The 103,207-nt window shown below is 46.5% G+C and overlaps 4 protein-coding genes and 1 pseudogene across 17 annotated transcripts; 1 reads left to right on the top strand and 4 right to left on the bottom strand.

The window, feature by feature from the left end:
• Window positions 1-3,398: 3,398 nt before the first annotated feature.
• On the bottom strand, window positions 3,399-19,471 carry Kcnd1 (potassium voltage-gated channel subfamily D member 1). Its single transcript, XM_075957686.1, has 7 exons — window positions 19,263-19,471; window positions 16,644-19,052; window positions 10,296-10,458; window positions 10,119-10,202; window positions 9,933-10,031; window positions 9,319-9,569; window positions 3,399-5,369 (listed from the first exon to the last, which is right to left on the bottom strand). The coding sequence occupies exons 2-7, from the start codon at window positions 17,762-17,764 to the stop codon at window positions 5,132-5,134; spliced, it is 1,956 nt and encodes a 651-aa protein (XP_075813801.1). The 5' UTR covers window positions 17,765-19,052; window positions 19,263-19,471; the 3' UTR covers window positions 3,399-5,131.
• Window positions 7,111-8,189, top strand: LOC142841628 (ubiquitin-conjugating enzyme E2 S-A-like). The gene is made up of 3 exons (XM_075958537.1): window positions 7,111-7,164; window positions 7,357-7,771; window positions 8,077-8,189. Exons 1-3 carry the CDS (start codon window positions 7,111-7,113, stop codon window positions 8,187-8,189), a joined length of 582 nt encoding a protein of 193 aa, XP_075814652.1.
• Window positions 19,472-21,105: 1,634 nt separating the features above from the next.
• On the bottom strand, window positions 21,106-54,946 carry Gripap1 (GRIP1 associated protein 1). 9 transcript variants are annotated; one of them, XM_075958653.1, is made up of 26 exons: window positions 54,875-54,946; window positions 51,905-51,971; window positions 51,705-51,766; window positions 49,726-49,752; window positions 48,873-48,980; window positions 45,020-45,170; window positions 43,887-44,071; window positions 43,643-43,690; window positions 43,000-43,031; window positions 42,860-42,907; window positions 42,628-42,727; window positions 40,597-40,674; window positions 40,294-40,386; window positions 39,529-39,663; window positions 34,565-34,660; window positions 34,105-34,317; window positions 33,866-33,979; window positions 32,507-32,584; window positions 32,309-32,404; window positions 32,130-32,186; window positions 31,944-32,043; window positions 30,141-30,271; window positions 23,642-23,764; window positions 23,412-23,505; window positions 22,398-22,552; window positions 21,106-21,663 (listed from the first exon to the last, which is right to left on the bottom strand). In XM_075958653.1, the coding sequence occupies exons 1-26, from the start codon at window positions 54,914-54,916 to the stop codon at window positions 21,571-21,573; spliced, it is 2,526 nt and encodes an 841-aa protein (XP_075814768.1). In that variant the 5' UTR covers window positions 54,917-54,946; the 3' UTR covers window positions 21,106-21,570. The 9 variants fall into 9 exon arrangements, with proteins under 9 accessions (XP_075814768.1, XP_075814771.1, XP_075814769.1 ...); XM_075958656.1 differs by lacking the exon at window positions 40,294-40,386; XM_075958654.1 differs by lacking the exon at window positions 43,643-43,690.
• On the bottom strand, window positions 35,452-35,771 carry LOC142841412 (large ribosomal subunit protein eL30 pseudogene; annotated as a pseudogene).
• Window positions 54,947-75,470: 20,524 nt separating the features above from the next.
• Window positions 75,471-89,428, bottom strand: Tfe3 (transcription factor binding to IGHM enhancer 3). 6 transcript variants are annotated; one of them, XM_075957025.1, is made up of 10 exons: window positions 89,306-89,428; window positions 85,918-86,031; window positions 84,043-84,346; window positions 83,309-83,554; window positions 82,979-83,083; window positions 81,431-81,548; window positions 80,147-80,203; window positions 79,903-79,978; window positions 78,162-78,309; window positions 75,471-77,233 (listed from the first exon to the last, which is right to left on the bottom strand). In XM_075957025.1, exons 1-10 carry the CDS (start codon window positions 89,350-89,352, stop codon window positions 76,793-76,795), a joined length of 1,656 nt encoding a protein of 551 aa, XP_075813140.1. In that variant the 5' UTR covers window positions 89,353-89,428; the 3' UTR covers window positions 75,471-76,792. The 6 variants fall into 6 exon arrangements, with proteins under 6 accessions (XP_075813140.1, XP_075813141.1, XP_075813143.1 ...); XM_075957026.1 differs by lacking the exon at window positions 89,306-89,428 and adding an exon at window positions 88,912-89,038; XM_075957028.1 differs by lacking the exon at window positions 89,306-89,428 and adding an exon at window positions 88,912-89,027 and having other exon boundaries at window positions 84,043-84,281.
• Between the last annotated feature and the right edge of the window lie 13,779 nt (window positions 89,429-103,207).

Raw genomic sequence — 103,207 nt, 5'->3', positions numbered from 1 at the left:
CAACCCGGTCTCTTTTACGGAAGTACGTGGGCAAAATCGTCGCCGCGGTCCCAATGGCACACATCAACCAATTGAAGAAGCTGCGTAAAGCCTTGACAACACGCACGAGCCAATCAGGGATGAGCGCTCGCTCTCTCGTGTCCCCCGTCTCAAATTTCAAAGTCTGTAGCCGTGTTCCCAGCTTTTCTCGTCGGTTCCGTTCTGTTCTTTATTTCCTCCAAGGTCCTAACCCACAGGCAGCGGTACTATAAACAAACGAAATGGTGGGCCTCGCGAGCAGTACACCCCGTTTCCTCAAGGAGCCCATCTGGACCTCAGAACACACTCATTGGAAACTATCAACATTTCCCAGAGCGTATCATCCCCTCTGTCATCACGTCCGGTACTACCCACCTGTAAACCGGAAAAGGCGGCACCCTGCTTCACCCTAACAACAAACATAATCTTGCGGTGATTGGCTTAACGATTCTGCCCATTATTTCAGATCGGCCAACTGCTAGATAGACATGCACCCTACGGATAGTGTTTGGAGGAAAGACACGCCTTCCCTGTCACCTCCGCCTTCTTAGCCTCACGTTGACCTCCTCAAGCCCATGGCTATTGCGCAGGCGCGGAACAGCCTTTATCGCCACTTGCACCGCCCCCCATCCTAGTTTACTCAGGAAAAGAGAAAGTTTACAAATCAACATTGTCAGCAGCTAGTGTCTCCCAGTGGTGTTGGCAAAATCCTTGATATTGAGCAGCTAGAACGCTACTAGCGTGGCCCTTAATGTTTGAGTATTTGGAGCAAGTTAGTTAACACCTGATCCATCCTCTATTTCTAGTTCTCTGTAAAACAGCAATAATTTCTGTGTTAGAAATTAATGCCAATAAATGGCCTGGTTCTATGCATGGCGCACAGTAAGTGCTACATAAATTAGAATCTATGGTAATGTGGGAAAAGGATCCTGGACTTTGATTCCGTAGAAGGAAAACCTCGGTTCTAGGCACACATGGATCATTATGAAACTTTTGCAAATCATTGTCCCTTTTAAGATTTCCTATCCAAAGCGCAATATCAGCAATGGGTTATCATCGTTCTGGAAGTTCAGGCAGGACAATCAAGAGCTCAAAGCCAGGGGCTAAAAAGACAGCTAAGTGGTTAAGAGTATTTTCTCAGCCAGGTGGTGGTGGCGCACGCCTTTAATCCCAGCACTCAGGAGGCAGAGACAGAAAGATCTCTGTGAGTTCTAGGCCAGTATGGTCTATAAGAGCTCATTCCAGGACAGTCACCAAAGCTCAAAGCTACACAGAGAAACCCAGTCTGAAAAAAACCAGGGGGGGGGGAGAGAGAGAGAGAAAGGAGAGAGAGAGAGAGAGAGAGAGAGAGAGAGAGAGAGAGAGAGAGAGAGAGAGAGAGAACACGCATTTGCTCTTCCAGAGTAGTTTCAATTTCCACCACCCACATGGTGGTTCACAACCATCTGAAACTCCAGTCCCAGGGATCTGAAAACCTCTTTTTGCCTCAGCCTGCTGTAAGCATGCTAGTGATGCAAACACATACATGTAGACAAAACACCAATACATATAAAATAATTTTAAAGACAGAGAGTTCAAGGCTAGCCAGGACTACATGGTGACCCTGTCTCCAACAAAAAATATTTTGGAGGAAACAGAAAGACCACCTAACCACCTCGCTTCAGATGCTAACCCTAACAGAAGCTTTTCTCCGAAAGGCATCAGTAATACATGGGTACATACAGGTCCTAGTGATGTTTTCTGTTCCTGAGACTTCACAGGAGGAGAAGACTCATATCTTCTGGGACTTCCGTATTCAGGGATTTCTGCCCAGTGCTGATGAACATTATACCGACTTGTCTTATGATTGTCTTTGGACACATATCCCATTGCCTACAGGATATCTGCTCAGCACTACCCGCCTAAAACTAGACTAGCCTTCATCCAATACTTAACTATATACCTGACATTGTAGTAAAAGCTTTCATGTGTCCTTTAATAGCAAAACGACCCCTCCACCAGTTATTACCCAAACCAGAAACCTGAGTCAAATTTGACAGCTTCCTCTTCTCCAATTCCCATTTGCCTGTCAATTCCAAGTCCTGCTAATTCTATCCCTGGAATTTCATGACTTTTTTTAGTTTGGCTTGGTTTGGTTTTGAGACAGAGTTTCTCTGTGTAGCTTTGGAAGACTGTCCTGGAATTTGCTCTGTAGACCAGGCTAGCCTCGAACTCACAGAAATCTGCCTGCCTCTGCTTCCCGAGCAACAACTTTTGAATTCTACTGCTATCAAAATAGGCAAGCCAACATCCCCTACCAAATGGACTATCACAAAAGTCCTTGGCGGAGTCTCCTTCACTCAAGACTTTTTCTCCATAACTTTTACCTCATGGCCAAAATTATCCTTCTGAAATGGAAACTTAATGACTTCCCTGTTTCTGAGTCTTCAGTGGTCCCCCCTTATGCAAGGCCTTTTGCAACCTGTACTATCTACTTCCCTCCCTTCAGCCTTGCACCCTCCTTTCCAGTTAGACTGAACTACTTTCAGTTCCCCAAAGGCATTGAGCTCACTCTCTAGCCTCCAGATCACTGGACACACTGTGCCCTCCACCCACATTTTCAGCCTTTCCTCTCTTGCCTAACTCCAACTCCTTGTATACATACAAATCCTATGCTAGCCAGTTTAGGTTACCTTGCCATCTATGTTTCTATAATTCATCACTCTTAGTTCCACCACCTCATATTGGAATTGCTTCTCTGCCTTCCATGCTCAACTCTGTATATTAAACATAGTAATGCCTCTTTGCCCATCATTGTATCATAGTGCTACTACATGATGGGCAGTTAATAAATATTTGATGATTAAAAAACTACTGGCCGAGCCGGGCGATGGTGGCGCACGCCTTTAATCCCAGCACTCCGGAGGCAGAGGCAGGCGGATCTCTGTGAGTTCGAGACCAACCTGGTCTACAGAGCTAGTTCCAGGACAGGCTCCAAAGCCACAGAGAAACCCTGTCTCAAAAAACCAAAAAAAAAAAAAAACCTACTGGCCGGGCAGTGGTGGCGCAGGCCTTTAATCCCAGCACTTGGGATGTAGAGGCAGGTGGATCTCTGTGAGTTCAAGACCAACCTGGTCTACAGAGCAAATTCCAAAACAAACTCCAAAGCTACACAGGGAAACCCTGTCTCAGAAAACAAAAACAAAAACTAAAACAAACAAAAAATCTATTTCAAATTAGCGACCTGACACAAAAGTTGATCCTCTCACCCAAGGCTTGAAACATGGCAGTCTGAATCCACTATTTGTCTTCGCAGTGCTCTACAGAGCTCAGTCACATACTAGCCTGGCGTGGCCAGCATCCAGGAGTGAATGTAGGGGACATGCATGACAAAAGAGGATATAACAAACTCAGAAATAATTTTATTAGGGTTAAATGTGTAGGGTTTTGCTATCAGAAAACATGAGCTTGTTACCCCTCTAAGTAACAACAATGTTGCTCTGGATCTTGGTTTCTCCATCTGTGAATGAAGGACTTGGAATAGATTAATATCCGTGGTACACCACTGGGCATGGTGGCACATGCCTTTAATCCCAGTATTCGAGAGACAGAGGCATGAAGATCTCTTGAGTTCAAGGTCAGCCTAGTCTATAGAGCTAATTCCAGAACAGCCAGGCCTATACAGAGAAACCCTGTCTTGGAAAAAATCCCAAGATACATCAGTCTTAGTACCCTTTGGCCTGCTTTACTGCCTCCAGAGACCAACTCTTCCTATCACCTTCTTTCATTTCTCCATGATCCTCATCTTCATTCAAGAATACATCACTAGCCATCCGCCTCCCATACCCCATACTTCTACCCACATCAGCCCCTTCACTGTTGAAAGAAATTGAGACCAGAGTGTCCTTAACCCCTCAGCCAAGCCCTCAAAGTCAATCCAGAGTCAGTAGATGCTCAATCCACATCTCTCCTCTTAAGTTTTATTGACTGATGAAGACTTCATCTTTGTCAGCTGCAGGCTTGGGGGGGTGGGGCAGAGCTGGGAGACAGGGAACCTGAGATGACGTGAGATTTCAGTCTGAGAGCACAGATCCAGCAGGTGACCCAAGAGAGAGAGGAGAAGACTATGTGGAAATTACAGGGCAGGAGGAGGCAATCAAGAAGTCTCTTCTGTCCCTCCCAGGGTTCAGAAACAACCCAGGCTTCTGCCTACAACACTTCTGGACTCCCGCCCAAGACGACAGAGTCAGCCCATGATCTCAAAACCCAGCCCTGCTCGAGCTGGGTGCCAGGCTCTTATCTCGGCAGGTCCAGACTCCAGACCAACCCAAGAAAAAAAACACCAGAGAAGAAAGTAGTTAGATGTGGCCCATCTGATTGGGGCAGATGTATATGCTGCAGCAAATCGCTCGGAGGCTTTGCATATGGTTACGGCATCAGCTGCTATTGCTAGAGTTTGCTGGAGGCCCAGCAGAGAGCAGGTGGCAGGAACTCATTTCCAGCAGCCAGGGAAGCAGGTGGTGGTGTTTGTGCTATCTCTGTGTTAGGAGAAGCAGCCTGAGCCCTCAGCCAAATCTTGGGGGTAGTGGGTCACTCCAGAGGCCACAGCCCATTAAGCCAGCCCACAGCTGTATTCCAAGCTTCCAAATCTGGGAAGTGCTGGGTCTGGTAAAGGGCAAAGACCTTGCCCACTATAGGCTAAATTAGAGTTGAGGGTTCTCTTTTCTGAACCCTCGAACTTGCACAGCACAACCAAAGAGAAGAGGAACTCTCAACTCTTCTTGTCAGGCCAGACCTCAAATGTTAGACTACAGAGCACTTTAACCTGCCTCTGAGGGCCCAAGGGAGGAGCATGCAAGAGGCCAGGTTGGGAGAAAGAGGCCAGTCCCGGCATGCTGAGGCAAGGAGGCCAGGACCTATGAAGTCCCATTGCTTCAGCTCCTGTTAGGAAAATTGTTTCCCATGCCCTAGCTACTTCCCCACCAGATGGGCCATTCCATGAAACTCCATTGCATAGTTCTTGGCAGGGAGCATAAGGGGTCCCCAGGTCTGCCCCTCTTTGCCTCTCCCAAATATGGCTTTGGAAAGGAGTTCCCAAAAATTAAGAGGCCCTCTGAGTGGGCAGACCCATCCCTCACAGGGAAGAGATCTTCACAGTCTCAGGAAGGAGGCAGGGGGTACCCAAGCTGGAGTTCCTGAGGGTAGGGTTGCTTCGGCCACCACTGACACCACCACCACCAGGGGAAGAAGGTTGACTCTCATCTGGTGTGTTGGCAGGAGGGGTGGGGATACTGATGATGGCAGCCACGAAGTCCCGGCTATCACAGTTCAGGTCAAGGTTGTCATGAGGCTTGGCATTGAGGCTTGAGCGGCTGTGAACAGGGGTAGGGAAGATGGAATACTCTTAAAAAGTCATCTTGATAATTGCCACACCAATTGTCACATTGATGAAGCACCTACTTGGTCCCTTGCACTGTGCTACAAATTCTTCCTGCATCCTCAATTACGGTAAAAGAGGTCCATTCTGCAGTCAACTAACTGGTCTTAGGTTCAAATTATGATCACATTTTACCACACTGAAAAAAGTGCCTGGACATAGGGTATACACACACACACACACACACACACACACACACACACTTTTTGTGATGTTGGGGAGTAAATCCAGATCCTTGCCTGAGTACTGCATGCATCGAATCACTGAAACTGGAGTTATAGGTGGTTATGAGCCACCACTATGTGGGTGCTTCTATGAACTGAACCCAGATTCTCTACAAAAGCAATAAGTACTCTTTTTGTTGTTGTTGTTGTTCGTTTGTTTTGTTTTTCGAGACAGGGTTTCTCTGTAGCTTTGGAGCCTGTCCTGGAACTAGCTCTGTAGACCAGCCTGGCCTTGAACTCACAGAGATCCACCTGCCTCAGTCGCCACAGTGCTGGGATTAAAGGTGTGTGCCAACACCGCCCGACTCAATAAGTACTCTTAAGCAGGGCCGCCTCCCTAGTCCCTCTATTGTTTTTAACAATGCCAAAACTATTACAAGGATCTATAATAGGAATAAGTAATAGTGACACACACCACTAATTCTGGCACTCAAGAGGCTAAGGCAGGCAGACCCTGAGCTTGAGGCTAGCTTAGGCTGCATACATAGTGAGACCCTACTTCAAAACCAAACAGAACAAACAAAAAGCTAAAATGTCTACACTAGGATCTATAAAACTGAGTCCTCATTCCTTTCTGACTGTCTGCCTTCTTGCCTGTCCCCGACTTCCCACTCTGCCCAGAGTAGTTTCCTTGCCAGACCTCTGATGTACAGAGGCTTCATGGCATTTGCACAGCGGGACACGGCCTGGAAAGCGCTTCCTCTAGTTACATGTATGGCTTACTCCCTTACCTTCTTTAGACCTGGACTCGGACACCATTTCAGAAAAGTTTTCTTTTCTTTAAAAGAAGATTTTCTTTTAGATTATTTTGTTTTACTTTATGTGCATAAGTGATTTGTCTGCATGTGTGTTTATGTACCACAGCATGCCTGGGGCCTATGGAGGTCAGAAGAGGGCATCAGATCCTCTAAAACTGGAGGCAGAGGTAGCTGTGAACCACCATATATGAGCTCTAGAAACCAAACCCAGGTCCTCTTCAAGAACAGCCAGTACTCTTAACCACTAAGCCATCTTCCCAGCCCCCAAATAGCTTTTTGTAGCCGGGCAGTGGTGGATGGTACACGCCTTTAATCCCAGCACTTGGGTGGCAGAGGCAGGCGGATCTCTGTGAGTTCAAGGCCAGCCTGATCTACAAGAGCTAGTTCCAGGACATGCTCCAAAGCTACAGATAAACCTTGTCTCAAAAAAAAAAAAAAGAAAAGAAAAGCTTTTCGTGACCACACTACTAAAACTGCGCATGGCTCAGTGGTAGAATATTTAACTAACATTTGTGAGACTCCAGGTCCATTCCCAGTACTAAGAAAGACCATTCTTATTTTATTTTTTGAGACACTTCTCACTAGGTAGCCCTGGCTAGCTTGGAACTGACTATGTAAACAAGGCTGGCCTTGAATTCAGAGAGATTAGGTCACCTCTGTCTCCAGTGTGTTGGGATTAAAGGTGTGTGCCACCATGCCCAACCTGAAAACAATGGGGCTGCTTGCTGTGGAACAACCTTTGTACACTGTGAATATCTGTTGCTCTCATGGCTCTAATAAATGACTGAATGGCCGGTAGCTAGGCAAAACGGGGTTAGGTGGGAGAGCCAGACTGAGAGGAAGCTCGGCAGAAGAAGGGCAGAGTCTGGAGAATTGCGAGGAGACTCAGAGAGGAGAAAGATGAACATACCGTGCTGAAAAAGGTGCCACCATGTGACAGAGTGTAGATAAGAAATATGGGCTACTCCTAGTGTACAAGGAGGTGACAACACTGACGGCCGACCCACCTGATGGCATTAAAGTCTTCCCCAATGAGGAGGATCTCACGGACCTGCAGGTTACCATCGAGGGCCCTGAGGGCACCCCCTATGCTGGAGGTCTGTTCTGTAGGAAGCTCCTACTGGGCAAGGATTTCCCTGCCTCTCCACCCAAGGGCTACTTCCTGACCAAGATCTTCCACCCAAATGTGGGGGCCAATGGTGAGATCTGTGTCAATGTGCTCAAGAGGGACTGGACGGCTGAGTTGGGCATTCGACATGTGTTGCTGACCATCAAGTGCCTGCTGATCCACCCTAACCCAGAGTCTGCACTCAATGAGGAGGCTAGCCGCCTACTCTTGGAGAACTATGAAGAGAGCCGGGCGGTGGTGGCGCACGCCTTTAATCCCAGCACTTGGGAGGCAGAGGCAGGCGGATCTTTGTGAGTTCGAGACCAGCCTGGTCTACAAGAGCTAGTTCCAGGACAGGAACCAAAAGCTATGGAGAAACCTTGTCTCGAAAAACCAAAAAAAAAAAAAAAAAGAACTATGAAGAGTATGCTGCTTGGGCTCAACTGCACACAGAGATCCAGGGGGGTGCAGGTGGCTCCAGCAGTGGGAGGGCTGAGGCTACCCAGGGCTTGGAAAGTGGGGCTACAGCCTCCACTGACCCTATGACCCCAGGAGTCCTGGGAGGAGCTGAGGGTCCCATGGCCAAGAAACACACAGGCGAGCGAGATAAGAAGTTGGCAGCCAAGAAAAAGTTGGATAAGAAGCGTGCACTAAGGCGACTGTAGTGGGCTCTTCTCCTTTCTTCCTTCTGTTCTATCCCTTCCCACTCTGTCTCTAAGTTATTTAAATTATGGCTGGGGTGGGGGAGGGAATGGGGGAGCACCAGAACCTGGATTTGGTTTTCTAAATAAAAATTGGAAAAAAAAGAAATATGGGCTAATCTAAGTTGTAAGAGCTAATAGTAACAAGCCTAAGCTCTTGGCTGAGCATTTATAATCAATGATGAGTCTCTGTGTGGTTATTTGGAAGCTGGCTGTCGGGACAGAGCTGACCTGCAATCTCGACAAAAGACTGCCTACAGCTAGAAAGATGGCTCGGTGACTGAGTACTGCTCTTCCAAAGTACCCAACTTTGGTTCCTAGCAACCCCATCAGGCAGTTCATAACCTTCTATAATTCTAACTCTTGAGGACCTAAAGCCTAGGGCTTCTATGGGCACCTACAATCACATGCACATACCCATACACAGACACAGAATTGAAAATAAATCTAAAAGGAACCCCTGTATCATCCTCTGCTCAGTAGTCTCCGGCCACTGTTCCTGATTTATTTTTCAGCTTGCTACTTTCAAATGTTTGGTTCAGTATGTCATCTGTAAACTTGTTTAAGTGTTTTTTCCTATTAAAATGTAAGTTTCAGGACACACGGATTCACTCCCCAAGCCCATGTGTGTGTGTGTGTGTGTGTGTGTGTGTGTGTGTGTGTGTATTGGGTGGAACCTAAGGCTTCCTTCATATTAGGCAAATGTTTATCATTGAGCAACATCCCCAGCTCAAGAGATCCTCCTGCCTTAGCTTCCTGAATGACTAGTCGGCCACAGAATATGCCACTGCTATTATTCAGTAAGTATTGAAAAGAATGAAGAACAAAGCGCAGTGATGTTCGAGTATTTTCTACCACCTGATGGCTGGAGCTGAATTAGCATAAACTGAAGGTCAACTTGGCCTATACACAAAGCAAGACCCTGTCTTAAAATTTTGAAAGATGAGGGGTTTCCAAGACAAACTCAAGATCCGTGCCCAGAGGAATCTGGTTTTGGGCTTGACTTGCTAGGCCTACAGTCATGAAATCTCAAACCCATGGCTCAAATTCTGCACTTTCTAATGGTGGACAAACAGGTGAGCCCGGCACTTACCTCTGAGGGGCAGGGCTCCTCCGAAGCCCTGCTAGAGTGTCTAGCTCCTGCATGCTGCCACGGCTGACCGAAGCAGTGGAGTTGGCAAGGCGGATGGCTCGACGCTTGACCCTTCTAGGGCAGCAAGATGATAACAGGCTGCCAGGCCCCATTGGCTGGGAAGACACTGAGGTACTACGGCTGGTGCGACCACCCAGGGAGACAGCTCCAAGAGCCTCACTGAAGGTTAGCTCATCTGTGAACTCATGACACTGTGGGCAGAAGGTAAGCAGGATCACAAGGTAGCCCATGACATGGAAACCGATACAACTCCCAGACCTTTGCTTAGAGAAAGTCGTTCACTCTCCCTTTTCTTTCCTTGCCCATCCTAGAAGCCTCTTTTTTTGAGACAAGGTGTAGCCTATGTAGCCTTGGCTGGCCTAGAATTCACTATGTAGATCAGGCTGGCCTCGAACTCATTGAGATCACCTGCATCTGCCACAAGACTCGGTCTCTTAAAGGGAGCACCATGTGATGTTCACAACTACGTGGTAAGGCTTTCATCTCAGTGAGGGAACCAACTCGGTGTCCAGAAAGACCTCCCTCCTGCCAGGTGACATCTTGTTTGGCCTCACCGTAGTCTTCTCTAGACAGTGCAGCAAATGGTGATGCTGCTGTTCAAAAGCAGAACGGCTCCGAACGCACAGTGCCTGTCCCTCCCCGCTGCCACTATCCTGGAAGAGACGGAGCAGAAACAGGCAGTGAGCACCTTCCCCTCACAACCCTGCTCACCCCTAACCCCAATAAATGCACCTCCCCACCTCAAGGCCCCCATTTTGCTTATACTGCAGGAAGGCATTGGTGGTGCCGCTCTTTGCCAACCGGATTCTTGCCAGGCGCACCTTCTACAGAGAGGAGACAAAAGATTAGACACGTGAGGCCAGGGACAGACGGGTTTAGGGTGTAAGGAACGGTGCTCGGAATGGTGATAAAGTTACCTGCTGTGCTCGGCGCTTGTCAGCACGCTGGTTTTGATGGTAGATGCGGCTAAAGTTGGACACAATGACTGGTACAGGCAAGGCAATGACCAAGACACCACTAAGTGAGCAGATGGACCCAAAAATTTTGCCAGCAATGGTGCTAGGCACCATGTCTCCATACCTGGAAAAGACAGAGGCAGGCCAAGGTTGAAGAGGTGTTCAATAATCCCCGATTCCACCCACCCACACCTGATGTGTTCTGCAAACTTGGCCAAACACACGTACTCTCTGAGCTTCAGTTTCTTTCTTTCTTTTAAAGTTTTTTTTTTGTTTTTGTTTTTGGAGAGTGTTCCTCTGTGTAGGCTGGCTGTCCCGGGAACTTGCTCTGTAGTCCAGACTGGCCTTGAACTCAGAGATCTGCCTGCCTCTGCCTTGGGATTAAAGGGGTATGCCATCACCGCCCAGCTCTTTTTACATTTTATTTTTTGTGCATGAGTGTTTGCCTACATGGAAGGATGTGCACCACATGCATCCAGAAGACAGTGTCAGATCCTGGAACTGGAGCTAAGGATGGTCGTGAGCAGCAAGTTGTGCGCCATTTCCCTAGCCCCAGCTTCAGTTCCTTACACTGAAAATCTGGAGAATGGGGCCTAGGAAAATAGCTTAGTGGTTAGGCCTTGTAAAGGACCCAAGTCCAGCACCCATGTCAATCAGCTCACAACTACCAGTGACTCCAGCACCAGAGGATCCAACGCCCTCTTCTGGACTCCAGGGAAACCTGCACTCACATGCACATACCCACACACAGACACATACTATACACATAATTTAAAACTAGTAAAAAATAAATCTTCAAGTTGCGAAGAATAGACAGGCAGTGGTAGCACACACCTTTAATCCCAGCACTTGGGAGGCAGAGGCAGGTGATCTCTGAGTTTGAGACCCACCTGGTCTACAGAGTGAGTTCCAGGACAGCCAGGGCTACACAGAGAAACCCTGACTCAAAAACCAAACAATTCGGGGGCTGGAGAGATGGCTCAGTGGTTAAGAGCACTGCTTGCTCTTCCAGAGGTCCTGAGTTCAATTCCCAGCAACCACATGGTGGCTCACAACCATCTGTAATGAGATCTGGTGCCCTCTTCTAGCCTGCAGACAGAATACCAAGAATACTGTATACATAATAAATAAATAAATCTTAAAAAAAAATCAAACAATTCAAAATGTGAAGAACGACTTCTCTGGTCCCCAGCAGTAGCGGTCAAATGAGAAATGGGGCTGCCTTCAGTTTCTGCCGTCTGCTGCTCTCATCGAAGCCATGAATTGGGCATCATTGTCATCTGGAAACCTACTAACACCAGCAAAAGGGAAAACAAAGAGCAAATACAGGATCCTGGCGGCTAGAGAAATGGCTCAGTAGTCAGAGAGTCCCGCCTCTCCAGTTCAGATGAGAGGCTCTGTATCCCAGAAGCAGTCTGTTGGTTTTACTTGCTTCTCTACATTCTTTAGGAAGGACCCCTTCAAATATCCCCCAGAAGAAGCCTGGAAAGTGTCCTCCTATGAAAGATAGGGAGCCTCCAAGCGGTAGTGGTGCACACCTTTAATTCCAGCTCTCAGGAGGCAGAAGCAGGCAGATGTCTAAGTTTGCGGCTAGCCTGATCTACAGAGAAAGTTCCAAGAGTTCCAGGACAGCCAGGGCTATACGGAGAAACCCTATCTCTTGAGGAAGAAAGAAAAAAGTGTGTTATTTTAGGGGCTGGAGAGATGGCTCAGAGGTTAAGAGCACTGGCTGCTCTTCCAGAGGACTCAGGTTCAATGCCCAGCACCCACACGGCAGCTCATAACTTAACTCCAATTCCAGGGGACCAGACACCTTCACACCAATGCACATAAAATAAAGTTAAATAAATTATTTTTCTTTTAAAAAAGAAAGACAGGGGCCAGGCGGTGGTGGCGCACGCTCGTAATCCCAGCACTCAGGAAGCAGAGGCAGGAGGATCTCTGTGAGTTCAAGGCCAGCTTGGTCTACAAAGGGAGTTCCAGGACAGGCTCCAAAGCCACATAGAAACCCTGTCTCGAAAAAAAGAAAGACAGGGAGCCTCAAAACTACCCTGCCTTCCTTCAAACCATCACTCTCCCATGGAACAAGAGCAGAACCAGCTCAGAGAAGGCGCCATAGTTGATTTGCCCAGGAACATACAGCACACTTTTTTTTTCTAACCACGAGACCAACTGAAACTCCTTTGAGAAATTCAGCCTCTGCAATCTTCAGACAGGATCTCCAGACAGAATTAATCTGTACTTCTTAGAAACTTTTGTACTTCTATTGGGTACTGAACAAATTCAACCATTCTTTCTACAGACATTGAATGACAACAGTCTACTTAATCCTAGAGATGGGAATTTAGAGAAGAATCACAGCATCTGCCTTCCAATGTCTGAAAAGCACTGGAAGGAGGCAGGGGAGATGGCTCAGTTGGTAAATACCTGTTGTACATGCAAGCATGAGAACCTGAATTCAGATCTCCAGAACCCATGGTAAAAGCTGTATCAAGATGTGTGCCTAGAATCCCAGCCCTGGAGGACAGAGATAGGCGTGGCACTGGTCAGCTAATCTAGTTGAATGGATCAGCTTCCGGTTCTGTCTCAAAAAAATAAAGGTGGCAGCCAGGCAGATCTCTGTGAGTTCAAAGCCACCCTGATCTACAGAGAGAGTTCCAGACAGCCACGGCTGCACAGAAAAACCCTGTCTCGAAAAATAAATAAAACATTGTTTAAAAGGTAGCAGAGTGTGGTGGCGCACACCTTTAATCCCAGCACTCAGGAGGCAAAGGCAGGTGGATCTCTGAGGTGGAGGCCAGCCTGGTCTACAGAGTTCCAGGACAGCCAAGGATACACAGAGAAACCCTGTCTTGAAAAACAAAAACAGAAAACAAATTTCCTGGACTCTAGGTAAAGGTGGAAGGAGAGACTACAAAGTTGTCCTCTGACCTCCATATGCATATTCTTACATGTACATGCTCAAAGCACACACGCGCGTGCACATACGCACGTGCACACACACACAGGGTTAAAGAGAGAGAGGAAGCTGTGAATTGTGACACAAGCCTAGAATCCCAGCATTTGGGAGACAGAGGCAGGAATAGGTTCATTGTAAATCTGAGGCCAGCCTGGGTGTACAAATTGAGAGTCTGCCACAAAACAAAACACTGAGAGCTGGGGCAGAGCCTATGGCTACTGTGGTGAGATCTTGGGTTCAAGCCCCAATAATGTCCCTCCACAAACAAAAAAATCATGAATTTGGCAATTCCATCTGTATCTATCTCAACTGTTTCCTCTCAGGGATTGGCAGTAAAAAATAATACTCATCCCAGCACTTGGGAGGCAGAAGCAGGTGGATCTCTGTGAGTTCGAGGCCAGTCTGATCTACAGAGTGGGTTCCAGAACAGCCAAGACTGCTACACAGAGAAACCCTGTCTCACAGAACCAAAATAATACTGATTTATTATAATAATACAGAACTGATATAGTCAGCTGGGTGCCATAGACCCGGAGTCCCACACTCAGGAAGCAAAGGCAAATGGATGGTGAGTTCAAGACCAGATTGGCCTACTTGGTAAGAATCTATCTCAATACAAAAGTAATGCTGAAAATATCTTCTGGAAAACATCAAGGAATCACGAACTCCCAGAGGCTGTGTCTGTACAGTCATATAGCAGTTTTAGAAGGTTGAAAAATCATGGCATGCATGTTCAAAATGGAAAAATTTGGTGATAAGAAGCCATGCACCTAAATATCCTGCGCCAGAAGCATTCAGAGAACTCACGTGGTATCACTGAATCCTCTTTTTTTTTTTTTTTTTTTTTTTTTGGTTTTCGAGACAGAGTTTCTCTGTGGTTTTGGAGCCTGTCCTGGAACTAGCTCTTGTAGACCAGGCTGGTCTCGAACTCACAGAGATCCACCTGCCTCTGCCTCCCGAGTGCTGGGATTAAAGGCATGCGCCACCACCACCGCCCGGCACACTGAATCCTCTTAAGACTCTCATTTCCCACTTTACAAAGAGGGAAACCTAAAGCCTAACACGGTGGCTCATGCCTACAATCCCAGTAGTTAGGAGGCTTTGAGTCTGAGGCCAGCTCCTACTATCCAGTGAATCCAGACAGGCCTGGGCTACACAGCATCTAAAAGACAAGAGAAGGAAACTGGGACCCTGAGAGAGTGTGACAAGAAATGAGAGCAACATGGACTATTTTTGAAGCCTAACCTGGAAAAATCAAGATACACTCAGAGCCGAGAGGGATTATAAACTTTAAAGATAGGGCCATGCTATGTAACCTCATTGGGTTGGAACTTGCTATGTAATCTAGGCTGGCCTCAAACTCACAGAGATCCGCCTGCCTCTGCATCCTAAATGCTGAGATTAAAAGCCTGCGCCACAACACTTGACTTCTCTAAATATTTTTAGATAGGATCTCATTGTGTAGCCTTGGCTGTTCTGGAACTGATGTGTAGACCAGGCTGCCCTTGAATTTACAGAGATCTGCCTGTCTCTACTAAGGTGGTGTGATTAAAGGTGTGCCCCACCAACCAAGCTAAATTTTACTTTATTAATATTGATATATTTTACTTTACATTTGTGAGTGTTTTGCCTGCATGTAAATTTGTGTACTGTTGGAGAATATTTGTTTAGCCAGGCAAAGATATGTTAAATTTGTTCATCCTGCATCTGATAACTATGTAAAGATGTGTTGCATTTGCGTTAATTAAATAAAATTAACCTGGGCTCAGAGAGGCGGGGTTAGTAAGAGGTTGACAGGAAGTAGCAAGGAGGAACTTAGTGTGTGTGTGTGTTTTAGTTGGGGTAGTGTGGAAGGGATTGGCTTCTAGGACACCAGCAAAGAGACAAAGTTAGCCAGCTGTTACTCTAATTCTCTGAGCTGGCAGGTTTTCACCCTAGCCTTTGAATCTTGAATTTTATTAGAACGATAGAGATTTAGTTAGAACTACCTTTAGAAGCCTGGCAGTGGTAGCGCACACCTTTAATCCCAGCACTCAGGAGGCAGAAGCAGATGGATCTCTGTGAATTCGAGCCCAGCCTGGTCTACAAAGTGAGTTCCAGGACAGCCAGAACTGTTACACAGAGAAACCCTGTCTCAAAACAACAACAACAAAAATATATAAATAAAAAAAATAAAGAGAGAGAGAAAAAGAAAAAAAAACTACCTTTAGAAGCAGCCACAGAGCCACAGAAATCCCCCCCACTGGCTTTAGGACTGGGTACATCTTGGCTGGGCTGTTAGTTTAAAGGACCCTCTGGAATTGGAATTGCAGATGCTTGTTAGTTGCCATGTGGATGCTGGGAACCAAACTTCGGTCCTTTGCAAGAGCAGCAAGTGCTCTTAACCAGTGAGCCATCTCTACAACCCCCTAAAATTTATTTTAAGAGGTTTATTTTGCTAGGCATAGTGACACATACCTTTAATCCCAGCACTTTGGAGGCAGAGGTGGGCAGATTTCTATGAGTTCAAGGCCAGCTTGATATGCATAGCGAGTCCCAGGCCAGCCAAGGTTGCATAGCGAAATTCTGCTTCAAAAAACTAAAAAACCAGGGCTGGAGAGATGGCTCAGAGGTTAAGAGCACTGGCTGCTCTTCCGGAGGTCCTGAGTTCAATTCCCAGTAACCACATGGTGGCTCACAACCATCTGTACTGAGATCTGGCGCCCTCCTCTGGTGTGTGGGCATACATCGAGGCAGAATGTTGTATATATAATAAATAAATAAATCTTTAAAAAAAAAACTAAAAAAACCAGATGATTTATTATTATTTTATTATTTTTAATTTATGTATATGTGTGCAGATATGTGCACAACTGCACAGATGCCTGGGTGGCCAGAGGCATCAGATACCCTCGATCTCAAATAACAGGCTGTTGTGAGCCCTCCAACCTGAGTGCTAGGAACCAAACTTGGGTCCTCTGGAAAAGAAGTATGTACTCTTAACTGCTGAGCCATTTCTCCAGTCCCAGTTTTTTTTAATTTTTATAGATTAGCAAATTGGAGCTCAAAAGGAGATAAAGGATCCAAGCATGCTGGTATGTATATACCTGTAATTCCAGCCATGGGTAAGTGGAGGCAGGAAGGTAATGTGTTTGAACCCAGCCTGGGCTATAAATAGCACAACAACCTTGTCTCAAAAGTGGGGTGGCAGGCAGAGGCACAGCACATATTTTATAGGTGTGAAGCCTCCATGTGAGGCTCTGGGTTTGATATTCGTTACCATACAGGTATGTTCTAACCTTTTAATGTTACAGAAAGGGTATGTGTCTGGCAGTTGGATACCCAGCTCCCAGCTCAAGGTCTACACTTACCCAAGTGTGGTCATGGTAACAATGGTATACCAGAAGGCAGCAGGGATGCTTGTGAAGTTGGTCTTGCTAGTGCCCTTCTCAGCATAGAACATGACAGTTGCAAAGATGATGATGGCCATGGTGAGGGAAAAGAGGAGAAAGCCCAACTCGGAGGCACAGCTCTTGAGGGTGTAGCCCAGAATCCGCAAGCCCTGGGAGTGTCTAGAGAATTTGAAGATTCTGAAAACCCTGAACACACGTAGGGTGACGAAGGCACCAGAGACATCATCATTCTTGGGCACAAAAAGCCCAATGTAGTAGGGCAGGATGGCTACCACATCGATGAGGCTCATCACACTGCGCAGGAAGCGGCAACGGCTGGGGGCTGCAAACAACCGCAGAAGGTATTCCCCGGTGAATATGAGTACGCAGGCTGTGTCCATACAGAAAAAGGCCGTCGGGAAGCGGTCACCACAGGGTTGCTCTCTCGTGGGTCGCCGGGCAGGGCCACGGCATGGGATGGTCTCCACTACATTGGCGATGACCGACACGGCTATGAAGAAGCCAGTGACATAGTAGAAAACGAGTGCTGCAGTGCTCGTGTGTGGGTTTTCGAAAGCTCTCCAGAGTCGCTGTCTCAGGGAGCTGCCTGCTGGAAGGGCTGGACCTTCCCCGGCCTGCTCAGCCTCCTCGTCTTCTGCCAGGCGCTCTGCATTCTCCTTCTTTCGGTCCCTGTACTCTTCAAGACAGCAGTCGCCCACAAGCTCTGGTACCAAGCCATAGAAGGCCAGCTCCTCGTCGAAGGCCTGGATGCACTCCTGCCTGGGGCAGTGCAGCCGGCCTGTGCGGTAGAAGTTCAGCACGTGCCGGAACATGTCTGGGTCACGATCAAAGAAGTACTCGCCTGATTCAGCATCATAGAAGAATTCCTTCTCCGAGCTGCCCAGCAATGTGTCTGGATAGCGATCCAGCGTGTTTTTCCAGGTCTCAAAGCGCCGACCGCTCACATTCACCACCAGTACCTCATCACCTCGGGATGCCTTCACCTCCGGTGCAGGGGGCAGGGGCTGCTGGGCTAAGGGCAGCCAGCCCACTGCTGCAGCTCTTGCAAATGGTAGCCATGTGGCCACACCGGCCGCCATCCTGCAGCTCCCCCAGGCCCAAGGAGACTTGGGGGTGTGATGTTTAGGAGAATGTGGCTAGATCCAGGATGGTGGAGGCTTGGAGAGACCCTGGGCTACCCAGACAAGGAAACTGATGTGTGTGTGTGTGTGTGTGTGTGTGTGTGTGTGTGTGTGTGTGTGTGGAGAGAGAGAGAGAGAGAGAGAGAGAGAGAGAGAGAGAGAGAGAGAGAGAGAGAGAGAGAAACCAATAGGAACCAGAGGAGGAGGAAGTAGAGAGACAGACAGGCGCTTGGGGAGTATTGGGGGTTTCTAGGGGACTAAGAAGGGGTTAAAGTGCTAGAGGAACCAAGAAGGATCCTCAAGTCTAGAAAGACTGAGATGAATCTAAAGTCAACACATTCCTGAGAGATGTCTGAGGGTGTTCAGAGGGACCAAGACATAGGTGGGAGGTTGTTCACACTCTCAAGAGTTCCCAATAAAGGAGGGCCTGGAACCCCTCGGTTGAGCTGAAGAGGAGGCAGATAGAGGCATTCAGAGAGTTGGAGAACAGGACCAGAGATGTTTGAAAGAGGCTGAAGGACTGTCCACGCCCAGAAGACTGATGGGAAAAGATGCCTGGGTTGGAGCCCCCTTGCAGATCAATAAAGGGGACTGGAGCATCTCAAGGGTGGCTAGACAGCGGGAGGTTGTAAAGATACTAAAAAGTGTCTGGGGAGTGACTAGCGCTGCCAAGAATAGCCTGGAGGATGTGTCTACAATCTCCAGGAGTTCCAGGGAAAGTAGCAGAGGTGAGGGCCCTCTAAAGAGGATTGAGAAAGGGGGATAGCTAAAGTGGTATATGGGACTAGCTTATTTTTTAAGAGGCCAGGGGATATGCAGCAGAGAGGTTCCCTGGACGGGGCTTAGGAAGCCTGGTCCCTATCAAGAGCTCTGAATGAGGAAAGGGGGGATGTGGGGAATCCCAAAGGGCCAATACTCAACTGGACTGAAGTTGGGTATAGCCCCCTGAGCACACAAGAAACTCGCAAAAAACTATGCAAAGAGGAAGGGAATTCCCTCAAAATAGGTTGGATAGGGGGCGGGGTATTGGAAGTTGGGTGTGTCTTCCAGGAGAGGGGGCAGCTGAACCTTGCAGGAAGCTGGTAGGGGAGACTAGGAGAAGGCTAGGTCCCACCGTTGGAGGCAGGTCTGAGGAAACTACACCCCGAGGGGCTGGCGGTGTGTACCCAGCAACAGCAGTAGCAGCAGCAACAACAGCAGCAGTAGCAGCAGCAGAGGAGGAGGAAGCGAAGAGCCACAGCCAGGCCTAGGAGGGAAAGGTGGAACAGGCGGGGGCGGGGTGGGAGACAGGGGGAGGAGGCTGTTGGGTCCTTGGAAGAAGGCTCTGGAAGGACAAGGTCCAGTGGGACCCCTGGAGACTGTTCCAGGATGGACTAGGACATGGGGACCGCACCAGGAAAAGACAAGGACAGAGCTAGTGATGGTCCCCTCCCTCTCCCCACAGGGCTGTCCTCACCTGTGTCCCTGCTACAGCTGCAGCAACAGCGTTGGGGCTGGGGGTACCAAACACCGGAGCTCCTGCCCCTCTGCAGAGCTGCCGGAGTTCCTCCTCCTCCAGCGTTCTCTCCCCGCCCCTCTGGAGCTTGTCGGGAGATGAAGCGAGAGGCAGGGAGGGGCCACGTGGCTCCCAGAGCCCCTTCCCCTAGGATAGCTTGAGAGAGACCCTGGGGAGACTCCGCCTCCTTACAAAGCTGGTTGGGCCTCAGTCGCGTCATCTGGAAAATGGGGGTGGCAGGGAACTTTGCCAGTTCTCCCCACCTCCTACTTCCTGGACTCCCCCTTCTTTCTGCCCAGCTCCTACCCCCACTGCCCCCAGGGGCTCTCACCCCCACCCGTCTGAATCAGCAGCACTTAGCAGAACCAATCGATGGGGAGGCGTCTGTTAATGGCCCCAGAGCGGAGTGCCACGGGGAATGATGCAGTGCTGTGTCCCCTCCCTGCCCCCCCGTGGAAGGGCGGGGAAAGGTGGGGGAGGGGGGACTGGTGGGGATGACCAGGCCTCCAGATCCACTCTGGGGGGAGGGCATAGGTCAGAGCCCAACTTCTAAACCAGACTTTGTGGGGCTCCAGTATACACCTTCCAGTCTGAGGATGCAAGATGCCGAGCAAAGGTAGTGCAGATGGGGACAATCCAGGTACCACTCCCTACCCGTAGGCCCCTTGCCAAAGGAGCAGAATTCGCATCTGTTTGTATCCCATGCCCTCAAATCACACCTCTTTCCATGGTGGGATCTGCTTCTGCCCTTCGGAACGCAGAGCACCAAGTGCCTCTGGGATAAGTCTGTGAGTTCTAACCCCAGCTTCGCCAGACTTGCTGTGCCCTTAACCAGGTGACTTGTTTTCTCAGTTGTCAGAATTATCCCAACTTGACAGTGTCCTTTTGAGCATCAGCTGAAGCAATGTGAATGGGGTGGGCACAGGTAAGGCCTGGCAGGATGCCTGGTCTTAAGTAACTAACGGTGTCTGATGAGAGTGCCTAGCCTTTCAATCCACCCGCCCACCCACGATACTCACTTGCTAACTTTTCATACTCCTAATCTGTCCATTCTTTTGCCCACCCATCCTCCTGCCCACATAACCAATGACCTTACCCATTCCTCTAGGTACCCCTCTGGCCATTCAGTCACCTACCTACCCCTCAGCTTCTAACCGTTTGCCAACCTTTTCCTAAAGACCTTTTTCCATGGGTCTATGCATTCTCCAGCTTCCCCCATCATGTATGCCTCCAACTTACCCTTCCCTTTCATTCGCTTATGCATCCATAATTCCACTCTAGCCTTGCCAGTTTACTCCCAACTTATCTATAAATCCATCAATCTACTCACAGTTAATTCACCCATTTATCCATTTGTCTACCCTGCTAGACATCCATCTGTCCATTTGTACCTCCATTTACCCATACTCTATCCACTTACAGATTCATCTGCTCATTTATTCATCCAGCCATGCATCCGTCTACCTATGCATTAATTTCCAGCCATACGACCACTTATTTATCTCTCAGTCCATCTAACCACTTATCCACCCTCCCATCTGCTCATTCATCTATACCCTCAATTTAATACCCCCCCCATATCTGCAGATATTTCTGCTACTCCCTTTGAGAGGTCTGTCAGCAACCAGGTGAACTGAGACTGGAAGAAGAAAAACTGGAGCTGGAGGCCACCTTCCCCATTCCAGAGCAATGACCACCCCACTCCCAACACGTCCCTCGATTGAAAAAAACAAGACCACACAGTCAGTGCAATGACCACCCCACTCCCAACACGTCCCTCGATTGAAAAGAAAGAGACCACACAGTCAGTTGGTGGGCCCATCTGGCCAGATGGTATTTGGGCTGCAAAGCCTTTACACACACACACACTCACACACATACACACATTGCTGGAACATTGAGCATGGACTGCACCCCCACCCAACATCCCCAGTCCCAAATGCAGAGTAGCCAGGCTTCCAAACATAAATTAAAAAATAAAATGAAAAGAGTTGGTCTCTGGGAGGGAGAGCTCATGCAGAGTTGAAGGCAGATGCCCCTGGGAGCCAAGAAGAAAAAAATCCATGCCCTTCCCTCAGGATCTTTCCCCCACAAGGGCCTCTGGACATATGATGGGGGTCATCAATACCAGCCATAGATAGGCTCCTAGCCCTCTTAATGTCCATCTCCTAAAATATTACATTTGGTGCCAGCCTCTATTTTCCCACCACAACCCAGGGAGTGAATGGCATTCTGGAAGGGAATGGAAGTAGGTGCAGCCCGTAGATCTTTAGTTGGCTTCTCCAGGTTCTAGGTCCGGGTCAGGGGACCCCACACATTCCTTGCTGAGCCGTACAATTTCCTGGGATAGAACTTCCATGTCCTAAGAAACAAATGATCCATCAGGAGCTAGAGAAGGGGACAAAGGGCGCAGCAGCTCTGGTAGCAACTATGAGATGTTATCTGTAGTTAAATGGACTGTTGGGTTAACCAGAGCCCAGTGGTATCAGGCCTTGGATGGGAAGATCCACTACCTTCTCATCTAACAAATGTCCACTTGCTTCTCCAAGGTAGGACCTGGGTATGACTCCCTTAGTGATGAAGGAATATTTGGGTGGGTGGGGGAATCATTGTGTGGGTGAACTCATCAGGAATCTTTGGCAGACAAATAGGTTCACAAATGAACTTTGTAGAGGACAAAAAGGTAGGTAGGCGTGTGACATGTAGGTGGGGGAAAGGGTGATAGCTGAATAGATGAAAGAATGATGCATCACCGGCACTCGCCTTTAATCCCAGCACTTGGGAGGCAGAGGCAGGCGGATCTCTGTGAGTTCGAGGCCAGCCTGGTCTACAGAGCGAGTTCCAGGATAGGCTCCAAAGCTACACAGAAAAACTCTGTTTTGAAAAAAACAAAACAAAAAAAAAAAAACTGAATGGATGAGTGGGTGGAAGGACAGATGGAAGAGTGGTAGGCTCAACTGGTAAGTTGATCGGAGGGTAGAAGAGAGGAACACGAAAGGATGGCCGATGAGTAGAAGGTGGTATTGGGAGGACAAGGGCAACTAGGAAGGGCACAGCCAAGGACTGTGGGTAGGGAGGCAGGTGGTCCACACTCGCCTTGTGCAAGTGCATATTCTTGGTGAGCTGTTCCTCCAACATGTTCTGCAGCTTCTTGTTCATTTCCCGAAGGTTCTCATCGCCTGGCTTCACTAGGTCTCTCAGGACACTGCCCAGCCCACTTCGGTCTGTGTGGCCTGCTGCCACAGACACATCTGCAAGGGTCCAGGCTGAGCACCGCCCCCTCGGCAGAGCCAGGGGCAGGGAACAGGAGAGTAGGCAGAGCCAAAGGAGACAGGAGAAAAGCAAAGAGCAGGCAGGAGGGGAGGGAGAAAAGCAATGTTATGTTGGGGGCAGAGGCTTAGATAGATGAAACCCAGCTGTCATTAGTCATGTGACTCAAAAATAGGGATAATTCTTAACTCATGGTGCTGGGAACATATATATGACTGCATGTGACACACAGAGCGCACAGTAAACCCTCAGAGCATGTCAGTGGGTATTGCTAAACTAGGAAAAATCAGAAAGTAGGGGAAGATTTGAAAGTAAGGAATAAAAGAAAGGAGAGGGAAGGTAGCAGATAGGAGAGGAGGGGATAGCCATGGAGGTCAGAGAAGAGAACAGGAAGGAAGATATAACAAATGAAGATGTTCGGCTAGGTACAGTCATGCACCTGGAAGGCTGAGGCAGAACTGTTGAGAGTCTGAGGCTAGCCTATGCTACAAAGCAAGTACCAGGCCAGCCAAGGCAACAGAGCAAAATCCAGTTTCAAAGAATAAGCAAACAAATAAAAATGGAAACAGAATAATAGTGCTACTAAGTAGTGAAACATAAAAAATACATAAACAAATAGAAAGCAGGGGAGAAAGAAGGGTATAGAAGAAAAGTCCTGGGAAAACACTAGAGAATGCAGGGTTAGAAATGGTAAGGACAAAGGGAGGCCACGTAATAATGCAAAGCCTCCCAGCTTTCCCTCCATGGGTCAAGAAGAGAGAAGTAGCTGCATAGAACAGTGGAAAAGGAGGGGCAGGTGAAGGTTGCACTGGAGGTGAGGGCTGGGGAAGGAGCACTGACCAATCCGGCTGTCCATGACATAGGTCTCAATGATGGCGCTTTTCCGGCAGAGGTCCTCTGCCATAGAGGCACTGCTCACCTCCAGATGTTTCACCTGCAAGATGGTCCACCCCATCTCAAGCCCCTGAACTTGACATTGCCTCCCATGAGGATCCAGCCAGACACCCTTCCCACCTCCAGCCCCATCCCAGGACACTTCACGCGGGGACTAGCAGGTAGACAGACAGCACCTTCTCCTCCAGCATCCATTTCTCCTGCTGTATCTCGGCCAGTCTCTGAAACAGCTCAGCTACCTCCTCATCTGAGAGCTCTGCCGGCCGAGGGGGCTGGGCCTGAGGACTGCTAGATAAAGACTACAAGAAAGAAGAGAGAGAAAATCTAGTCATTCTCAGCATCACCCATCCACCTGAGTTAGGGGGGTGGAGGCACATCAGCAACTATAAGTTCTGAGGCAGCAGCTGAAGGCCAGACTTGGCACTCCTAGAAACTCCACATTTCCTTTGGCCTAAAGGGAGGCAGACAGTGTTACCACCACCACAAGAGTGCTACTGAGAGGACGAAAGGAAGCAAATGACATCTAATTCCCAGATGACAGGAAATGGAAGCAACAGTAGAACAAGCTAAATGGTACCATTAAGAAGCAAGCAGAAAAATCTAAAGGTGGGATGTTTCCTACAGGTCAAATGGTTTGGTTTCTTCCACCAGCTGATGTCAGGAAAATAGCATCAGAACAGACATATAAAGACATAAGGAAAAAAATAAACAAGCAGCAACAACAAAAACCAAGGTCTACTCTGAAGCTGAATGCTAGCTTTTACAAAAAAAAAAGGACACTTTAAAAGTCCTCTAGAAGGCCAGGCAGTGGTGGTGCACACCTTTAATCCCAGCACTTGGGAGACAGAGGCAGGTGGACCTCTGAGTTTGAGGCAAGCCTGGTCTACACAGTGAGTTCCAGGATACACAGAGAAACTGTGTCAAAAAAGCAAAAAAAAAAAATGTAAAACGTCCAACAAGGAGTTGGAGAGATGGTTCAGTAGTGGTTAAGGGCACTCGCTGCTCATGCAGAAGATCAGGAATCAGTTCCCAGAACCCATATAGCAGAGCACTACCGTATCCATACATATCTGGCTCTAGGAATATGATGCCTTCTTCTGACCTCTGTGGGCACCAGGCACACATATGGTGCACACATATATGCATAAAAACCACACAAAAATAAACAAATACCTTGGCTATCCTTGAATTTGCTCTGTAAACCAGGCTTGCCTTGAACTCTGAGATTCACTAGCCTCTGCCTCCCTAATGTAAAAATTTTTTAGTTAAAAATATTTTTCAAAAGCCAGGTGATGGTGGCACATGCCTTTAATGCCAACACTCAGGAGGCAAAGGCAGGCAGATCTCTGTGAGTTCAAAGCCAGCTTGCTCTACACAGTGAGTTCGAGGACAGGCAGAACTGTTACACAGAGACACTCTGCCTCGCAAAACTAAAACAAAAACAAAAAATTTTTAAAAAGTCCTACCAGGAGCTGGGTAGTTGTGTTGCATGCCTTTAATCCCAGCACTCGGGAGGCAGAGGCAGGTGAATCTCTGAGTTTGAGGGCAGCCTGGTCTACAGAGTGAGTTCTAGGACAGGCTTCAAAGCTACAGAGAAGCCGGGCGGTGGTGGCGCACGCCTTTAATCCCAGCACTTGGGAGGCAGAGGCAGGCGGATATCTGTGAGTTCGAGACCAGCGTGGTCTACAAGAGCTAGTTCCAGGACAGGCTCCAAAACCACAGAGAAACCTTGTCTCGAAAAACCAAAAAAAAAAAAACAAAAACAAAAACAAAACAAAACAAAAAAAAGCTACAGAGAAACTCTGTCTCAAAAAAACAAAAAACAAAACAAAAATTCAAAACTGTCCTACTAGGGCTGGAGAGATTATTTAGCTATTATAGCTAAGTTTATAACCAAAACGATAAAAATTTCCACCAAAAATGTCTAGCAGTGTATACATATTAATTGTGTAATGATTTAAAAAAATTCCAAATAAGCCGGGCAGTGGTGGCGCACGCCTTTAATCCCAGCACTCGGGAGGCAGAGGCAGGTGGATCTCTGTGAGTTCGCGACCAGTCTGGTCTACAGAGCTAGTTCCAGGACAGGCTCCAAAGCCACAGAGAAACCCTGTCTCGAAAAACCAAAAAAAAAAAATCCAAATAAAAAGTGTTTGGCAGGAAACATGATGTGACAAATGGCAATAATGATGATAAAGGAAATCAGCCACAGTGACTCATGCTTATAATCCCAGCACTTGGGAGGCTGATGGAAATGGAACATGAATTCAAGTCCAGTCTGGGATACATAGTAAGAATTCAATATCAAAAAAAGAAAAAAGAAAGAGAAAAAAATTAAATAGGGGATAGAAAGATGACCCAAGAGTTAACAGCATTGGCTTCTCTTCCAGAGGACCCAGGTTCAGTTTTTGCACCCATGTGACAACTCACAACTAGCTATTGTACTAGCTTGTTGTTCCAGTGGATCTGACACCCTCTTCTGGCCTCTAAGAGTACTGCATGAAGGTGGGGTACATGCTGATAGAACATAAATATAAAACGAAAATAAAAAATTATTTAAGGCTAATCGCGAGGGCACATGTCTTTTTGTTTTGTTTTGTTTTGTTTTGTTTTTCGAGACAGGGTTTCTCTGTGGCTTTGGAGCCTGTCCTGGAACTAGCTCTTGTAGACCAGGCTGGTCTCGAACTCACAGAGATCCGCCTGCTTCTGTCCTGAGTGCTGGGATTAAAGGTGTGTGTCACCACCGCCCGGCAGGGCACATGTCTTTTAATTCCAGTACTTGGGAGCAAATCAGGCAGATCTGAGGCCAGATAATGCCCAGTGAGTTCCAGGACAACCTGGGCTATGTAGAGAGAGACCCTGTCTCAAAAACCTATTTAAAAAAGCAATAAATAGGGACTGGAGAGATGGCTTAGAGGTTAAGAGCACTGGCTACTCTTCCAGAGGACCTGGGTTCGATTCTAAGTACCCGTATAACAGCTCACAACTGTCTGTAACTCTATTCTAGGTGATCCAGCTCCCTCACATGGACATACCTGCAGGCAAAACACCAATACACACAAAATAAAAATAAATAAATTTTTTTAAAAAGCAATAACTAGCCAGACATGGTGGCACACACATTCAATCTTATCACTCAGAAGGCAGGCCACACAGATCTCTTCTATGAGGTTGAGGTCTACATGATCAACATAGCAAAACACTATCTAAAAAAAAATAATAACAAATAAGTTAGAAAACAGGATTTCCTACATGAGTGGTGCACTTCCCACAATGCTTGTACTTTAAAGCACTAGGAAGGTGGGATTAATCTATGGTGATGAAATAGAGGGGCAGAGAGAATGATTGGCCTCCCATAGATCAGCATTAATTTAAGTTGATGAGTTTGGGAAGAAGTTGACAAAATGTTTGTTAGCGGCAGGGACTGCACCTTAGTAGAACAGTAAATGTTGACATGTGTTCTGCATGCATGTGTATGTGTGAGGCCCGTGTTCTGCATGCATGTGTATGTGTGAGGCCCATGTTGTGCATGCATATATATGTGTGAGGCCTGTGTTCTGCATGCATGTGTATAAGTGAGGCCCATGTTTTGCATGCATGTGTATATGTGAGGCCCGTGTTCTGCATGTATGTGTATGTGTGAGGCCCGTGTTCTGCATGGATGTGTGTGAGGCCCGTGTTCTTCATGCATATATATGTGTGAGGCCTGTGTTCTGCATGTATGTATATGTGTGAGGCCCATGTTCTGCATGTTTGTGTATGTGTGAGACCCATGTTCTGCATGTATGTGTGAGACCCATGTTCTGCATGTATGTGTGAGGCCCATGTTCTGCATGTATGTATATATGTGAGGCCTGTGTTCTGCATGCATGTGTATGTGTGAGGCCCATGTTCTGCATGCATATATATGTGTGAGGCCCGTGTTCTGCATGTATGTATATATGTGAGGCCTGTGTTCTGCATGCAGTGTATGTGTGAGGCCCATGTTCTGCATGCATATATATGTGTGAGGCCTGTGTTCTGCATGCATGTGTATATGTAAGGCCCATGTTCTGCATGTATATATATGTGTGAGGCCCGTGTTCTGCATGTATGTGTATGTGTGAGGCCCGTGTTCTGGATGCATGTGTATGTGTGAGGCCCGTGTTCTGCATGTATGTGTATGTGTGAGGCCCGTGTTCTGCATGCATGTGTGTGTGAGGCCCATGTTCTGCATGTATGTGTATGTGTGAGGCCCGTGTTCTGCATGTATGTGTATGTGTGAGGCCCGTGTTCTGCATGTATGTGTATGTGTGAGGCCCGTGTTCTGCATGTATGTGTATGTGTGAGGCCCGTGTTCTGCATGTATGTGTATGTGTGAGGCCCGTGTTCTGCATGCATGTGTATGTGTGAGGCCCGTGTTCTGCATGTATGTGTATGTGTGAGGCCCGTGTTCTGCATGTATGTGTATGTGTGAGGCCCGTGTTCTGCATGTATGAGTATCTGTGAGGCCCGTGTTCTGCATGTATGTGTATGTGTGAGGCCCGTGTTCTGCATGCATGTGTATGTGTGAGGCCCGTGTTCTGCATGTATGTATATATGTGAGGCCTGTGTTCTGCATGCAGTGTATGTGTGAGGCCCATGTTCTGCATGCATATATATGTGTGAGGCCTGTGTTCTGCATGCATGTGTATATGTAAGGCCCATGTTCTGCATGTATATATATGTGTGAGGCCCGTGTTCTGCATGTATGTGTATGTGTGAGGCCCGTGTTCTGCATGCATGTGTATGTGTGAGGCCCGTGTTCTGCATGTATGTGTATGTGTGAGGCCCGTGTTCTGCATGCATGTGTGTGTGAGGCCCATGTTCTGCATGTATGTGTATGTGTGAGGCCCGTGTTCTGCATGTATGTGTATGTGTGAGGCCCGTGTTCTGCATGTATGTGTATGTGTGAGGCCCGTGTTCTGCATGTATGTGTATGTGTGAGGCCCGTGTTCTGCATGTATGTGTATGTGTGAGGCCCGTGTTCTGCATGTATGTGTATATGTGAGGCCCGTGTTCTGCATGTATGTGTATGTGTGAGGCCCGTGTTCTGCATGCATGTGTATGTGTGAGGCCCGTGTTCTGCATGTATGTGTATGTGTGAGGCCCATGTTCTGCATGTATGTGTATGTGTGAGGCCCGTGTTCTGCATGTATGAGTATCTGTGAGGCCCGTGTTCTGCATGTATGTGTATGTGTGAGGCCCGTGTTCTGCATGCATGTGTATGTGTGAGGCCCGTGTTCTGCATGTATGTGTATGTGTGAGGCCCGTGTTCTGCATGTATGTGTATGTGTGAGGCCCGTGTTCTGCATGTATGTGTATGTGTGAGGCCCGTGTTCTGCATGTATGTGTATGTGTGAGGCCCGTGTTCTGCATGTATGTGTATGTGTGAGGCCCGTGTTCTGCATGTATGTGTATATGTGAGGCCCGTGTTCTGCATGTATGTGTATGTGTGAGGCCCGTGTTCTGCATGCATGTGTATGTGTGAGGCCCGTGTTCTGCATGTATGTGTATGTGTGAGGCCCATGTTCTGCATGTATGTGTATGTGTGAGGCCCGTGTTCTGCATGTATGAGTATCTGTGAGGCCCGTGTTCTGCATGTATGTGTATGTGTGAGGCCCGTGTTCTGCATGCATGTGTATGTGTGAGGCCCGTGTTCTGCATGTATGTGTATGTGTGAGGCCCGTGTTCTGCATGTATGTGTATGTGTGAGGCCCGTGTTCTGCATGTATGTGTATGTGTGAGGCCCGTGTTCTGCATGTATGTGTATGTGTGAGGCCCGTGTTCTGCATGTATGTGTATGTGTGAGGCCCGTGTTCTGCATGTATGTGTATGTGTGAGGCCTGTGTTCTGCATGTATGTGTATGTGTGAGGCCCGTGTTCTGCATGTATGTGTATGTGTGAGGCCCGTGTTCTGCATGCATGTGTATGTGTGAGGCCCGTGTTCTGCATGTATGTGTATGTGTGAGGCCCATGTTCTGCATGTATGTGTATGTGTGAGGCCCGTGTTCTGCATGCATGTGTATGTGTGAGGCCCGTGTTCTGCATGTATGTGTATGTGTGAGGCCCGTGTTCTGCATGTATGTGTATGTGTGAGGCCCGTGTTCTGCATGTATGTGTATGTGTGAGGCCCGTGTTCTGCATGTATGTGTATGTGTGAGGCCCTTGTTCTGCATGTATGTGTATGTGTGAGGCCCGTGTTCTGCATGTATGTGTATGTGTGAGGCCCGTGTTCTGCATGTATGTGTATATGTGAGGCCCGTGTTCTGCATGTATGTGTATGTGTGAGGCCCGTGTTCTGCATGTATGTGTATGTGTGAGGCCTGTGTTCTGCATGTATGTGTATATGTGAGGCCCGTGTTCTGCATGTATGTGTATATGTGAGGCCCGTGTTCTGCATGTATGTGTATATGTGAGGCCCGTGTTCTGCATGTATGTGTGAAGTCCCATGTTCATTCCTTAGCCTTAGAGAGACAGAGACAAACACATAAATACAGAGAAAAAGATAGTAGATAGATAGATAGATAGATAGATAGATAGATAGATAGATAGGCACATAGACAGAGAAGAACTGCTTGTCTGAAGGTCAGTGTAGACAATTTCATGTGAGGGAAAAATGGGAACCTCCAGTCTTAGTAGGTGAAACTTGCCCCTTACCCTGGCTGGGACGGCTGTGGTCTCCTTCTCCTTCAAAATCTCCCTGTAGCTGAAAGAGGAGATGCTACTACTGTCCCCTGTCTGGGTCCGGCTTGGTGAGTTCACCTCAGAAAGAACCAGCTCCTCAAGGCCTGGGGAGTGGAGGAAAAACAAACCTGAGTCCCTTGGAATCTTGGGACAGCAACCAGCAGAAAGAGGCACAAACAGAGATTTTTTTTCCAGTGATGGAATGAGGAAAAGACACAAACTTGAGTAGGCACGCAAACTCAAGATCTGGATCAGGAAGCATCAAGGAACCACTTCTGTTGGTATGCATATCCAGTAGAAGAAAGGGAAGTGGGTGAGGCTGGGTGTGGGCAAGGAGCAGATACCAGATTTCAGTGGCTTCAGACACTGATGTAGAAAAAGGAAGCTAGAGAGTTGAGAGTGCACAGCGGCACACACACATGCAGGGGAAAGCCCAGACAGGAAGCCAGTACATGACGAGACTGACACATTCAGAACAAAGATGGAGACAGACTTGTAGTCTTTCACCTAGACCCTAGTCCCATCTAATGGATAAGAAAGCTGTACAGTATGAAATTCAAATCTATTCCCCACTTCTTAAATTAATCTATGACAAAACACCACTATTATAAGGAGAGGTTCCTTCAGGAGGTTGATTGTCTCAGTGAGAAATTGGTTTGGTGAGAGCTATATGCTTTGCCATATCACTTGAACACTTGCTGAGCATGGTGGTCCATGCCTGCAGGTAGATTACTTGAGGTGAGGAGTTCAGGGCCAGCCTAGCAACTCAGAAGAACCCCATCTCAAAAAGAAAACAGAAAGCATTGGTACTGAGTTTGTGACACTGCCCTTATAGCTGCTTCCAGGTATCAGGGAAAGGATTAGCAGCATACTCTGAAGGAAACTCCAAAGAATCTCCAAAAAGGATGCAGTGCCCGAGTAGGATTCCCCTAGCACCTCAGTTGATGGCAATTTTCTCTAAGCCTGTCTGTGATCTAAGAAATGCATCAAAACCATTACTGAATCTGAGTTATTTCGATGTATTTACAGCTACTCGCAAGCAAGAAAAGGTAGAGAAACAACTCCAGGTTTGTGTAGACATGTCTTCTGCCAGAAGTATCGTGTGTTGAGTTAGCAGTATATTGAAAACAGAACAAGCCAGACGTGGCAGCTTATGCCTGTAACCAAGCTCTAAGGAGGCCAAGGCAGAGCACCATGAGTTTGAAATCAGCCTGGGCTGCAAAGTGATGCTGTCTTAAAAATCCCAATGCTAATAACAGTGATGATAGTAATGAAGATGACAGTGTTAGCTGAGCGGTGGTGGCGCACGCCTTTAATCCCAGCACTCAGGAGGCAGAGGCAAGTGGATCTCTGTGAGTTCGAGGCCAGCAAGGACTGTTACATAGAGAAGCCCCGTCTTGAAAAGAGGAGGAGAAGGAGAAGACAGTGAGGTGCTGTTGCCTATGGGATTCTGTGTCCCATGATTCGCTGTGAGTTCCTAGAGGGGAATGACTTGGGGGTTGGGGCTTGTATCATGGATCCTAAACTCATGTGAGGATTTCTAGAGTACAAGAATAGGAACGGTAGAGAAAGCAGAGAAGTAACAGCAGATATGGAGCAAACAGGAAGACTAGGCAGAGAGGAACAGAGAAGGTAGTAAGAAGACACAGACACAGAAAAAAAGCAGACAGTGCAGAAAGAGAAAAGAATTCAGGCAGGACAGAGGGCTGGAGCAAAGGCTAAAGGAGGTACAGAAGGCAGCCCAAGGGCTGACTTTCACCCAGCTTGCCCTCTCACCTGAGCGGCTCTTGCTGTTGGTGAGGATGTCCTGCAGCCGCTCCTGCAGCTTGTCAGCCCGTTTCCGCTCCAGGTGCAGCTGCCTCTTAAGGTCTTTGAGCTAAAGGTGTGTGTGAGAGGGGGTAAGAGCTGGGGCCCAGGGAGTCCAGAAAGGAGGGGAGGAGGTCACAGGCCTCACTAGCTTACCGCAGCACTGCCCTTCTTTTCCAGGATCCGCTGCCCATCCACTGTGTCCTTTACCTCCTGTGCTTAGAGAAGGCACAGCGGGCAGGTGAAGGCACAGCCGTCTGCAGTGCACACCCTCCCTGCCTCATTATGCAAGTTTCGGCCATGGCTATGTCTGGGACCACAGAGATACCACAGACCTGCTTCAGGCTGCTGATGGTCTTCATGTGACCATCCCGCTCCTCCTGGGCCTGCTGGAGCTGATCCCGCACATCCTGAAGCTCTTTCTCCTTGCTCTGCAAAGCAAACAATGGCTCAGACCATTGCCTAAGAAGCCCATGTTCTCCTGCAGCGGTACCTGGTACCCATAGACAGGAACATCACCGTGCAAGAATCACCTTCAGCTCAGCAGCATGCTCCTCCCGGCACTGCTTGAGAGCTTCCTCTTGTTCCTGTTGCTGCTGCTGCAAGGATTCCTATAAAAAGAGTTCCAGGTCTGCTCATGGCCCCCAAAATTAGTGTGTTCAGTTAGTCAAGGGCAAGTGACTGTAAGCAGAGCTCTTGGGGTGTGACAAAAACACCTTTTTTTTTCTTTTTCTTTTTTTTTCTTTTTTTTTTTTTGAGACAGGTTTCTGTAGCTTTGGAGCCTGTCCTGGAACTAGCTCTTGTAGACGAGGCTGGCTTTGAGCTCACAGAGATCCGCCATTGTGTTATGTGTGAGTGCTTTATCTGCATGTACACCTCCAGCTTGTCAACCCGTTTCCGCTCCAGGTGCAGCTGCCTCTTAAGGTCTTTGAGCTAAAGGTGTGTGTGTGTTAGGGGGTAAGAGCTGGGGCCCAGGGAGTCCAGAAAGGAGGGGAGGAGGTCACAGGCCTCACTAGCTAGAGGGATCTGATGCCCTCTTCTGTCATAAAGGTGCTGGGAACTGAACTCAAGTCCTCTGGAAGAGCAGCCAGAGCTCTTAACTGCTGAGCCATCTCTCCAGCCCCACTTTTGACTTTGAGACAAGGTCTCAGTATATAGCCTGTGCTGGCCTTGACCTCTCAACTCTGCCTCAGCCTATTGAGTGCTGGGATTGACAGGTAACTCACTACAGAGCCAGGGAGAAACATCTTGTAGGAAACAGCATATGCCCTGAGGCAGAAGTAGGAAATGGAAGCCTACACCATTCACATAGTAGATCAAGTGATTTACAATTCTATTTCTTTATTTAACAAAAACAACACTGCATGCCAGGAATATTCAAGTGGTTGTACATATATTAAGTCAGTTTCTATAATCTTCCTAAAATACCTATACAGTAAGGCATTATTTTCAGCATTAATATTTTTACTATTGGGAATTGAAGTTGAGGTCTCATTCATGCTACCAATGAATTACACTTTCTATCCTTCTTATTCCCTTTCTGTCAAAGGTGAAAATGGGCCATAGAAAGATGAAATACATTGCATAAAGTCATCCAACAGGAAGTGGCTCAGCCGGCATGCAAATTTAGGGAAACACTGGCTCCAGTGTGTGCTCTTCTCTGCTACAGGATACTGCCTCTTATTGCTGTCATGAGTTTTCCAGGAAAAGGGGCAATAAATGTTCTTGTTAAAGTAAATATTAGTGTATTGCCAAACATGGGAAGATAGTATATTATAACTTTTTGGCAGAGGAACAATCCAGGAGAAAGACATGCCTGTTAAATCTGCACAAAGACTGAGCATGGGTGCCCCTAACCAGCTCTGCACCTTTACTAGGTACCACCAACTTACCTCAGCATCTTTCAAGCGCCGTTCAAACCAGCCCTTGGCTCCATCCATGGAGTGTACCTGAGCCTGAAGTTCTTCCACTGTGTGCTGAAGAGTCTCCAGTTCCCTTGTTCGAGCCTGGAAGGGGAAGACAGTCAGGAGTTGGGCAGCAGAGCACTGGGCACCCTACGTATCACCTACCTGACCACCAACACCATGGTCTTCAGCTTTTAGAGGAGAAAGGGCATCGTTACCCCACCCACCTTCTCCTCCCGGATCTGCCCCCGGAGCTCGTCCTCCTGCCGTTTCTTGTCCTCATGCAGCTCTCGAAGCTCACGCTCATAACGGGCTCGCACCCCCAGCATCTCCTTCTCGTGCCGTAATCGGACAGCTCCCAGCTCTTCTTTGTGCTGGGACTTCTCCTGCATTGTCTCCATTGCCAGCTCATCCAGCATGACCTTCCGTTTCTCAGCACTCTGGGGACCAGGAAGGTAGGCCAAGAGAGTGGGAATTAACTTTACACCACAAAACACCACCAATCTGTTCCATGCCCAAGGAACTAGCCAGACTTCAGCTCTTCCCTGGCCCTTGAAACTGGCTGAGTCATTTGCCCATCCTTTAGGAAAAGGTCATTTTCTCTCTTTCCAGTTTCAAGATTTGGCCTTATCACTTCCTACCCTCACGGACTGGGCCATCTCTTTCCTTCTTCTCAGGGTGCCCCACCTTCCGAGCTTCCTGGAGGTCCTGGGTCAACTGCTCCTTCTCCTGTCCCATTTCTTGAAGTTGTTCCAGCAGTCGGCTATTGGCCCTTAATGACTCCTAATTCAGGAAAGAAGGGGAAAGTTTGAGGAGAGTCCCTGGTAGGTGCCAATAACCTAGAACACTTCTAGTAGACCTTTCCCTAATAAAGTGGGTGTTATAATCACAATCATAATGGGAGAATGACAGACGCTGCTGCTCGGTCCCCAGTATTTATTCTTCCCTACGCCCTTAGCAACAGAATTTAAATTGGGAATATGACAGTCTATAAAGTATTTCTCTCTTCTCCTTTTCTGACAGGTAGGGCCATGTGATTCGTTTCTTAGTACTCTTTTCTCTTTTTTTGAGACAGGGTCTCACTGTGTATCCCTGGCTTGCCTCTGCCTCTTGAGTGCTGGGATTAAAGGTGTGCTCAGTCACACCAGCTACATTCCTTTTTTTTCTTTTTGAGACAAGGTCTTATGTCAAAAGCCTTTCTTCTTGAGATAGGACCTCATCTCAGACTTGCTATGTAGCCAACAAGGACCCTGAACCCTTAACCCTGCCTCTAACTACCAAATACTAAGATTACAGGCATTGGACACTATGCCTGCATTTGTTTTCTGCATGAACAAGCTCGGGCAAGTTTTGTTTTGTTTTTTTTTTTTTTTTTTTTGCTTTTTCGAGACAGGGTTTCTATGTGGCTTTGGAGCCTGTCCTGGAACTAGCTCTGTAGACCAGGTTGGTCTCGAACTCACAGAGATCCGCCTGCCTCTGCCTCCCGAGTGCTGGGATTAAAGGCGTGCGCCACCATCGCCCAGCTCGGGCAAGTTTTATTAAAGAAAAACTTTCCTGGTTTACTTTTCATTAGCTTATTCTGGCATGCTTCTAATACCAGAATCACAAGGGTCAATAAAGCCAGTGAGCATACTATATAATATTTTCCATATGCTGTGCCCGGTTCAATTTTACTGCCACTGTGGGGATGGACAACATGGAATAATGGTATCCTATTTCAGATTGCCTCAAAACTGGGCAATTGTTGGTAAGGATAACCAATTTCATTTTTCCCTGTTTGATCATTTTTAGAGTCTACTTGTATCTCAACATGCATTTTCCACTTTTCATAATAAACTGGAACCTAGATCTAATCATCTACAGAGACTTTTGTCATCTTCTCTGCAGCCACCATTATTCCGCCTTGAGTGCAGGACAGCTCCCAACCAAGAGCAGCCTCTAAAATGGTCAAGAACAAGAAAGCTTGTTCTTTCCTTTTTTCTTTTTTTCTTTCTTTACTCTCTCTCTCCTTCCCCCCTTTCCTTCCTTTCTCTTCCCTTCCCTTTCTGGTTTGAGTTAGGGTCGCTCTATGTAACCCTGACTGTTCTGGGACTTGCTATGTAGACCAGACTGGCCTTAAAAATTCAGAGATCTGCCTGCCTCTGCTTTCCAGGTGCTGGGATTAAAGGTGCATGCCACCACATCTGGCTTGTGTTTTCTTTCTTGAGACTGGGTCTTACTCTGTTACCCTGGCCTCGATTCCTTGATTTAAACAATCTTACCTCAGTTCCCCACACATCTAGGAATAGAGATGAGTATCACTGTGTCCAGCTCAAGTGATTAATTTGTATCTAGAACTGGTGAGTGTAACCTAGATCTTTAATTTACTATTATGATTTTTTTCATTTGTTTGTTTTTGAGACAGTGTCCCACCATGTATCCCTGACTAGCCTCAAGCTCATGGGGATCCACCTGTCCCTGCCTCCCAAGAGTTTGGAATAAAGGTGTCTGCCACCTGTTATTTTTTGTTTGTTTGTTTGTTTTTTGAGACACAGTCTTGCTGTGTCTCCCAGGCTGGCCTCAAATTCACAATCCTCCCGTGTTAGCTTGTTTAAATTTTTATTTATTTTAGAGTTATTTGGTTTTATGTGTTTAAATGTTTTGCCTGCATGTATATATGTGCACCACATGCATGCCTGGTGCTCAAGGAGGCCAAAAGATGGCATCAGGCCCCCTGGAACTGGACTTAGACAGTTGTGAGCTGCCATGTGAGCACTGAGAATTGAACGCTGGTCCTCTGGAAGAGCAGCCAGTGTTAACCGCTGAGTCATCTCTCCAGCCCTGTGTGAGCTTTCCGAGTGCTAAGAATACAGCCATGACCCACCATACTCAGCAGAGTATGTTCTTAAAAGAAAGGGAGGTGCTCTTTACTGTTATGCGCGCTCCCTTTTCTCTTTCCTTCCATATGCAATGTAAACATGAAGGTGAAATGGTTTCAACAACTACCCTGGAAGCAAAGGCTAGAAGTCTGCGTCAAAAGCTGTAAAACTGAAAAAGAGAAAGAACCTAAGTCTCTGGTAATTGGCGATCTAGAATTCAACACAGGTGTGGTGGCTCATGCCTGTAATAGCAGTTCTTGGAAGGCTGAGACACGATGAATGTCATGAGTTTGAGGCTAGCCTTGGCTACATAATGAGTACCAGGCCATTCAGCAATACATAACAAATAACTGTCTCAAACAAATTAAACAAAAACGGAAAAAAAAAACAAAAAAAAAACCCCACCATCATTAGCATCATTCATACCTGAACAACACACTTAGAATTTTATTTTTTCTTTTGGCAACAAGGTCTCACTCCGCAGCCTTGGCTGGCCTTAAGCTCCTATGAGCAATCCTCCTGCCTCAGACTACCGAGTACTACCATACCAAGCTCCCTAATTAAGTGTTTTACATAAGAGAAAACTAAACTTGTATGTGGGTGTGTATGAATCCTTTGTGTGCATATGTCCATACAAACATGCAGAGACCCGAGGAGGCTATTGGGTATCTTCCTCTCACTTTTGACCATCTTTCTTTCTTTCTTTCTTTCTTTCTTTCTTTCTTTCTTTCTTTCTTTCTCTTTTTTTTGTTTTTCGAGACAGGGTTTCTCTGTAGCTTTGGAACCTGTCCTGGAACTCCCTTTGTAGACCAGGCTGGTCTCGAACTCACAGAGATCCACCTGCCTCTGCCTCCCGAGTGCTGGGATTAAAGGCGTGAGCCACCATCACCCAGCTGCTTTTGACCATATTTCTTTGGGCCAGTGTTTCTCACTAAATCTGTGGCTCATAGCTTTTGGCTAGGCTGGCTAGCCACCAAGCGCCAGAAATCCTGTCATCACCTCCTCCCCCTCCCAGCACCGGAGTTATAGGCACACTTTTTACAGGATGCTGGGGTCTGAACTCAGATCCTCATACTTACAAAGCAAGCACTCTTACCCACTGAACCACCTCCCTAGCATCCCCCTTTGATACAAGGTCTGCTCATGAGGCCCAGGCTGGACTTGATCTTGCTATGTAGTTAGGATGACCTTAAACTTCAGATCCTCCTGTATGTACCCCCTAAGTGCTGATATAACAGGTCTGTATCATAAAGCCTGGCTTATGCAGTGCTGTGGATTGAACCTTGGGCTTTGTGCATGCACAGCAATATAAGTGCTTTGTTAAACAAGCTATATCATCAGCCCTACACTTTTTTAAAATTTATTTATTATGTATACAGTGGTCTGTCTGCATGTATATCTGTACACCAGAAGAAAGTACCAGATCTCATTTTCAATGACTGTGAGCCACCATGTGGATGCTGGGAATTGAACTCAGGACCTCTGAAAAAGCAGCCAGTGTGGTGCTCTTAACCTCTGAGCTATCTCTCCAGCCCCCCTACACTTTTTTTTTACTTGAGACAGAATCTCACTATGTAGCCCTGGCTATCCTGGAACTCACTATATAGATCAGGTTGGCCTCAAAATCACTGAGAATGGTCTGCCTCTGCCTTCCAAGTGCTGGAATTAAAGGCATGTGCCACTATGTCTGGCCCAAAATTTCTTTACTTAATCTAGTATTATTCTAGCCTATAGCTTATGGCAGTCGTCCTGCCTCAGCCTCCTGAGTGCTAGGATTATAGGTAATAGACAGTATACCTGACTTAAAATCTAAAATTTTTTGAGTATGCACACAACGCCACATATGGGAATTCTACACCTGGCCACCAATGAGTCACTCTCAAAGTGCCTAAGTGCTAGGTGTGGTGGTGCACACCTTTAATCTCGGCAGTTGTGTGGCAGAGGCAGGTGGTGTTCTGTGAATTCAAGGCCAGCCTGGTCTACGGAACAAGTACTAGGACAACCAGGGTTACACAGAGAGCTCTACTTTATCTCAAAAAAAGCAGGGGCACTAAAAATATTTTATAAAATTACCTTCAGGCTATATGTATAAGGTATGTTTAGATTTAGGTTTTATCACCCAAATATCTCAGTAATTATATACAATATTCCCAAATGAGACAAAATCTGAAGCAAACACAAACATTACATATGAGAAACTTTACATTATAATACCAGAATGGAGACTCTAGCTGGAATTTTGTTGTTGTTGTTTTTGTTTTTTGGGACAGGGTTTCTCCGTAGCTTTTGGTTCCTGTCCTGGAACTAGCTCTTGTAGACCAGGCTGACCTCGAACTCACAAAGATCTGCCTGCCTCTGCCTCCTGAGTGCTGGAATTAAAGGTGTGCGCCACCACCACCCGGCTCTAGCTGGAAATTTTTTTTAATATATTTATTAATTATGTATACAATATTCTGTCTGTGTGTGTGCCTGCAGGCCAGAAGAGGGCACCAGACCTCATTACAGATGGTTGTGAGCCACCATGTGGTTGCTGGGAATTGAACTCAGGATCTTTGGAAGAGCAGGCAATGCTTTTAACCTCTGAGCCATCTCTCCAGTCCCCTCTAGCTGGAAATTTTAAGCTCAGGTTTGCAGAAGTCAAATTTCCTGTATCAGGACATATAGATACTAGGATGTTAAGCAGCCAGCCAGGAATTCAGGTCTCCCTGATTCCAAAGTCTTCTCCACATTCTTCGAGGACAATTCACTGCACCAGTACTAGGAAACTACAACCCAGGTCAGAAGAAGCATCACCTGGAGCTGGGAGTTGAGGTCGTCTTTCTGTCCCATTAGATCTTCATATTTAGTCTGCCGGTGCTGTAGCTCAGCTGTCAATTCAGTGGTCTGCTCCCGAAGTGTGTTCAGCTCTTGTGTCTTTGCTGTCTGGATCTGGAGAAAGTGGTAATGGAGGAAAATGAAATGCAGGGAGTCCTACTACTCAGGGACCCCTGGGTCTCCCAGTTCTAGGGAGATAGAAAGAAGTATGAAGTGAGGTAGAAAGACAGAAAATTTAAAACAGAAAAGCAGAGAGGTTAGTGGAATATTTGTGAGATAAAACACTATGCAGTGATAAAAAACCCATGCTGCATACTGATAAAGCTCACAGACATAAAGGTACCAGAAAGTAGGCAAGGACAGAATAGCATCAATTTCATTTATATTAAAAGAACAAGCAACATGATTCTATGGTTGCTAAAGGTCAGAATATTGGTAACTTCCAAGGATCTTCTACCACACTGAAAAATGCTCACACAGAGTTATAAAGGGACATAAAAAGACAGACACATTGGATTCACTGATCACACACAAGATTATTCATATTTCATGCACTTTATCATAGAGAAACTAGAATGCCGGAAAAGCAGTAATAGATGGAGAAGAAAGCTGGAAGGCAACAGAAAGGAGGAACAGAAACAGAATTGAGTAAAGGGTCCAGACCACCCTGGCCAGATGTGGACCAAAAGCATAGAGAGATAAAGGAAACGGAAAGATGAGCAAGGGCTCCCAGGTGTCCTGTACCTGCTCCAGAGCAGCCAAGCTAGTCCTCAAGGCATTGTTCTCAGCCAAAAGCCCTTCCACTTGTTCCTGCGCATCTGCACTCTGGATGGACACCTGGCCCCACCCCCACGACAGGTGAGAGCAGGTCCAGAACAGAGGGACAGGACCTACCCACAGCCAAGAAAGAAAGGAGACAGACACCACAGGCACACAGAGCAGGACTAGGAAAAGCAAGACCCCGTGGGCCATGCTTGCTTGGAAAATACCAATTCAGCCAGCTCCCACCCTCGAGCCCAGCTCCCAAGCCCACCAAGTACAACATACTTGATCTTGTAGGGCACGCAATGCTGCTGCATGTTCCAGGCGCTCCCCCTGCCGCTGATCTCTTAGCTCCGCCAAGCTCTGTGGGAAGTCAGGTACCCCATTTCAAACCTCATCCTGGGTACACAGAGATCTACAGACTCCCTCTATGAACACCTAAAAGCATGTTCTCAGCACCTGTGAGGCTTGAACTCGTTACCAGAGATCTCGGATTCACCCAGACTCCAAGCTATTAGGCATAGGGCTCTCAAACACATTCACTCCCTCTCTCCCAGCCTGAGCATTTCTGACATACCTAAGTTCCTGAACCTAGCCTCTGAGGGGTTCATAGTCACCCAGATAGCTTGGAGCCCCAGGATTTTCAGCCCCCAGGGACTGTAACTTTACCCTAATTACCAGGAGTTATTGACATACTTAACCCCCATGTCCTAAGCTTAAGAGCCATAGTTCACACACTCCTAATCCCACACCCTAAAGATTGCAAACTCATGACCTCCTAGTTTCCAGCTCTTGAAGAAGCCTCAGACTGACCCATCTCCATTGCTACTCTGGCTTCCCATTGAAGCACAATTAATAAAAACTCAGAGACAGAAATTGGAGTTCTACCCGAAGACCAGAAAAACAAAGCAGTCACGGGCTCTTAGCTCAACCTCAGTCTGAAAATGATGATCCTGCCTCCACAAAACCTCAGAATGAGACTGAGAGCTGTCTCCTCCCGTTTTGGGATTAAGTTCTGGGATTAAGGGCGGCACCACTACTACCTGGTTTCTATGGCAAACTAGTGTGGCTACTGGGATTAAAGGTGTGTGTCATTGCTGCCTGCTCTGTAAAGTGGCCAGTGTGGCTGTTTTACTTTTTTGATCCTCAGACGAGCTTTATTTATTAAAATACAGATGAAATGCCACTACGTTCCATCTCTGTGAGTCTTTATACCTAGACCAACAACAGCTCCTGAGGATTTTATCCAGACTCTTTCCCAGCCTTCACACTCCAATCTTCTAGGAGTCCTGCTTCTACAAGATACCTTATTCTCCATTCTGAGAAACTTCAGACTTGCCTCCTCTCAGAGGAAATTCAAAGGCTTTCAAGTCAGACAGCCCTAGTCCCCAGGAACTTCACACCCATGTAAACTTTGGAGGTCTCAGCTTTTTACTGCCACCAAGGATCTCCGCACCTCAGAACCACCCACCTAACAAACCCACCTCTTAACATTACAGAACCACAACAGCTTTCCAGACCCTGAAGGTCTCAATTATATTCTGCCTCCAGCTCCAACTGCTCCATATTTGAAAGTCCAGTATCACTCGAACTTCATGTCTTCGAGCCCTAGGTGTCTCCAATATACTGATGTCACAGCTTTTAAAATTTATTACTATTGCTGTTGTTGTTTAAACAGGGTCTCACTATGTATCTCTGGCTGTTCTTGAACTCACAGAGATTCACCTGCCTCTGCCTCCCAAGTGCTGTGTGCGCTACTACAGCCAGCTGATATCACAGCTTTGAAAAGTCTCAGCATCACCCAGTATCTACTGGGAGAGTTCCACAGCTCACATTCACCCTAATTCCTGGTCCTAGACTCCAGTGAGAGTTCTGATTTATACAAACTTGTGGTACATAATCAAAATCCAGCCGGGCGATGGTGGTGCATGCCTTTAATCCCAGCACTTGGGAGGCAGAGGCAGGTGGATCTCTGTGAGTTCGAGACCAGCCTGGTCTACAAGAGCTAGTTCCAGGACAGGCTCCAAAACCACAGAGAAACCCTGTCTCGAAAAACAAACAAACAAAAAAAAAACCCAACAACAACCAAAATCCTTAGATTCCACCTCAGGATCTCTGATTCATGTAAACTCCTAACCCAACTCCTAGGGCTCTGGGTTTCTGAGTTCCCATTTTTCTAGCTCTTAGAGGGCTTACACATACCTATAAGGTTGTTGTGTTTCCAAATATTAGATATCCCAATCAGTCTCTAAAGACCTCATACCTCCCCAGACTGTCTACTCCAAGAATCTTGAGACCCAGTCCCCATCACATCACCTGATTGGCAGCCTCAAGTTCCTGCTGCAGCTTTTGGGTGCGAACCAACTGGGCTTTGAGATCAGCTTCCTTCCGCTGTTGTAATTCTTCAATTTTGTTTCTAGTGGTGACAAGGATAGAGTACATTAGGCAGGGCTAGAGGCCCAGTCTCTCAACTGTACCCCTGTGGTCTTTGGCTAATTTGGCTGGGCATGGTACCTATTTTTCTACTATTGACAACCCCAGTAGTTACCTGCTATCATTAAATAGTGTCTCCTTCTCTGTCTGCAGACGACAAAAACTGCATGCAGAAAGGCAAGCATAGATATGTTATTTCCATAAGCCAATTCCTCTCTCTCTAGGTCCCCAAAACCCCTGGAAAGAAAAGTATACCTTTCCTGTTTCTTTTTCAGTTTTTCAGAGAGCTGAGGGAGAAAGAGGAAGGAGTATAGACAAATAACAATGAGAACACTGACAAAATAAAGTAAACAATAGAAACATTTATAGACACCACACTGAGTCCTTCTACAAGTTGGGTTTTACTTATGATAGTCCTGTGGAATTCTCAGGACATCCTTGAGAACTGAGAGCTATTGATTTTACAAGTGGGTAAACTAAGTCTCAGAAGGGCTAAGCAATTTGATGGCCCAGTTGTCAGCAGCAGCAACACCATCTCCAGCTAGCTCCCTTGGACTCCAAAGACCATTATTTATGCTCCCAAAGCAGCAGCCAATGGCCACATAACAGAATGGCTAGGCTGGGAGGCCTGGAAAGCAGGATCATGATTGGTTGTCTCACCACTGGGCCCCCAGGTTCTAAGGGCATTCTTATATGGATGAATTGGCAAAGCTGCGAGGAAACAGAAGGGATGGGACCTGCCATGCACAAGGTAGAATAGGACTACATTAGCTTATTCCACAATGAAAGCAGCTCTGAAATTTGTGAGCCTCTATTTCACACATGATCAAACTGAAGCTCTGAGGATGCACAATGCTCCTCTGCTGTTAGGAGAAAGCCAGGCGGCGGCAAACCCCACCTTAGCAAGTTCCTCCTGTAGTCTGGAGGTTTCAGCTTGCTTTGAGCTCTGCGGGTGGTAGGGGGGGGGAAGATAAGGGATGGAGTTGTTATCAGCAAGGATGGAGGAAGGCCTCTACTTTTTCCTGTCCCACCTCCCTTTAGCCCATGAGATGGTGATGTCACAGACATCTCTATGGGCCCACAGGCAGGAATACGGCATCTGCTGTCTCCCAGCATCCCAGTCCCAAGAGACCCAGTTTTACCTCTAAGCCTTGCAGCTGCTCCCAGAGCAATTTCTTTTCTTCTTTCTCCATTTCCCATTTCAGCTCCACTTCTGCTAATGGCATGGGAGCCAGGGCAGCAGGGAGTGCATCTCCTGGGGGATCCCCTTGGCCCTCACTGGCAGCTAAGGACCTCACAGTCTCTTTCCCATAACGTTCCTGCAATGCTGTTGAGTAGGACAAGAATATCTGATGGGGGCTGGAGAGATGGCTCAGCGGTTAAGAGTACTGGTTGCTCTTCCAGAGGTCCTGAGTTCAATTCCCAGAAAACACATGGTACTCACAACCACCTATAATAGGATCTGATGCCCTCTTCTGGCATGAAGGTATACATGCAGAACACTCATACATTAAAAAAGAAGAAAAGAAAGAAAAAATAAAAAAGTACGTATGATGAATGAAATCATCTCTGAAGCCTTTTGTTATGTCTCAAATACAGGGAGACCTATCTATCCTTCAGCCTCTCAGGTTGCATAGGAACCTGCCCCAGATGAAGCCTCATTCTGGCAGGTCACAAATAATTTTAAAGCCCCACCAACCTCTAAAATCCTATCTACCATGTCCCATACCATACTTATATATATATAACCTAATTCCTACCCATATTGTACCTGGTCTCATTCTTGATCGTGAATGCAGCACCCACCACCATATAAGCCCCAGCTGCACCCACCACCATATAAGCCCCAGCTACTCACCAAAGGCCCATGTTTCAGAGCCTCCTCACATTCTATCAAGCTGTCTTTCTGCCTTCATCTCAGACCCTATTTACAATTTGGGCTCAGAATCTTACCAATGCTCTATTTCTGCTTAGTCGATATTTCCTTTTCAACATCCATCTGCTATTCTCTAACATTTGCTAAGAACCAGACACTGAACTAATGCAAAGTGAAACCTCTTAATTGCTCCATCTTCCTGGCACAAATATTCTAGTGTACTGTGGATGAGCAGTTTTAGACTCAGAGAAGTAAAATAACCACCAAAATGCAAAATCACACACTTGTTCAGGCAAGGCCAAGTCTCACTCTGGAATTTCTTCTCTTTCTCATAAAAGGATTATGTCCATGCTTGCTCTACTCAAGATGTCCCTATATCCCAGGAAGGCCTCCATGCACCTGCCATGTTCTTCTGCAAGGCTGTGTTCTCTGCCTGCAGCCTCAGCAGCTCCCCGTCCACATGTGGGCCAGCTTGAACAGTTCCTGTTCCTGTAGCCCCTTCCTTCAGTTGCCGGTTCTCCAGCTCCAGCTGCTCTAGCTGGCTGCAGAGCTGAGCAGGGGAAGAGATGACAGAGAAATAGCAAATCAGAACAGTAGCCACCAAAACACAAAGAGCACTCGGTCACTCAGTGTAGAATTCATTAAATTCCCCTAAGAGCCCTATAATGCAGTTCCTCTTATACTTTGAGGATACAGACACTGAGACACAGAGATATTAAACAATTTCCAATTTACACATCTGTTAAGTAGCAAAGTCGAAAAGGGTGAGAATACTGAGAACAACATTCCATTTGTTGACTCCCAACCTCTGAGATGTTAAGCCCTCAGGCTGCTATGGAAGTTGTTAAGCGCCATGGACAGCTCCACTGACACACACACACACACACACACACACACACACACACACACACACCCTCTCCTAATCTGTGTGAAAATATCCTAGCTCCCTGGTTGAGAGGACAGCTTCCTCTCAACCCAGGCATCACAAACAGCTTGTAAGACATTTATAGAATAAACACAGCTTACAGTTTTTATACTTCCAGTCTTTAGCTTTGGAGAGGTATGCCATGAAAATAAAACTCAGCAGGCCCCACTGTTCATTCACCTCCTGGTTAAAACAACAGTTTCACAAGACAATCCCCTGTCTTCACTTTCAGACCAGACTACTGTGGCTGACAATTTATTTTTATTGCCTAGGATATAACATCACTTCTTTTAAAAATTTCTTCACCTGACTGGCTTTTATGTATCCGATAGTGCTCTACTTGGATGTAGGATTAGCCAACACAAAAATTCCAGTCTTTTACCACAATATTCTCAGTTTACTTATTTTTCTCCATTTACTTATTTTTGACCTAGTGTCAATCACAAATTTGTTGGTGGTGAGGGTTTTTTTTTAAAAAATTTTATCTTGTGGGTTGTTTTTGTGAAGGTTGTTTTTGGTTTTGGGTTTCTTTTTATGCTTGTTTTTTTTGTTGTTGTTGGTTATTGTTGCTCTTTAAGATGGAATCTCACCATGTAGCCCAGGTTAGTCTTAAACTCAAAATTTTAGCTTGGTCTTCTAAATACTGGGATTACAGGCATTTACCACCACAACGACTGGCTAAATTTTCTTTTATAACATGGAATCACAAAACAGTCTGAAACTAGATGGCTTGGACATGAAGTTCTATCATGTTCCAGCTGGCTAATCTTGGGACAAATTAATTCACCTCCCTGGGGCTCAATTTTCCTCATCCATTAAAAGGGGATACTAAAAATATCTCATAATTGTATTGTAAGCATTGAACGAATAATGTAGGGCAATTCAAATGGGAATAGGCATAGAAGAAACAGCATTGGTAAATGATCACTATTACTGTTCCCCCCACTCCACTGCACCTACACTGATACAAAATATCAGTGTTCTTGCCAGTTCACACAAGCTAGGATCATCTGGGAAGAGAAAACTTCAATTGAGAAAATGCCTCCTTCAGCTTGGTATGTAGTTGGGTCTATTAGACATTTTCTTGATTACTGATTAATATGGGAGGACCCAGCCCACTGTGAGTGGTGCTACCCCTGGGATGGAGGACAAGGGTGGTATAAGCAAGCAGGCTGAGTGTTCCATGGAGAGCAAGCTAATAAGCACCGTTCCCTCCACGGCCTCTGCTTCAGTTCTTGCCTCCCTTGACTTCCCTTGGTGATGAAATGTGAACTGTGAGCCAAATAATCTCTTTCCTCCTCAAGTTGTTTTTGATCAGTGTTTTATCACAGTAACTGAAAACAAACTATTTTTGTTTGCAAATTACCCAAGCGTTGGGACCATTCTGGGCAGCTTCCAACTTTATTTCCAGAACACAGACTACATAGCAGGTTCCTTTAACTATCATCTGTCCAAGGAACAACTCCTTTCGCAGGCTCTAGCATCAGGTCTTTCTGTAAGTACCGTCAGGGCCTGAGAGGAGTAGGAAGGGGATTATGCAGGAGCCCAGAATGGTGCAGAAAAACACTACCAGTAGTTACGAGAGCACCAGAAAGCTCCAGGGACCAGGGAGAGGGGCCGATACCAGAGGGTATTAATTAAAGTGTAATAAGGTCTAGAGTTTGGAATAACTTCTGTGGAATAGTGAAGTGGACCAATAGAAAAAACTAGAAGTAAGGAGATCAGAAGGCTGTGGAAGTAGAGTGGATGAAAGAAGGTGGAGGTGAGGCAGGCCAAAAACACAGAATGAATGCAAACATGTTTCATACTAAGCAAACACTCTTTCACTGAGCCATATTCCAAGATCCTGGCTAAAAAAGATCTCCTTCTCCCTTGCCTTCTTTTGTTCTCCCACATCCAATGGATAATAACTGTTTTAAGTATGGAGAGGGATGGGAATGCGGCACAGTGATAGAACACATGCTTAGCATGCACGATCCCTGGGTTGGATCTTCATCACCACAAACAAGACATAGTTTAGAGGGGATATGCACTACTGAGATAATGTCATTAAGGAACACTTCTATAGCTCATACTATCTATGTAGGAGCCTTTACATGACTTACATAGATTTACCCACTGAATCATCATGAAAACCCTGTGAGGCAGGTGTTTCTATAATTACCACTTCCATTTTAAACATTTGGGAATTAAGAAACAGGAGGCTAAGTGACTTGCTTAAAGTTATAGTTAGTAAAAGGTACAGCCAAGATCTTATTCTAGGCCTTCTGGTTCCAGAGACCTTACTTGGAATTACTGACTGTTAAATTGCCTCTCCTGGCATTGTAACTGCTTAAAGACTGATTTCTGCTGTATTTTGTCTTGAGTCTTTTACTTTTTAAATAATTTTTGTTTATTCTTTGTCATGTAGCCCAGTCTGGCCTGGAACTCACTATGTAGCTGAAGATGACCTTAAGCTTCTGATTCTCCTGCTCTACTGCCCAAGTGTTAAGATAACAAGCATGTGCCACAACACACAGTTTATGCAGTGCTAGGGACCAAACCCAGGATCTCATTCATGTGAGTCAGGCACTCTACCAAGTATGTCATATCCCAAGAATTTCTGTGGGTTTTTTTGCTGTTATTTTTTTTACAATTTCTTGCCATATTCATGTATTATAATTGCATTCTTCTTCTTTTGCTCTTTATAGCATCAGATGGAGCCTTGGAAACAGAATCCCTTTTCTCTACAGCATATTTTTCCTTAAAAATGCACTGAGACTCACAAAATGATCAACCATGGATACAGAAGACTAGTAGGAGAATAAAACGTGGGATCTCCAATTGCTCAGGAGGGTTAGAAAGAGCCAGGACATTAAAACCAGTAAGGAGATAGAATTAGTCAATCCAGGATGAATTACCTGGAAGAAGTGGAACCCCAGACCCATGTCAGATGAAGGGAAGAAAAAGAAAAGGAAAGCAGTTGAAACACTTTTCCATCCATATTAAGCATTAAGAACTTTACTTAAAGCTCCAGAACACACTGAGGTTCCATAGCACCAGCCCAAAATTATACAAATGGAGACTTGAATTAAATAAAAGGAGTGACTTAGGAACCAAATGAACTCAGGGGCTCAAAGGATCTAATTCCATGAGAGTGTTTCGCCCCACCTGTCAAATGATTGCCCCCAGCAACAGACTAAGGCCTATTTCAGCACCATGGACAGTGTTCAGCGGCAGACCCTGTCCACCCTCTACAGCTGAGCTTTCAGCCTAAGTGGCTCTTGCCCATGCATACACAGGTGCACCATTCCCATTTCCCCCCTCAGCTATCCCGGGCACCAGCACCTTGCTGAACTCGGCCATAAGTGTACTGTTCTGCAAACGGAAGTCCTCCTCCTGGCTGTGCAGCTTTGCCTGCAGCATCTCATTTTCACTCAGCAGTACCTCCACTTCCTGCAGTGGCAGACATGGGCCAGGACTCCAACAAGGGTAGAAAGGATGGGGAAGTAGGTAAAGAAGGGGAGAGAAGGAAAAAATGGCATTGGGTAGGAAGTATATAGGGCAGAAAGAATGAGGCAATATATGGGAAGAGAGACATACAGTGAGGTCAAGAGAGACATGGAAAAGGAGGGAAAGAAACAGGAAGGGAGATATAAACAAGGGGTTAAGAGGGAAGAGAAATAATGATAGGGAGATGGGAAAAGGAGAGAAGAGAGGGAATGAGAGGAGGATCAGGGAATAGAAAAGGCAGGAAGACAGGAACAAACCAGTATCAATGGTAAAAGAATATAGCAAAGAGAAGAGAGAGACAGAAGGAAGGGGTTTGGGGAAAACGATGAGTAAGGAAGATAGAGGAATGGGAAAAAGAGAAACAAGAAGTCAGAAATAGAAAGGAAAACCAGAAAAGAAAAATGAAAGAGATAGAAACAGGAGGAAGAGAGACAAAGGGAAAGTCAAAGAGAAGAAACAGAGGGGGAGACAGGAAGGCAGGACGGTGATTCAGGAGGATAAAGAAAAATATACATAGGGACAAAGAGTGTGAGACAAACACAGGAAAACAAAGACATAGAAATGCAGAGCAGTGAGGAAGTTGCAGATACAATGGGTTTACATAGATAAAGGCCAGGACAATGCCACCAAACAAATATCCCACTAAGACAATCTTGCACACATATTCACCCACCAAAGGCCCCCTTACCTGAGCTTTCTTGCTCTTGCTTAGTGCCTAAAAGGAAGGGTGGAAGAGAGCTAAAGTGAAGAGCAATGGACCCCTCCGTGGGATATAGAAACTAATGTGGCAGGGGTTACGTGAGGGCAATGATGTGTTGTGGGATGGAAATATGTTTAAACACAGAACTTTCATAACAGTTAGAAGCCCACAGAAAGAACTGAAGAAAAGAATGAAGAATGATTGGGAATTCTGGTGCCTTGGTGTCATAGCACCTCAAAAAATTCTTCCTTTCTTCAATGTTTTTGAGGGAGAGAGGGAAATAGTGTCTTAGATTTTAACCCTTTATAATGCTGGATCTCCAAGCTAGTAAATTGTGGCTTCATCCCTACATCTGTTCAAACACATCAATGTGCTTCTCTCTCATGTAACATAGCAACTTCTGTCCCTCTGCTTGGCAGCTAAGGATATTGTCAGGCTGTGGAAATCAACACCCTACCAAGAACTCCAGTTTCCTGACTGCTGGATTGTCTGAATTCTGTATAATTCACCCAACAAGTTTCATTTTAATAAAAATATTTTAATAAAACAAAATTGTATTTATTTATTATTGATTATTATTACTGTGTGTGTAGGTAAACACGCGCGCGCGCGCGCACACACACACACACACACACACACCTGAGTGGTACAGCTTACACATGGAAGTTAGAAGATAACTTCATGACAGTTCCCCTTCCACATTTTTTTAAATTTGTGTGTATGGGTGCATGCAGTGCTCTTGAAAACCAGAAGAGGGCATCATATCTCCTGGAAGTAGACTTAGAGCCAGGTTTGGGAGATGCCATGCATCTGAGTGCTGGGGATGGAACTCAGGTTCTGATGCAAGAGCAGTCAGTGCTCTTAACCACTGAGCTCCAGTCCCTCATCCAACAAGTATTCAGCCTGTACTGTATACAACATTGCACTATACATGAGGACAGAGCAATGAAGAAGGATAAAAATAAGGATCTAGACTATCTCAAGGCTATATTCTACCCTATTTTCAAAGAATCTGAATGGTGGGTTTGGTCTCATGTCACCAACAGGACCAGGACACGTAGGCGCATAAAGAGGCAGTGTGAGTGCAAGACAGGAGGTAGACTCAAGGCAGATTTACTGATAGACTTGACTAATCAAAAGTTAGTGAATGAAGCCACATGTGGTATACATGCCTACAGATCCAGCTACTCAAGAGGTTGAGGAAGGAGGCCGATGTGAGGCCAGAAATTTGGGAGCAGCTTGGAAAACACAGCTAGATTCCCCTTTCAAGACAAAGTTAGTGAACGAAGGCTGGAGATGTAGCACAGGACACAAGACAGCTTGGAGCTGGGTGTGGTGGCAGACCCCTGTAATCCCAGTAGGAGTTGGAGACAGGAGAATGAGGAAAGGAGGATCAGGAGTTCAAGGCCATCTTCAGCTACCTAGCAAGCACAAGGGCAGCCCAGGCTTCAAGAGACCCTGTCTCATAAACAACAAAAAGATCACTTTTGAGCCTTTTGGCTAAAAGCAAATATGGAGAGCTTGCCTAGCATGCATGAGATCCTAGGTTTGATCTGTAGCACCACTCAAAAGAAATTTAGTGAATGAAAATGAATAAGCAATTGATATTAGAATGAATTAAGAGTAAATTTTTAAAAAATCAATAAATTAAGCAAAGCCAGGCATGTCAGCACACACCTATCATCCCAGCACTTGGGAGGCTGGGGGAGGACTACCAAGAGTCTAAGGCCAGTCTGGGCTACACAGCAAGATCCTGTCTCAAAAGAAACACACACACAAATTAAATAAGCAAGACTGATTAAAATTAGCAAACTGAAGAGACTTCTGTGAAAAAAATTTCCAGTGACTGTAAGAAAGCGGCATGTATCATTAGGTCTGGTTCAGTGTAGGTGTTTACTGGGAGATAAATGAGTCAGATGGATAGAGGGAAGCAAGAGGTGGGTGGATGGGTAGGTAGAGGGAGGTACCTTCTGAGCTTTAGTGAACTCCTTATCCAGGTAGGCGACCTTCTGCCGAAGACTGGCAAGTTCTGGTGCAGGGAAAGCAGGGAATCTCAGCCTCAGGTGGTAACAAGGAACTGAAGGGTCATCTTATCAGGTCTCTAAAGGAAAATCTTTGCCTCTAGTCCCCCAAAACCACCCCATCTAATGAGACTCTCTGGGCTCACCAACACCATTCTTCCGAAGTTCATCTGAAAGCTGGTAGTTATTTGTCCGGAGTTCCAGGAGCTGGGTCTTTGGGAGAAGCCAAGAAACAAAAAGGTTTATCAGGAAAGCATTCCTTCCCCACACATGAGGCAACCAAGCCCCTGAGCTCCAAAGACTGGACTGGTACCCCCTAGGTGTTTCCTTAATTGCTCTGCCTTGTCCAGTTCCATTCCCATCACAGCCAGCCTCCTCCCTCCATTGCCCCACTAGTCCATTTCACACCCGGGGCCACCGAAAGGTACTGGCATACTGAAGAGTACTGGAATAGTCGAGCTCCTGTTTATATGTGTTCCCGTGACTCAGTACATGCAGGATAAAATCATCTTGACTGACCTCTTAACACCCTGAACACTGCCCTGGTCAGACCCTGAAAGTCCCTTCGGCAGAAGGCCTATAAAACTCTTTCCCAAGCAAAGAGAATCTGGTCTTTCTCCTTCTCAACTTTCATGAGTCAGGGGGTGTTCCCCCAAGGTCCTGCAGCACTCCTAATGTTTTCAAAACATGTTAGAGTTTCCTTAAGTCAATAAATAAGGGAAAATGCAGCATGGGGCACTGAGCCCTGAAGCTGATTCTTCCCAGAAGCACACACTGACCCCTCCCTCTACTTTTACGTCCTTCTCAAAGCACCAGCCTCCACCTCTCTCACCACAATGGGTTTGGTCCAGGTCAGAAGGCTGGCCTGGCTATGATGGGATCTTTCTTGCCCGTTGTCCCCAGGACTCAGATAGCCTCTCTCCTAATCCTACACCAACTACAACACCTTTCTTTCTTTCTTTCTTTCTTTCTTTCTTTCTTTCTTTCTTATTTTTTGAGACAGGGTTTCTCTATAGCTTTGGAGCCTCTCCTGGAACTAGCTCTTGTAGACCAAGCTGGCCTCGAACTCACAAAAATCCGCCTGGGATTAAAGGTATGTGCCACCACCGCCAGGCTTGCAATACCTTTCTACCCACTTTGAAGTCCCTCTCCAAAGGAGCCCAGTGATTTTTTTTTCTCACACATGACCCAATGGGATAAATCTTCCTTGTTTAAATATCTACCCACTCTTCACAAGATGCCTTCGGTCATGATCCAAAAATGGTGACACTATGTCCCTCCAGAGTCTCTCTCAAATACCCCTGAGCGGGCCAGCTGAAATAATCTTATTCAAAATCTTCTGTAATTTACAGTGCTCCTCCCCATTTATGGTCCAGTGGTCTCATTCTCTTTTTTTTTGGTATATTGAATATTAAAAGTTTATTAAACAATAACACCCATACAACTGTAGCTGAATTGTTTAAATAAGATGCTGGCCCAAGCCGGGCGGTGGTGGCACACGCCTTTAATCCCAGCACTTGGGAGGCAGAGGCAGGCGGATCTTTGTGAGTTCGAGACCAGCCTGGTCTACAAGAGCTAGTTCCAGGACAGGCTCCAAAACCACAGAGAAATCCTGTCTCGAAAAACCAAAAAAAAAAAAAAAATGCTGGCCCAGCCATATCAGAGATATATATGCTATAAACATTATTTTGAAAACATGCAATTAGTTGGTCAGACTTAACCTGTCTAATATCACATGAAAGTCATTATAGAATAAGCAATAAGTATTTTTTTAAATATTTATTTATTATGTATACAGTGTTCTGTCTGTGTGTATGTCTGCAGGCCAGAAATGGGCACCAGACCTTATTACAGATGGTTGTGAGCCACCATGTGGTTGCCGGGAATTGAACTCAGGACCTTTGGAAGAGCAGGCAATGCTCTTAACCACTGAGCCATCTCTCCGGCCCCAGCAATAAGTATTACTTAGTATAAAGTTTATTCACATGTATAAAATTCTGAAATGTTATGGATGACATGCTATTAGAGGAATGTCAAGTATTTCTGTAATTTTTTTAAGATTAGATTTTTGGAGACAGGCATGGGGACATATACCAGAAATACCAGTACTTAGGAAGCTAAGGGGAAAAGATTAATACAGCTTCCAGGCCAACCTTGACTACAGAATGAGACTCTGTCTCAAACAAAAGGATGAAGGAAGGAAAGAAACAAAGAAACAGTAGTCTCATTCTTACATCTTTAGTGACCCTCAGCAGGTCACCTAGCTCCCGGGCCAATAGAATTACTTCTACTCCCTCAACCAACAGGACTCGAAGGTGTTCCTTCATTGTGCAGTGCTACCAGTCCCTCTCAGAGTGCCCCTTAAAAGAATCAACAGGTCTGTGAACCTGGTCAGACTTCTCCCCCAAACCCGGTGATGTTCCCCCCTGAAATTCCAAAATATTATTCTTTTATATCCGCTAGTTGTTCCTCTAATATGGATTAATGGTATTACCCACTCAGAATAGTCTTCACCCCAGATCTAAAGGAATCATCCCAATCCATGCAACTATCCCCCTACCTCTTAGGATCCTCTACCACCAACGGCACAGCAACTCTAGGGAATAGATCCACGGTTTTCCCTACTCCCCTAGCCTAGTGGTATCTCCCTCAAACTTTACACCTCCCACCAGTTCATGGTCTTGCCCTGTCAAACCACCCCCACCCCCACACACACATGACGCAAAAAGCCAGATGCCTGCTTCCTTTCTCGCCAGACAAAATAATTTCTCCTTCTCAGGCTCTCCATCCTTCAAAGTCAAACATCATCACCAGTTAATGGTATGCCCCACACAGGAGCACAAAGGTCTCGCCCGCACCCAGGACTGAGAAACGTACCGCCTACTTAAATACGTTCTACCAACCTCACAAAGCTAATAGAATCTAACCTTCAGAACCCCCATAGAAATCTTCGAAGTCAATAGCGTCGCCACTCAAAGCCTCAGCTTCCCTTCTCCAGACCACCCCCTTATACTCAAGGCCCATCCCAACCAAATCCTCAGAGCCTATAGTACGACCTCTTTCTACCCCGCCCCCAGACTCCTAGCCGGGTGGTCTTTCCCCACGTCGAGCGGCACCTGCATCCGTTGAAACTCCTCTTCAGACAGAGCTTGCGCCATGTTCCTCCCCCCCCGCCCCCCGCAAGCGTTATGCGCAAGCGCAGCTAGTGCGGCCTGTCAGTGCTAAGGTCGGAGCGAACCACTGACCAGGAATGGGGGAGGGAACTAATCAAATGCTCAGAGTTTCAGAGACAGAGAGAAGAAAACGATGCTTAAAGGTCAGGCAAATTTTATTTTGATGTTTCACCAAATTGTCAATTGTCTGTTATGGCTTTTGAGCATTTACAGACTACTCATTGTTATGTGATGTTATGGTATCTCTGTATCATGGGTGGACTTGTCCGTAGGGAAGTAGTCCTCCGACAGAAAAAAAAATAACCCTTCCGCGATGCTCCTTTAAGAAGAAAGTGACTTAATAACCATGAAAATGAAAGCGGAAGCTTCCTGCAGTCTTGTTCCGGCCCTCCACCGAGTGACCCCAAAGGGGAATCCCGCCTCACGTTAAAGACCTTGACCACTTACCCCTCATTTTTTTTAAAAGATCTGACAATGATTTTATTAACACAATGCTGGATATTATATTAGGGAAAAGATGTAGTCATTGATAAACTAAAAGTTTGCGAGAAGAGACAACAGCAATTAATAAAAAAGACCCAGAAAACTCCATTAAAAATAAAAACAAAAACTAGCTCCGTGGACGAGAGTTTGGTAGCATAAACAAGGTTCTGGTTTTGATCCCCAACACAGAAACCAAAACAGAAACAAGTATTTAAATGTGTCCAAACCCTCTCGGATCTGAAAGAAAAGGTTGCTCAGTGTAGTTGCATTATTTTCTCATAGAAATGAAATTCTTTTCCTGCTTCGGGAAATATAGTCAAGTAGGGCTTTTGTAATTTGGAGGATTTTATTATATGCTGTCTGTCTCTATATAAACACGGTCGTTTAAAGGATACTATCCTACGACTTTTGAGACACCTATGTCACCACAATACTGGGAGAACACTTCCATCACACCTTAAAGGGTCTTTTGTGTCACGGCCCACCCCCTATCCCCCCAATTCCCCACCTCCCCCCAGCCAGAGAAACATTGTTTAGCTTTCTGTCCTGTCGAGTACATTTAACTGTTGTAGAAAGAATTTCACACAAGTATAATGAGATACTATGTATTTTTGTATCTCTTTATTTTCACGCTCATTTACGTTTTGGGATTCATCCAAGTTGTGGCATCAGATTGTTTTCTTTTGTGAGTGGGTAGGATTTCCTAGTATACATAGGCCACAACTTGCTTATCGATTCTTTTAGTGTGGCTTAATTCGTGTTTTTGTTATAAATGAGAATGATTGATTGTCTTTTTCATATGTTTATAAAGACTATTTTAATAGTGTGTGTGTGTGTGTGTGTGTGTGTGTGTGTGTGTGTGTGTGTGTGTGTTGCTGGGGATCAACCTAAGGACTCTTGCATGCAGGCAAGTGCTCCATTTCTGAGCTGTACCTCCAGGCATTAATATCCTATTTTGAAGCAAAGTTGGAGATTATTAAGAAACAGATTTAACATAGATTTAAGCACAGAGAGAGAGAGAGATGAGAAAATGGCTAGAAAACGGATAGTACACTTCCAAAACATGGGTATGGACTTCTCAGGAGAAACTAGTGGGTTTTTATCATTATGTTGTCATTGTTTGCTTGGTTTTGGACAGTGATGAAAATCAAACTCTTAGATGTGTGCCTGCAAAATAGCATCTGCCACTACACTATACACACACATGCACACCACACACACATGGTCCCATGCTACAGAGTGTGGCCATTTTTCAAAACAAAAATGAATAATATATAACTTTCTTCATATTGTCTGTTCTCTGTGGCTTTTGGTCTCCCACTTCACGTTTCCAAAGTTCCTTGTACATTAAAGGTATTGAAGCTTTACTGTAATATAATTTATTTTTTTCCTCTCAGCTTGTGTATCAGAGTTCTCCAGAGTAACAGAACTTATAGAATGGGAATTTATTAGAATGACTTAAAGCTGCAGTCCAGCTCAGCCAACATTGGCTGCCTATGAACAGAAGGTCCAAGAATCCATAGTTGTTTGGTTCACAAGGCTGAACATATTAGCTGGTCTTCAGTGTTCACTGGAAGTCTGAAGAAGTAATGGACTTGCTAGCAAGGTGAGAACAATCAGGCAAAGAGAGGGAGCAAGCCTCCTTCTTCTGTGTCTTTTCAATAGATTGCCAGCAGAAGGTGTGGCCCAGATTACAGGTGGATCGTCCCACCTCAAAAGATTGGGATTAAAAGTGAGTCTTCCTACTGTAAATGATTTAATTTTTAAAAATCCCTCACAGATGTACCCAGTCATTTGGGTTTTAATTTCAGATGTAGTCAAATTGGCAACCGAGAATAGTCATGACAGCTTTTCATTTATTTTTCATCCACATTTATCACAGTAGCTACACACATATATCATATATATGGGCATACATGGTGGGATATATCACCTATATCAACACACATATATACATACTATTATTATTTCTATTCTAATTATTTTCATATGTGTCTATACATATTTTAAAACTGTAGGAGGAGAGGCCGCTCACTTGTCCCCAGTCGCTTAGCCCTGAAATAATTACACAGAAACTGTATTCATTAAATCACTGTTTGGCCCATTAACATTAGCTTCTTATTGGCTAACTCTTACATCTTAATTTAACCCATTCCATTAATCTGCATATCACCCTGGCCTACCAGCAAAGTTCTGGCATGTCTGACTCTGGTGGCGGCTCCATAACGTCTCTGACTTCACCCTTCTTCCTCCCAGCATTCAGTTTCATCTTCCCCACAGACCAAAGTTCTGCCCTATCAACAGGCCAAGGCAATTTCTTTATTCATTAATGGTAATCACAGCACACAGAGGGGATTCCCACATCACAAAACAAAAATGAATTAATACTGATATTCCAGTACCACAGATATGATTTATTACAGATTTCCCTTCCTCTTATCTGGGAATTCTTACTCCAACAGTGAGAACCTACCTCCAACTTCCACCATCCACTTATTTAATTCTTCACTCCTAGTATACATATGCAGCAGTATTAAAACTGTTAGGGCTGGAGAGATGGCTCAGTGGGTAAGAGCACTGACAGGTCTTCCATTATAACTGGGTTCATTTCCCAGCACCTACATCAATGCTCATAGCTGGCTATAACTCCAGCTCCAAGGTATCCAGTGCCTTGTTCTGGTCCCTCTGGACATAATTAAAAACAGACTGTTGAAGCACATATGTGCCTTTGGGAAATAGTGGCACTTGACAGCCAAGTGCTTTTGTATAGTTTCTTTTGTCTTTGAAGTTTCTGTATCAGTTTCCTTCCTTCCTTCCTTCCTTCCTTCCTTCCTTCCTTCCTTCCTTCCTTCCTTCCTTCCTTCTCTCCTCTCTCTCTCTCTCTCTCTCTCTCTCTCTCTCTCTCTCTCTTCCTTTCTGTTTTTGTTTTCTTTATTTTTTTATTTTTGTTTTTCAAGGCAGGGTTTCTCTTTGTAGCTTTGGAGCCTGTCCTGGAACTCACTCTGTAGACCAGGTTGGCCTCAAACTCACAGAGATCCACCTGCCTCTGCCTCACAAGTGCTGGGATTAAAGGTGTGTGTCACCACCAACTGGCTGGAAACTATTTTTTTTTTAATTTTTCGAGACAGGGTTTCTCCATAGCTTTTGGTTCCTGTCCTGGAACTAGCTCTTGTAGACCAGGCTGGCCTCGAACTCACAGAGATCCGCCTGCCTCTGCCTCCCGAGTGCTGGGATTAAAGGCGTGTGCCACCATCGCCCGGCAGTCTAGAGGTTTCTAAATGTGCCCTGGAAGAGAATCTTCTCTCCAGCAGCCAGAGCTCAAGTTGTGGAAAATCAAACCAAAGCCCTCAGTAAAAGGTTGTCTGAATTATAGTAAAAATTCAAGCTCCAGCCTCAGAAGGTGTGGGCGCTTAGAGTAAGGGCATTAATTGGTAAAGAATGGTGTCCTGGCTAGTTTTGTATTAACTTGACATAAACTAAAGTCATCTGAGAGGAAGGAATCTCAATTAAGAAAATGCAGCTGGGCGTCAGTGGTAGCACACGCCTTTAATCCCAACCCTCCAGAGGCCAGGGCAGGCAGATCTTTGTGAGTTCGAGGCCAGCCTGATCTATATAGTTAGTTCCAGGACTGGCTTCATAGCTACTGAGAAACCCTGTCTCGAAAAACCAAAAAAAGTAAAAAGAAAATGTTTCCAGGGGCTGGAGAGATGGCTCAGTGGTTAAGAGCGCTGACTGTTCTTCCAGGAGATCTGGGCTCAACTCCCAGCACCCACATGGCAGATAACAACTGTGTGTAACTCTAAAATCTGACACCATCACACAGACATATATACAGGTAAAACATCAATGCAAATAGAATAAAAATAAGTTAAAAAAAAGGAAATGCTTCTATAAGATAGGGTTGTAGGCAGACCTGTAAAGCATTTTCTTTACTAGTAATTGATGGGTGTTGCCATCCCTGAGCTTGTGGTAATGGCTTCTAAAAGAAAGCAGGCTGAGCAGGCCATGGGGAGCAAGCTGAGAAGCAGCACCCCTCCATGGCCTCTACATCAGCTCCTGCCCTGTTTGTGTTCCTGTCCTGATTTCTTTCAATGATGGTCAGCAATATGCAAGTGTAAGCCAAATAGACACTTTCCTCCTCGACTTGCTTTTTGCTCAGGTGTTTCATCACAGTAATAGTAACCCTAATTCAGACAAACGGGCTCTTCAGGGAACTTGGAATGTAGATGTGTGGGAAGACCCTACTGATGCTAAGAACTCTGAACCCTCAGATTCTCAAGGGTTTATCTCACCTGAGGAAGTCCTCTCTCTGTCCTCAGCAGATGCACCCTCAGTCCACCCCCTGAAATACTGCCTTTTCTGCTTTGATTGAGGAAATCAATCCCGAGTTGTCCGCTAAACCAGCAGTGACTTTCACTGAAGGTGATGCCAGGCAAGACAATACTGTTGTCCCTCAGGACCCAGAAACAGTTGCCTCTAGACCTATAACCAGACTCAAGGCAAAGCAGGAGCCTAGAGGGGAGGTAGAAAGTGTAGTGCAGGAGGAGATGCACTAAGCTACTAGAGAGCTTAATGAGTTTGCTATTTCATTCTAGCAGAAGGCTGGAGAATATGTGTGGGAATGGATTCAAAGGGTGTGGGATAATAATGGAAGGAACCTAAAAATGGATCAATAAAAGGGTCCACTGAATGGAGATTCTAGGTCTAATATGGAAACTCACACAGGTAAAAAAGGTGTCACTTGAATGATTGACTGAAGTATCCATTTGTCAAAGGCTGGCCTACTGAAAAGGAGTTGGAGATGCCTGATAGCCCTTTGTTAATGTTGATGAAGGGATTTTAGGGCTCAGGGAAGAAACTGGAATGGTTGAGTGGGTACACTGTGTGAATCCTAATCCCCCGCAATGGGAAGGCCCAGAGACAGACCCTTCACTAATCCTATAAGATGCAGAATGGTGAGGGGCACCAGCACATCTGATGAGCTTCGCTGTCGCCCTGTTCCCTGTGCCAGACCTTAGGCCTGGAGACGCTGCTGCTCAGTTGGGTGAGTTAAATGCAGTGGTTTAAATGGGCCCCAAGGTAACCAAGGCCAGGTGGCAGCACTGAATCTCCAGAGACAAGGTGGCTGTGGTTATAATGGGCAGCACGGACAAAGCCGTGTCCATAATGGCCCAACCAGTAATGGGCAGCACAGGCAAAGTGAATTTTCTGCTGGCATGACTCACATGGACCTTTTGTACTGGCTAATCAATCATGGTGTTTCCAGGCATGAAGTAGATAAGAAGCCTACTGCATTGTTGTTTGATCTGTATATGTGGGAAAGTTCTCAAACAAATGAAAGCAAGGCCCCATTGGACCGTGGCAAAGGGAATCTTGGCCTGTGAACCAATTTCCAAGCTTGAGTCAGTTTGCAGACCCAAGAACCCATTGAATGAACGGGTGGCTAGGTTCCCTTAAGGAAGCACCTTGTTAAAATACCTGAGAGTTTTGCTGTTAGCCTTTCCCCAGTCCTTCCCCAGAGGGACCCCTGGCCTTTTACAGGGGAACTGTACACTGGGGAAAGGAAACAGCCAGACTTTCTTTTTTTTTTTTTTTTTTTTTTTTTTTTGGTTTTTCGAGACAGGGTTTCTCTGTAGCTTTGGAGCCTGTCCTGGAACTCGCTCTGTAGACCAGGCTGGTCTCGAACTCACAGAGATCCACCTGCCTCTGCCTCCCGAGTGCTGGGATTAAAGGCGTGCGCCACCATCGCCCGGCATAGCCAGACTTTCTGAGGTCTATTGAATACTGGTTCTGAATTGATGCTGATTCCAGGACACCCCAAGAAGCACTGTGGCCCTCCAGTTAAAGTATGGGCATATGGAGGCCAGGGGATTAATGGAGTTTTGGCTGAAGTTCAATGCACAGTAGGTCCAGTCCCGGAACTCATCCTGTGATTATTTCCCCAGTCCCAGAATGTATAATTGGGATAGATCCTCTTAGAAGCTGGCAGAATTCCCACACTGGTTCCCTGACCTGCGGAGTGAGGGCTGTATTGTTGGAAAGGCTAAATGGAAGCCTTTAAAATTGCCTCTGTCGGGGAAAATAGTGAATCAAAAACAGTATCGCATCCCTGAAGAAACTGCAGAGATCAGTGCCACCACCAAGGACTTGAAAGTTGCAGGAGTGGTGGTTCCCACATCTCCCTTTAACTCTCCTACCCGGCCAGAGCAGAAGACTCATTGCTGGAGGACACTCATTTCTGTAGCAGTTGAGTCTCATGGGAACTCCCCTGGGAAAGATGTTAGACACGTGTGCTGCTTTATCTGAACCGTGAGACGCTCAGCTTGTGAATGGAATTCACAGATCAAACAGGCAGTGTCTTTTTTCCTTTTCTAATCCTGTTCTATCTATATTCTTTCATTGTAAAGAAGCATGGCTACCATCAAATCTGAGGGTGCTCGTCGGGTGGTGGTGGTGCAGCCAGGCGGTGCCTTTAATCCCAGCACTCGGGAGGCAGAGCCAGGCGTATTTCTGTGAGTTCGAGGCCAGCCTGGTCTACAAGAGCTAGTTCCAGGACAGGCTCCAAAGCCACAGAGATACCCTGTCTCAAAAAAACAAAACAAAACAAAACAAACAAACAAAAAAACAAAAAAACAGGGTGGTCTTTGAGATCATCAAGACAAACACAAGCACAAAAAAGTTGCTGGGAAAAGAAAAGATGATAAAAATATGAACACTGGAACAGCTGGTTGAAGGTATATAGGCATTGCTGCTTTGTGACTTCAAGTCTGAAATTATTTTAAAATATAAATCTTAAAATTGAGTGCAGTCTAGTGGTATGTTTGCCTAGTATATGCCAGGCTTCTGGGTCCCATCCCTAGTGTGCATACGCACACAGATACACACACAAGAATATTGCATCTGTGGTACATGAAGAATAATTAGCTTTCTTGAAATGGCTTTCTCTGGGTTTGGAACGGAGTAATACTAGTCTCTTAGAACAAGTATCCTTATTTTAAGATCAGTAAGTACCCTCATCTCTTCAATTTTCTAGATGAGTTTGTACAGAATTGGTACTATCTTTCTCCTAAGTATATGGAAGAATTCTTCCAATCTCTCCCCCCCCCCCCGCCACACACACACACACACTGGCATTCTGTATCCTTCAAAGAATTTGCTATGAGAAATATTGGCATGAAGTTGTTCCCTTTATTAGCCAGTATATATTCATTATACACAATAATGGGCTTCATTAAGACATTTACATACATGTATACATTTTGGTCATATTCACCTCCATTATCCTCTCCTGTCCCCCTTCTCCCCCCACACTCCTTCCTCTCCCCAAGCAGTGCCTTTTTATTTTCAAGCATTTTTTGTGATCTAATGAATTTCATTAACATGGGCGAGGGGTTATTTACAGGAACATGGGCCTCTCCCTTATCAGTGGCCACCACTGAGGAAACTGTCTCTCCCTTCTGCTACCCTCCTCAGGGAGGGGTAGAGGCTTAAGCTCATGAGGCCCTCCCCACTAGCAACAGTGAACTGCCTAGAAATCCTTAAGGACTAGGTGTAGAGGGCCGGTTTTGAACTGCATAGAAACTCTGTGCAAGGGAGACTTGAGGTAGCATTCTTGCTGACACGCTTGGCAAACCAAGCCAGGAGGAGGCAAACCTCTTCCATCAGTAGAGTGCCTTGCCAATGGTCAGTCCTTGAGAACACAGATGTGCACTGTAGTTCAAAGGCTCTGATTAGGTTGTGGTTTGTCTCCTGATGAGGTATTTTTACATTATTACAGCAAGAGTTTTTTTTTTTTACAGCAAGAGTTTTTCCCATAACACCAAGCCTTTTGTTTAGATTAGCTAGGGCACGAAGCTCTTGAAATTATTTGCAACCAAGTGACTAGTCTATGAAACTCTTTTCATGTATTATGGGAACCTAGTTTGAATCGTGATTCGAGTATTATAAAGGAGCACTGGCTTTGCAATAAAGTATGCAGCTGTATCTCCTACTCTGCATCCCCTGTGTCCTGATTTCTGCGGCACTACCCAGGGTCATCTATAACCGAGGAGGTTGGGGAAGGGTCCCCAACAATTGGCGCATGAATAGGGACCCCGAAAGAACATCAGGAGTGCCGGATAATACGGTAAGTAATTATAGGGTAATGGGACAAGCTAACTCTTCTCCGTTTCTGTCTATGCTTAAGCATTTGCTGAAAACTCGTGGTGCTCATATATCTATGTCAGACTTAGAGATGTGTCTGAAATTATCAAAGAATATAATCCTTGATTTCCCTCAGATGAGAATTTAATGGATATAGGAAATTGGGATCAGGTTCGGATGAACATTGAGAAGGCTGTGAAGCAAGGTGAAAAAATACCGGTGTGGGCTGGAGAGATGGCTCAGTGGTTAAAGAGCATTGACTGTTCTTCCAGAGGTCCTGAGTTCAATTCCCAGCAACCACATGGTGGCTCACAACCATCTGTAATGAGATCTGGCACCCTCTTCTGGCCTTCAGGCATACATGGAGGCAGAATGTTGTATACATAATAAATAAATAAAATCTTAAAAAAAATACCGGTGTGCTTTTGGTCTGTATGGTCTCTTGTTTATGTAGTTTTTAAAGCAGTACAGACAGTGAAAGACTTAGCATCTGAGGTCTGTGCTCCGATGAAAAAGTTACAGGTTAGTGAAGAAATGCAAACTGAGATTGAAAAAGATAATTCCTAGGTAGTTGAGGAGCCAGTTACTCAGATGGATAATGAAGTTACTAAGGAGAGGACAAATAAGTTAGAAAAACAGCTGGAAGAATTGTTAACTATCACCAAAGATAAAGTGAAAGGAAAACTGTCAGCTCCTTCCCTGCGGAGGCAATCGTTTAAGGCGGCTGCAGTCAGGGGTTATGCAGAATCTTTAGATTCTTCTGATCTTGACTCTCCAGATGAGTTTGGCCTTGACCAGGATGAGGATGACCCCCTGACCATCATTTATTCCCTGTCATATGACAGCCACCTATTGGGGGAGTAGCCCAACCACCATGGTATGAAGGTATCAATGTGGGTGATATTAGTAGGGTTTGGAAAGCAGTTACTTTGTACACAGTCACATTACACTAAAGAAATTTTAATTGGCACTGCCTGTCATTATGGAAATTGGGCTCTTGAGGATTGGAAAATTGTGGTGTGTTTGCTACTAAAAGAAGGGGAGTATTTGCAGTTTCAAATGTGGTCTAATGATTTGTGCATTGAGAAGGCAAGGCAGAATGTCCACAGTCAGGACCTCAAATTAGAGCTATCACATATGCTATGCTATCAGGAACTGGGAATACAATGATCCACATCAGCAAGTAAAAATTGCTAATGAGGCCTGGGAACGGATTAGGCCAGCTGGAGAACACTACGGGTCCTGGACTAAGATTTTTCAAAAGGCTAAATGAACTTCACATAGATTTTAATGCCCACGTCAAGAAGACTATTGAGAGAACTGTAGTTGTCGAGGAAGCAAGACAGCAGTTACTGAAGTTATTGTCTTATGAGAATGCTAATGAGGATTGTCGAAGGGCCATTTTACCCATTAAGGAGTCAGGGGATTTGAATCAATACATGAAAACTTGTAACAATATTTTATCAAAGACCAGAAAAATGCAGCTTATGGCAGAAACTATGGTCACTGCTTACCATAAGCAGAATGAGAATTCAGGGAAGACTATGAAATGTCACTTTAAGAAAAACTGTAAACAACTTTAGCGGGGTGCTACACTGGGCATAAGTCCGTGATGTAATAAGGGAAAGCCACAATTTTTTCACTCCAGCCAGCACTAAACATAGGGCCGCAATGGACATACCAGCCGTGACTGATATAACTTTGAAAGCTGGACAATTTGCCTGTTAAGGTGCCGGCTGAGATCTATGGACCCTTGCCTCCTGGGACTTTTGGGTTATTAACCAGAAGATCTAGCTTAAGTATGAAAGGAATTATAGTGCATTTAGGAATAATTGATAGTGATTATAAAGGTAAAATACAAATTATGATGTCTGCTATAGCTGATTTGAAATTTAAAAAGTATTGCTCAATAACTGTCTTTACCTTATTTGCCTATTGGTCAATCTTCTGCTATAAGGACAGGAGGTGCAGTGTAAATACAAGAAAGAGGTTAGCTGCACAGCATGAAATACAAGTAAAAAGTAACTCGAGTATAATTGTAAAATAAGAAGTAACTTGTAGGGGGCTGGAGAGATGGCTCAGCGGTTAAGAGCATTGCCTGCTCTTCCAAAGGTCCTGAGTTCAATTCCCAGCAACCACATGGTGGCTCATAACCATCTGAAATGAGGTCTGGTGCCCTCTTCTGGCCTGCAGACATACATGCAGAAGGAATATTGTATACATAATTAATAAATAAATATAAAAAAAAGAAGTAACTTGTATATAAGTGTTTTAAAAAAAGTAAAGTGAATATACGGGCCAAGAAGACAGCCAAGAGCTATTTGTACACTTACTTAGAGATACTTTAAAGGTTAGGGGGACTAAGGAAGGACAACAACAACTGCTTCAGTTTTTGAAATGTATAAAGGAGGGGGCTGGAGAGATGGCTCAGCGGTTAAGAGCATTGCCCGCTCTTCCAAAGGTCCTGAGTTCAATTCCTGGCAACCACATGGTGGCTCACAACCATCTGTAATGAGACCTGGTGCCCTCTTCTGGCCTGCAGACATACACACAGACAGAATATTGTATACATAATAAATAAATATTTTTTTAAAAAAGAAATGTATAAAGGATGTGTGCCCCTGGTTCCCTGCAGAAGGGAGTATGAATCTAGAGATTTAAAAAGGTGTGTGCGAATGAATGAATGCTTTGTCTTGGTGTGTGTTCGACTGTTCCTATGTTACTGTTTTAAGTGTTCATGTCTTTGAAAAGCTTAAGTGGCACCGGTACCTGTCTGCCTGTCATTACTGTCCATTGTTGTCTATTGTTCTTTGTTATCCTGGAATAGAGGAGGCAGGCTGCCTCTACCTCTAGCCTCCTGTGCATTTTTACTGGATCAGTTCCAGGACTTTGGGTCCTGAAAGAAAAGCTTCTCTAAGGTGAGGCATGCCACTGGCCACCTTCCTCTGTTGTTCTCTGGTCCACAGCCTGCCAGAAGCTCCTGCAGAGGGCACTGGATGCAGGCTCATGCTCAGGTGGGCAGAGATACTACAGGGAGACATGCGCTTGTGTATGGGGCGGCAGGGAATTAACTGCTTGAAGTTGAAAAACTGCACGGATGTGTAACAGAGAATCCTTGATGGTGGCTGGAGAAGTTAACTTTGTTTTTCCAGGAATGCTGGCAGTCAAGGACACTCTGTGCCCACCAGCGCTGCTCTCCCTCTTTTCTTTCCTAAGTCAAGTTCTTCTTCACTGTGATAATCCTCAAGGTCTTTTCTGATGGCCACCATTTTCTCATTTTAACCCTTCTCTGTCTTGATACTGCTTTTAAAAAAATGTACCTGTGTGCCTGTGTACTTTGAAAAGTGTTGATTTAAAATAATAGTTAAAGATGCATTATGTTTGGGGAAAATTATGCTTTTGTTTTCACAGAAAAAAATATATGTATTTTGGCCGGGCGGTGGTGGTGCACGCCTTTAATCCCAGCACTCGGGAGGCAGAGGTAGGTGGATCTCTGTGAGTTCAAGGTCAGCCTGGTCTACAAGAGCTAGTTCCAGGACAGGCTCCAAAGCTACAAAGAGAAACCCTGCCTTGAAAAACCAAAAAAAAAATATGCATTTTAATCATTTAGATTCAATGGGTTACAAATACTTATCATCTTTAAAGGAAATTGGGTACAAATTAATATTGGTTAAGATAAAAAAAAAGCTACTGCTGGTTTCAAAAGTTTCACATTAGTACAGTTTTTTATATGTCACTACAAATTTATTTTTATTGTGATACATACACACATACATACATACATATATTATATATTTTGGCTTTTGTTTGAAATGTATCTATGCAATGTTCTGGACTGCTGGATAAACTCACGAGAGGAGACATTCATGGAGATTTACATGTTGTCTAAAGGACAAGGGGACAAACAAGAGACTAAAATGATATAAAAACTCATATATGGGCAATAATGAGTTTTAAGAAAAAAGATTTCTTCCCCTTCCTTAATTATTAAGAATATGAGTAAACAAGCTCCAAATGAGTCCATAAATTTAACTTCTGTTCCTAGTTTGTGTCGGTTTATCAGGTTCACATCCAAGCATCAGTTGCTGATAACAACCTGCTCCTAATGACTATGAGTCCTGATCTTGCTGAAACCTGATGTGGAGCAATCCAGCCAATGTGACTGCTGTATTTTCAGCTTGTCAATGAACCAGATTCTTCTAAGTTCCCTCATTGCTTTTGACTAACATTCTAGCCTTCCAGGGCCCTAAGAACAACGTCCTAGGGTCAGCAGGAAGTAATTACAGAAATAAATACATCATCCCTGTCTCCCCCTCCCCTGAAATATTAGAAAAAAGAAAATTTCTCTGTCAGTCGTCACAGGGATTTTGGACATTAATGCCTTCAATAAATAATAATTCCTATCTGGGTGCCATTAAACTAATGTTACTAACATCTCAATATCAGCCTCTGGAATAAATTCATCTCAAGGATTTGAGATGATGTACTGAGCAGCGACAAGGAATTTTTTAAAGAGCAGTATTTTGTCATTAACAAAATTATAGCTGAACAACCCCTTTCACAAGCTCAAACTGGGTTTACTGAGGGTTCTAAAACTCGTGCCGCTTATTGTACTGAATCAAAGTTTTGGTCACAATTATCTTCTTATACATCGGTACAACAGAATGAATTATGGACAGTCATTCAGGCACTGCAGGATTTTCCTATTGAAGCCTTTAATCTAGTGGCTGATTCCAAATATGTAGTTGGGTTGTAAAGACCTTCTACACTGCTTCTATTCATGTTAATAATCCTATATTGCAAGGGTTATTGTTAACATTACGAAAGTTACTGCAAAAACAAAATCATGTAGTGTTTATTGTGCATATATGATCACATACCAAATTACCTGGATATCTAACAAAAGGGAAATAATCTAGCTGATACTCTTGTAAACTTTGCTCTGGCTGAGGATGAGCGTCAACATTTACACACCATTGCTCCTCACTTACATGTTCAATATAAAATTCCTTACAGACAAGCTAAGTGTATCATTAAGTGTATTATTCTTAACTGTCCTATCTGTCATCCCCTGCATTTAATACAAAATATCCCTGGTACAAATCCTTGAGGTTTGGATTCCAACCATATTTGGCAGATGGATGTAACTTATATACCAAAATTTGCCCAGTTATCTTATGTTCATGTGACCATAGTTACATTCTTCTCCATGATATGGCCTACGCCATTATCTGGAGAGACAACTAATCATGTCATTCCCATTTATTTGAAGCTTTTTCAGTATTGGGGGTGCCAACCATAATAAAGACAGACAATGGGCCTGCATACTCTTGTACAAAATTTCAGCGATTCTGTGATCGATATGATATTAAACATGTGACTGGCATAGAATATAAACCTCAAGGTCAAGCCATTGTAGAAAGAGCCCATGCTACCTTATAGCAACAAATAAAAAACTAAAAAGGAAGAAAATACAGGACTTGGGTATGAAAGACATCTGGGCTTTACAGAATAATCCTAGAGCTATTATGCATCAGGCTTTGTTTGAACTTTTTGAATTTACCAGAGGGAGACATTCTGACTAGAGCAGAGAAACATTTTGTGTCTGAAAGATCTCAGGCTTTGGAGCCAGCTTCTTTTAAGGAAATTTGGGCAAAAACTACTGATGCTGAATGGGTTCCGGTGCAGTTGTTGATAGATGGAAGGGGCTATGGTCTTGTGTCTTTTTTTTGTTTGTTTTTTGTTTTTTGTTTTTCGAGACAGGGTTTCTCTGTGGCTTTGGAGCCTGTCCTGGAACTAGCTCTTGTAGACCAGGCTAGGCTGGTCTCGAACTCACAGAGATCCGCCTGCCTCTGCCTCCCGAGTGCTGGGATTAAAGGCGTGCGCCACCACCGCCCGGCGGTCTTGTGTCTTTTCAGGATGGCCATCAGCTGTGGATTCCAGGCCGCTGGATCAAGGCCTGAAGGACCCATTAAAACAGCTGTGCAGAGAAGAATGGCATCAAGGGGAAACGAGGACAATCTTGAGGTGCCGGTGGCAGCAGTGGCCCAGTTATCATTGGCCAAAAAATGTCCTCATCGGCATGTTAAAGCTCCTTTGCCTACCTGGGGGCAAATTAAGTCTCTCACTGCTAACGGTCAAGCTGTTCTGCAGAGGTGTGATAAACCTGTCACAGCTGAGAATCTTTTCCTGACCATGTGTGCTTTACTGTCCATAACTTCCGCAGAAGCCAATGGCTCCAGCTACAAACAACACCGAGACAGTTAACGGTCCTCGGCTTTTGGCCTGGGGAGATAGAGGGATAAGTGGACCTTGGATGGCTATTCTACAATTTCCCGACTCTGGTCAGATGCATATTTAGAAGCTGGCTGCTGCCTTAAAGACTGTGCACCTCTATAACGGATCATTTTCCGGAACTGCTTCCAGTGCTTCTGTGTATAATTTTACTATGTGTAAAAGCTGGAATGTTACAGCCTGTGTTCCTTTGCCTTATCTACTGATAATTGGGAACTTTGTTTTTTTTCTGAAAATATTTTTTTGTGTCAACTGTACCTTATACACTTGCTTAAATAATTCTATTCCTTTAAATGGTCAGTCCATTATCATTGTGAAGCAACGACCCTACATCTGGTTACCTGTAAAGTTAAATGGACCTTGGTCATCTAATCCTTTAATTTAGTTAACAGTAGAGTTTTTTTTTTGATTTTTTGAGACAGGGTTTCTCTGTAGCTTTTGGTTCCTGTCCTGGAACTAGCTCTTGTAGACCAGGCTGGCCTCGAACTCACAGAGATCCGCCTGCCTCTGCCTCCCGAGTGCTGGGATTAAAGGCGTGCGCCACCACCGCCCGGCTAACAGTAGAATTTTTTAAGAAATTGCTTGCTCGTAGTAAAAGATTTATTGGAATGGTTGTTGCTGTATTATTGAGTCTAATTTCAGTCATGACACCAGCCACGGTATCTGGGATAGCCTTACACATTTTGTTGCAGACTAAGCATTATGTTGAAGGTTGGCATAAAGATTCTCATGAACTTTGGTCCCAACAAGCTGGAACTGATGCCAGATTACAGAATGAAGTTGATGCCTTAAAGCAGATGGTAGCCTAAAAAAAAGGTGATGTTAAAAAATGAACAAAGAGGGCCGGGCGGTGGTGGCGCACGCCTTTAATCCCAGCACTCGGGAGGCAGAGGCAGGCGGATCTCTGTGAGTTCGAGACCAGCCTGGTCTACAGAGCTAGTTCCAGGACAGGCTCCAAAGCCACAGAGAAACCCTGTCTCGAAAAACCAAAAAAAAAAAAAAATGAACAAAGATTACACTGTGATTGAAATTCCACTACTTTTTGTGTTACTGATTTGGCTTTTAATGAATCTGTATTAGCCTGGGAAAAATTTATAAATTGCATTTTAATATAAAATCTACATTTGCACAGAGGTTTCCAAAGATGACAGATGCTCAACAGATTGCTGAGAAACTAGAGGGGTTAGGCCCCTAAGGCTTGGGTACAAATTTTGTCCCACACCACTGGCTACCGGTATGGGGAAAGTAGTTACTGTTATAGGTTTGCTTATGCTACTGTTTTATTTACTACTTATTAAGTCTCATCAGTTGAGCATGAAAAAATTGCTGTTAAATATGTGTGTCAAGCCGGGCGGTGGTGGCACACGCCTTTAATCCCAGCACTCGGGAGGCAGAGGCAGGCATATCTCTGTGAGTTCGAAGCCAGGCTGGTCTACAAGAGCTAGTTCCAGGACAGGCTCCAAAGCTACAGAGAAACCCTGTCTCGAAAAAAAAATGTGTGTCAACCACCTAACTCATTATAAAAGGAAAATGGAGGAAGATTTAGAGGTCTGGTTTTGAACTGCATAGAAACTCTGTGCAAGGGAGACTTGAGGTAGCATTCTCACTGACAGGCTTGGCAAACCAAGTCGGAAGGAGGCAAACCTCTCCCATCAGTAGAGTGCCTTGCCAATGGTCAGTCCTTGAGAACACAGATGTGCACTGTAGTTCAAAGGCTCTGATTAGGTCGTGGTTTGTCTCCTGATGAGGTGTTTTTACATATTATATTACTACAAGAGTTTTTCCCATAACACAAAGCCTTTTGTTTAGATTAGCTAGAGCACGAAGCTCTTGAAATTATTTGCAACCAAGTGACTAGTCTATGAAACTATTTTTCATGTATTGTGGGAACCTAGTTTGAATCGTGATTTGAGTATTATAAAGGAGCACTGGCTTTGCAATAAAGTATGCAGCTGTATCTCCTACTCTGCATCCCCTGTGTCCTGATTTCTGCGGCACTACCCAGGGTCATCCATAACCGAGGAGGTTGGGGAAGGGTCTCCAACAACTAGGAAAAAGTTGTGATGCAGAATTTTACTCCAAAGTCCCAGCTGATCTCGGCACTCCAGAGAGTCGCCTTCTAGCTAATCTCCTGATGGGCTAAACATGTGAGCCACCATGCCTAGCTGCTTTTGTCATTTGAAAACCCGTGTGGATAGGAGCTGGCGAGTTGGTTTGGCTCTTAAGAACAGTTGCTGTTTTATTCCCAGCACCCACACGGCAGCTCACAACTGTAAAGAACTCCAGCCCCAGGGGTTCAATGTCTTGTTCTGACCTCCGACAGTGCCTGAAATGCATATGGCACACATACATACATGCTGGCAAAATTCTCATACATATAAAAAATAAATTGTGTGTGTATAGATGCATGTGGTGGGAATCACCTTTAATCCCAGCACTCAGGAGGCAGAGGCATGTGTACCTCTGTGAGTTCAAGACCAGTCTGGGCTACAGAGTGAGTCAAAAATCTATTGTATAACAAAAATTAGCATTTTATTATTTTTTAGATTTATTTATTATGCATGCAGTATTCTGCCTGCCTGTATGCCTTCAGGCCAGAAGAGGGCGCCAGATCTTAGATAGTTGTGAGCCACCATGTGGTTGCTGGGAATTGAACTCAGGACCTCTGGAAGAGTAGCCAGTGCTCTTAACTCCTGAGCCATCTCTCCAGGCCACATGTTTATTATTTTTATTTTATTTTTTTGTTTATTATTTTTAAATGTAAAATTTAGGGGCATTGACCAGCCTGGTCTACAAGAGCTAGTTCCAGGACAGGCTCCAAAACCACAGAGAAACCCTGTCTCGAAAAACCAAAAAAAAAAAAAATTTAGGGGCATTAAGTACATTTGCAATGCTTAGCCATCTCTATTATGTATCTATTGAACTTTATCATTCCAAATAAAAGCTTGCCTGGCGGTGGTGGCGCATGCCTTTTAATCCCAGCACTCTGTAGGCAGAGGCAGGTGGATCTTTGTGAGCCTGGCGTACAAAGACAGTTCCAGAACAGCCAGGAGGCAAAAATTTTTTTTGGCTTTCAGAGACATGGTTTCTCTGTGTAGCAGCCCTGGCTGTCCTGGAACTTGCTCTGTAGACCAGGCTAGCCTCAAACTCATAAAAAACCACCTGTGTCTGCCTCACAAATGCTGGGATTAAAGGTGTGCTCTACCGCTGCCCAGCTGAAAAACCCTTTTTTGATTTAAAAAAAAATCCAGAATTCTGTATCCTTAAAGCAATAATCTCGGGGTTGGAGAGATGGCCCAGTGGTTAAGAGCACTGACTGCTCTTCCAGAGGATCTGGGTCCACTTCCCAGCACCCACATGGCGGCTCATAACTGCCTGAAGATCCAGTTGTAGGGAATCTGACACCTTCACACCAATGCACATAAAGTTAAATAAACCATAAAAATATTTTTTAAAAAGCAATAATCTCCTATTATCCTGTACTTGCCAGCCTCTGATCATCTCTATTGGACTTTCCATCCCTGTAAATACCTCATACAATAATATATGCCCTGTGTCTAGGTCATATCGCTTGGCATAAGTGCTCCCAATAGGGAGCAGGGCCGTTATCACGATCACCTTATCCGCCAGATATCATTTTCCTCCTGTCGTCTATTTTGGTTGTGAACCTTAGCCTTTAATGGCTGAGCTACCTCTCCAGCGTGGGTTCTTGTATCTTGAAAACTTATGTTTATTGCTTGGTTGTTGTAGGGTTTTAGAAATAAGGTCTTGCTATGTAATAGATTAGGAGCCTGGAACTGTCTGTATTGAACATACTCACCTTAAACTTGTGGTGTGCCTTCTGCTGCCGCTTCCCAAAAGCTGACATTACAGATGGGCACTACCCTGCCTTGCTCGATTTTCTTCCTCCTCCCCTCCGTCTTTTTGTAGCCCAGGCTGGCCTCACTCATAGAGATTCACCTGCCAGTGCTTCACAAGCACTGGAATCAAAGGTGGATAGCAGCATGCCTTTGTTCTTTATTTTGATAATTACCTCTATTATTTTTTCCTGTTTTTCAGGTGTATGGGTGTTTTGTCTGTCAGTGCACTGTTCACATGCAGTACCTGACAAGGCCAGAAGAGGGCATCCTATCCCCTGGGACTGGAGTTAAACTGTGAACCACCATATAGGGCCTGGGAGTTGAGTCTGGGTTCTCTGAAGTGTATACAGCCAGTGCTCTTCACCTCTGAGCCATCATTTCTCCAGCAGCAATCCCCACCCCTTTTTTTCTATAATGTCATTTTGAGACAAGGTCTCACACAGCCCAGACTGGCTTCCAAAGCTTGCTGTGTACCTGAGGCTGACCTTGAGCTTCTGATCACTGTCCAGGCTGTCCTCTGTCTCCTCCCAAGTGCTGAGATTTTAGGTGCTTTTACCCAGCGGGGCTGTCGTTTTATGGTTGTGTGGGTTATATGAGAACACGTGTCATGACCCACATGCCACACACATGCCATGACAGTCAGAAGACAACTCCCTGGACTTGGTTCTCTATTTCCACCTCTGTGTGAGTTCAAAGGACAGAACTCAGCTATCAGGTTCAGCGGCAAGTGTCTTTACCACTATGCTCAGCCATTATTACCTGTCTATTGGTGTTTTGGGACAAAACCTCACAGCATAGCACAACCTAGCTTGAATTCACAGCCATCCTCCTGCCTCAACCTTGGGAGTGCTGGGCATGCTTCAGCCTCCTAAGCACTGGGTTTACTCTCATGGGAGAGATGGGGTAGCCAGGACTGGCCATCTATAGGGCCCAGTATGGTGGTGATAACTAAGAGCTGAAGCTTGTCTTGGCTATCAATCTGGTTGAAGTGTTGTCAGAAAAATATTCTTCCCAGCTTTGATGTTGCAAGACAGGTATGTAATTACTGTCTTCGGGAGGTGGAGGAGCCAGCACTCGAAGCCAGTTCGAACCACATGAGACATGAAGACATTACATGTGCACTTACCTCCATTTAGGCACCTGAAACCTCAAACTAATGTGTTTCCCTATTTTCCCGTATTTTCTGTTGTTGAGATAGGGACTGTGTAGCCTGGGCTGACCTTAAACTTGCAAACTCTCCTACCCCAACCTCCCAAATGTTGGAATTCCAGGCATGGTGGCAATGCCTGCTCCCTGCACCTTTTTGTCTTTTCCACCATCTTGAATACCTTTGTTGAATACCTCATATACCTTGTCAGTTTCGAAAATGAGCCTGCAAGGAAACATTTGAGTATCTCCCTTTCTCCTTCATCCCCACGCACAGCACTGAGGTTTGGCGCGCTTACAGGCTGCCTGTCTGTAGAAGTTCCTGACTCTCCTCCTGGCTTCTCTGAAAAGCAAATGGAAGCAGCAGCAGCACACAGAGCACCCCCGGGGAAATATATCGGGGAAAGTACAGCACTTTGGCTGCTCAGGGGCCGGCCCTTAAGTGGGTTCATTGCTTTTGCTTGTAGGTGGTTTCCCTCTAGGCTCTCATTCTATCTAAAAATTCTGTTTGGCCCTCTGAAATCTGTTCCGTTTCTTCTAAAATTGTTATTCCACCTAGCCTGCAGGGGCCATGTTCACTGCGCAGTCAAAAACAAGAACAAGAGACTCAATGCCAAAGTTAAAAGCGCATCAAACACGCCTAGACATTATTTATTATATGTCACAAACCTACAGACCCCTCAGTAAACCCTCCTTGGGGCCCGGCCCCAGCAATTTAAAGCTGAAGACCTGGGGTGCAGGTGGCAGGGATGGGGCTAAGTGGGGACTGGCTCTGAAACTGGGGTAGTCCCCAAAGGGAAAACTGTGTGGGAGGGACAGAGGTCAGGGCTGACCCGGCTTCTGAGTAGGAGGGCTCAATAAAAAAAATCCTATAAACAAATGAGGGGTACAATATACTTTTGGTACCCTTCCTCCAGGCCTCTGCTTTTTTGCGGAGACTTTCTCCCTGGGCTAGGAAACAGTCTGGACATGCCCTTTCTTTACCATTTTCTGTAAGTTGGAGAGAAGTAGTATTAGGGTAGTATTCTGGGGTGCCTAGACTGGGTCCACACTAATTTCTATCATCTCCCCAAAGTCCCTTAAGGCAGAAAAGGCAAGATCTCCCCGAGGGGTGAGGATCTAAATCTCACTCTTAATCTAGGTCTAGAAAGTCAAAACCACAAGATTTAAAATCTGTTCCCTCCCCAAGAACAAGGTCGGCACAGAGCTGTCATAGGTCAGGTCCCAGGTTGGTCCTAGGTTAAGGCAGGGAGTTTAGGAACCGTTCCTCCCTGCTGAATGGAATGCTTGCATGGGATGGTGCTAAGGGTCAGGGCTGAGGCTGGGGCCTGTACAGGGAAATTCTCCATACCTGAAATACCTGTGCTGGGCCTTTCCTACAGAAAAGGGGCGCCTGTCAGGGGAACAGGCTGGAACATACCCTTACTTTGGTTCCTTCCCAGAGCAGGGCAGGGGGCAAAAGGAAAAGATAAGGTTGAACCCTCTAGGGGTGGGACACCATCATTTTTATTTTTCTTTCTCCAGTACCAGGAAAAGCTGGCCTGGCAATCCCCAGAGAAGGAATGGAGTAGGATCCTGGCATCTCCTTTCCTTGGGAGACCTGTTTATAAGGGTCCCTAGTGGCCAGGGGCACAACCTTATCCTGGCAGGAGTAGGGCCGGGGAATGGCTGTGATTCTCAGATGAACTGAGCTTTCACAGCGCTTTCCTGCCATCTCCCTCAAAAATACCTGTGCAGGGTGGTTCCTTTGGAAAAGGGGCAGGGCCTCACCTGATTCCTCCTCCTTGCCTATTACAGGGGTGGGGCCTGATTGCAACTCCTCTTCCCCCAGATTTCCTGGACCGGGCAGTCTCACAGGAGGGTAGGGGAAAGGGTCTCATCCAGGCTTGTCCTCCTTCCTTAGGTGGGGAAGTCCAAGGGGAGGAGTAAGGCCTCATCAGGACTCCTCCTCCATGCTGAAGCTGCTGCGACGGCTGCTGGCCTTGGACACAGCCGGGGATACTGAAGAAAGTAGGGGGTCAGAGGCAGCACGCAGTGGGGACAGGGCACCCCCTGACAATCCTCCCACGACCCCCTCCTCCTCCATCAGAATGTCCTCTAGCCCTAGGTGGAAGGGGTCTCCCAGGTCCCCCAAGTGGTCGCTGGGAAAGTGCAGGTCCAGAAGGGCATCCGAGGGTGGTGCTGGAGGCTGCTGCTGAGGCGCACTCTGGACAGGTCCCCCTGACACATGAAATGTGGTCGTGCTCGGTCTGCTCTCCTCCTCAACGTCCAGCTGCTCTGCCTTGAGGCTGTCGGAGACGGAGCTAGTGGCTAGGGAGAGCAGTCCTGGGGTCGGAGGCACTGGCAGACCATGGATCTGGGCCTGCAGTTCTAGCTCCTGCAAAAAGGAAGGAGTGGGTGCAAAATAAGATGGGGTTCAAAGTCCCTCATAGATAGAGGAGTGTACTCATGAAAAGGGCAGGCTACTAGGTTCCAATGCAGCCTCTGAACTCCAGAGTCCCAATCTGTACAATGGTACAATGGCGCGTTATTCCACAGGGCTCTTTCTGTGAATTAAATGTGTTAGAGGGCATACAGCGCTTGTTACAGTACATAAGATACATGCCATGCGCATTAGCAAATATTCATTGCTATTAGTTTTTAATTATTTAGAGAATCTCCCTTTCCTTTTTTTTTCCCCAAACAGGGTCTCACTATGTAGTTCTGGTTGTCATGAAACTTACTATGTAGACCAGGTTGGCATTGAAATCACAGAAATCTGCTTCCTTGGGATTAAATGTGTGCCACCATGCTCAGCTGAGAATCTCCCTATTTACTTATTGAACTCGCTCTGTAGACCAGGCTGCCCTCGAACTCAGAGATCTTCCTGCCTCTGCTTCCCAAGTGCTGGGATTAAAGGTGTGTGCCACCACTACCTAGTCAGATTTATGGGTGGTTAGCCGGCATGTATATGCATCATGTGTATAGTGCTTGTGGAAGCCACAAGAGGGCATCAGATCCCTTGGAACTGGAGTTACAAATTGTTGTGAGCCACCATTAATAATTTTTTTTTAAATCAAGGTCTCACTATACAGCCCTGACCCTTGATCTCACAGATCCACCGGTTTCTGATCTTGAATGGTACAGCATTAAAGGTGTGGCCTACCATTCTAGGTATCCTTATTAGTCTTGTTAATGGTGTTCTAATTACTTATTTCCATATCATTTGAATTGAACTGCCCAAAGGGAAAACTTGCCTGTTCTCTCTCTGCCTCCACCTGCTGGAAGTTCCAGCCACCCTCACCCTTTTATCCCCTCTCCCAAACCTGAATGCGAAGCTGCAAGCTTCGGTTGGCTTGCTCCAAGGATCGCTGCCGGCTCTCCAGGTCTTTGGAGCGCTGCTGTTCCTTCTGTAATTTGCGGATGTAGTCCACAGATGCCTTTAGGATGGTGCCCTTATTCCAGCGCATCTCCCTGTGGGGCCCAAGAGGGAAGAAAGACCGAGTGCTGCATATGAAGTCTCTTAGGGGACTGTACCAGGTAGATGGAGTATCTGACCACATCACAACTTGCGGTAAACCAAACGGTTAGAATGCTTACAAAAACCCCTCTGCTTGCAATCTTCCACTGGTGGTCATTATACCCTAAAACCTGAAAGCCCTCTGTACCATGACCCCTTCTTCCTCCTTTCCCCCACTATAGCCGAGGTTGGCCTCTTAGTGTTCACATGGGAAACGACTCTCATCTCAGACCCTGTACTTGGATACAACCTTCACCCGGAGCACTCTCCGTCCACCATATGGCCCCCTTAATCTTGTCCATCCCTGCTCTTGGCGCTAGGGAAGAACACGGGGCCTTCCACACAGTAGGTAAGCACCGTGCTTAGCTATACACACAGCTCCATGTTCAGGCTCTCTACTCAAGCGTTTGTCAGCTGAGGCCTGCTCAGTCCTATGCTCCTCACACCCTGCTTCGTCTTCCTAACATTCGCCCATCCTCCTTTGGTTGTTTTTAAAAACTTTTACTGAGATCTATTTACTTTATGCGTATGGGTGTTTTGCCTGCATGTGTGTGTGTGCTCCAATAGTGCCTGCCTGTGGCCCATGGAGGCCGGAAAAGGGTATTGGAGCTAGAGTCATGAACACCATCTGGGTGCTGGGAATCAAACCCAGGTCTTCTGGAAAAGTAGCCAATACTCTTAACTGCTGAGTCATCTCTTCAAACCCCACTGTGTTCTTCCTGTTGTTATGAGGCTGACCTCAATCTGTAGATCCCCCTGCCTCAGACTGCCGAGTGTTCGGATGACAGGCCCTGTTCCCTTCTGTTCATTATGTTCCACAGCCCTCATTAGAACATGTGCCATAAATTATACTTGTCTTTTCTTTTTTTGGTTTTACAAGACAGGGTTTCTCTGTGTAACAGCCCTGGCTGTCCTGGAACTCACTCTGTAGACCAGGCTGGCTTCAAACCCAGAGATCCACCTGCCTGTGCCTTCTGAGTGCTGGGATTAATGGCGGGCGCCCGGCAGGGTTGTACTTGTCTTAACTGTCTACATGCTCCAACTAGAGTATCAGATCCAAGAGGACAAGGGTCTCCTTTGTGCCCTCTGGTATGCTCAGAGCCTAGCAAACTACCTGCTACAAAGCAAAGGCCCAATAACTAAATCCTGAGTAAGCAAAAAAAAAGTACTGAATGACTGGAACACTTGTGTTCAGCAGGGTGCAGATAGGACAAACTGACATGCCTGTTTGCAGTCTGAGGGGCTACAGTCCCCCAGCTAAGGCAGAGAGCTCTTTCCAGGGGAGGTATTGTTTTTTTGATGCAGAGTCTCACTCTGTAGACCAGGATAGTCTAGAACTTATTATGTAGCCCAGGCTGGCCTTCAACTCATGGCAATATTCCTGCCCCAGCTTCCCCAGTGCTGGAATTACAGGTATGAGCCTCAGCATCTGGTTTAGAGAACTTTTGTCTGGGCAAGACTACATGGCAGACACCAAGGAACAACTTTCCTGGTCCAGGGTGCTTGTTCCACCTCCCATTGGCCTGGGGTCCCCAGCCCAGACTCACGGATCATTGGACTTGGGGATGAGGGTGCCCAGCTCTTTGATCCTATCGTTAATGTTGAATCGCCTGCGTCGTTCAACTTTCAAGAGAGGGGGAGAAAAAGAAAGAGTAGGAAAGAGTCATCAATGGGTAAAGGAAAGAGAGGAACAGGGGTGCTGGGAGGCTCCCCATGGAAGGTGGCCCTTGAAGCAAGGAGCACGGCAGGGCTGAGTGGCAGGTGGGCAAATGCGCCTGCTCTGGGGCTTACTTAGGTTGTGATTGTCTTTCTTCTGTCGCTCCTTCAAAAGGGCCTTTGCCTCGGTTTCTGGAAGAGAGTGAGGGTGGATATCAGGGCTTCTGGATACAGGAAGCAGAGTCCCTGAAGATGCAGAGGTAGGGGCTAGTGGGAGAGGGACAGAAGGTGTGACTTTTCTTAGAGATGGGGGTCTTGCTTTGTTGTCCAGGCTGGCCTTGAACACCTGACCTAAGCCATTCTCCTTCTCAGTCTCCAAATTAGCTGCAACTAGAGTTTGGCACAGAGCCAGACTTGGAGGGATTTTTTAAAAAGTAGATTTATTTTTATTTTCTGTATATGGGTGCTTTGCCTTCACACATGAGTGATACCACATGCATGCCTGGGACCCAAAGATGTCAGAAGAGGGCTCTGAATCCACTGGAACTGAGTCACAGATAGTTATGAGCAGTCATGAGAATCAAACCCAGGTCCGCTGCAAGAGCAGCCAGTGCTCTTAACTGACCCGCTGACCCTGACGTCAACAATGATGATGATGATGAATGACAACTTCAACAACTTCAATTTCTTCTTGTAATTCTTCTTCTCCTCTTCTTCCTTCTTTTCTTTTCTTCTTTCTTCTTCTCCTCCTCTGTCTCAATATATAGCTCATAGTGGCCTTAAACCTTCCACGTGCTGGGACCATGATCATGCACCACCACACCTGTTGACTGCTTTCAAAGATGTCTTGAGCCAGGCATGCTAGTCCGTGCCTATAATCCCAGCATTGTGAAGGAGAGACAGGAAGATCGCTCCAAGTTCAATGCCAGCCTGGGCTATATAGGGAGTTCCAGAACTGGGCATTTGGGCATAGCTCTGTAATTTCAGCACTCAGGAGGCTGAGGCAAAAGGGCTGTTGGAAATCTGAGGTCAGCCTAGGCTACAGAGTGAAACTGTGTCTCAAAAAAATAAACAAAATGCCTCTCTTTGCTAGTTTTTTTTTTTAATGAAAGCATTGTGGCACAGGCCTTCTGTTGCACCCAAGAGGAAGTCAGAGAAAATGGGGTGAAAGTAGGACCAAGAGTCACATGAGGGGAAAAAAAGGGGGGGGGAGCAGTTGGCTTTGTTTCTCTCCTCTGTGATACTTCGGATGGAATCTAAGGTCTTCAGATACTAAGCTACCCTCCGAGCCCCAGCCTCAACCTGTTTCTGAAAAGCTCAAACCCTCTCCCTAGAGTCAGGTCTAGCTCCAGACCTGGCAGTGACAGGGTTTGACTCAAGGGACAGGGTGGGGTATAGGGCCAAGACCCTAGCACTTACCAGAGATCTCCCGTTTGATATTAGGCAGCTCGGCTGGACAAGAGTTGCTGACAGTGATGGCCGGCGTGGCCACTCCTTGGCTGCTGTACACATCAAGCAGATTCCCTGACACAGGCAGCTGCGGACACCAAAGGCACAGCACAGCCTCCTCAAACTCGGGCTCCTGACCCTCACATATTAAAAGCCAGAGCCCTCTAATGCAAGGATCGGGGATTCCAGGGGACCCCTTTTCCTTCAGGGAAGTGTTACATGATACTTAACAGCAGGAACAGAAACAGGTGAACTTACTCTGGTTTGTACGGGTTGGGGTCCACCCACCCAGCCCCTCAAATGCCTCAGTGGTCTTTCTGAAGCCCTTCTCCAAAACAACTCTCGGGCTGGCTCTGAGAAGAAAAATGCTGGAAAATCCCAACTCTCAGGTCTGTCAGTTCTGGTCTGACATTCCAGGCCGTTAGCTGCTTCCAGCACAGCATTCCAAGCCAGCATTCTTGGAACACTCCAACTCAAGTCTTTTCAGACCTTGGTAAATTATCATGGCAACATGCCACCCAGAATCTGGCTTTCTGGAGAGTTCCAGCTGAATCCCCAGCTTTAAGTGTGATCACTATTTTAAAAACCATAAGCTCCTACTGGTCCACCCCCACATTCTGATACCTCAGGTGGTCTAGTCTATTTCACAGCTAGTGCAGCTTTTATACCAACCTAGTTTTTGCCTCTCTCTTATACTATGCTAGATACAGTCTGGTGCAACGCACTTGTATAGAAGTGGATCTAGCCCTAGCCCTTGGTCAGCTGTCACATACTGAAACCCCTTTGAGGCTTTCAGATCTGCCTCATAACCTCTAGCTGTGTCCGAAACAGTGAGAAGTTAGGATAAAAGTAGAACTTTGTGTGTGTGTGGTACTGAGGACAGAACCTAGGACCTCATCACAGGCTAGGCAAGCACTCCTCCACTCGGCTGCGTCCCCAGCCCCAGAGCATTATCATTTCTATATAAGGTGCTAGGCTCCTGGTAAGTTGGGAAAAGCCATGAGATTAACTTGTCAAGGCATGCTCTAGAATCAGATTGTTATAATGGTAGCTCTCTCGCTCTGGAAAGTTTTATCCATTTACGAGGACCCAGCCTCTTGGCCCAATTCATCACAAGGGACTTGGTACACTCCAAATAGTAGTACAATGTCCAAACACTTGTTATAACCCAAGCCTTTGGTTCCGATTACTACACGGTAGTACCGGAATCCCTTGGGACACTCAAACTGCTACATGATTCCCACTTGTTGGTACTCAGCCCAAGTGCCCAGGTAATAGTATGTGTATAAACTCTCCATACTGTATGTCTAAGTCTACCAGGGCCACCTCTCCATGAAGTCCAACAAAGGCCCAAGGGCAGTGGTGGGTCTAAGCCCCATTCTCAATTTAAGGCCTCTCTCTCAATCTTAGAATAATGCATGGCAAGGGTCACTCATATACACACAGCCAGTGCGGGTGTGGTCTTAGTGACAGAAGAATGCCACAGTTGTCAGACCACCTCCCTTTGTAGGGCCTCACCGTGCTGGGGAGCTGCAGCCCTGCAGTGCCTCCGGGAAGATAGCTGAGCATCTCATCGTTGTAACTGGACTCTAGGCTGATGATCTCATCAATGACATCATCAATCTGGGGGAAGAAGTAAATACTGTACAGGGTTAAAAGAACTGGGAGGGGAGGCTGGGGGTGGCAGTAGCTTAATGGTAGAGTGCTGGCCTGGCGTGTGCAAGGCCCTGGGTTCTGTTCCCAACACCCAGCATTCACACACACACACCACCACCACCACCACCACCAACAACAACAACAACACAACTGGACGAAGGGCATAAGGGAAGGTTACCGACAGACTCTTACCTCCTTCTCTGAGCTGGACCCAATGGTGAGCAGTGCCATGGGGCTGTTAGGAGCACTGCCTGTAGGGCCAGTGGCATGGGCAGTTTCAGGGGCAGGAAGCGCCTGGGCACTGGTAGGCCCTGGTGGTGGGGTGAGGGCCTGGGAAGCCAGCTTGGGCCCAAGTGTGGTAGACAAGTACTGTTTCACCTGCTGCCGGCGAGCTTGCTGCAGATGGTAGCGGGTGGGGTTCTCCAGGTGGGTCTGAACCTGTGAAATAAAAGGCGAGGAGGCACAAAAGAGAAATAACTGAGCCCCAGCCTGACCCCATAACTCAACGAATTTTAGGCTCATGTGAGCCTAAGACTGGAGAACATCTCAAAAATATTAGTGAATCTGCCAAGACCCTAAACTTTTCCCAGAAATCCTTGAAAACATCCATCTCTCCAAGTTAATAAGTTCTCTCAAGTTTCTAGTTCACGCTGTCAGAGTCCTCAGAGTTCCCTGCTAAGTGATACCACCCAATAGAACAGAGACTCTCCCACACATGGCTTTCCTACATATCCTCACGAGTCCAGAAGAAAACCTAAGAGATCATCAGCACACTGGCACAAGGGCCGATCCCTTAGACACTATCATGACCTGTCCTTAGAACCACATGGACGCTGTCCAAAAGTCACCTGGACCCCAGGCCACCCCTTAGCTCCTAGGACTGCTTCTTAGTCACTAACTCCCAGAGCTTCTGAATCTGTCCTTACCTTGAGCACCTCCCTGGGCACCTGAGCAGGGGGTGGACGACCCAATGTGTGGCCACCAGCGGACACACCAATCACAGAGATGGCTGGGGAGGCAGGTGCAGGATTGGGGAAGGGAGCAGCTGCTGCCTGTTCCCGCCGCTCACGCCTCTCCTGCTCCTGGGCCTGGGCCCGCATCAGCTGCTGACGCAGCAAGACCCGAGATGAAGATGATGATGACATGGCAGGGGTCCTGGAGCCCCCTGCAGAAGACGATGCAGACAGTGTAGCTGGGGTGGTTGCTGTGGCCTGCAGTGATATTGGGAGGCTGCGAAATGGGAAATATGGGGTCACAGGTAAGCTAGAAGTCTCTTTTCAAGCCTAAGGGTCAGTCTGTGCTGGACTAGATCGAGAAACTGTCTTGTTCTGTGTTCCCAGACTACAATGTGTGGGTAGGAAACATAGGTACCAGGCCTGGATGTGGGCCTCAGGAGACGCTGGAACCAGACAAAGCTCCATCACTCAGAGGTCACAGTCTGACCATTTGTTTCAGGGGAAATAAGTCTTAATGGTGAAACCTCAGTTGGAGCAGGTTCACAGAGTAAGTGCAGAAGTTGGGCTCTAAGAAAAGGAGTATCTTGGGAGGCAGAGGCAGGTGGATCTCTGTGAGTTCAAGGCCAGCCTAGTCTGGTCTACAGCCAGGACAGCTAGGGCTACACAGAAAAAAAAAATCCTGTTTTTTTTTTTTTAAAAGTTTCACCCGGCAGTGGTGGTGCATGCCTTTAATCCCAGCACTCGGAAGGCAGAGGCAGGTGGATCTCTGTGACTTCGAGGCCAGCCTGGTCTACAGAGTGAGTTCCAGGACAGCCAGGACTACTATAATAGAGAAACCCTGTCTCGAAAAACAAACAAACAAAAAAATTGGGGGCTGGAGAGATGGCTCAGTGGTTAAGAGCACTGGATGCTCATTTAAAGGACCCAGGTTCAATTCCCAGCATTCACATGGCAGCTCACAGTTATCTGTAACTTCAGTTACAGGAGGACTAACACACTCACATAGATATATATGCAGGCAACATATCAGTGCACAAAAAATAAAAATAAAATCATTAAAAAAAGTTTTAGTTTGAGCACTTGGGAGACAGAGGCAGGCGGATCTCTGTGAGTTCGAGACCAGCCTGGTCTACAAGAGCTAGTTCCAGGACAGGCTCCAAAGCCACAGAGAAACCCTGTCTCGAAAAACCAAAAAAAAAAAAAAAAGAATAGGAGTTTCTCTTACTAAAAGGTGGTGAGCTCACGTGGATCTGAAGCTGGAGTGAAGTGGGAACACGAGAGTTGCTAAGCCTCATCTGGAGCTCCTAGAAGTGGGCAGCAGGCTCCAGGGCCCCAGACTCCACTTCCTCCCTGACCAGGCAGGGTTCTGCTGCCAGGAGCCAGTTAGTTTTGAAAATCTCAGAGGTTTCACAATCCTCTCTTCCTGCCCCTCTTCCAGGTCCCCTCCCCTCTCTAAGCGCCCCGGCCGATGACTCAGCACATTTGGTCTTCCACCCACTAGCTTGGAAGCTCCAGGGCTGGGGGGGTGGGCTTGCCAGGTGTGCGGAGGGCTGAACAGGGGCTGCACAGCCCTACCCCCTGGAGGGCGGGAGCTTAGGAAGGCCACGCCCATCCACGCAGCCAGGCCTGCGAGAATTCCGAGTAGGGAAAACAAGGTAGGGCAGGGTGAGGGCAGGCCAGAGACGTGCTGGCTTGCCCACCTGCTCTCCACCTTCGGGCCTCCAATCCCATCACAGGGAAAATACAGGCTGCTGAGAAGGGGAGAATGGGTTGGGTGGGCTCAGAGGGCCCTTGCCCTTCAAGTGGGGAGGGGGACGGGGGAAGGGTCAGTTAAGCCAGGCCTACCTGGAGCGGAGGGGTAGGGGTTGGCTTTTGAGCTCGTAGAAGCTGTCTGGGTCAAGGATGTTTTCTAATTCGATGTCAGCAACAATCCCGGATTCCGGAAGCAAAGAATTGAAGCTGAGGGTGGAGGGAAGGAAGGAGCGGTGGTCAGTGACTGCTGGGAGCACTAATGCCCTCCCCTCCCCAGACCCTGAGGCGGGCGGGCTCCCACACACAAGTCCCATATCCTTTCCCTCTTCCCACTCCTCACTGCTACCCACAGGCCCTTAAGGGTCAGAACAATAAGAAAGCTTGGATCCCAACTCCCTCGCTCCAACAACCACAACCTGGGTTTAAGAGGGGGAATCAAGAGGACTTTGGGAATGACAATTCACTTGGTAGAAGGACTCCAGGCTTTGCATTCAGAGTTCTCCCAGCCCCCACACCCCCTACTGTTTTGCCGACAGCTGAATGTGAACCCAAGTCTATATACAGGCACACAGAGCAAGTATGGGCACCCCTCAGGCTGAGAGTCCATTGTAACACAAACTGAATGCATCACAAAGAGCACTGGGCTCCCTCATTTACTTTGCAGCAGGAGCTACCACTCTGCAAAGGAATTCCAGCCTCAGCCAGAGTTCATAGGCTGCTGATACCCATCCAAATAAAAGGACTGAATGAGGAAAGGCTCCCCTCACTCCGCCGGCGAGCATCTTCAAAGAGCGAGTCTGAGTGCAGGATCCGCCTGGCCACAGGAGCATCATTCTTAGCTAAGAAGAAACTGCCCTGTCTCCTCCTACTTTTTAGATAGATCAAAACACACACCCGTTTTCAGTATCAACAATCCACCGCCACACAAAACAAACCTTATCTCAGATGAAGGAAGGAGGCTGAGGTCAGCCTAGACTATATGGAGAGGCTTCCTCTCAAATTATAAAGAAAAAGACACAGGAGCTGGAGTTTGCTTAGCATATAAGAGCCCTGGCTTCCACTCACAGCACAACATCACTCCTATTTAACTGTGCCCAGCACTGTGACGGTCTCGGCTGTCAGAAGGAATCGAAGATGGTTCTGCTCAGGCCTCCCTGCTGGGTATAAAGAGGACCCTAGTGTCCAGGCCCAAGACACATAGAGGGTGAATATGTATCCTTGTTGGAAGTGTACAGCCCAGTGGTACAGCACTTGCCCACCAAGTGTGGGGCTCTCGGTTCCACCCACCGCATCCCCAAATAATATTCACCCTTGAGTTTAGTCAAGTTTGGAATCCTGAAAGATTGTGACTTCGGTTGGTAAGAAGTCTCTCCCGTCTACCAATGGTTTTCTTCCCCTCCTTGCCCACAGATGGGGCTCTAAAACCACCCAGGAAGTTGGGAAGAGGAAGCCGGGAGAGTAGCTGAGTTCAGCACAACCCCGGGCAGAAAGGTGGCGGCCCCCTCCCACACTCCCACACCACTGCACATAAATTGGGGAAAAATGGGGACTGGAGAGGCAAGGTTGTGGCCAAGGAAGAGCTGGAGTTTTCAAAGCAAGGCTGATGGAAGAGGATGAGAAGAGGAGAGACGGAGGACCCACCCAGCCAGGGATGGTGCAATCGGTACTCACTCCAGCTCTAGAGACTGATTCAAGATTACACCCGGGAACTGAGAGACAGGCTGGGAGGGCGAAATAAAAGGAAGAGGGGGTGTGTGGGTAGGGAGTGGGCAGGGCTGGCTGAGAGGCTAGGGTGAGTGGCAGCAGAAACAAGACCCTCCTCTGGGTTCCCAAATAAGGTTTGCGGCCTCCCCCACTCCTATGGCTAAGAGTGAACTATCTATCCCGTCTGCCGGCCGCCCCGCATTTCAGCTCACACTCAAGACGCAAGAGGGGCTTCCACTAACCCGGCATTTCTAGACAGACTCCGCGGACGGGGGGGGGGGGCGCAGAAGGAAAAGGACGGGCCCATCAAGTTGCTCCGCTCGGTTATTCTCTCTCTCTCTCTCTCTCTCTCTCTCTCTCTCTCTCTCTCTCTCTCTCACACACACACACACACACACACACAGAGACACACCCGGCGTATCTGAGACTGCCCCCTAACCCCCCTCCACATTTGTTATCCCCCAAACACAGCGCCGGCGGCTACCGGCAGTCACTAAGTGCCCCAAACAGCACCTCTGCCTCCCAGGATCCTTTCTCTCACACTAAAGGAAAAAGATTATAGGATTTCCTTAAAATCGGTGCCTCGCCTAACAGTGCGCCCTCCAATTCATCCCTCTGCGACCGACTCAACAATTCCAAATTCAGCTTCTAACCAGTTTCCCAAGTTCAGCTACCTTGGACCAGTTTCTGTATACTCCACAATGTGCCCCGCTAGACACGGGGAAGAGCCCCCCAAATCTGACCCTGCCCTCCTCAGCAGACTCACTACTCTTTTAAGCCTTAGTCTAAGTGGGTCGGTACTAGATTTCTGAGGTGCCCACCCAAGATGGGCACCCCGACGTCCTTCAAGCCTAAGCCAAGAGTCTCCAACCCCAGTCCGGGGTCCCCCAATGTTCTGAGGTGAGTACCCAGGGAACCTCAGTTGTCACTCCCGGCCCCAGGTGGCCCCGCACCTGAGCAGCTGGGCCGAGTCGGTTGGCCTGCGCTCTTCCAAAAGCACGAACACGGCTCGAGGGCCCTCCGCGCTGGCCTCTACGCCGTCCCGAGCTGACTCGGCTGCATGAGACATGACGCCCGGCCCCGGGCGAGCCCTGCCAGGCCGGTTGGGCCTTGGCCCGGTCCCCCTAACAAAATAAGAGTCCCCCTCCCCCCGCTCGCCACTGCCTCCTCCGTTAAGCCATGGAGCTAGCTCTGCGCGGGCGGGCGGCGTCGGGAAGATGGGATGGGCCGTGAGTCATCACCCGCCCTGAACGGACCGACACCCCCCAATCTAACCCCGAACGACCGCTCGCCTCCCCCTCGTCCTCTTCCCCCTCCTCCCAGGACTGGGGAAACTCCACAGGAAGTGACCGCACGGGGCATGGAAGTCTAGTAGGGCCATACCTCCTGAGCAAGGCAGCCAATTGCTACCAGAAGATTCGAGGGTCCGCCTTAAACCACGACTTCGAGGCGTAGGGAACACCGGGTTTGCGCCGCCCTTCGGAGAAGGGAGCCCTTAGGCCACGCCCTCGGCGGCGGAAGCAAATAGGCGAGGAGAGATTTGGTCGAGCCACGCCTTCCTCTTTGCGTAGCTTCCTGAGCCACACCCCTCTTCTCAAATTATCCCCACGTTCCTTACACCCCCCCATCCCCAACCCCCATCCCCAGCAAGCTATTCAACTGAGTCTTGGGTTTTCTGCGCCTGCGTGGAAAGTCTGCAAGCCAAGCTTTTAGCGGAACCGCGCGCCGGCTCTCTTAGCCCAGGGTCATCCCAGACCGCACTCCAACCTTTTTGTACCTGTGTCTTCTCAAGCCACTATATAACCGAGGCAGGAGCAACAACATTCCTTGAAGATGGTGCTGAAACCATTCCCTTTCGGTGCCGGCGATCCCGCCACGGAACTGGTCTTCCTGAGAGAGCTCTGCCTGTTTTGTTATCTAAAGTGTTTATTGTACTATGATCATTGTACTACGCAATAGATGGTTAATGAATCTTTTGACAGATGGATGAATGAATGGACGGATGTTAATTAGATCTGGTTTCCAGTGAATGACTTCTGCTCCACTCTGTGCCTACACTTTCCTGCTCAGTCAGTTGGGGGTCACAATGTCTGTTGGCAGACTTATGAGGATTAGAGAGAAATAATGTGAAAGGGCTAGCCCGCTGTTTTACATAAAATAAGTTCCCCAAAATTAGTTGATTTGCTCACTTGTTCACTTATCCAGCATTTAGGAGATGCCTGTGTGTAGCAGATAAATGCAGGGTGGCGTGGACACAGCGGTCCCATCCATAACCTTCAGTTACACAAAACAAGCCCACCACTTCCCCTTACTGCTTCCCAGCACTCCAAGACCATCAGTTGACTCCCCCTAAAGTGGGTGTGCAAGTATGGTGGGACTAGTCTGTAATCACAGTACCAGGGAAATGAAAGCCAGGAGAATCCGATGTTCAAGATCACCCTTAGCTACACTGTCAGCGGCAAAACGGGCCAAGATACACGCAATCCTGTCTCCAAGAAAAAGACTGGAAAGTTCACTGGACTCAAAATTTGTGACACTGGTCATCATAGTTCCCAAATGCCTCCCTTGCTTTACAAACTTGTGCATTTCTTTCTACAGAAAAAAAATTAGAGTCTTAAATTGTTTTTGAAAATGTTCTGTTTTGTTTTGTTTGAGACAGGATCCATTTTGTAACCCTAGCTGGCCTGGAACTTGTTCTGTAAAGCACATTGGCCTTGAATTAACAGAAATCTGCTCGCTTCCTACTCCTCAGCGCTGTTTAGGCCTCTGTACGGGCCTGCCCTTAGGGGCCTGACAGCTGCAGCCATTAAGAGCACTTCCTATGTACATTTGCTACATCCCCCCCCCCCTTTTAAAAAGGTGGGCCTTACCCACCTCCCACGTCTTTCTCTCTCTCTTTCCCTCCCATTCTCCCCCCACTTCCATCGCTCTTGTCGCCAGGGACAAATCTCTGCCCTGCTCTCTCTTCTTCCTATATGCCTCTCATGCGAGCCTTATTGCATGGTGTGACATCTCTTTGCAGCGTTTTGGTTTGGTTTGGTTTGCTTTGGTTTTTTTTTTTTTTTTTTTTTTGGTTTTTCGAGACAGAGTTTCGCTGTGGCTTTGGAGCCTGTCCTGGAACTAGCTCTTGTAGACCAGGCTGGTCTCGAACTCACAGAGATCCGCCTGCCTCTGCCTCCCAAGTGCTGGGATTAAAGGCGTGCGCCACCACCGCCCGGCTTTGCTTTGGTTTTTCAAGACAGGGTTTCTCTGAAGCTTTGGAGCCTGTCCTGGAACTAGCTCTTATAGACCAGGGTGGCCTCAAACTCACAGAGATCTGCCTGCCTCTGCTTCCCGAGTACATGCGCCACCATCGCCCGGCTTTAGCGGCGTTTTTAAAAATTACAACAGCAACTGCCACCACTACTACAGGCTACTCTTATTTATTTGTTTGTTTGTTTTTCAAGACAGGGTTTCTTAGTAGCTTTGAAGCCTGTCCTGGAACTAGCTCTTGTAGACCAGGGTGGCCTCGAATTCACAAAGATCCGCCTGCCTCTGCCTCCCAGAGTACTGGGATTAAATTAGGCATGTGCCACCACCGCCCGGCTCTTTTTATAATATGTATTTATTTAGGGTATGTGTGTGGCTACATGTATATATGTGAACCATGTACGTGCAAAAGCCTATGGAGGTCAGAAGAGGGCACTATGCCCTGAAACTGGAATTTTCGATTTTTTGAGACAGGATATCTTTGTGCATCCTTGACTGTCCTAGAATTAGCTCTGTAGAGCAGACTGGCCTAGAACTCACAGAGAAAACTACAATGTGGTCTGGCAGTGGTGGCACACACCTTTAATCTCAGCACCCGGGAGGCAGAGGCAGGCACAGAGGCAGGCAGATCTCTGTGAGTTTAAGGCCAGCTTAGACTACAGAGTGAGTTCCAGGATGGCCAGGGCTACACAGAAAAACCCTGTCTTGAAAAAAAAAAGAAAGGAAGGAAGGAAGGAAGGAAGGAAGGAAGGAAGGAAGGAAAAAAGAAAGGTACAGCCTGATCCAGAAGAGGCGATGCATTCCTATGGCCCCAATTGTTCAGGAGGCTGAGACAAAAGGATTACTTGAGGTCAAGAGTATGGGTCTAAACTAAGCAACATAGTCAATACTTCATCTCAAAAATAAATAAGCATTCCAGGACAGCTAGGACAGAGAACTGTCTCAAGATAGACAGATAGATAGATAGATAGATAGATAGATAGATAGATAGATAGATAGATAGATAGACAGACAAAGAAGCAAGCTGGATGTGGTGGTGCACGCTAAACCCAGCACTCAGGAGGCAGAGGCACATGGATCTCTGTGAGTTCTAGGCCAGTCTGGTTGGTCTACAGAGTGAGTTCCAGGACAGCAAAGCCAATGTAGAAAGACCCTAAGACCCTGTCTCAAAAAACCAAGAAGGCAAACAAAACAAAACAAGACATGGGCTGATAAAAACATGCAACAAGCTGGATGTGGTGACACATGCCTTTAATTCCAGCATTTGGGATGCAGAGGCAGGTGGTTCTCTGTGAGTTCAAGGCCAGTCTGGTCTACAGAGCAAGTTCCAGGAGAGCCAGAACTACACAGAGAAACCCTGTCTCAAAAAATAAAAAAGAGGGCTGGAGAGATGGCTCAGAGGTTAAGAGCATTGCCTGCTCTTCCAAAGGTCCTGAGTTCAATTCCCAGCAACCACATGGTGGCTCACAACCATCTGTAATGAGGTCTGGTGCCCTCTTCTGGCCTGCAGGCACACACAGACAGAATATTGTATACATAATAAATAAATAAATATAAAAAAATAAAAAAAAATAAAAGAGAGAGAGAGCAAGGGAGAGAAAGAGAGAAAAGAAAAACAACAGTGTGCAAAACTTTCAACAGACAGAAACCAACTATTTACAGTTAATTATTGTCACCTATACCCTGACGTTACAAGCACCAGCTTCATATACCTATCTTAGATGTTGCCATGACAAGTGCTTTCCTAAGGCATACCTTGCACAACACACCTACATCTTTCTCGATTTCTTTCTTTCTTTTGTTTTGCGAGACAGGGTTTCTCTGTGGTTTTGGAGCCTGTCCTGGAACTAGCTCTGTAGACCAGGCTGGTCTTGAACCCACAGAGATCTGCCTGCCTCTGCCTCCCGAGTGCTGGGATTAAAGGCGTGCGCCACCATCGCCCAGCCCCTTTCTCAGTGTTTTAATCCTCTCACCCTCAACTTCCTCGACAGTCACTGTCCTCTTTCCCCTCTGATGTAAGAGGGGTTTCATAGTGAGATGAACTTGGGCCCAGTGAAAGGGAGATGTGGAGGGCAGAGGGAGGATAATTGATGGGTAAGACTGAAGGTGTTTAGGGGTACATAAACCTCGTGATCAGGGGTAGGGAAGGGTGAAGCTGAGGACTCTGGTGGGCTACCGTGTAACTGAATGAGTGTGTAAAGGCTAGGCAAAGGACTGCTGAGGCAGTTTCAGAATGAGTTGGGAACTCATGGGGGCAGATTAGAAATATAGTTGGGAGACCAGAACACGCCATGATGATAGTAGCTATTTATGGTAGAGTTGTAAGATAATTGGAGTATATATAGTATAGCATCCACCTTCCCAAAGTTACCCTGTCCTAACCCATGAATGGTTCTCTTTTTTTATTTCCTTCCTTCATTTCTTTTTCTTTTCTTCCTTCCTTTTTTCCTTTCTTCCTTCCTTTCTTTCTTTATTTCTTTATTTCTTGAGATGGGATCTCACTATGTATACCTGGCTGGACTGGAATTTGCTAAGAAGAAAGACTACGAGGCTGGCCTTGAACTCATAAGAGATCAGCCGCCTCTGCCTTTCTGGTGTACAGGATTAGAGGTGTGTGCCATTACTCTGCACCTTTTGAAAAAACATTTTTTTTATTATTGTGTGTGTGTTGTTGAATATGTTTGTGTCTGCATCATTTAGAGATCAGAGGATAACTTGAAGGAGTCAGTTCTCTCTTACCTTTATGTGGGTCTGGGCCATTGAAATCAGGTCTTCAGGCTTGGTGGCAATAGCTGTTATGCACTGAGCCACCCCATTGGCCCTCATGAACGTTATATAACAAATATGAGAGACAGAGAGAGCAAGAGAAAGGGAGAGAGAGAGAATATGAAAGCTAGACCAAGGAGTGGGTATGAGAGCTTCAGAAGGACATTGCAGATGTAACTAAATCAGGGGGTTATTTTGTTTTGTTTATTTAAGACACGGTCTTAGCTTTGGTTGGAACTCTCTGTGTAAACTAGGCTGGCATCAAACTCACAGAAGTCCACTTACCTCTGCCTCCCAAATCCTGGGATTGAAGGTGTGCACTCTCACTGCTGGCTTAGAAAAATCAGGGTCAGCTAGGCAGTGGTGGCGCATGCCTTTAATCCCAGCACTCAGGAGGCAGAGGCATGCGGACCTCTGTGAGTTCGAGGCTAGACCAGACTACAGTGTGAGTTCCAGGACAGCTAGGAATGTTACACAGAGAAACTCCTCTCGAAAAATTAAAATTAAAAAAAATTAACAAAAGAAAGAAAGGGGGCTGGAGAGAGGGCTCAGCGGTTAAGAGCACTGGTTGCAATTCCAAAGGTCCTGAGTTCAATTCCCACATGGTGGCTCACAACCATCTGTATTGAGATATGGTGCCCTCTTCTGGCCTGCAGGGACATATGCAGACAGACCCACTGTATACTTAATAAATAAATAAATCAAGAAAGAAAGGAAGGAAGGAAGGAAGGGAGGAAGGAAGGAAGGGGAAGGGAAGGGAAGGGAAAGGAAGGGAAAGAAAGAAAGAAAGAGAGAGAGAGAGAGAGAGAGAGAGAGAGAGAGAGAGAAAGAAAGAAAGTAAGTAAGTCAGGGTCTTGCTATGTTACTAGGGCTGTTTAAAACTTCTGTGTCTATGCTGGGCGATGGTGTCTCCCAGCACTCGGGAGGCAGAGGCAGGCAGATCTCTGTGAGTTCAAGGCCAGCCTGGTCTACAAGAGCTAGTTCCAGGACACGCTTCAAAACTACAGAGAGACCCTGTCTCAGAAAAAACAACAACAGCAGCACTTCTGTGCCTAAGTGATCTATAACATTAATCTCGCGAGTAGTCAGGATTACAGGCATGCATAAGCATTGTTAGTTTCTAAATTAAGGATTTTGAAATGGGGAGATTAGTCTGGATTATCCAAATAGACCCTAATTGTAACCACAAGTGGTTTTGTTTGCTTGTTTGTTTTGAGACAGGGTTTCTGCTTAGCCCTGGCTGTCCTGAAATTCACTCTGTAGACCAGGCTGGCCTCGACTCATACTCACAGTGATCCTCCTGCTTCTGCCTCCCGAGTGCTGGGATTAAAGGCATGTGCCACCACTGCCCGGCACAAGTGTTCTTATGAAAGGTAGGTGATGCACACCTGACTGACAGGGAGGAAGAGACTGTGTGAGAGGGCTACAAGCCAAGGAATGCCGGCAGTCGCCAGAAGCTGGAAGAGACAAAGAGTAGATTTTCTCTTACAGAGACCAGAACAGCTTTGGTAACACCTTGATTTTGGCTCAGTGAAACTGACGGTACACTTCTAGTTCTCAGAATTGTGAAAGAACAGATTTCCAAATTTCTGTTATCTTAAGCTCCCAAATTGATGATGATGAGTTATACAGCCACAAAAGGCTAACAGAGCCGGAAGCTATTGTGGAGCACTTAGATATGCTTGGGAATTACTGGGAACAACTTAAGGGCATAATTGGGCACTACTTGGGTGTTGTTCGACCCATCAAAGGGCCACGGGGTCACTGGAGAATGGTTTGAGTATGGTTGGAAGATTGGGACTGTAAATGGGGAACGTTTGCAAGTAGCACTAGGGGATACTGAAAGGCAATTTGAGGGTGTAGATGAGACTTCGTGGGGGCATGATGTAGATGGTACAGTTGAAAAAATGGTTTTAGGGTTTTAAATTTTTTGGGTTTGTGTGTGTGTGTGTTCACTCTTGTAAATGTACAGAAGTCAGAGAACGACTTGCAGGAGTCGGTGGTCAGTGCTGCTTCTCCGCTTGTTGAGGCAGGGTCTCTCTTCTTCCTGTGCCTGTGCTCTATACACCAGGTGGGTGGCTTGCAAGTTCCCAGCCAGGTATGGTGGGGAATGTCTGCAATACTACCTTGTAGGAGGAGGAGGAGGGTAGAGAGGCCGCAGAATCAATTCAAGATCATTTTTAGCCACGTGGTAAAAGTTTGAAGCCAGCCTGATCTATTTGCGATCCTATCGAGAGAGAGAGAGAGAGAGAGAGAGAGAGAGAGAGAGAGAGAGAGAGAGAGATACAGAGAGAGGGAGAAGAGGAGAGGAGAGGCACACACCTTTAATTCCAGCACTCTGAGGCAGAAGCCAACCTGGTCTACATAGTTCCAGGACAGCCAATGCTATGGAGGAAGGGAGGGAGGGAGGGAGGGAGGGAGGGAGGGAGGGAGGGAGGGAGGGAGGGAGGGAAAGAGAGACCCTTTCTCAAAAAAAAAAAACAAAAAAACAAGCAGGCGTGTCTTTAACCCCAGCACTTGGGAGGTAGATCCATCGGGATCTCTGAGTTTCAGATCCACAGTGGGAGTTCCAGGACAGCCAGAACTGTTACACAGAGAAACCTTGTCTCAAAAAAGCCCCCACCCCACCCCCAAAAAAAAAGAAGAAAAAGGAAAGCAGGAAGGAATGTCAGAAGTAAAGCTCAGGGAAACAGAGCACAGACACACCCTCATACAGAGAGAGGAAAAAGAGAGAGGCAGACAAGTTAGGCATGAATGAACATCCTTAAAAAGTAGTGTAGTTTGGGGTTCCAGTTTGTGGGTGTAGTTGTGATACTAAGGAAAGGAAGTTAGGGAGTATTTATAGGCAGAGTTGGGGCTCCAGGGGGAATTGTAGAGGTGAAGTTTACAATTATTGAAAAGTGGCTTGGAATCAGTGACATTAAGTATTGTTAAAGGGCATTTTGGGGATATTTTTGGAAGTTTTTCATTTTGTTTTTTGTTGTTTTTTTTTTTTGGTTTTTCGAGACAGGGTTTCTCTGTGGCTTTGGAGCCTGTCCTGGAACTAGCTCTGTAGACCAGGCTGGTCTCGAACTCACAGAGATCCGCCTGCCTCTGCCTCCCGAGTGCTGGGATTAAAGGCGTGCGCCACCACCGCCCGGCTTCATTTTGTTTTTGTATTTACTTTTAGGTTTTGTTTTCAACATTGAAAAAACTCTGAGCCGGGCGATGATGGCGCATGCCTTTAATCCCACCACTTGGGAGGCAGAAGCAGAAGATCTTTGTGAGTTCGGGGCCAGCCTGATTTAATAAGAGCTAGTTCTAGGACAGGCTCCAAAGCTACAGAGAAACCCTGTCTCGAAAAACCAAAACAAACAACAAGAACAACAAAAGCACAGACTGCTTGTTCCATGCTACAATATGTATAAACCTTCAAAACCTATGCTATGGTGAAGCACTCTTGGGAGGCTGCAGCAGAAGCATCACTGAGAGTTCAGGCTAGCCTGGGATACGGTGTGAGACCATGTCTCATAAAATGCTCATCACCATCACCACTGAAGCCTCATGCTAAGTCAGACATTAAAACATCTGCATGTGAGCTGGGCGATGGTGGCGCACGCCTTTAATCCCAGCACTCGGGAGGCAGAGACAGGTGGAACTCTGTGAGTTTGAGACCAGTCTGGTCTACAGAGCTAGTTCCAGGACAGGTTCCAAAGCCACAGAAGAAACCCTGTCTCGAAAAACAAAACAAAACAAAAAAAATCATCTGCATGTGGTGGTTGGAGAGATGGAGAGCACTCGCTGTTCTTCTAGAGGGCCCAAATAGTGGCTCATAACCATCTGTATCTCCAATTCTAGGGAAGCTGATGCCCTCTTCTGGCCCCTACAGGCATTGGATGAATGTGATACAAACATATATATACATGCAGGCAAAACACTCATACACATATAGTAAAAATAAATGTTTTAAAGATTTACATATCACATTTATTCTAGACAAAATGTCTAGAATAAAGAAAATCTATAGACAGTTGATTTGTGGCTGTCGTCTAAGACTGAGAATGGGGTCTTATTGGGATGGTGGAGGCAAGAGGATCAGGAGTTGATGTTAATTTGTTTTTTCTTTTGTTTTTACAAACACTGGCATGAACCATCTGGGAGCCAAACTCAGGTCCTCCAGAATAGCAGCCAGTGCTCTTTTGTTTTTTTTAAAGGTTTATTTAGGAATACAGTGTTCTATCTGCATGTATGCCTGTCGGCCAGAAGAGGGCACCAGATTTTTTTTAACTATAGATGGTTGTTAGCCAATGCCGGGAATTGAACTCAGGACCTCTGGAAAAGCAGGCAGTGCTCTTTACCATCTGAGCACTCTCCTGCCCCATGGATCAGGAGTTGAATATCATCCTCAATCACACAGTAAGGTCAGGCTAGCCTGGGTCATATCAAATTGTCTCAAAAAAATGGGGAAGAGGCTAGGAGTATAGCTCGGGAGGTGGAGGAAGGAGGATCAGAAGTTCAAGATTATCTTTGACAACGCAGAGTTGGGGGTCAGTCTGTGCCTCATGGGACTTCAACTCTCATACAAACAAAGTTTTGTAGCAATAGGATGATCTGTTAGTAGAAGGAGCATAGTTCGCAGTTAAACAAGCGACAGTTGGAAGTGATTCGAGGTGAAAGTGGAGCCTATATTGGTCATAATTAGTAATGTTTAGGGCGGTGCTACACATTCTTGGGGCCCCCTGGGAATCAATAGAGGGTAGTGTGGGGATCCCAAGGAGTGGTTAGGGTCAACAAAAGGTGTTTTCCATGCTCAATAAATTTAGGATTTAGGAGTGATATTTGGAGTTTGGCATTTATTTCATTGATAGAACACTTACCTATTATGCGTGAGGCCCTGGGTTCTGGAAATTCCTGGCACCGCAAATGAATGAATAATGAATATAAATGCTGTTTAGAAGTTATTGACTTCAAGCGTCAGTTGAGGATGGTGAAGGAGGAATAACTTGAGGTTGTGGAAGGTAGTTTATTGGTGCAGATTGACTATTGAGGAAGGGTGGATTGACTACTTGGGATTAACAGTTGGGGGAACTAGGGGAAGTTATTTGGAGGGTACAACACAGATGAAAAGAGTGATTTGGAGGCTGCTGGAGTGTAGCTTGAAGTGCACACTTCAAGGATCTACTTATGAAAGAAATTTTGCACGCAATTTTACATTCACGGAGGATAACTTGTGGGTCTAGCCTCGTGCAAACAGATGATTTCTGCATGCTCGATAGATAGAGTTGTGTGTTGGTGCAGGTCAATGACAGCAGACAATGGCCTGGAGGTACTGCTTGGGATCAAAGACAATACTTTGGGGATATAATTTGGAGAATAATGGAAGGTCGTTTGGGAGAGCATCTAGGAGATGGCAAAAGGAATTGTTTGGGGTACTGCAGAGGCGTGATAAAGGCTTGTAGATAGCATTTGAGATACTGCCTTGGGGGAAGAGTGACTTGGAGTCGGGGCATCGGTCGGCTCACCTAGGGGGCGTGGCTTAGGGCTCTGTCGCCCCAAAAGGCGCGTGCGCACACGCTCCCCGCTTCTTCATTCCTGGCGCTCCCAAAGCTGGAAAAAAAAAAATCGAAGACCCAAACTGGCGCCTGCGCACTTTGTGCCTGCCGCTGCTGTGGTCCCGCGCCCCGCCCCCTCGTCCTCCAACCCCCTAGGTTCGCGCTCAGCGGCGGAGGTGGCTGTGCAGCCAGCAACGGACGTCTTGAGTTAAAGGTGAGGTGCGCGGGGCCGCCGCCCCCGCCGCACCTCTCCGACCATCTGGGGGTTCCCCATCTACCCCCGAAGGCTAACGGTAGTGCGTGCGGTCGAACGCGGCCCGGAGGTAGGGAGCAGAAGACTAGGAGGCGCGCTAGCGGGGCTCTGCGAGGGAAGGCGCGCCCACTAGATGTCTATCGGCCTCTACCGACCCCACCTGCACAGCGGTGCGAGGACCCTCGGTGAGTAACCTTTCCTGCCAGGAGAAAAAGGGTGGGGACAGGGCGGGACGAGGCCCGGAAACGTCCACAAGGATGGACCTGCGCGCGCACCTACACCCTTTGACCCTATGCCCCCACCCCTGACCCCTGTCTGACCTGTCGACACCCCTTTTAAACTCCGAAGTCCTTGGCCCATAACCTTCAGTCCTACCCCTGACCTAACTATATTTTGGCATGGTGTGATCTTGAACCCCTTCTTTGTCCGCCAAGCCCAGTTCTGATCACCAGCCCCATCCAGGTTTGTGTTTGGCCCAGGTCCCTGTTTGACCATATCCTATCTCTGAAGCCCTTGTTTTGAAGCCCAACAACAACTCCGGATTCTGATCGGATACTTGACCACACTGTTTTCAAAATGCTTATCCAGTCTCTGAATTCCTTCCACTAACCCTGATTTGTTCTGGTTCTATCCTGATTGCTGACCTCTGACTTCTGTTCCCCCTGAACTGTGGCCCCGCCAACACTCCAGATCTCCATCAGTTTTCACTTTTTTTTTCTCCCTGATATCACCACCTCGTCCCTGCCTTCATTCTGTCTTTTCTTGTTCCTGACCTCCACCTGAACCTGCCCCTTTCCCTCCCTGATCACTGGCTTGACTTATCCCAGGCATGTCTTCTGGCTATTCTTCTACGTTAGTGTGTGTCTCCTTGTACTTTTTCCTCATCTTCTGAACCTTAGTCTTCTATCCAGCATCTTGTCTTGGCTCTGTTCTTCTTAGACAGGATTTGTCTATGTAGCCTTGCCTGTCCTGGAACTTGCTATGTAGTCCGGGATGGCCTCAAATATGTGATGTGCTCCTCTGGCCTCTGCCTTCAGAGTGCGGGGATGATAGGCATGTACCACCACCATGCCCAGCCTTTTTTTAAAGACAGGGTCTTACTATGGAACCTAGGCGGGTCTGGAACTTGTAACAACCACTCTGTCTGCACCTCCATAGTGTTAGGGTTAGAGGTGTGTCCCACCATACCTGGCCCCTGCTCAGCCTCCTGAGCTCCATCTATCTTATAGTGACTTTTTCTCTTTCAGACCTTGCACTCATTCTTGTCCTAACCTCAAATCCCACTCCCCCAACCAGGCCTCCCGTTTTACTTGTTATTGTAAACTTCCAACTTGTTCAGCCCTTCCTAACATCCATTTCCCATCCCTTTTGCACTCTGAGTCTCATTAGCCCTTGCCTCAGAACTTGAAGGCTCTTTGTCCCCAGGGCTTCTACAGTGTGTTCCTTATACAGAAACAAGTAGCCTTGTAAGCTCTTTGCAGCAGGCGGAGTTTTCGTATGGGATCTCCCCATCCCCATCTCCATCCGAGTGATCTCACATGGAGCTTGCATTTCTTTTACTGCCCTAGGAGTGCATGGAAACGTTCCCACAACCCCTGCTCCCCTGAACTGTGAAAGAACACCCTAAATTATTCATTGACTATCTGGGAGTCGGAGAGGTCTGGATCGTGTTTGCAGCCTTTCTATATCGGGGCCTGTCCCATGTTGGGGAAGGGAGGCTAAGAGACGTCATGTCATCTGTGGCACCTGATTTTCAGTTTTGATTTTGGTATTATCTTTGCTTCTTGGGACTGACAAAACCAAACAAAAAAAACCTGTTCTTGGTCAGAGGCTTCGGGACTTGGTAGGGGTGGGATGAGGGAAGGGATTTCTTTCTTTCTCTCATGAAGTTATCAATAAGCATTTTGGTGCTAAAACATCCCCCCCATAGGGGTCTCTGTATTGTGTGTAGGGGCATAGGCAGAAATTGTTGCTGGATGTTAGAGTCAGGCTCATTCAGTCTGGTAGTACTATAACCCTGTATCTCCAGCTACTCAAGAAGCAAATGTGCCCAGGTGGTGGTGGCGCATGCCTTTAATCCCAGCACTCGGTAGGCAAAGGTAGGAAGATCTCTGTGAGCTCAAGGCCAGCCTGATCTACAAGAGCTAGTTCTAGGACAGGCTCCAAAGTAACCCTGTCTTGCCGAGTGGTGGTGGTGCACGCCTTTAGTCCCAGCACTTGGGAGGCAGAGGCAGGCAGACACAGGCGGATCTCTGTGAGTTCAAGGCCAGCCTGATCTGCAAGAACTAGTTCCAGGACAGGCACCAAAGCTACAGAGAAACCCTGTCTCAAAACAAAAACAAAAACCCAAGTACTAAACTGAAACTGGGCAACATGCCTTAAATCCTAGCACTTGGGATGCAGAAGCAGGTGGATTTTGAGTTCAAGGCTAGTATGATCTACAAAGTGAGTTCCAGGACAGCCAGAGATACACAGAGAAACCCTGTCTTGAAAAACTGAAAAGAGAAAGAAGAAGCAAATATGGAAGGTTCACTTGAGCCCAGGAGTCTCTGGTCAGTCCAGGCAATAGCAAAGCCCATTATTTATTTATTTATACTATTTATTTTTTATTTTTCATGCAGGATCTCAACATGTAGTCTTAGTTTGCCTGAAACTCACTCTGTAGATCAAGCTGGCCTCGAACTCTCAGAGATCCACCTGCTTCTGCCTCCCAAGTGCTGGGATTAAAGGCGTGTAGTACCATGCTTGGCAAGGCACATCTCCTGTCTCATCCTCCCTGGTGCTGGGATTACAGGCAGGCATCACAGCTCTCCCAGTTCGTGCATCTTTAACGATAAGTTAGAGAACGGGGGAGGGAGGCACACACACACCCTCTTTCAAATATGGCTGCTTTTGGCAAGAAGGGAGACTTTAGAGGCTGCGATACCAGCTGTCTATCTCAAATGCATCTGAATATGTTTAGTTTTTTGTAGACAATTTTTAAATTATTTATTTATTTATATTTTATGTGTGAGTGCCTAGAAGAGGGCACCAGATCCTATTATAGGTGGTTGTGAGCCATCATGTGGGTGCTGGGAATTGAACTCAGGACCTCTGGAAGAGCAGCCAGTGCTCTTAACCACTGAGCCATCTCTCAAGCTCTGACAATTTTTATATAATATTTTTATATTTATATCGGTTTTTTTTTTTTTGGTTTTTCGAGACAGGGTTTCTCTGTGGCTTTGGAGCCTGTCCTGGAACTAGCTCTGTAGACCAGGCTGGTCTCGAACTCACAGAGATCCGCCTGCCTCTGCCTCCCGAGTGCTGGGATTAAAGGCGTGCGCCACCACCGCCCGGCTTATATTTATATCGTATATGGAAGTCAGGGGTGCTTTTGTATGTGTGTGTGTGTGTGTGTGTTTGTAGACATCCTTCAGGAGGCTGCTCCCTTCTTGCACCATGTTAAGTCCTAGGAATTTAACTCAGTCCTCAAGCTTCAGGTGGCACTGGGATATCCTGCTGGCTACCCTTTATTTTTGTGTAAATGTGCGCCCTTGTGTGTGAGGGCCTGTGTGTGGCTGTCAGAGGAAGACTTCAGGTGTTGGTCCCACCTTCTGATTTGTTTGAGGTAGTCTCTCATTTGCTGTGGTACTGTCAATTCCAGGCTTGCTGGCCCACATGCGTCAGGGGAATTCTTCTGTCTTTGCCTCCTATCTTGCTGTAGGAGTGCTGGCATTACAGACATGAGACACTGTGTCTGACAACTCACGTTTGGCTCGCTTTGCGAGGGTTTTTCCCTAAGACATCTTCTTGGCTCCGTGAATACTTTCAGTTCTTGATTTTGGATAGGGAGAATTCAGACAAGGTTACCCGAGAAAAGAAAAAAAACCAAACATCTGTT

The sequence above is a fragment of the Microtus pennsylvanicus genome, chromosome X (genome assembly GCF_037038515.1).
Source record: "Microtus pennsylvanicus isolate mMicPen1 chromosome X, mMicPen1.hap1, whole genome shotgun sequence".
Lineage (NCBI taxonomy): Eukaryota > Metazoa > Chordata > Mammalia > Rodentia > Cricetidae > Microtus > Microtus pennsylvanicus.
The sequence above is the reverse complement of the archived record's forward strand: the minus strand, read 5'-3'. Positions and strand labels throughout refer to the sequence as shown.

Coding starts and splice junctions, on each gene's coding strand:
- Tfe3 (XM_075957024.1), bottom strand. CDS start 88,597: ATGTCTCATGCAGCCGAGTCAGCTCGGGACGGCGTAGAGGCCAGCGCG. Junction 78,310..79,902: donor ATCCCCAAGTCCAATGATCC/GTGAGTCTGGGC, acceptor TGGGCCCCACAG/GGAGATGCGCTGGAATAAGG. Junction 77,234..78,161: donor GCTTGCAGCTTCGCATTCAG/GTTTGGGAGAGG, acceptor TCCTTTTTGCAG/GAGCTAGAACTGCAGGCCCA.
- Gripap1 (XM_075958653.1), bottom strand. CDS start 54,916: ATGGCGCAAGCTCTGTCTGAAGAGGAGTTTCAACGGATGCAG. Junction 51,972..54,874: donor AGGAGTTTCAACGGATGCAG/GTGCCGCTCGAC, acceptor CTTCTCCCAAAG/ACCCAGCTCCTGGAACTCCG. Junction 32,405..32,506: donor AGCATGCTGCTGAGCTGAAG/GTGATTCTTGCA, acceptor TTTGCTTTGCAG/AGCAAGGAGAAAGAGCTTCA.
- LOC142841628 (XM_075958537.1), top strand. CDS start 7,111: ATGCCCAACCTGAAAACAATGGGGCTGCTTGCTGTGGAACAACCTTTG. Junction 7,165..7,356: donor TGGAACAACCTTTGTACACT/GTGAATATCTGT, acceptor ACCATGTGACAG/AGTGTAGATAAGAAATATGG. Junction 7,772..8,076: donor CTTGGAGAACTATGAAGAGA/GCCGGGCGGTGG, acceptor CTATGACCCCAG/GAGTCCTGGGAGGAGCTGAG.
- Kcnd1 (XM_075957686.1), bottom strand. CDS start 17,764: ATGGCGGCCGGTGTGGCCACATGGCTACCATTTGCAAGAGCTGCAGCA. Junction 10,032..10,118: donor AGCAAAATGGGGGCCTTGAG/GTGGGGAGGTGC, acceptor CGTCTCTTCCAG/GATAGTGGCAGCGGGGAGGG. Junction 9,570..9,932: donor ACTGTCTAGAGAAGACTACG/GTGAGGCCAAAC, acceptor TTCTGCCCACAG/TGTCATGAGTTCACAGATGA.